This window comes from Loxodonta africana, chromosome 8 (assembly GCF_030014295.1).
Source record: "Loxodonta africana isolate mLoxAfr1 chromosome 8, mLoxAfr1.hap2, whole genome shotgun sequence".
NCBI lineage: Eukaryota > Metazoa > Chordata > Mammalia > Proboscidea > Elephantidae > Loxodonta > Loxodonta africana.
The window spans coordinates 10,880,453-11,015,429 of record NC_087349.1 but is presented as its reverse complement, the minus strand read 5'-3'; the positions used below and the strand labels follow the sequence as shown (position 1 = coordinate 11,015,429).

General features: G+C 45.4%; 2 protein-coding genes across 3 annotated transcripts; one reads left to right on the top strand and one right to left on the bottom strand.

Moving 5' to 3' along the window:
• The first annotated feature begins 13,599 nt into the window (after positions 1-13,599).
• On the top strand, positions 13,600-20,100 carry TMEM213 (transmembrane protein 213). The gene is made up of 3 exons (XM_003420269.3): positions 13,600-13,795; positions 18,300-18,371; positions 19,262-20,100. Exons 1-3 carry the CDS (start codon positions 13,684-13,686, stop codon positions 19,429-19,431), a joined length of 354 nt encoding a protein of 117 aa, XP_003420317.2. The 5' UTR covers positions 13,600-13,683; the 3' UTR covers positions 19,432-20,100.
• A 27,772-nt stretch (positions 20,101-47,872) lies between these two features.
• KIAA1549 (KIAA1549 ortholog) lies at positions 47,873-120,502 on the bottom strand. Of its 2 annotated transcripts, none has more exons than XM_010599776.3 (19): positions 116,763-120,502; positions 113,114-113,202; positions 110,625-110,802; positions 106,240-106,370; positions 104,115-104,298; positions 102,051-102,110; positions 100,622-100,770; positions 99,667-99,844; positions 95,214-95,398; positions 88,114-88,310; positions 85,307-85,422; positions 73,120-73,325; positions 72,072-72,295; positions 70,525-70,678; positions 65,422-65,760; positions 60,048-60,094; positions 53,738-53,883; positions 49,381-49,526; positions 47,873-48,195 (listed from the first exon to the last, which is right to left on the bottom strand). In XM_010599776.3, exons 1-19 carry the CDS (start codon positions 119,431-119,433, stop codon positions 47,941-47,943), a joined length of 5,655 nt encoding a protein of 1,884 aa, XP_010598078.1. In that variant the 5' UTR covers positions 119,434-120,502; the 3' UTR covers positions 47,873-47,940. The 2 variants fall into 2 exon arrangements, with proteins under 2 accessions (XP_010598078.1, XP_023394948.1); XM_023539180.2 differs by having other exon boundaries at positions 65,443-65,760; positions 116,763-120,501.
• Positions 120,503-134,977: the final 14,475 nt, after the last annotated feature.

Here is a 134,977-nt window from a genome sequence, read left to right as displayed (position 1 = left end):
TGAGCTGCTTTTTCCCTGGAGTCACTTGCTAATTCAGGAGAGGACAGCTGAAAGACTAAACAATTTCTTTCAAAAGCTTCTCAGGGATGGGGGAAGTTCAGGGCGCTTCCTAGGAGATGCCTCATTAGGGCCTCTTGCTTTGCATTGGGACTCCAAAGGGCTGCCCCATTGAAGGAAAGGTGACCAAAATAAACTAACCGTTACAAAGCCTGCAGCTTAGCACTGATCGTCTGAACTGCTGAGACTGGATTGACGTGGTGCCAGGTGGCCATGCCCCTGAACACTCGGTTAAAGCAACCCCACCCCCACAAAAAAACTAGTACCTCTAGAGGAAGAGAACATCATCCTAGGTCTCAAATTATTTCTATAAACAATTACGTGTAATTATAATTTTGCACACAATAAAAATAGCCAGATATACAAGGAAACACAACAACCTGATTGAAAACCAGCAAAAATAACAGACAACAGCAACAGACCTCAGGGTGTGGGAGGGGCATGTCCAAATAGCAAAGTTATTAGTCATAGATTTTAAAATAACTATGCTCGCTCTGTTAAAGAGAATGAAAAACAGGACTGAGAATCTTGGCAGAGGGCAACACACTGTTAAAACAAAAATCATATTAAGCCAATAATAGAAATTGATTGACATTTACTTAATATATGATTTTCAAATCAGCATAACATTTCAATTGAAGAGTCAAACATGTCTTGAAGATGACAGAACCCTGGAACATTATTATACCAAATCTCATCAGCATTGACATGGAAAAAAGGGCCAGGACAGAACTGATAAACAAATTTGTGGTCAGGAGGGATTTTCATACAACATTGACTTGAAGAACAATTGAAGTAATTACTGCTTTACCCTAAACGTTGCTCCCAGTCTGACTACTGGTGTTTGTTTCCCAAAATTGACTGAATTCTCCAAAAAGAGCACAATGCCCAAGGCAAAATGGTCTTACTAGCTTATCCAGACCATCCTTTGGCTCAAAAGTGACTTTGAAGAAGGAGTTTCTTCAAGGCTCAAAGCTCAAAAGAACAACTAAGGTCAAATGGCCTGAGTGGTCATCACAACTTCATGGACCCAGAGATCTGGGTTCCAGGAAAATTAAAACAGTTTCTCGACACTCAACACTATTATAAAAAAAAAAAAGAGAGAAAGAAAGAAGAAAAGAACAAAATGGAAATTCTAGAACTGAAAATGCATAACTGACATATAAGTGAGGGGCAGTGAGTGAGTTTAGGCTCCTCCACAGTATAGTGCTGCTCAGGTCCAGATATGGAGGCTTCAGGCCCATGAACTCCTTAGACTGAATTAGTTTGTGAACAAATATCTTGGATGAACTCCTTTCCACAAGCAGAAGTGTATTCAGGCCATACTTCTCAGAATGGATTTTGGATCAACTTGAGATGGAAGCCCCAAGCTTTAGACCCATGGTCCCTCACCAGTGACGGAGAGGGTGGAGGGGCCTGTCCACATCACACAGTTAAGCAAAGGTTAAGTGTCTGGCTGCTAACTGAGCAGTTGGTGGTTCAAACCCACCCTCCACTTTCTCTAGTGGAGAAAGGTCTGGTGATCTGCTCCCTATGCGAGAGCCCTAAAATCAAGACATTGACCATGATAAAATGACCGGCCCAAGCCTGAGTTCAGACTCCATTTTGATTAAAAGTTTAAGTTCTGCTTTAAAAAGAGTACAACTTGACCTCTGTAACTTTCCACTGTATCCTGCAAAATGAGGTCTCTGTATGTAACTCAGGAAATGCTTTTCTCTGTGGTTAAGTTAAGAACGGATGTCAGCAGAGCATTCTTAAGGGGTCTTGACATAGATGGCTTATCAAAAATCTCCTGCACGAGCGGCCCTCAGGAAATGTTTTGCCCAAGGTGCTGTTTTAACAGAATGATTTCCCTGGCATGGTAGAGGCTTCTATCTGAAGTGTAGGCCTTGCTCCATTTTGTCTTAAGATTTACTTATACCTTATTGTGTGACTTATAACTACAAGATGGAAATTTTTATAAGACATTGTGCAAACTAAATGTAGGCTATGCTAAATAATATGGTTTTGCTTGTCTTCATTTTGCTTACACAGATGCTCCAGGAAGTATGTAACTCTAGTGGCTAGTGGATTCTCAGAAAATGCCCCTTGACAAATGTCTTTACAACGTTGTACTTTTCCATGATCTTATCTCTACTGATGTTAAATGTAAACCAATCATGTTTTAGGCCATAAAGTTCCCAATTTCTACAGTTTTTGCCTTTATAAGCACTTGTGAGGATGAGCTCTGGGGAACACTTGATAGATTTCTCTCTCTGCCCTGTTTCCTCAATTCTCGAATTGTAATAACCTCGGTAAAATTCTTTGACCTAATTTTACAGACTCAAGTTGTGCTCTTTGACATTTCTTGGCATAGTCGGTAGAATTTGAGTGTGTCTTACCAGTGGCAGCCCTGAAGTCGGGATCTCAGAGCACCACTGCTGGGATGAGCCTTTGAGCTCATTTGTCTTCACAGACTCCTGGGTGTTGTCCCAGCCAAGCCCTCTCAGTTCGAACTCTGCTCTCTGTGTAGAGTTTGAGCTTTGTTGTTGGCTTTCTTTTCTGCTTTCATTTTCAGTTCAGCACTGAATATTTTGATGAGTTCATGGCCAAATTAAGTTTGGTTGGGCTATTTCCGTGCAATGTCTCAGTCCATTAAGGTTGAACTCACCCTATTCCTAAAGTACACATTAAGGTTTTGGCGCACATTCCGATTTTGGTGTGCATCCAGGTTTCAGGGTACATTGAGAATGGGGTTCCATTAGCACGTGGAAATTCACTTTTTAGTAAAATGGAGCATGTCAGGTCAAAGGACTCAGCAGGGTCACTTTTGAGCATACCAGCCACTTACATGAACAAACATTTTAGTCCTTGTACCTGTTTGTTTCTGGATTGCTGGCATGTTTTACTAAAAACAGTTTAGAAAATCAACAGCTACCATGGGACTTTTTTGAGCTCTTGTGTAATAATTTGGAAGTGAAAGGCTCCTGAATCAGATGAGTACAATGGGATGCCTATTTTTGATTGGTATTTGGAAGTTGTTAAGAGACGTTCAGAAAGTAAAATTGCATCCTTGCAAAAATATTGTTTCTAAGTTGACTGAACAGAATAAAGAATTAAAATGTCAAGAATCTGCAGCTGCTCCCTCTGCCTGTACAGTGGCAGTTTCTCTTTATCCTCCCTATCCTCTTATTCTTCTGGAAATATTTAGTCCGAGCTACCCTTCCTTCCTAAGGGATCAGCAGAAGAGCAATTAAAGAAACTCACATTTTCTGCTATACTTGAAATGCCCTTGAATATAAAATACCTGGAGGAACCTAAGAAGCCTCCAAAAATTACTTTTCCTTCTTGGTCCAAAGCTTAGCTTCACTCTGTAATAAAATAATTCCCCAAATTGTGCAAAGATCCTCAAAGATATAAGAATGAATTTAGAATTTTAATCGAGACATATGATCCTAGATTATCAGGTTTATGTCAGTTATTACATGTATTAATGGGACCTACAGAAGCCCAATTACGGATGGAGGAAGCTTAAAGGAAATACCCAGATAGACCTTTAGTCATGGGAGCAATTGTCTCTGGGTTGAGTTGGTAAACCAGGCTAAGAATGTAGCTAGAGATCTTTTAAATGCCACCTTCAAAGTATTTACTAGAGAAACAGACTGGGCAAAAGTTCAGAGTTGTATGCAGGAAAAAGATTAGAATGTCTATAATTGTTGGGGTCAGTTAACAAAATTCTTTGCTGAACACTCTTGATTAGCCACAAAGGAAGAAGGGGCTGAAATAGATTTCAACTCCATGCTTTTAAATGGTCTACACCCAGGATTGTCTAAGTTAGTAAAATGCCATAGACTAGACTGGGATACTGTTCTTATCACAAAAATGACCAGCTTAATTTATAAACTTTCTCAGGTTCTAGAACTAAAAAAAGAATTAATGTTGCTGCAGTTGCAAGAAGTGAAAACTGGCCCACACCCTCTGCCATTGGGTCAAAAGAAAACTCAAAGAAATAACGAGTCCAGGACAATGATCTATTTCTACTGTAAGATACGTGGACACTTTAAGAACGATGACATAAAATTGAAAAGTAAATGGAACAATTTTCTATCAAACAGACCCCACTTTAAAACCAAAGAGATGATACTGGGGCTTTTCCAATGGTGAATTTAAATTCTCAAGAGGAAATAACTATTCAGGTTAATGGGTGGAGACCCTTGTAAATTTTTAATTGATACTGGTATCACAATGTCAGCTATAAACCCCACAAGTTTACAAAAGCCCTTACCCAGAGTACTCAGACTTCAAGCACTCAGCGTGACTCAGTCTTTCCCAGTCTCAATTTCGTTAGGCCCTATACAGGACTTACATACCTTTTTCCTTAGTGACAGCACCCCAATGAAGCTGATAGGGAGAGATACATTATCTAAATGTAAATGTCATATCCAGTTTAATGAACAAGGGGAGGTGTTACTAGAACTTCCTAACAATTATCATGAAACTGAAGAAGCCTCAAGAGAGGAAGCTTTTTGCTGTTTTCAAGCCCTTACCCTGCCCCTACCCGAATGCAGTCCTTCTGCTTCTTCCACTCCCTTAGATTGCTTTTCTTTTATGCCAGGAACCCTATGGGCTACTACTTCCACTGATGTCAGGTGCTCTCGGCAGACCCTAACAAGATTTAAATTGACACATCTAAGCCTTTGCTAGAATTTCTCAATATCCCTTAAAAATGAGGCAAAGAAGGGTCTGGCCCCATAAAAAAAAATAATAATAATAATCCATGTTTTTCTTGCAAAGGGTTTATTAATCGCCTACATGAGCCCTTGCAACGTTCCTATTTTTCCAGTCAATAAACCAAATAATTGAGGCTGGAGGTTTCTTCAAGACTTATGGGCCATTAACAATGTTGTTAATCAAAACAAGATGGAAGGAATACACAGAGTCACTATACCAAAAAGAATTGGTCAACATTCAACCATTTCAGCAGGTAACATATGATTAGAAACTGATGGTGCTGAAGGAAGAAATCCAAGCTGCACTGAAGGCATTGGCAAAAAACAAGGCTCTGGGAATTGACAATATATCAATTGAGATGTTTCAAAAACAGATGCAGTGCTGGAAGTGCTCACCATCTATGCCAAGAAATTTGGAAGACAGCTACCTGGCCAACCGACTGGAAAAGATCCATATTTATGCTTATTCCCAAGAAAGGTGATTCAAGCAAATGCAGAAATTATTGAACAATATCATTAACATCACATGCAAGCAAAATTTTGCAGATTATTCAAAAGTGGCTGCAGCAGTATATCAACAGGGAACTGCCAAAAATTCAAGCTGAATTTAGAAAAGGATGTGGAACCAGGGATATCATTGCTAATGTCAGACAGATCCTGGCTGAAAGCAGAGAATACCAGAAATATGTTCACCTGTGTTTTATTGACTATGCTAAGGCATTCAACTGTGTGGATCATAACAAATTATGGATAACATTGCAGACAATGGGAATCCCAGAACACTTAATAGTGCTCATGAAGAATCCGTACATGGATCAAGAAGCGGTCATTCAAACAGAACAGGGGGATAGTGATTGGCTTAAAGTCAGAAAAGGTGTGCGCCAGGGTTGTATTCTTTCACCATACCTATTCAATCTGTATGCTGAGCAAATAATACCAGAAGCTGAACTATATGGAGAATGGGGCATCAGGATTGGAGGAAGATTCATTAATAACCTGCATTATGCAGATGACACAACCTTGCCAGATGGTCCCCAACTGTCCCTTGTGGACAGTATCCAGGGTCTTAAAGGCATATTTTAAACAGGTGACCATCTAATACACAGAGGAAAATAAAATCTATCAGTCCATGCAGAAGAAAGAATTCTTACCATGGTGATCAAAGGATGGCCACGGAATCCCTTGATCAAAAGAAGGGAATATATGAGAGCCCTAAAATCAAGACACTTGACTAGGGTAAAATGAATAGCCCAAGTCTGATTTCAGACTCCATTTTGATTAAAAGTTTAAGTTCTACTTTAAAAAGAATGCAGCTTCCAAGCTCTGTAACTTTCCACTGTAACCTGCAAAATGAGGTCTCTATATGTAACTCAGGAATCACTTTTCTCTGTAGTTAAGAAAAGGTGTCAGCAGAGCATTCTTGAGGGGCCTTGACACAGATGGCTTATCAAAAATCTCCTGCACGAGCGGCCCTCAGGAAATGTTTTGCCCAAGGTGCTGTTTTAACAGAATGTTTTCCCTGGCATGGTAGAGGCTTCTATCTGAAGTGTAGGCATCACTCCATTTTGTCTTAAGATTTACTTGTGTTTTAATGTGTGGCTTATAACTACAGGATAGAAATTTTTAAGACATTGTGCAAACTAAATGTAAGTTATGTTAAATAATATGGTTTTGCTTGTCTCATTTTGCTTACACAGATGCTCCAGGAAGCATATAACTTCAGTGGTTAGCGGATTCTCTGAAAATGCCCTTTGGCTCCCCTTCGACAAATGTCTTTACAGCCTTGTACTTTTCCATGGTTGTGTCTCTACTGATGTTAAATGTCAACCAATCATATTTTATGCTGTAAAGTTCCCCTTTCTTGCAGTTTTTGCCTTTATAAGCACTTGTCAGGATGAGCTCTGGGGAACACTTGGTAGATTTCTCTCTGAATTGTATTAACCTCAATAAAACTCTTTTCTTCGATTTTACGAAGGCTCATATTGTGCTCTTTGACATCCCATAAAGATTACAGCCTAGGAAACCCTATAGGACTGTTCTACTCTGTCTCATGGGGTCACTATGAATATGAAAATTGACTCACAACAACATAGGCGGAGCTCATTGCAGGACACAGAAGGGTGGTTTCAATATTTTGTACAAAAAACCACTGTGCCCTCTCCTTTTCTTTTTCTAATGAAATCTTATTGGTGAAAACAGGTAAAATTGGAGACAGCCCCATGGTCCTGGTCACCTCACTCCCAACCACTCCCATGAAGCCTGGTGACAGACATTGTGGTCTGGGTTTTTTTAGTATCTGTAAACAGATACCTACCCTAACCATTTAAAAAAAAAAAAAAAAAAAAACCTGAGAAACTGTACAAAGAACATCTAGCTCTGAGCAGTGCAACTTCCCGGTATACCGTCCAAAGTACCTGAGCAGGTTCCTGAGTGAGGTGACCCCAGTGTGGAGGTACTATGCACAGAACTGGTAAGTACAGCTCATAAAAATAAAGAATATAAATAATAAAATAGAAGTAAATAACAGTAGACCTTCCTTTGGGAATCAACGAATGGTCAATCGAGTTTATCCTATTTTAGAAGAACAAAGTCATTTCATCTGTTGATGAGACTGTTAGTCTTTTAATTCCCCTGCAAACAGCTAATCCGAAACAATCTCAAATCATAGCATGTCAAAAAGAAGAGGAGAAAGGAGTCCCTTGGTGGCAAAAACAGTTAAGCACTTGGCTACTAAATGAAAGGTTGGCAATTCAAAACCTCCCAGAGATAGATGTCTTAGAAGAAAAGACCTGGTGATCTGCTTCTGAAGACTCAGCCATTGAAAACCCAATGGACCACAGCTCTACTCTGACATACATGGGGCTGCGCATGAGTGGGAATCACCTTGATGACAAGTGCAAGTTTCCTTCAAAGAGACCCAGGGTGACAGTTCGACTTAATAAATAAAAATTACCAAACAAAAATAAAGTTAATAAAAATAATAATTAGGACAAAAAGAAGGGGAGGGAGATGGGACACCAGCAATGTGATTTGATGCTGTCAGCTTTGATCAGTGGATGCTGCAAAAACCACCATCATTGCAACCCTAAACAGGGCCGTTTCAAAATCTATGTATGCCCCAGGCTGTCATGATTTTGGAGGCCATGTTCTGTTCCCGTAAAACATATTAAAATGCACTCAACATCCTACATCCAGTTGTTTTTGTTTAAATGTTTGAAATAGATTTTATAGTTTTGCTTTTGAAATAATAACTTGATTTCACAGAGTTTTATTGCTTTTTACTGTTCATATTTTTGGTCTGGTAATATCTTTTCCTTCCTTTTTTCTTTTTTTTTTTAATATCTTTTCAGGTCTCAAACAACTTTGAGACTCTTAGAAATCTCGTAGGCCCCAAGCACTGCTCTTTTCTCTGGTGCCTAGTGGTTAAATCAGTCAATGGCTTCTTGCTTTCTTCATGTATGATGTCCTTGATGTCTTTCTACAACTCATCTGGTCTTCGGTCATTAGTGTTCAATACGTCAAATCTATCCTTGAAATGGTCTCTAAATTCAGGTGGGATGTACTCAAGCTCATATTTGGCTCTCCTGGACTTGTTCTAATTTTCTTCAGCTTCAACTTGAATTTGCATATGTGCAATTGTTGGGCCGTTCCATAGTCTACCCTTGGCCTTGTTCTGACTGATGATATTGCACTTCTCCACCATCTGTTTCCACAAATGTAGTAGATTTAATTCCTGTGTATTCCAGCTGGTGAGGTCCATGTGTATAGTCGCCATTTACATTTTTTAAAAAAGTGCTTGCAATGAAAAAGTCATTAGTCTTGCAAAATTCTATCATGTGATCTCCAGCATCATTTCTATCATCAAGGCCATATTTTCCAACTACCGATCCGTCTTTGTTTCCAACTTTCACATTCCAATCACCAGTAATTATCAGTGCATCCCGATTGCATGTTTGATCAATTTCAGACTGCAGAAGTTGGTAAAAATCTTCCATTTCTTCATCTTTGGCCTTAGTGGTTGGTTCGTAAATTAGAATAATATCATCTTAACTGGTCTTCCCTGTAGGCATGTGGATATTCTCCTATCACTGACAGCATTGTACTTCAGGATAGATCTCGAAATGTTCTTTTTGACAATATATGCAACGTCATTTCTCTTTAATTTGTCATTCTTGGCATAGTAGACCATATGATTGTCCAATTCAGAATGGCCAATACCAGTCCATCTCAGCTCATTAATTTCCAGGATACCAATGTTTATGCATTCCACTTCACTTTTGACAGTTTTTGATTTTCCTATATTCATACTTCATACATTTCATGTTCTGATTATTAATGGATGTCTCTTTTCATTTTGAGTAGTGGCACATCAGAAAATGAAGGTTCCGAAAACTTGACTCCATCCACATCACTAAGGTCAACTGTAATTTGAGGAGGCAGCTCTTCCCCAGTCATCTTTTGAGTGTCTTCCAACCTGAGGGGCCCATCTCCGGGCACTATATCAGACAACTTTCTGCTGCTATTCCCTGGCTAATTTTTTTTTTTCAGAAGTAGTCCCCCAGGTCCTTCTTCCAAGTCTGTCTTAGTCTGGAAGTTCAGCTGAAACCTGTCCACCATGTGTGACCCTGCTGGTATTTGAATACTGGTGGCATAGTTTCCAGTATCACAGCAACACGCAAGCCCCCCCAGTATGGCAAACTGACAGACGTGTGGGGGCCATAAAGATTACAGCATCAAAAACCCTATGGGAAGTTTCCGGGATAAAATGAATGCTTCAAAGGTCAGCGGAGCAAGCGCGGGGGTCTGGGGAACATGGTTTGCAGGGACTTCTAAGTCAATTGGCAAAATAATTCTATTATGAAATCATTCTGCATCCCACTTTGAAATGTGGCGTCTGGGGTCTTAAATGCTAACAAGTGGCCATCTAAGATGCCTCAGTTGGTCTCAGCCCACCTGGATCAAAGGAGAATGAAGAACACCAAGGCCACACGACAACTAAGAGCCCAAGAGACAGAAAGGGCCACATGAACCAGAGACCTACATCATCCTGAGACCAGAAGAACTAGTTGGTGCCCGGCCACAATCGATGACTGCCCTGACAGGAAGCACAACAGAGAACCCCTGAGGGAGCAGGAGATCAGTGGGATACAGACCCCAAATTCTCATAAAAAGACCAAACTTAATGGTCTGACTGAGACTAGAGGAATCCCGGCGGCCATGGTCCCCAGACCTTCTGTTGGCACAGGACAGGAACCATCCCCGAAGACAACTCATCAGACATGAAAGGGACTGGTCAGCGGGGGGGAGAGAGATGCTGATGAAGAGTGAACTAATTATATCAGGTGGACACTTGAGAGTGTGTTGGCAACTCTTGTCTGGAGGGGGGATGGGAGGATAGAGAGAGAGGGAAGCTGGCAAAATTGTCAAGAAAGGAGAGACTGAAAGGGCTGATTCAAGAGGGGGAGAGCAAGTGGGAGTAGGGAGTGAGATGTATGTAAACTTATATGTGACAGACTGATTGGATTTGTAAATGTTCACTTGAAGCTTAATAAAAGTTATTAAAAAAAAAAAAAAAAACCCTATGGGACAGTTCTACTCTGTCCTATAGGGTGGCTATGGATCAGAATCTTCTCAAGAGCGATGATTTTGGGAGAACTTTACAGGGGCTAGCACATTCCGTGCTGAACGTGAATTACTCCATTCAGTCCTCACAACTTTGAGATAGGTGCTGTTGTCCTACTGCCTCTCAGAAATGGAAACTGAAGCTTGGGCATATTGAGTAACTTGCCCAGGGTCACCCAGCCAATAAGAGGAGGGAGTGGAATTCGATCCCAGGCTGGCCTGAGGCCACCCTCACCCCAGTTAAAAACCTTGCCTCCATCCTGGATTCTGGCCTCCTCCTTGGTGAGGTTTCTTTGATTTCACCTCCTTAATGCCTCTGGCTTCTGTTCCATCTTCTCCATCCTCAGTTCAGCTTCCTCATTTCAGTTCCTTGTGATCTCTGGCTGGGATCATTGCAATAGCTTCTTAGGGGATCTCTTTCCGACTCTAGGCCTGTTCTTCTCAGATTCATCCTCATGTTTCTAAATACAAATGTGTCCACAGCTGTAAGTCCCTTAGACATGGTGCCCCAATCACATGCCAGATAAAGCCCAATTTCTTTTGTCTGGCATTCAAGGCCTGGTACAATCTCTTCTTAGCCTAGCTATATAAACCGCAACCCCATCCTATGCTTCTGGGCCTGTTTTTATTAGCTGCCATTGAGTCGGCCCCCCAAAAGGTCCCATGCACAACAGAAGGGAGCAAGTTGAGGATCAGAACTCTGTGATCCATAGGGCTGTCAATGGCTACTTTTCAGAAGTAGATCACCAAGCCTTTCTTCCAAGTCCGTCTTGGTCTGGAAGCTCTGCTGAAACCTGTTCCGCGTCATAGCAACATGAAAGCCTCCGCTGATGGATGGGTGGTGGCTGTGGTTGAGGTGCGTTGACCAGAATTGAACCCAGGTCTCCCACATGGAAGGGGAGAATTTACCACTGGACTACCACTGTCCCCAATCCCGGAATAATAGAGTATTCATGACTTCTGGAATGAGGGGCACAAGTTCATGCCTCGGAGGCCTTGCACATACCATCCCCTTCTCCTCCTCCTGTGCCTGTTGAACCACACACCTTTCAAGTTTTAGGTCAAAATATCACATCCCTTGTGAATGTTCTCTGAATCCTCTAGCCCGCAACCCTCTTCCATGGTTTTCTGGTTCTTTGTAGAAACCAAACTTGCTGCTGAGTCAATTCCGACTTGTAGCGATCCTGTAGGACAGAGTAAAACTGCCCAAGGCTGAAATCTTTAAAGGAACAGATTGCCAGGTCTTTTTCCCAGAGAGCCGCTGGATAGGTTTGAACTGCCAGGGCTTAACCACTGCACCACCAAATCAATAGCCAGCCTAAATGTCACTTCCCATATGACTCTTTCCCCTGAGTCTCTCCATCAGACTTAATCACTCTTTCGTGTTCCCATAACTTTCGAAACCAGTCCAGTTGTCAGTGTTTATAGGCCTATAGGGTTGCTATGAGTCAGAATCTACTCGAAAGGAACAGGTTTGGGTTTATTGGTTTTATATGTATATGTACACTTATACATACCTTTTGGTTAGCAGCCAAGATCTTAACCACTCCATACGTATGTCCTGTTGGCACAGTGGATAAGGGCTATGGCTGCTAAACAAAAGGTCAGCAAGTTCAAATCCATCAGTCGTTCCTTGGAAACCCTATAAGGTCACTATGAGTCCAAATCAACTCGACAGCAACAGGTTTGGTTTTGTTTACATATAGAGAGAGGAAGAGATCTGGATCTCTCTCCAAATCCAGGCCTGTCCTCCTCAGATCTATCCTCATGTTTGTAAATACAAATGTGTTCACATCTGTATACATATATATATAATACCAATTGCTGTCGAGTTGACACCAATTCATGGTGCCTCCGGGTGTTTCAAAGTAGAACTGTGCTCCACGGGGTTTTCAATGGTTGATTTTTTGGGAAGTAGATATCCAGGCCTTTCTTCTGAGGCACCTCTGGGTGGATTTGAACCTCAAGCCTTTTGGTTAACAGCCGAGTGTGTTAACTGTTTGCACTACCCAGGGATTCCCATAACTTATAGAAGATGACCATTTTTAAGTCTTACTATATTGTACCAAGGAGCCCTGGTGGCACAGGGGTTAAGAGTCTGGCTGCTAACCAAAAGGTTGGCAGTTCGAATCCAGCAGCCACTCCTTGGGAACCCTATCGGACAGCTCTACTCTGTCTTATGTGGTCCCTAAAAAAAAAATTTTTTTTTTTTTTTATGAGTCAGAATCAACTGCATGGCAAAGTGTTTGGGTTTGTTGCTGTTGTTGTTATATTGTGTCAAGATTCTTTCTTCACTGTTGCTCTCACTGCTGGACTGTGTTCCTCAAGGGCAGGGAACATGTCTCATTCACCTTTGGGTCTAGGCTGATGCCTTTCCTGTACGTGGTGGGTTGTCAATAAATGCTTCAGACTAAAAGCAGAGCTGCAATCAAGCTACTACTCAGCTCAAAATCTTTACAAAGCCTCCCCATCACCTGCTGACTTTGTTTCAAACTCCTCAGCCCGTAATTCCAGGTGCTCAACCTCCTGGCTGTCCATTTGCACCCCAGCCCACCCTTCTCAGACCACTTGTGCTCCGGGCTGCAGCCACAGTAGACCTCTGAGTCCTTTCTTGCCTCTGGCCTTAGCTCACCTGTCACTTCTATCTACAAGGCTGTCTTCTTCTCTCTGCCTGTCAAACTCTTACCCAGCTTCAAGACCCAAATCAAACACCCTGTTCTCATGAAGCACCATTTGGCAAAGGTGCCCCTTTGCTGCTCAGACCCGAGGCCCTCTGTCTCTCCCGAGTCCCTCCTGAAACGCTGCTCTGTGTCTCAGTGACCTGTGCTCGTAGGTAAAGCACTTTGGGGACAGGTATTCCCAGATTAGCATGGTGCAGTGTGCAGAGCAGGTGCTCAGCAAATATTGAATGAGGTGGAAGAGGGACTCCATTACCATGCCTACAAATTGAAGAGCCAGCAAGGAGCAGCAGGTAGGACTCTCCTCTTCCTCCCACCCTTCTCTCCTGTTCTCAGTAGGGACAAAATTTGAGTTTAAGGAGGAACAGCATAAATTCTCCCTCCTCCTCCCCCTCTTCCCCAGCCAACAGAGTTGGCTTTCCCTTGTAGGGAGGTCAGAACGAGGTGTGACAGTCAAGTTGCCTTGCTCCACCCCCTCTCTTTTCCCCAAACACAGAGCAGAAATTCACCTGAGACAGAGAACAGAGCTGTATTCAAACTCCTGCAGGGCGAGTGTCCCCAGCACAGCGCCCTGTTCACACAGGTCACAGCACGGTACTCAGCTGACCTCCACGGAGATGGTGCAGACAGCCGCCTGCTTCTCCTGCAGGAAGAGCCTCGCCTCTGTGACCCGGGCCACAATGACCCTCAGTCTCCTCTTCGTCTCCTTCTACTCTGTTTGCTTAGCAGGTAGAGTTGCGAGCTTTATTCCAAACCCTGCTTGGAAGAGGGAGGGAGGGAGGAAGAGAAAGAGGGAGGGGAGAAGGGGCAGGACTTTTTGGTCAGGACTGGTCCTTCACAAAGAGGAAACAGAGGTGGGGGGGTTGGATGGGGCACCTTACATTTACCAAGATCAAATACTTAAGGTTCATCTAGGACAGCAATAGCCACCTAGGCTGGCCTTTGCCTCAAGCAGAGAGGAAAAAACAATTTGCAAATCTCCCCCATCAGGGGACAAATTGGCCTGAAACCATCTTTGGTCTGTAGTATCTCCTGGCTCCTTCTCCCTTCCCGGGGGGTTGTGGTTCACAGCCCCTCCCTTCCCTGAGGTCCCTTCCCTGCCCCCTTACCTCCTCTGCACCCTTCACCCACCTTAACGCCAGGAAAACTGTCTGTTCTTTCTCTGAGACACTCAATGTTGGGTTACCGCCCCGTCTTCCTGTGGAGTCCAGGGGAGTTGTGTGGTGTTCCTGCCTTTCCCAGGTTGTACTCTTCACGACATGGATGGGGACCTGAACTACACACGCCTGCTCCTGCTTTTTGCCCCCACCTTGATCTTGCTCCTCCGCCCCCCTCAGCCTCAGCACACTGCCCCAGTCCCTGACAGCCTCTCCTACTCTCCAGCCACCCCCCAAGCCTGGGTCTGCCCCTCTCAGCCTCAGCCTCTCCTGGAGCCACTGAGCTTCAACTCATGCTGGCTTCCACAACCACCTAGCTGTGAGACCGTGAGCAAATTGCTTAACCTCTCTGCGCCCCATTCTCCTTATCTATGCTGTTGTGCATCATCGGGTTCACCCTGACTCATAATGACCTTGTAGGACAGAGTAGAACTGCCCCATAGGGTTTCCAAGGCTGTAATCTTTATGGAAGCTGACTGCCTCATCTTTCTCCAGAGGAGTGGCTAGTGGGTTTCAACTGTCAACCCTCCAGTTAATATCCAAGCGCTTTAACCACTACACCACCAGGGCTCCTTTCCTTATCTATCCAAATCCTGTTGCCGACAAGTCAATTCCAACTCATCGCAACCCTATAGGACAGAGTAGAACTGCCCCATAGGGTTTCCAAGGGCACCTGCTGGATTCGAACTGCCTACCTTTCTGGTTAGCAGCCAAGTTCTTAACCACTGCACCACCAGGGCTCCTTCTCATATACAGAGTAGAGATAATCAAAGTTTTTAGTTATAGGGTGGTTGTAAAGATGAAATGAGATAACTGCCTATAAAAAAACTTAAAATAGTACATGGTAAGCAAATGAATGCTAACAATTATGGTTAGCGTGTCCATTACATTTTCTAACATCACCCCTCCCCAACAAAAGTGCGTTATTGCTTTCTGTTTACCCTCGCACATAGGAACGATGGAGAGGATGGTGAAGGACCAGGCAGTATTCCCTTCTGTTGTACAGAAGGTCGCTATGAGTTGGACTCCACAGCCCCCAAGACAACAACCTTCACAGTGCCTTGCTTTTGTTAAGGGCTCGAAAATTGGACAATTTTAACTGCACTGCATTGTTGGATCTTCCCGGTAGCCTCTACTTTGGAAGAGACCCCCAACTTGGGTCAGTCCCTGGCTGGCTCTGCTGATGAGGAAGGAACTGTTGTTAGCTGCTGCCAAATCAGCCCCCAATTCATGGCAACACCATGTACAACAGAAAGAAATGCCGCCTGGTCCTGCAGCAACCCCGTGGTCAGTTGCAGATCAGAGCATTGTGCTCCACGGGGTTTTCACTGGCTGATATTTGGAAGTAGGTCACCAGGCCTTTCTTCCCAGTCCATCTTAGTCTGGAAGCTCCTCTGAAAGCTGTTCATCATCACAGCTGAGGACAAGCCTCTACTGACAGACGGGTGGTGGCTGCTCATGAGATGCAGTGATGGGGAATCGAACTGAGGGATGAGGCTGATGTTTAAATTCTTAGGAATTTGCAGCTGGGCTGTTCAGTTTGAACCACAGAAACTGCTGATTTGGGACCTGTGAAAATGGCAATCTCATATGGGTTTAGCCCAATGTCATTGTTAGGTGCCATCAAGTCAATTTTCGCCTCATAGCAGCCCCATGGGTGACAGAGTAGAGCTGCCCCATCACGTTTTCTTGGCTATAATCTTTACGAAAGCAGGTGGCCAGGACTGTCTCCTGTGGAGCCTCTGGGTGGGTTTGAACCACCAACCTTTAGGTTAACAGCTCTTTGCTTAATCATTGTTCCACCAGGGCTCCTCTAATCTAACCCCAACCCTAACCCTAGAATCCAATTAAACAGGTTTTTTTCAACTCACTTGCTCTGTATAGGAATCACTTACAAGACATGAAATGAAAGTCAGGGTCAAGGAGGTTATTTGGGTCATAAGGAAAATTCAAGTGTGAAAGAATCAATTTCACCAAAGCAAATAAATACCAAGCACTAAGCCATTTAGCTGTAAATAATTTACAGTTAGCAGTCAGATTGCATCATGGTAATTACAGGACATTGCAGTGGCGCCGGGGTTGGGTGGAATAAAATTAGTCTAAACAGCATTTTATGACCTTGGCTGAGGAAGAAATTTCTCCCTAGCGGGTCCTGCTATGTAACAAGGGCCTTTGAAGGACATGCTGACTTTCAGTGCAGCCTTAAGAGTTTTCAACCATTTCTCTGGCTTGGTTTTGTTGTGTCGTGTTTTGTATTTCCAAAAAAGCAGATTTCCAGAAAGATTCTCCAAAATGGACCGCTTGGTTTTGGTCTACTTAGATTAAAAACCAGTCGCCGCTGAGCTGATTCCCACTCATGGCGACCCCGTGTGTGTCAGAGTAGAACTATGCTCAGTACGGTTTTCAATGTTTGGTTTTTCAGAAGTAGATCGTCGAAACTTTCTTCCAAGATGCCTCTGGGTGGACTTGAGCCACCAACCTTTTAGTTAGCAGTGGAGCGTGTTAACTATTTGCACCACCCAGGACTCCACTACTAAGATTAGTGCTGTGTAACGGAAATTTCTTTGATAACAGGATATCTGCGCTGTCCAATATGGTAGCCACCAGTGGAAACCGTGATGGCATAGTGGTTAAGAGCTATGGCTGCTAACCAAAAGGTTGACAGTTGGAATCCACCAGTTGCTCCTCGTACATGGATCACTATAGGCTCACTATGAGTGGGAGTCAACTCGACAGCAACAAGTTTGGTTTTTGTTTTTGTTTTAGTGTCAACTGAGCACTTGAAATGTGGCTAATGTGACCGGGAAACTTAATGCTTATTTTTATTTCATTTCAATAAATTTAAGTCTCTGCAAATGACCAGTGGCTACTCTATTGGACAGTGTGACTTAGACCAACTATCTTCTTATTCTCAGTTATGGGAGAGAACATGAGAAACGGCTTTTCTTCCTCAGAGACCCTATGTTCACCTCCACAACCCCACCCCGAAACTCTGACAGAACTTGAAGAATTTCTGCTCACGTTCTTTTCGTCTTCAAGCTCCTTGCTCGTCAGCCAAAGGGCAATTCTAAGTGCTGAGTGTTCTCGCTCTCTGCAGACTTGCTTGTGTGGGGTTTAATTTCTTTCATAACTATTTGCCTGGGTAGCAATATCATAGTTGAAAGGAATAAAGAATCAAGGTCGGATTTCGGTGTTTGTTTGTTCAAGTGTCTGGAGTGAATTTTTTACTTATAAAAAGACATTTGAGTTCAGTGGTTGTTGTAATATACACTGGAAAAGCCACTTCTATCCACATGAAAAGCAGCTAAAGTGGAGTGTTTGGGGAGCTACACAGCAGGCCCTCCATTCCTGAAGGGCAGTGAGGAAGGGGCGCTGAATGAGAATAGAAGGAGCATTCACTTTGTTGAATAAAGCCTCAATATACCTATAATTGGAAACCCTGGTGGTGTAGTGGTTAAGTGCTACGGCTGCTAACAAAGAGGTCAGCAGTTCAAATCCACCAGGCGCTCCTTGGAAACTCTATGGGGCAGCTCTACTCTGTCCTATAGGGTTGCTATGAGTTGGAATCGACTCGACGGCAGTGGGTTTGGTTTTTTGCTTTATACCTATAATTGGAGCCCTAGCGTCACGGTGGTTAAGAGCTCAGCTGCTAACCAAAAGGTCAGCAGTTCAAATCCACCAGCCACTTCTTGGAAACCCTATAGGGCAGTTCTACTCTGTCTTAGAGGGTTGCTGTGAGTCGGAATGACTCGACCTCATGGAGTCGACTCTTACTCATGGTGACCCCATGTGTGTCAGTGGACAACTGTGCTCCACGGGGTTTTCAGTGGCTGATTTTTTAGAAGTAGGTCATCAGGACTTTCTTCTGAGGCACCTTCAGGTGGGCTCAAAACTTCAACCTTTCGATTAGCAGCTAAGTGCCCTAACCATGTGCACCACCCAGAGACACCTATACCTGCAGTGGCACTTCCTACAATGTTCACCTTCATAACACTGCTGATTTACAAAAAAGATGGCAGACTCTGCTGGGAACAGCCTTTCCTTCTGCCTGACACCATCTCTTGTCTTCCTTCTAGAAGCAAACAGCAGCAACTCCTCAGCCGTGACCGACCCTCAGCCAGACCCCGGGACCCTGGAGCAGTGCCCCAGTAAGCTCCTCCTGCCCACTGCCTAACCCCAGAGCTGGCCGGGACGAGGGGGGCATAGGCCTTCTGGCTTCGTCAGGTGATGGTGTCGTGGCGGAGTGCCTGCCTGGTGCACTTTGTTCATGGGCCCCCAGAAGTGTGTACGGAACATGTCTAAGAAGCTACCTTGGCCTCAGCTAATCCAAGGTCATAATCTTTGGCACAAGTGGCTTTAATGACCCAAGAATGCTTGCAGAAATTTGGAGTGGAGAGATCACAGAAGTCAGCTCATCCAACTTCTTTCCAGTGCAGGAGCCTGTAGGGTTGCTATGAGTTGGAATCAACTAGATGGCAACCCGTTTTGTTGTTGTTGTTGTTGTTTTTCTTTCTTTCATGCTCTACTCAAATACTTCCAGTTGCAGGGAACTCAGTACTGTGCAAAGCAACCCCTCTTCCCAGTGTGTGTCACAGTAGAACTGTGCTCCACAGGGCTTTCAATGGCTAATTTCTTGGAAGTAGATCACCAAGCCCTTCTTCCAAGGCACCTCTGGATGAACTCAAACTGCCAAATTTTCAGTTAGCAGCCCAGCGCTTAACCATTTGCACAACCTAAAAGATCCCTGGCTGTTTGCTCTAGGCTACTAACTGAAAAGTTGGCGGTTCAAATCCACCCAGCAGCACTGTGAGAGAAAGGCCTGGTGATCTGCTTCTGTAAGATTACAGCCGAGGAAACCCCACAGGGTGCGGTTCTACTCGGAAGTACATGGGGTCACCATGAGTCGGAATTGATGGCAACAGGTATTTATTTTTTAAGTGAATGTTAGCGCCCAGGTTATCGCTGCTGTTGATAATGTCGGTTTTAGACAAGGGGCTGGGGGCTGGCATCATACGTCCTTTCTCTCTCTTTCCCTCAGCTGTTGACTTCTGCCCGCTTGCTGCCCAGTGTTGCCATGCGGGTATGGATGAGTACGGCTGGATCGCGGCTGCCGTGGGCTGGAGCCTCTTGTTCCTCACCCTCATCCTGCTCTGCGTGGGCAAGCTGATGACACTCAAGCCCGACGATCCCAAGGGCCTGCCGTCCTAGCTCTGAGCCGACTCTAGGAAGGTCCAGGCCACCAAGCTAAGGACAGTGGGGTGGATCATTGTGCTAGTGTGCTTTCTGCTATTTTAAAGTTGTGCAACTTTCAGCTTCAGTTAGTTCTACAAAGGAAGAAGTTTTTTTTTTTTTAATAAGGAAAGGCCGGTGTTGCCTTTGGAATGCTGAGCTCCTCCAGGCCCCAAGAGGGCGCTCAAAAAATACACGGCTTCTCACCAAAAACAGGCTCTTTGTGTTGGTCAAGGGCATCACTGTGGTTTCCGAACATGAAAATCAACTTCAACCCTCCACCTTCCTCACCACCAAATCCAGTCAACACCCAGCTCTTGTTCTTTCCTCAAGCCATCTCCCACGGTTGTCTTGTCTCCCCGTTCTCACCAGCAGCACCCCTTCACTACACCTTCTGTAATTGTTTCTGGAATAGTTCATTAGTCCTTGCTGCCTTTGGGGTCTTCCTCCGCAGCCTGCCCCTCCCATGGCATCTGTTACTCCTGCCTAGCTCCTTCAGTGAAACAATGAAGCTCCTCCCTGGTGTGTAGTCCTCTGTACGAGGTCAACCTCTTTCCAGGCGGACCTCCCAGCGTGTCCTGGAGTGGAGGCTCTGACTGGTTGCCCTGACCCCTCCTCATCCTGGCCTCCTCAGCCTTCCTGCTGCCATTCCTCACTCTGCTTTCCAACCCCACCTCAAGCCTGGCTCAAAGGTGTAGGGTGGGTGGGGGGGGGTGGGAGTGGGGGGGGTGGGAGTGGGTGGGTGGATGAATGGATGGATGGATGGATGGATGGGTGGATGGGTGGATGGATGGATGATAGGTGGTGGGTGGTAGGGGGAAAGGATGAATGAGTCCTTGCCTTAGATGCACTTATGACCATCACTGCATTCAGAAGCCCCGTTAGTCTCCAGATGGTTGAACTAACCACCCTCCATGGAACAAACTGGCTGGTCACTGCTCCCCCAGCAAACCGCAATCATCACACATAACATGGGGGACAGATCCGTTGCTGTGAACTCTAGGGGGAGGGGAGGCTGGAGGAATCTGGGCAGGATATCAGAGAGAAGAAAGGACAGAAGGACTCTTTCTTTAGAAAACAATGTCTGTTCCTTGTAAGGAAACATGTATTTACATTGGATGAACTCTAAATAGTCCTAAGACAAAAAAGAAAAATGAAATAGAGGAAACGTTTTCTAGAGGTGGGAATGACTCAATTGCCAATTGCTCTTTCAGAAAATCTAGGTAAGTTTTCCAGCCAATGGGAACTGGAGGGATACCCCGGCTCATCCTGCTGCCTCCAAAGTGCCAGATAATTTCTATCTCAGTGGTTAATTGGTACAACGCGGTGGACATGTTGTTCTGAGTGTTGAATGATCGTGTGTCCTGCCTCGTGCACGGCTGTTGATTTACACATGAGTACATGTTCCACTTGTTCAGAAATTCAGGGAAAGAGTTCCCACAACATGTGGTGGTTTGCTACCTTAGAGATGATAAGATTAAGTAGCACACTTTGATTTAATATCTGCAAACATTTTTCAGATAAAACAACACTACACAGTGTAAAGAGCAGTCAAAAGGAGGGTGGGTGATTAAGATTTACTTCTGGCTAACGCAAGCAGAAGCAAGTCACTTTATCCCACTGAGTTTCAACTTTCTAAGAGGAAAATATAAGAATTGCACCAAACTGGTGGTTTCAAACTTGGTTAAAAAATACATTGAGTTATTTGAGGTGCTGCCCGGAAATGGGGTGGGCGTGAGGTCCACCTGGTCAAACAGACATGGTGGCTCTTTGTTGTTGTTGTTGTTAGTTGCCATCAAGTCAGCTCCAACTCATAACAACCTTATGTATAACAGAACAAATCTTTGCCCAGTCCTGCGCCATCTTCATGATAGTCGGTATGTTTGAACTCATTGTTGTGTCATTGTGTCAATCCATTCACTGAGGGTTTCCCTCACGTCCACTGGCCCTCCACTTTGCCAAACATGACGTCCTTCTCCAGAGGTCAGTCCCTCTTGATGACATGTCCAAAGTAAGTGAGTTGACATCTCAGACAATATTCTGTAACCCAGAGGGTTTTCACTGGCTGATTTTCAGAAGTAGATAGCCAGGCCTTTCTTCACAGTCTGTCTCAGTCTGGAAGCTCTGCCGAACCCTGTCCATCATGGATGGCCCTGCTGGTATTTGAAATACCAGTGTCATAGCTTCTAGCATTGCAGCAACATCCAAGCCACCACAGGACGACAGACTGACAGACGGGTGGTGGTCATGGCACTTACCTCTTATATGTTGGACCTCCGTAAGACAATTTCACTTGCTCTTCACAAACTGGCTGAGGAGTCTGAGGTCCCCTCCAGCTTTGTGAGATTCTTAGGCGACATTCACATACCTTGTGTGTGTAGTTTCTGCCACATCTCATTCAGGTTCAGGAATTTCGGAACTGCTTCCCTTTCATTTGCACAAGACCAAATCCAAACAATGGCTCCTGACTTGGAGATTGGCAGAAGGAGAGAAAGATGGTTATATCTTTCCACATTATGTCTTCCAGATGCTGCTTCTCAGATTCCTCCTCAGCTCGAACTGTCTTTATTACAGTCCAGCCAAGATCATCAATAAATAAAGCAGGGAAAGCCGGGGGAATCAAGCAACAACTTCGAGGGATCTAAGAGCTTCCTGGTAGAAAGCAACAGGACCTCCCGAACAGTAGATGTGCTTATATTTTTAAATTTTGCCTTTGGTGATTGACGCTTACCAATGAACAAATTTTGGAACTAGATAGTGGAGACGGTTGTGCAACATTCTAGATGTAACTCATGCCACTGACTTGTACACTTAAACGTGGTTAAGATGGCACATTTTATGTTATACCTATTTTACCACAATAAACAAAAAAGTTACACAAGTATGCAACTGTTTTCATTGGTTCAGCAAGTGCTACCAATACTTACTGGTTTCTTTTTGAAAGTTTGTATTGTTATAAGAAATATATGAAGAACAGAATAACTAAGTTATACTTGGACATGCTGGAATCTAATGTTCCTTTAACAACTGATTGACAAGTATCAGAAGGGTCTTAGTACTCCTGAGAAGAGTGATATTTTAGGCGTCAAGTTAAATACCTTTGGATTTCAGATTTCAAAAATACTGTTCATAAAGTGATAACTCCTATACCTTGTGTACTAGCACCAAATTTTAAAGCCTAAATTATTTTATCAAGTTCATTCTTAGGATCACCAAATAAATTAAAATTGCAGGGCACGTTTACTCATAGAACTGTACTCATTTATTATTTATTACTATTATTATTTTTAGTTTCTCATTCAAAAATTTATATACAAATTATTTTGTGACCTTGGTTGCAATCCCCGCAATGTGTCCCCACTTTCTCCCTTTCCACTGCGAGTTCCCCATGTCCACTCGTTCAGTTTTCCTGTCATTTACTATTTTTTTTAATCTTTTTTTCTAATTGTACCTTAGATGAATGTTTACAGAACAAACTAGTTTCTCATTAAACAGCGCACACATTGTTGTATGACATTGGTTAATAACACCACGACATGTCAACATTCTCCCTTCTCAACCTTGGGCTCCCTATTACCAGCTTTCCTGTTACCTCCCACCTTCCAGTCCCTGGCACCATCTAGGTGTACTGGACTCAGCCTGGTGGTGGAGGCTGTGGTAGCTGTGGTCCATTAGTCCTTTGGAGTAATCTTTCCCTTGTATGTTTAGTTTTCTTCATTCTCCCTTGCTCCCACATGGGTGAGACCAGTGAAGAATCCTAGATTGCCACTCACAGGCTTTTAAGACCCCGGACGCTACTCACCAAAATAGAATGTAGAACATTTTCTTTATAAACTATGTTATTCCAATTGAGCTAGATGTTCCCTGAAACCATGGTGCACACAGCCCTCAGCCTAGCAACTCGGTCCCTCAGGGAGTTTGGATGTGTCTGTGGAGCTATCACGGCCTTGCCTTGTACAGGTTGTGCTGGCTTCCCCACTATTGTGTACTGTCTTACGCATCACCAAAATTAACCCTTATCTATTGTCTATTTAGTGTTTTTCCATCCCTACCTCTCCCCTCCCTCGTAACCATCAAAGTTTCTTTCTTTTTGTATGTAAACCTTTTCGTGAGTTTTGACAGTAGTGGTCTCACACAATATTTGTCCTTTGTGACTGACTTATGTCACTCAGCATAATGTCCTCCAGATGCATCCATGTTATGAAATGCTTCGCAGATTCATCGTTGTTCTTTATCGTTGGGTAATACTCCATTGTGTGTACATACCACAGTTTGTTTATCCATTCATCTGTTGATGGGCATCAGATTGTTTCATCTTTCTGCTATTGTGAACAATGCTGCAATGAACATGGGCATGCATGTGTCTACTCGTGTGATGACTCTTATTTCTCTAGGTTATGTTCCTAGTAGTGGGATTGCTATATCACATGGCATTTCTATTTCTAGCTTTCTAAGGAAGCAGCATATCGTTTTCCAAAATGGTTGTATCATTTTGCATTCCCACCAGCAGTGCGTAAGAGTTCCCATCTCCCTGCAGCCTCTCCAACATTTGTTAGTTCCTGTTTTATTGATCCGTGCCAGTAATTCCTAGTCATTTATTATTTTTATTGGACACATTTATGGTATACACCAAAGTTAGAGCCAGCCTTTCTTCCCGTGAGGTTTTATCCACTCATCACCTGAACTTCTGCATCCTTCCTCTTCTGGGCCTCTCTGTAGAGGGTGTGGTTAATCCTGCCTCTCCATCCACAGCTGCCTGTCATTGTGCACAAGATCTGTGCAAGTGCCCCACGGTTTCAGCTTTTATTCTTCCTTGCCCCCTTGCTCCCCACCCCGCCCTCAGGAACCATATGAGTCTTTGTATGGTCTCTTTAAAATATGAGGTAACTTTATCAATTTGGGTTTATTTAATTTGCAAATATTCACTGTCATCCTGCTGCTTGCTTTTTTCACTCAGTTGTATGTTTATAAGATCTAATTACGTGGCTAAGGAGCCCTGGTGGCGCACTGGTTAAGCACTTGGATGTTAACCAAAAGGTTGGCTATTCAAACCCACCAGCCACTGCACAGGAGAAAGACCTGGTAATCTGCTCCCATAAAGATTTCAGCCTAGAAAACCCTATGGGAGAGTTATACTCTATCTTATATACTCATACGTGAAGAAAGCAAGAGGTCATTTAAAAGACACAAAAGAAAGAAAAGACCAAGATGGATGTCAGAGGAGACTCTAAAATTTGCTCTTGAACCTCGAGCAGCTAAAGCAAAAGGAAGAAATGATGAAGTAAAAGAACTGATGATTTCAAAGGGTGACTCGAGAAGACAAAGTATTACAATGACATGAGCAAATAGCTGGAGATAGAAAACCAAAAGGTAAGAATATGCTTGGTGTTTCTCAAGCTGAAAGAACTAAAGAAAAAATTCAAGCCTCAAGTTGCAATAGTGAAGGATTCCATGGGGAAAATATTAAACAACGAAGGAAGCATAAAAAGAAGACGGAAGGAATACGCAGAGTCATTAAACCAAAAAGAATTCATCGACCATTCAACCATTCTAGGAGGTAATGTATAATCAGGAACCGATGGTACTGAGGGAGGAAGTCCAAGCTGCATTGAAGGCATTGGCGAAAAACGAGGCTCCAAGAAGTAATGAAATATCAACTGAGATGTTTCAAAAAACAGATGCAACACTGGAGGTGCTCACCCATCTATGCCAAGAAATATGGAAGACAGCTACCTGGCCAACCAACTGGAAGAGATCAATATTTATGACAATTCCTAAGAAAGGTGATCCAACCAAATGTGGAAATTATAGAACAACATCATTAATATCACACACAAGCAAAATTTTGCTGAAATCATCCAAAACCAACTGCAGCTGTATATCAACAGGGAACAGCCGGATTCAGAACAGCATGTGGAACCGGGGATATCATTACCGATGTCAGCTGGATCCTGGCTGAAAGCAGAGAATATGAGAAGGATGTTTACCTGGGTTTTATTGACTATGCAAAGGAATTCAACTGTGTGGATCATAACAAATTATGGATAACATTATGAAGAATGGGAATTACAGAACACTTAATTGTGCTCATGAGGAACCTGTACATAGATCAAGAGGCAGTTGTTCGGACAGAACAAGGGGATACTGCGTGGTTTAAAGTCAGGAAAGGTGTGCATCACAGTTGTATCCTTTCACCATACCTGTTCAATATGCATGCTGAGCAAATAATATAAGAAGCTGGACTATAGGAAAAAGAACGGGGCATCAGGATTGGAGGAAGGCTCGTTAACAACCTGTGTTATGCACATGACACAACCTTGCTTGCTCAAAGTGTAGAGGACTCAAAGCACTTACTGATGAACATCAAAGACCACAGCCTTCGGTATGGATTACACCTCAACATAAAGAAAACAAAAATCCTCACAACTGGACCTATAAGCCACATCATGATAAATGGAGAAAAGTTGTGAAGGGTTTCATTTTACTTCGATCCACAATCAACACCCATGAAAGCAGCAGTCAAGAAGTCAGAAGAAAATCGATTTGGCGCTTTCTATAAAGCTAGAAATAGAGCTACCATACGATCTAGCAATCCCATTCCTTGGAATATATCCTAGAGAAATAAGAGCCTTTACATGAACTGGTATATGCACACCCATGTTTGTTGCAGCACTGTTTACAATAGCAAAAGGATGGAAGCAACCAAGGTGCCCATCAACAGATGAATGGATAAATAAATTATGATATATTCACACAATGGAATACCACGTATCAATAAAGAACAGTGGTAAATCTGTGAAACATTTCATAACATGGAGGAATCTGGAAGGCATTATGCTGAGTGAAATTAGTCAGTTGCAAAAGCAGAAATATTGTATAAGGCCACTATTATAAGAACTCGAGACATAGTTTAAACAGAGAAGAAAATATTCTTTGATGGTTACGAGAGAGGGGAGGGAGGGAGTGTGCGACAGGGGTAGTCACTAATTAGGTAGTAGATAAGAAGTACTTTAGGTGAAGGGAAAGACAACACACAATACGGGCAAGGTCAGCACAACTGGACTAAACCAAAAGCAAAGAAGTTTCCAGAATAAACTGAATGCTTCGAAGGTCAGCATAGCAGGGGCTGGGATTTGGGGGCCATGGTTTCATGAGACATCTAAGTCAATTGGCATAATAAAATCTATTAAGAAAGCATTCTGCATCCCATTTTGGAGAGTGGCATCTGGGGCCTTAAATGCTAGTAAGCAGCCATCTAAGATGCATCAATTGATCTCAACCCACCTGGACCAAAGGAGAATGAAGAACATCAAGGGCACAAGGTAATTATGAGCCCAAGAGATGGAAAGGGCCACATAAACCAGAGACTACATCAGCCTGAGACCAGAAAAACTAGATGGTGCCTGGCTACAACCAATGACTGTCCTGACAGGGAACACAACAGAGAACCCCTGAGGGAGCAGGAGAGCAGTGGGATGCAGACCCCAAATTCTCTTAAAAAGACTAGACTTAATGGCCTGACTGAGACTAGAAGGACCCCAGAGGTCATGGCCCCCAGACCTTCTGTTGGCCCAGGACAGGAACCATTCCCAAAGCCAATTTTTCAGACAGGGATTAGACTGGACAATGAGATGGAGAAGGATGCTGGTGAGGAGTGAGCTTCTTGGATTAGGTGGACACTTGAGACTATGTTGGCATCGCCTGCCTGGAGGGGAGATGAGAGGGTAGAGGGGGTTAGAAGCTTGCAAAATGGACACCAAAAGAGAGAGTGGAGGGAGGAAGCAGGCTGTCTTATTTGGGGGAGAGCAATTGGGAGTACGTAGCAAGGTGTATATAAGTTTTTGTGAGAGAGGCTGACTTGATTTGTAAACTTTCACTTAAAGCACAATAAAAATTAAAAGAAGGGGGGGCGGAGCCAAGATGGCGGACTAGGCAGACGTTACCTCGGATCCCTCTTACAACAAAGACACGGAAAAACAAGTGAATCGATCACATACATAACAATCTACGAATCCTGAACAACAAACACAGATTTAGAGACGGAGAACGAACTAATACGGGGAAGCAGCGATTGTTTCCAGAGCCTGGAGCCAGCGTACCAGTCAGGTACGGCACAAGCACAGAGACCTGCTCCACCCCCCTGAACTAACCCCGGGAGGGGGACCAGCCGGTTCCACGGGCGGCGTGGGACGCAGCCGGTAGGAGAAGTCCCCGGGAGGCAGTGACTGATCTTGGAGCAGAAAGAGCAGCATCCGAGCCGGGGAACCGTCCCGCAGGGATTTGGACTGCACGCAGGTACGCCATAAACACGGAGAGTTGCTCCACCCCCTAAACTAACCCCGGGAAGGGGACCAGCCGGGTCGCGCGGGCGGCGTGGGACGCAGCCGGTAGGAGAAGTCCCCGGGAGGTAGCGACTGGTATTGGAGTGGGGAGAACAGCGTTCCAGCCAGGACACTCAGTCGCGGCACAAGCACAGGGAGCTACTCCACCCATCTGAACTAACCCCGGGAGGGGGCCCACCTAGTTCACGGGGGCGGCACGGCCACGCGGCTGGAGAGACGAGAAGTCCCCGGGAGGCAGCGACTGATTTTGGAGTTGAGAGTGCACCGTCCCAGTAGGGGAGCCTTGACGCTGGGCGTGGGGCTGGAAGCGGAGGATCTGACCGTGACTCCAGCGGGCCAGACCCTCTGGGGGCAATCTCCACACAGCCAGCACACATAGGCGACGCGCCCGCGGGAATCTCAGATATAACAGTCATTCCAAGCAAGACAAGCAACTCTGGCTATATTCTGAGGTGCTACTCTCCTATCTCTCTGTTCCCTCCCCCACCCTTCCCAGGCAGCTTCATTAACATCTGAATAGCCTGAGCCAAAGGGAGAACTCTGATAGGGATCTGACTGCAGTTTTTTTTTAGCGGATTTTCTGGAAAAACTAGTTTCCCAGTGATGGCTCGGAGACAACAATCCATATCAAACCACTTAAAGAAGCAGACCGGGACAGCTTCTCCAACCCCCCAAACAAAAGAATCAAAATCTTTCCCAAATGAAGATACAATTTTGGAATTATCAGATACAGAATATAAAAAACTAATTTACAGAATGCTTAATGATATCACAAATGAAATTAGGATATCTGCAGAAAAAGCCAAGGAACACACTGATAAAACTGTTGAAGAACTCAAAAAGATTATTCAAGAACATACTGGAAAAATTAATAAGTTGCAAGAATCCATAGAGAGACAACATGTAGAAATCCAAAAGATTAACAATAAAATAACAGAATTAGACAACGTAATAGGAAGTCAGAGGAGCAGACTCGAGCAATTAGAATGCAGACTGGGACATCTGGAGGACCAGGGAATCAACACCAACATAGCTGAAAAAAAATCAGATAAAAGAATTAAAAAAAATGAAGAAACCCTAAGAATTATGTGGGACTCTATCAAGAAGGATAACCTGCGGGTGATTGGAGTCCCAGAACAGGGAGGGGGGACAGAAAACACAGAGAAAATAGTTGAAGAACTTCTGACAGAAAACTTCCCTGACATCATGAAAGACGAAAGGATATCTATCCAAGATGCTCATCGAACCCCATTTAAGATTGATCCAAAAAGAAAAACACCAAGACATATTATCATCAAACTCACCAAAACCAAAGATAAACAGAAAATTTTAAAAGCAGCCAGGGAGAAAAGAAAGGTTTCCTTCAAGGGAGAATCAATAAGAATATGTTCTGACTACTCAGCAGAAACCATGCAGGCAAGAAGGGAATGGGACGACATATACAGAACACTGAAGGAGAAAAACTGCCAGCCAAGGATCATATATCCAGCAAAACTCTCTCTGAAATATGAAGGCGAAATTAAGATATTTACAGACAAACACAAGTTTAGAGAATTTGCAAAAACCAAACCAAAGCTACAAGAAATACTAAAGGATATTGTTTGGTCAGAGAACCAATAATATCAGATATCAGTACAACACAAGGTCACAAAACAGAACGTCCTGATATCAACTCAAATAGGGAAATCACAAAAACAAACAAATTAAGATTAATTAAAAAAAAAAATACACATAACAGGGAATCATGGAAGTCAATAGGTAAAAGATCACAATAATCAAAAAGAGGGACTAAATACAGGAGGCATTGAACTGCCATATGGAGAGTGATACAAGGCGATATAGAACAATACAAGTTAGGTTTTTACTTAGAAAAATAGGGGTATATAATGAGGTAACCACAAAAAGGTATAACAACTCTATAACTCAAGACAAAAACCAAGAAAAACGTAACGACTCAACTAACATAAAGTCAAACACTATGAAAATGAGGATCTCACAATTTACTAAGAAAAACGCCTCAGCACAAAAAAGTATGTGGAAAAATGAAATTGTCAACAACACACATAAAAAGGCATCAAAATGACAGCACTAAAAACTTATTTATCTATAATTACCCTGAATGTAAATGGACTAAATGCACCAATAAAGAGACAGAGAGTCACAGACTGGATAAAGAAACACGATCCATCTATATGCTGCCTACAAGAGACACACCTTAGACTTAGAGACTCAAACAAACTAAAACTCAAAGGATGGAAAAAAGTATATCAAGCAAACAATAAACAAAAAAGAAGAGGAGTAGCAATATTAATTTCTGACAAAATAGACTTTAGACTTAAATCCACCACAAAGGATAAAGAAGGACACTATATAATGATAAAAGGGACAATTGATCAGGAAGACATAACCATATTAAATATTTACGCACCCAATGACAGGGCTGCAAGATACATAAATCAAATTTTAACAGAACTGAAAAGCGAGATAGATACCTCCACAATTATAGTAGGAGACTTCAACACACCACTTTCGGAGAAGGACAGGACATCCAGTAAGAAGCTCAATAGAGACACGGAAGACCTACTTACAACAATCAACCAACTTGACCTCATTGACTTATACAGAACTCTCCACCCAACTGCTGCAAAATATACTTTTTTTTCCAGCGCACATGGAACATTCTCTAGAATAGACCACATATTAGGTCATAAAACAAACCTTTGCAGAGTCCAAAACATCGAAATATTACAAAGCATCTTCTCAGATCACAAGGCAATAAAACTAGAGATCAATAACAGAAAAACGAGGGAAAAGAAATCAAATACTTGGAAAATGAACAATACCCTCCTGAAAAAAGACTGGGTTATAGAAGACATCAAGGAGGGAATAAGGAAATTCATATAAAGCAACGAGAATGAAAATACTTCCTATCAAAACCTCTGGGACACAGCAAAAGCAGTGCTCAGAGGCCAATTTATATCAATAAATGCACACATACAAAAAGAAGAAAGAGCCAAAATCAGAGAACTGTCCCTACAACTTGAACAAATAGAAAGTGAGCAACAAAAGAATCCATCAGGCACCAGAAGAAAACAAATAATAAAAATTAGAGCTGAACTAAATGAATTAGAGAACAGAAAAACAATTGAAAGAATTAACAAAGCCAAAAGCTGGTTCTTTGAAAAAATTAACAAAATTGATAAACCATTGGCTAGACTGACTAAAGAAATACAGGAAAGGAAACAAATAACCCGAATAAGAAACGAGAAGGACCACATCACAACAGAACCAAATGAAATTAAAAGAATCATTTCAGATTATTATGAAAAATTGTACTCTAACAAATTTGAAAACCTAGAAGAAATGGATGAATTCCTGGAAAAACACTACCTACCTAAACTAACACATTCAGAAGTAGAACAACTAAATAGACCCATAACAAAAAAAGAGATTGAAACGATAATCAAAAAACTCCCAACAAAAAAAAGTCCTGGCCCGGATGGCTTCACTGCAGAGTTCTACCAAATTTTCAGAGAAGAGTTAACACCACTACTACTAAAGGTATTCCAAAGCATAGAAAATGACGGAATACTACCCAACTCATTCTATGAAGCCACCATCTCCCTGATACCAAAACCAGGTAAAGACATTACAAAAAAAGAAAATTATAGACCTATATCCCTCATGAACATTGATGCAAAAATCCTCAACAAAATTCTAGCCAATAGAATCCAACAACACATCAAAAAAATAATTCACCCTGATCAAGTGGGATTTATACCAGGTATGCAAGGCTGGTTTAATATCAGAAAAACCATTAATGTAATCCATCACATAAATAAAACAAAAGACAAAAACCACATGATCTTATCAATTGATGCAGAAAAGGCATTTGACAAAGTCCAACACCCATTCATGATAAAAACTCTTACCAAAATAGGAATTGAAGGAAAATTCCTCAACATAATAAAGGGCATCTATGCAAAGCCAACAGCCAATATCACTCTAAATGGAGAGAACCTGAAAGCATTTCCCTTGAGAACGGGAACCAGACAAGGATGCCCTTTATCACCGCTCTTATTCAACATCGTGTTGGAAGTCTTAGCCAGGGCAATCAGGCTAGACAAAGAAATAAAAGGTATCCGGATTGGCAAGGAAGAAGTAAAGTTATCACTATTTGCAGATGACATGATTATATACACAGAAAACCCTAAGGAATCCTCCAGAAAACTACTGAAACTAATAGAAGAGTTTGGCAGAGTCTCAGGTTATAAAATAAACATACAAAAATCACTTGGATTCCTCTACATCAACAAAAAGAACACCGAAGAGGAAATAACCAAATCAATACCATTCACAATAGCCCCCAAGAAGATAAGATACTTAGGAATAAATCTTACCAAGGATGTAAAAGACCTATACAAAGAAAACTACAAAGCTCTACTACAAGAAATTCAAAAGGACATACTTAAGTGGAAAAACATACCTTGCTCATGGATAGGAAGACTTAACATAGTAAAAATGTCTATTCTACCAAAAGCCATCTATACATTTAACGCACTTCCGATCCAAATTCCAATGTCATATTTTAAGGGGATAGAGAAACAAATCACCAATTTCATATGGAACGGAAAGAAGCCCCGGATAAGCAAAGCACTACTGAAAAAGAAGAAGAAAGTGGGAGGCCTCACCTTACCTGACTTCAGAAACTATTATACAGCCACAGTAGTCAAAACAGCCTGGTATTGGTACAACAACAGACACATAGACCAATGGAACAGAATTGAGAACCCAGACATAGATCCATCCACGTATGAGCAGCTGATATTTGACAAAGGACCAGTGTCAATTAACTGGGGAAAAGATAGCCTTTTTAACAAATGGTGCTGGCATAACTGGATATCCCTTTGCAAAAAAATGAAACAGGACCCATATCTCACACCATGCACAAAAACTAACTCCAAGTGGATCAAAGACCTAAACATAAAGACTAAAACGATAAAGATCATGGAAGAAAAAATTGGGACAACCCTAGGAGCCCTAATACAAGGTATAAACAGAATGCAAAATATTACCAAAAATGATGAAGAGAAACCCGATAACTGGGAGCTCCTAAAAATCAAACACCTATGCTCATCTAAAGACTTCACCAAAAGAGTAAAAAGACCACCTACAGATTGGGAAAGAATTTTCAGCTATGACATCTCCGACCAGCGCCTGATCTCTAAAATCTACATGATTCTGTCAAAACTCAACCACAAAAAGACAAACAACCCAATCAAGAAGTGGGCAAAGGATATGAACACACATTTCTCTAAAGAAGATATTCAGGCAGCCAACAGATACATGAGAAAATGCTCTCGATCATTAGCCATTAGAGAAACACAAATTAAAACCACGATGAGATTCCATCTCACTCCAACAAGGCTGGCATTAATCCAAAAAACACAAAATAATAAATGTTGGAGAGGCTGCGGAGAGATTGGAACTCTCATACACTGCTGGTGGGAATGTAAAATGGTACAACCACTTTGGAAATCTATCTGGCGTTATCTTAAACAGTTAGAAATAGAACTACCATACAACCCAGAAATCCCACTCCTAGGAATATACCCTAGAGATACAAGAGCCTTCATACAAACAGATATATGCACACCCATGTTTATTGCAGCTCTGTTTACAATAGCAAAAAGTTGGAAGCAACCAAGGTGTCCATCAACGGATGAATGGGTAAATAAATTGTGGTATATTCACACAATGGAATACTACGCATCGATAAAGAACAGTGGCGAATCTCTGAAACATTTCATAACATGGAGGAACCTGGAAGGCATTATGCTGAGCGAAATTAGTCAGAGGCAAAAGGACAAATATTGTATAAGACCACTATTATAAGATCTTGAGAAATAGTAAACCTGAGAAGAACACATACTTTTGTGGTTACGAGGGGGGGAGGGAGGGAGGGTGGGAGAGGGTTTTTTATTGATTAATCAGTAGATAAGAACTGCTTTAGGTGAAGGGAAAGACAACACTCAATACATGGAAGGTCAGCTCAATTGGACTGGACCAAAAGCAAAGAAGTTTCCGGGATAAAATGAATGCTTCAAAGGTCAGCGGAGCAAGCGCGGGGGTCTGGGGAACATGGTTTGCGGGGACTTCTAAGTCAATTGGCAAAATAATTCTATTATGAAATCATTCTGCATCCCACTTTGAAATGTGGCGTCTGGGGTCTTAAATGCTAACAAGCAGCCATCTAAGATGCATCAATTGGTCTCAACCCACCTGGAGCAAAGGAAAATGAAGAACACCAAGGCCACACGACAACTAAGAGCCCAAGAGACAGAAAGGGCCACATGAACCAGAGACCTACATCATCCTGAGACCAGAAGAACTAGTTGGTGCCCTGCCACAATCGATGACTGCCCTGACAGGGAGCTCAGCAGAGGACCCCTGAGGGAGCAGGAGATCAGTGGGATGCAGACCCCAAATTCTCATAACAAGACCAAACTTAATGGTCTGACTGAGACTGGAGGAATCCCGGCGGCCATGCTCCCCAGACCTTCAGTTGACACAGGACAGGAACCATCCCCGAAGACAACTCATCAGAAATGAAAGGGACTGGTCAGCGGGTGGGAGAGAGATGCTGATGAAGAGAGAGCTAATTATATCAGGTGGACACTTGAGATTGTGTTGGCAACTCTTGCCTGGAGGGGGGATGGGAGGATAGAGAGAGAGGGAAGCCGGCAAAATTGTCAAGAAAGGAGAGACTGAAAGGGCTGACTCAAGACGGGGAGAGTAAGTGGGAGTAGGGAGTGAGATGTATATAAACTTATATGTGACAGACTGATTGGATTTGTAAACGTTCACTTGAAGCTTAATAAAAGTTATTATAAAAAAAAAAAAAAAAAAAAAATTAAAAGAAGAAGTCAAAAGACACATTGCATTGGACAAATCTGCTGCAAAGGACCTCTTTAAAGTGTTGAAAAGCAAAGATGTCACCTTGAAGACGAAGGTGCGTCTGACCCAATTCATGGTATTTTCAATCACATCATACGCATGTGAAAGCTGAACAATGAATAAGGAAGACCGAAGAAGAGTTGATGCCTTTGAATTGTGGTGTTGGTGAAGAATATTGAATATACCATGGACTGCCAAAAGAATGAACAAGGCTGTCTTGAAAGAAGTACAATCAGAATGCTCCTTAGAAGCCTGACAACAATTGTGAGGATGGCGCAGGACCAGGCAGTGTTTCAATCGAGTCACTATTAGTCAGGACCAACTCGAAGTCACCTAATAACAAGAACAACATGAGTCAGAATTGAGTCGATGGCACACAACAGCTAAGCAGCTGTATACAAATAGTCTATGAGTCCCTGAGTGGTCCAAACAATTAACATACTTGGGTGTTAATGAAAAGTTGGAGGTTTGAGTCCGCCCAGAGGCACCACAAAAGAAAGGCCTGGTGATCTCCTTCTGAAAAATCAGCTACCGAAAACCCTACGGCGTGCAGTTCTACTCTGACACACATGGGTAGGCGCCAATTTATCGAATCCCGTTTTATTTTGAATCTGAAGACAGCATTGCTATTGATTTGTATCTGAGCTGGCGTTTTTCTTGTAACATGACGTTTTAAAAAAGGTTGGCTATAAATAAAATTCTAGCAGCATGTACTTTAGCTGAATTAAAAAATAAAATCTAACAATGGACTACTACTCAGCCAGCGGGAGAAATGAAGTCTTGATACATACCACAATGTGAACGGGGCTTGAAGATACTATGCTAAGTGAAATAAGTCAGTCACAAAAGGACAAATATTGCTATCACTTCACTTACATAAAAAGAGAAGAAAAGGCAAATGTATAGTGACCAAAGTTTATTAGTGCTTACCAAGGGTGGGAGGGAAGGGAAAGGGGGTTATTTTTTATGGAGTAGTGAGTTTCGGTTCATGGTGATGGAAAAATCTCATTAAGGGTAGGGTTGCACAGCTGATTAGTGTAAGTGCTGTCAATAAGTTGTACACCTGTAAAAAGCTGAATTGGCAAAAGTTGTGTGATAGACATATTTACAACAATGACATAAACCAAACACTTCACGAGATTTGGTTCCTGTTTTGGAGGTTTAGGGTCATGGTTTCATGGGACATCCCAGTTAATTGGCCTCATAATGTGTTTAGTGCTTCTGTTCTACCTCCTAGTTTGTTGTGTAGTGCCTCAGGTCTTCAAGGCTTGCCAGTAGCAATCCAAGGCACAACAATTGGTCTCTAGTCCCCTGGAGCAACTGAGGAAGGAAAAGAGTCAAAAATAGGAGGATAGGAGCCATCACACAAATAGACATATGCACACCCATCTTCATTGCAGCATTGTTCACAACAGCAAAAAGATGGAAACAACCTAGATTCCCATCAATAGATGAATGGATCAACAAACTGTGGTACATACACACAATGGAGCATTTCGCAATGATAAAGAACAACAATGAATCTGTGAAGCATCTCATAACATGGATTGCTGGGCTGAGGGCTGTGGGGACCGCGGTCTCGGGGAACATCAAGCTCAATTGGAATAACATAGTTTATAAAGAAAATGTTCTACATTCTACTTTGGTGAGTAGCGTCTGGGGTCTTAAAAGCCTGTGAGTGGCCATCTAGGATTCTTCACTGGTCTTGCCCGTTCGGGAGCAACGAAGATGAAGAAAACTAAAGACACAAGGGAAAGATTACTCCAAAGGACTAATGGACCACAGCTACCACGGCCTCCACCAGACTGAGTCCAGTACAACTAGATGGTGCCCGGCTACCACCACTGACTGCTCTGACAGGGATCACAACAGAGGGTCCCAGACAGAGCTGGAGAAAAACGTAGAACAAAATTCTAACTCAAAAAGGAAGACCAGACTTGCTGGCCTGACAGAGGCTGGAGAAACCCTGAGAGCACCGCCCCTGGACACCCTTTCAGCTCAGTAATGAAGTCACTGCTGAGATTCACCCTTCAGCCAAAGATCCGACAAGTCCATAAAACAAAACGAGACTAAAGGGGCACACCAGCCCAAGGGCAAGGACTAGAAGGCCGGGGTGGGGGGGCGGTGGGTGGGTGGGGACAGGAAAGCTGGTAATAAGGAGCCCAGGGTTGAGGATGGAGAGGGTTGACATGTCATGGGGTTGTTAACCAATGTCGTAGACCAATAGGTGTACTAACAGTTTAACGAGAAACCAGTTTGTTCTGTAAACCTTCATCTAAAATACAATAAAATATATAAAAAAGAATAGGAGGAGGATATGGAATGTGTGGGTAATTGCTTCATGAACAATTTCCTTCTCTGACATGAGACCAGAAGAACTGGGTGGTGCCCGGTTACCATTACTGAACATTTTGATCAAAGATTCTATAGAAGAATCTTTGATCAAAAAGGGGAAAATGCAGAGCAGAATTTCAAATTCTCATGGACTCCAGGCTCTCTGGAGCCATGGAGGCTGGATGAAGCCCTGAAAATACTGCCCTGAGATAATCTTTAAACCTGAAACCAAAAATATCCCCTGAAGTCTTCCTAAACCCAAACAATAGTTTAGCTTAACTAGTAAAGAATGTCTGCCTTAAGCATTGTCCACTTTTAAGATCTATCTATATAGGATTGAAGTGACAACTTGAAAGTGACAAAGTGGCATATTGAAAGATTAGATAGGAACCCTAGGTGGCAGTGAGTTTATGTTAACAGGGGAGGAACAACTCAGAAAAGAAGGGTGAAAATGGCTGCTCAACTCAAAGAATGAAATCGTTATCATTGAATTGTACATGTAGAAACTGAATTGATGTATGTTTTTGCTGTATTTATTCTCAACAACAATAAAATAAAGTTTAAAAAATTAAAAAGAAAAGAAAATGTTCTCCCCCGTGACTATAACCCTGGCTCTGGGCCAGAATCCTAACCTTCAGACATGCCAGGTTCCTGCCAGGCTTGGGAAGATACGGAGAAAATGTTGTTTTCAAAAGGACAACTCTGTGACTGACTTTTTTTGAGATGTGAGACTGGGGTGCATTTTTTTTGCAGGAATGAACCAAAACGTAGATGCTACCGTTCAGCTCTGGAAGCCTGTCCCAGCAGTGAGAACAAAGAACAGGACTGCAGTTGTGAGAACGGCTTTAACACTGTGACCTACATGGCCTATCCCAAGGATATTTCAGAGCTTTCTTATTCTATAAAACTCTAGAATATAAATCCAGGTAGGCAGGAGGTTTTAATAATTTTAAAAATTATTATTTTTTAATATTTCGAAATGATTTTCTCTGCTTTGTCATGCCTTTGCAGAGCCCACTCTTCCCAGGGACAAATGGGACCTTCCATCGCCTCCAGCATCTCCAGTTTGCGTTCAGAGCTGGCCTGCTCCATCCATCTCTCCTGGAAGCTGTTGAACTGGTGTATTTCCTGCCATGTATATTCTCAACAACAGCAACAAAATAAAATCAATTAAAAGAGGAAAAAAAAAAAAAGACCATGTGGATTAGATGCAAACACGCCTCACCTCCTAAAGGACCCACAGGTGACTCACTCTGGAAAACTTCTGAGGTCCCTGGCCATTCAGGTAGCCCTGGTGGGACAATGGAGCCCTGGTGGTGAAGTGGATAAGTGTTTGGCTGCTAACCAAAACGTTGGTAGTTCGAATCCACCAGCCACTCCTTGGAAACCCTATGGGACAGCTCTACTCTGTCCTATAGGGTTGCTGTGAGTTGGAATTAACTCAACGGCAATGGGTTTGGTTTGGTTTTTTTTTTTTTGGTGGCACAGTGGTTAAGTGCCTGGCTAGTAACCAAAAGGTTGGTGGTTAGAACCCGCCAGTCGCTCCGCAGGAGGAAGATATGGCAGTCTGCTTCTGTAAAGATTACAGCCTTGGAAACCCTATGGGGTAATTCTACTCTGTCCATAGGGTCATTATGCATCAGAATCAACTAGACCACGACAAGTTTTTTTTTTAGGGCCATTAACCTCAGAAGGGGAAAACTTAATGACCCTGAGAGGGCTGTGCTGTGGAGAATAGCAGACACTGCCGAGATGCTGCTCCTGTCGCCCTCCGTCTGGTCCATGGGTGGGCAGGACATGTGTTAGGGAAAGCCATAGGCACACCTCATTCGCCAGATGAGGTGATTCTTCCAGTTCCAGAAGGCACCTCAGCAGACAGTTTTCATGTGGCCCCTTAAAGGCATTGGTGTGCCGAAGGCCCCTGGTTATCTAGCACTGAGCAGGGGCTGGAAGACTGAATACCACTTTCTGGGCCAGGCCTCCAGGCCACCAAGTCCTTGACCTCAGCTGCAAACACCAGAAAGCACTTGCAAACTCCCATGAAATGCACTCCATCGTCTGTTTCCACAGATGTAGTCGCCTGGATTCCTGTGTATTCCATCCTGCAAGGTCTACGCGTATAGTTGCCGTTTATGTTGTTGGAAAAAAGGTATTTGCAGTGAAGAAGTCGTTGGTCTTGCAAAATTCTATCATGCAATCTCCAGTGTCGTTTCTATCACCAAGGCCATATTTTCCAACTACCAATCCTTTTTTGTTTCCAATTTTCTCATTCCAATTGCCAGTAATTATCAATGCGTCTTGATTGCATATTTGATCAATTTCAGACTACAGAAGTTGGTAAAAATCTTCCATTTCTTCATTTTTGGCTTTAGTTGTTGGTCTGTAAGTTTGAACAATAGTGGTATTAACTGGTGTTGTGGCTGTGTGGATATTAGCCTACCACTGACAGCGTTGTACTTCAGGATAGATCTTGAAACGTTCTTTTTGTTGATGAATGCAACACCATTCCTCCTCACTTTGTCATTCCTGGCATAGTAGGCCATATGATTGTCTAACTCAAAATAGCCAATGCCAGTCCATTTCAGCTCACTAATGCCTAGGATATCAATCTTTATTCATTCCATTTTATTTTTGATGATTTCCAATTTTCCTAGATTCATACTTTGTACATTTTAGGTTCTGATTATCAATGGACGTTCGCAGCTATTTCTTCTCATTTTGAGTTGTGCCACATGAGCAAATAAAGGCTGCACAACCTTGACTCCATCCACGTCATTAAGTTCGGCTCTACCTGGAGGAGGCAGCTCTTCCCCAGCCATCTTTTGAGTGCCTTCCAACCCGAGGGGCTCATCTTCTGCCACTATATCAGGCAATGTTCCACTGTGATTCATAAGGTTTTCACTGGCCAATTTTTTCAGAAGCGGACTACCAGGTCCTTCTTCCAAATCTGTCTTAGTCTGGAAGCTCCACTGAAACCTGTCCACCAAGGATGACCCTGCTGGTGTTTGAAATACCAATGGCAAATGTTTCAGTATCACAGCAACATGAAAGCCACCACAGTATGACAAGCTGACGGACACACGGTGGCTCTCACAGCCTAGGAGGATAGAAGTCCGAATTCAGGGCTCCAGCTCCAGGGGAAAGCTTTCTCTGTCAGCTCTGGGGGAAGGCCCTTGTCATCAATCTTTCCTTGGTCAAGGAGCTTTTCCACACAGGGAACCCGGGTCCAAAGGATTTACTCTGCTCGTGGTGATACTTTCTTGGTAGTATGGGAAAAAAGACCCACCCGTATTTGTACTATTTTAGCTTTCAGCCATTCTTTAAAATCAAAAACTCCTTTTAAGAATTTTTTTTTACAACAATTTTGGAATTGTAAAATGCTAAATGAAAGAAACCACTGGTTTGATGTGGATACCCACATCACAGAATCATAATCTCAGTACTTAACATAGTTTTTCCGCAAATAACGCTCACCTTCTACGTTTGTTTGCAAGTCACTCCCTCCCCCACAAGGTATTTTCATAAGCACCTCTATATTAATTTTTTACATGTTGCTGTAAAGAAAATTAGCATAGTGCGCTTATGAAAATACTTTATGGGAGGAAGGAGTGGTTGCAAACAAACGCAGAAAGTACCCACTATTTGCATAAAAATACGGTACACTAGTGTATTTTGAAAATACTGATGCAACCACTCTGCCCCAGCCACTACGACACAAATTGACACTATGTGTTTTCAAGATGGAGCCCTGGTGGTGCAGTGGTTAAAGCACTTGGCTGCTAACTGAAAGGTCAGCTATTTGAACCTACTGGCTGCTACGTGGGAGAAAGATGTGGCAGTCTGCCTATGAAAAGATTACAGCCTGCATTTTACACTTCTGTAATGCTATACTTCGGCACAAGAACAACAAATAATAGTTTAACTACACAAAGGAGGTGTACCCAGCCTGACTTTTGACTGTTTTCAAGTTTTTACACTAGAGAGATCATGCCCACACCACCCCCATTGATTCCAGAATGGGCAGAAGGGTGTGCCAAGGCAAGTGTGGAGAGCTGTTTAGAGAAAGTTACTGGATAAATAGATCATGGTTCAAGAACAACAAAAACATTTCATTCATCTAATTATCTAACTCAGGCACTGCTGAGGCTAAAGGATTGGTTTTCTCGTAATTGTTTTTCTTTTTACCTTAAGCTGTGCTTGGCAGGTGCAAAGTGGAAGGGGGAAAGGAGTATAAGAAATACCAATTATGGTTCAAATTTGGATTTATTGCAATCCAGGGTTGAAGTTCTGGGTGTGGGACCAGGCTGACCTTTCTTACAAGCCTCAGTTTCTTGTTTTAATTGTACTTTAGATGAAAGTTTACAGAACAAACTAGTCTCTCATTAAACAGCTAGTACACATTGTTTTATGACATCAGTTAACAACCCCGCGACATGTCAACACCCTCCTTTCTTGACCTTGGGTTCCCTATCACCAGCTTTCCTGTCCCTTCCTGCCTTCTAGTCCTTGCACCTGGGCTGGTGTGCCCCTTTAGTCTGTTTGTTTTATGGGCCTGTATAATCTTTGGCTGAAAGGTGAACGTCAGGAGTGACTTCATTACTGAGCTAAAAAGGTGTCGGGGGGGCCATACTCTTGGGGTTTCTACAGTCTCAGTCAGGTCAGTAAGTCCAAGCCTCAGTTTCTTGAGTAGCTCCTTGCTCTTCTATCATTTGAAACCTGTTTACATTCAGAGCACATAAAACATGTTAGGGTGATGAGTTCTACCGGTTTAGTCTCCGCTGTTTTGTACTTCCTTTCACTTTTCTAAGTTTCAAGGCATTCTTATTTTCTTGGGTTTCATAAATGACTCTGTTTACCCTATTAACTACCTTTCAAGATTGTATGGACTTTGATCTTCTCATGTATCTTTCTAGACTGTAGAGTTCTAATCTTTTAATTCCAGAATGCTTCTGCTCCTAGTGGACGCATCAATTTGATTAGTGGGTAGGAGGCAGCATCAGTAAATGTGAAGGAGAACTATTCCACAAATTCTATATGCTGAATAGAATACTCCTTGCTGTCGAGTCAATTTGGATTCATAGAAGCCAATAGAATAGAGTAGAACTGCCCCACTGGGCTTCCATGGAGCAGCTGGTGGATTAGAACTGCTGACCTTTTGGTTAGCAGCCAAGCTTATAACCACTGCAGCACCAGGGCTCTGCGGAATAGAATGCTTTCAAAATGAAAGTACAAGGTGTTCTCACAAGGGACACAGAATGAGAGAACTCTCATTCAACTTTCATGTTTTACGAATGATAAAGCTATCATGTTGTGAAGGAAATAAAAGGAAAATATTATTTTGACACCAACTCATAGCATTTATTGACATTTCCATTTAAAATGCTAGAAAGCTGTATAAATTGTAAACATGGAAACCAAACACTCGCATAAATTATTTCAAAAACTACAGCACATTAGAAAACAGTGCAGCTAATTGAAGGGTAGAAACATAACCAAGGAGGAGGGATTTGACTACTAAATCATACACCCATAACTGAGACTTAAGTGCCCCTTTGAAACCAGCAAACCATGATTGTCAAATTCAAGTTGCAGTATTGATGCCACTTGGGGCCTCAAATTACTCTGCACATTTTCATATGTTAACACTCATCATCCGAGGATGGGTGCAGGAGAAGTCAGAAGAGCATGGACTTTGACAAAGTAGGAGGAGACAAGACAGCATCCCAGAGCTCCTCTGCTGAGCAACCTTCCCTGTAAGGGTAAGGCCAGCCCAGTCTCCATGCTCCCCAGATGATGGGAGGAAGGCAAAGCTGAGAGAGTTTCTACTCCCCTTTCCTGAAATGAGTCCTCTGACGCATGGAGCAATTGAGTAAATAAGTGGAGCCTGGGCTCCTCTGGCATCTTACTCTTCTTTTTCCCCACAGCTGCAGGAGGAACAATACCGGGTGTCTGGCTTGAGCTTAACCCTGTACTATTCCTAACTTGCACACTTAAGAAGTCAGCATGTTATGAATACTTAGATTTGGTGGGCATGAGAAAAGACTATTCATGCTGCTCTCAGTTGTCCAGAAAGTTTGATGTAATCAGTGACCATGCGACTCAAGTCATTTGAATCTCATCTCTGTCCCTCTACCTACTCACTGTTTCTTTGTGATGTGGCCCCAGCAGAGAAACCAGAGGAAGAAGGAAAAAAGTTAAGGAGCCTGCAAACTTACCCTGTGGGAAACGAATTTGGACAGTGCATCAGATTAAGACATTCATTCCATCTCTCACTTTCTCACTGGTTCCTAAATTGGTTTCATGTTTCCAAAAGCATTTACCACCCTTTTCTAAGTTCCAGTGCTGTGGTGTGTTGTCAAGACAAATGGTCAAGTGTACTGTTACACTCACAGGTATGGAATGAGGATCGTACCGTGGGGGTTAGGTTTTCAAGTCTTTGTTATAGGGAAAGGAATCTAAAATCACCTCCAAGAAAATCAGCAGAAATCTGAGATGTGGCACTCCCTATTAAATTTCACGAGTATGTCACAGCAGTTTCTCATAGAAACGCCTCTCAACTCTTGCAAGAATACCAGTTAACACGGCGGATTAAGCTTAAAAACAAAGTTCTGTTTGCTGTCCCAGGGAAATGGGTTTTTTGTTCAGGTTATCTGCAGGTATAGAAATGGTATTCTTCGTGCTCCTGGCATGGGACAGGTGTGCAGGAGCAGGCTCTAGAGACTGGCCTTGGAGACTTGCTCTGGAGGTAGATACGAAATGGCTGAAACTCTACTCGTGCTAACCTCAGTGCGGTAGTTAAGACTGGAGCCCTCCTGACCCCGGCCTGGAACTTTCACCAGCTTGCCTTCCAACCGATTCACATTCATGTCTACGAATCTACTAAGAAAGGAATTACAAGAGAAGTGCATGTAACAGTTAACTCATGAATGACTGTAAATGCCGATCCATGTTCGAGGGGCCGGCTTGGCCCCTGGGACACTCACTAAGTAAGCCCTGACCCATACCTGGGAAATGGAGGCTCCTAAAGTTTGCTATGACTTTTTCTGCCCAAAGCCTCTCAGGTGTACCTTTGCCTGTGCTTGAATCACACACATCATGCCCTGAAGGCTCTTGGTGCCAAGAACCCACTTAGCCTGCTGCTGAAAAGCCACATGCCACCAAAATCAACACACACTGAAATTAAACACGATCTGCAGAAAAATGTACAGGTAGCTGTAAAGAAGCAAAATATGTTTATTTATAACTCACTATATTCCCCAAGAATTTAATGGAGCCAAATGGCCAACCACTGAGACCTACTCTAAGCAATAAGTCATATAACCCTCATCACATTTTTCATACTTTACACTTAATCCTTCACCAGTTATGGGTGCTCTCCCCTTCCCTCTTCTAGACTGGATCTCTTCCTCTGCAGACCTTCTTCATAGACCTGGTCACTTTCTCGCTGTGTTACTGCAAATGTATCTTCATGGCATAATGTCCTCTTCATCTAAAAATTCCTGGACAACGTGGTTAGGGATTCTGTCCCCATATTGTGGCAGATAAGGATGAAGTCCATTCAATGGCAGCATCACCCAGTTCCTAAATCTGTCCCAGGTCCGCTCTCTCTCTTCCCAGCCATCCCACCATTTGCTTGGGCAGCTCATGTCTTCATTAAAGTAGCTTTTGAGGTTGACTTATCCCCAACATCCTACCACTTGCCATCAATTCACCTCACTAAGGACCTGATACACTTGTGTACTTTCAATAAATGTTGTTGATATTTAAAGTCCTTGGTTATCTGTACCTTCCATCTTTTTTCATACCTAGCTGTATTATCTACTTAGATCCTAAGATCTCAGAAGAGAAGACAGGATCTGGGCCTGCTGATTTATTTGGTACCAGAAGCAGAAGATTAGGAGCAGAGAGATGATTAGTAAATGCTGTTTGAAAGATAATGGAGAAGGAAGTCAGTTCAGAGCAAAACAGAGGTGAAGACGAGGAGTCACAATTTGATTCTGGTCCTGCTCTGGTGACCTGTATATGAACCCCTTCACTAGTAGACCATAGCTCATCAAATCATCCCAGGGCATCAACATACACAAAACTTTACATTTTTCACAGTGCTTTACACTCCTTCAGGTCTTTCACACACATGCTCACACCTGAGTCTCACACCTGTGACACCGTGAGGTGGGCAGGTATGTTCGCACTTGGCTGATGGTGAGAATGAGGCTCAGAGAAGGGACCTGACGCACCCAGCAAGCACCAAAGTGGGCTCTGAAAACCATTTCTCCAAACCATCTTCTCTAAAATTCTGACTCAAATGTATAGCTTGTGTTACCACGAGAACTTTTAAAATAGGAGAAAAGAATAAACATAAAATATAACTCTTAGTTTTAGAGTGCTTACATAAATGGCACTCCAAAGCCACACAAGATCAACGAGATGAACTTTCTTTTAGGTAGATCACACCACTTTTGCTTCTGAAGACCCGTTTTGGTGTGGTTCTATCTACTACGCTAGTTGGTTTTGAGTTGGGGGTTTGGAAAATTGTTGCAGCAGATGTTTAAACGAAGCAACGCAAGCTGGTTATGTTTTATGACCAATACGATAGCGGTGTTGGTGATTCAGTGGGCCTGCTCACACCAAACAACCCACCACTGGTGGTTTATCAATGGCATCTTTGGTCTTGACAATCTCTTTTAAAGCGTGTCTGTTAAGATACACCAAGAATAAAAATACAGGTAGAATCCTTTTTTGCTAGTTTGACAGGCATCAACACTGCTGTTGCTTTCGACCCTTTTAAACACAGAGGCCATTTCCGCAGCATACAGGAAGACACCATTTTAGTACGCTCTACATGCAAACAGGAAGCTGAGCAGAACAGGAAGCGGAAAGGGCTGCATTTATTCCACTCACTGTGGCAGGATTTGAATTCACTGCACGATGTTCATGAGAAAACACTGCTCAGAATCTGAAATTCTTAATAACAAACTCAGGAAACCTGGTATTTTCTGAGCAACAAGCCAAGAGAATCCTCCACTTTGGGGAAAGTCTGATATTAAACCAAGGCCCAGAGAGGTAAGAAATCAAGCCCAGACGGGCCTTTTCTCCACCCTCTTTGGGGCCACTGAGGAGTGCCTAAAAAGGAGTTTCCATTGCTTTTTTTACTATTCTTGAGTGTTGGAGTCTGTAGCACCCCTTGCCTTTTAGAGGTGTACAGATGAAAAATGGCTACATTTTAACTCCCCAGAGCCACTTTCCCTGGAATGTAAATCCTAACTCTGCAAAACAGGCTTACAAACTGAACCCAACGATTACACTTTGGAACCCCACTTCAGCTGTTAGGGTTCTCACTACTTGACACAGACACACAGGTTTTGATTAATCAAAGCCCTCAATTCTACTGGCTTATTTTTTGTTTAATTAAAAGTATTGGATGATCTAATAAACAGGGACTGACTGTAGAAATCTGTTATCTAAGATGGTTACTCTTCTGTGTTTCTCTCAGGTGCCAGCAAGCAGAATGGCCTGTGGTCATTAGGTCCCTTACTATAATTTGGGGAGTGGGGACACGTTTACTTCACATGTAACTCACCAGTGAGCTACCCCCCTCTCTCAGGCCCAAAGTACCTCAGATGGTTCTAACAGCCCCTCCACAGAGCAAGGAGCAGTAAAAGCAGAAAAAAGGGCCAGCACTCTCCTCCTGTGGCTGTGGTCTCAGCGCTCTTCTTTACATTTCTTGATTCACTATGGAGAGGCTGACCTGAAAATCCAGTTTCACAGCAGGTCTTAACATAAGGTCTATGACAACCAGTGACTCCCTCACGAATAAAAATCTGGTGGCCCTAAGAATCTTTATAAGTAGTTTTTGCTCACCCTAGATTTCTCTCAAATATAACCTGTGAGAAACTCCTCAGCCATACGCAAGGATATAGGCTAGTCCCCCTCGAAAGCCTCTCTCCACAGCACTGGCCTTAATCATGATATGTGCTGACATGGGATGCTATCTGTCCACACCCAATTAACAAACAGAAAATACAATTAAGAATGGAAATCTAAACTTCAGTATGTATTTTGAACAGCCAAATAAATATTAAGCTTCCCCCCACCCCAAATCTGGGTTGTTGTTGTTTTTTGTTTTGTTTTTCGTTTTTTTCCAGAACAGAATGAAACCTTCAACAAATTCTTCCACGGAAAAAGCCGAGGTTTCGTTGCGTGGACGTGAGGGTGAAGGCGCCCTTGGAGTGGTAGCACCAGAAGGAAGAGAAGGAAGGATGTGGCAATGGCTTCGTGTGGGATCTCAGGTTCGTACAACCTATCGTTTTGGTTTCTCACTAGTAGCTTTTTAAAAAAATTCCCAACAGTCTATTATTATTCCGGTTGTTAATGTGACTATTAAAATAAGTTCCTATGGAGAAACAGAGGGAAATCAAGCTGTTCATAAAATGTCTTCATATGTTTCAGAAAACAAAACAGCAGTTTCCTTGTAAAAATCAGTCGGAGTCACATCCCCCCCCCTGGAAACGCGCGACTCCCCGACCATGACACCGTCTATGCGTTGTGAGCTTTTGTCTTTAAAGAGGAGACTCGTTTAGTCATGTTGTCAGCTCGGGGTCATGTCTTGTCTTTCACGAAGTGCTGCTGGCTTTTGGCCAAACGTTCAGTTCATTCCGATGGAGCCAAGTGGCCCTAACGTTGTCCTTGTAGTAATGCCAGTACCAAGAGCTGATGAAGGACTCCCGGCTTCTGAAACGCCCCCGTTGCCCCAGGTCGCCACCCCGCCGGGAGGCGTCACTGCCCCCCCGAGTGCCCCCCAGCTGACCCCTTGGGTCGTGCTTCCACAGGAAGCGTTAGGCGGCAGACGGGGCCATCAGCTGTGGAAGCTCTGCACGGCGGTCTGTTTCTGGGAGAGCCGCAGGAGCTCCTCGCGGATGGCCTTGATGAGAGACGTGGAGGAGTGGCTGGGCTGCAGGTCCTCGGCGGGGCTGGTGGCGTAAGGCAGCCCGGGGCCCTGCGGCGCCCTGTGGGCCAGGTTCCCGGGCGGGGCGGATGGCTCCCTGCCCGAAGTCCTTGGCACCTGAAACAGCGGTGGAGAAGAATACTCTTGATGTCCGAGCATGTGAGGCTGAAAAACATGGCAAACGTTACTGCACTTCTTACTTTGGAAGAGGCAGGAAAATAAAGTCAGACGGCGTAGGGTCAACTCACGACTCCCCGCCCCCCCCAGTCTCCCACCCAAGAGCTCTGCCCTCCTCAGGGGCCCCCTGAGATGACAGGTTCACTGTGGAGAGCTTGTTCACGGGAAAGAGGGGCAATAAGGAAACCCTTGCAGTTAACTGCCAGGGGCTCTGGTGCTGCAGTCATTAAGCGCTCGGCTGCTATTCAGAAGGCTGGCGATTGGAACCCACATCTTGCTCCGTGGGAGAAAGATGTGGCAGTCAGCTTCCATAAAGATTTACAATCTTGGAAACCCCATGGGGCAGTTCTACTGTATCCTAATGAGTGAGTCACTATGAGTAGGAACTGACTTCATGGCAATGGGTTTGGTTGGTCTGTTTGGAGTTAATAAGTTGTTATGGCGACGCCATGTGTGCAGGGTAGAACTGCTCCAGAGGGTTTTCAAGGCTGTGACCTTTTGGAAGGAGATCGCCAGGCCTGTCTTCTGTGGTGCCTCTGGGTGGGTATGAACTACCAATCTTTCACCTAGTAGTGAGCGCTCAACCATTTGCAATGCCCAGGAACTCCTGACTTAACAACTGCTTAGGAAATATTTGCTTAAAGACAGACAGATGAATGAATGAGTGGCCAAGTAAGTGAATATTCTAGCTCTCTCTCCATTGGCAAATCCCTGTCCACTGTGTGCGGAAGGGGGTGGGTGCAGACAAGGGGCAAGCCTGGAGCTCCAGGCCCAGAGGGAGAACGGGAAAGGACTCGAGGAGTTGGGAAGGAAGGGAGGTTAGGGAACACCCTGTGGGATGAAAGGTCAGAAGGGGAAGGCTGAGACCTGAAGGAGGTACACCTCACGGGGTGAAAGGTCAGTAGGGGAAGGCTGAGAGCTGAAGGAGGTAAGCAGATACTGACTGTGTGCCCAAGTCTGCCCCCAGAAAGATGAGGCCTTCCAGAATGCAAGGTCTGCTCCCTCCCGCTCTGGGTGGGAGGAATCTGCCATCTAAAAACTGCAAGAAAAAAGAGCTGAGGGAGATTAAACCTCTTTTTATGTAGGTTTTAGAAGGGATCTCCAAAGCAGAAGGAGCTAAATGAAGTCATTACGTCTGATTTTTAAACAATGACCCAAACACCAAATGCTCACAGCTTCTCTCCGCCCGGCTTCGTCCTCCCCTTGCGTGGTCCATCCTGGCCCCCCGTACTGGCCGCCCCGGCCTGGCGGGGCCTCCCCGGGCTGACTGCCAATCCCGCTTGCAATCCCCACCTGCGTGAGGTGCTGGATCTGGGAGCCTGGAAGGAAACACAGTGGAGGCAGCCTGGTCAACTGCTATAGGACGGTAAGACTGCCATGTCTGAACACTACACATCCTTAAGGACCAGGGGTCACAAGCACCCTTCAGACATGGCACCAGTTCTAACCAACTGACCAACTTCTTGTTGGTGAGTCGATTCCGACTCGTGGTAACCACATGTGTGCAGAGTAGAACTGCTCCATAGGGTTTTCAAGGCTGGGACCTTTTGTAAGCAGATTGCCAGGCCTGGCTTTCAAGGCACCTCTGGGTGGGTTCGAACCACCAACCTTTTGGTTAGCAGTTGAACCTTAGAGAATGACATTTCCTCAAGAAAAGCAGACTGTGTGTCTCCTTGTTCATGGGCTTTTACTTCCCTTGAACACGGAGGCTACTGATGGTCTCATTTTCCTGATCAGACATCAAAGGGCTATGGAGAAACGGGGTATTAGAAGGCATTTCCTTTCATTTCTGTAGAGGTTACAAGTAAGGATGACCTTATTTACTCAGAAGAAAGGAAAAAAAGGTTCTGGAGCCATAGAAAATGCTGAAACCTGGCTCCTTCTTGATTCCACCTTGGAGATCCACAACGTACTTTTTCTTCCCTAAAAGGCAGGACGTGTATCTATTTGAATTCAGAATACTGAGGTACGTTTTCATCACGCTCACCTTGTTCCCATAACCTGGCTACATCACAATTAAATGTTTAAATCCACTTACCAGCCTCGTCCCTGAGGCATATGGCAGCAAAGCTAGAAGGCAGTCTGGCATTAATGCCCCTACACCGACATGCTACTGCTTCACACGGATATGAAAGTCATTCTTTAAACAGCATGTGTTTCTCCCTCATCAACTTCTAGCCCCTGGGGATATCCCTACACTGCAAATTAGGGAGGAAAAATGTGGTCTCTAAGCACTAGGAAATAAAATGCTAACACCAAAAGCCACTGCCATAGAGTCGATTCCAACACACAGCGACCCTATAGGGCAGAGTAGAACTGCTCCACAGAGTTTCCAAGGAGCGCCAGGTGGACTTGAACTGCTGACCTTTTGGTTAGCAGCCAAGCTCTAAACCACTGTGCCCCCAGGGCTCCAAAATGCAAAGAGGGTCATCAAATTCAGCCCTGATTCAGACAGTCGCAGAAGTACTAGCCGCCCTCTCCATCTTCAAGACCACTCCTACCCCAACTGTCTAATTAACAACCTCAATTAATCAAATGCATTAGGGAAAGAAAACACTCCCCGGTGGTTTTATCAGGATATTGTATTCCTTGCCTGGGGCTGCTGTACCAGAGTACCACAAAGTGGGCGGCTTAAAAAGGAAACTTATCTTCTCGCAGTTCTGGAGGCTAGAAACCAGAATTCAGGGTGTGGGCAAGACTGCTCTCTCTGAAGGCTCTGGGAGAAGATGGCTCCTGGTCTCCACCAGCTTCTGGAGGGCGCGCCCTGGCTCGTGGCAGCATCACTCCCTTCTCTGCCTCGTCTTCACGTGGCCGTCTTCCCTCTGTGGGTCTGTGCCTGTGTCTTTGTTTCTCCTCTTCTTATAAGGATACATGCCGTCTAGGATTAGGACCCACCTTACTGCAGTGTCACCTCCTGTGAACTAATTACATCTGCAAAGACCCTATTTCCTTCCAAACGAGGTCACATTCACAGGTACCAGGGTTAGGACTTTAACATATCGGTTTAGGGGACACAATTCAACCCACAACAGATTAAAAAAAAAAACCAAAAAACCCCGTTGCCATCAAGTCAGCTCCAACTCATAACAACCCTATAGGACAGAGCAGAACTGCCCCATAGGGTTTCCAAGCAGCAGCTGGTGGATTCCACCTGCCGATCTTTTGATTAGTGGCCGAGCACTTAACCACTGTGCCAGCAGGGATCCACGACAGATACATAGTAGTGACTAAAGGTGAGGAAGCATTGTCCAGGGTACTGCCAAAGCAATGCACTCGCTGGAACGTTTGTAGTTACAGAAAATCAACTTAAAACTATCAGGACTTATGGGTACTGTTGGCTCACCAGTCGTGGTTTGCGCAAGTCCTTGCATCTTGCGAAGAGCTACAAATACAGCACAGTACCCCCTATTTACGAAGGTGCAGACACCCGCGAAGAGAAAACGGCAGCCGTGGTGTGCTAAAGCAGAAGCAGCAGCTGCAATCAAAACTCAGACGCGGTTTTTTGTCCTACTATGTTCACCTCCCAACACAGAACAGCCTCCCCCAGGACTCCGCACAGAGCCCAGCTGCGCCCCAGAGAGCCCTCTGTGCCCAGGAGATCACAGAACAGCCTCCCCCAGGACTCAGCACAGAGCCCAGCTGTGCCCCAGAGAGCCCTCTGTGCCCAGGAGATCACAGAACAGCCTCCCCCAGGACTCCGCACAGAGCCCAGCTGTGCCCCAGGGAGCCCTCTGTGCCCAGGAGATCACAGAACAGCCTCCCCCAGGACTCAGCACAGAGCCCAGCTGCGCCCCAGGGAGCCCTCTGTGCCCAGGAGATCACAGAACAGCCTCCCCCAGGACTCAGCACAGAGCCCAGCTGTGCCCCAGGGAGCCCTCTGTGCCCAGGAGATCACAGAACAGCCTCCCCCAGGACTCCGCACAGAGCCCAGCTGTGCCCCAGAGAGCCCTCTGTGCCCAGGAGATCACAGAACAGCCTCCCCCAGGACTCAGCACAGAGCCCAGCTGTGCCCCAGAGAGCCCTCTGTGCCCAGGAGATCACAGAACAGCCTCCCCCAGGACTCTGCACAGAGCCCATCTGTGCCCCAGGGAGCCCTCTGTGCCCAGGAGATCACAGAACAGCCTCCCCCAGGACTCAGCACAGAGCCCAGCTGTGCCCCAGGGAGCCCTCTGTGCCCAGGAGATCACAGAACAGCCTCCCCCAGGACTCAGCACAGAGCCCAGCTGTGCCCCAGAGAGCCCTCTGTGCCCAGGAGATCACAGAACAGCCTCCCCCAGGACTCAGCACAGAGCCCAGCTGTGCCCCAGAGAGCCCTCTGTGCCCAGGAGATCTGGTCTGTGCCCCAGGGAGCCCAGTTGTGCCCCACGGAGCCCGGCTTGCCCCAAGGAGCCTGGCTGTGCCCCAGCAAGCCCGCTATACCCCCGAGAGCACAGCTGCACCCCAGAAAGCCCAGCTGCACCCCAGAGAGCCCAGCTGTGCCCCAGGGAACCCAGCTGCCACCAACTCTGCTCACCTCTGTGACAGCAGGGAGGGGCAGCAGGACTTGGGCACAGGGGCATGAGCAAAGTGCCAGGGATATAAGTAAGGGGAGGACATGACCTTGGGAGACCAACAAAGGGAGAAGGAAAAGAGAGGGAGGTGAGCTTTGAGGAAGAAAGAGCAGCTGCGCCCTTCCCAAGTGACAAATTAAACCAAAAAGCTCCCTGCAACCAGGGCCCAGCAACTTTAAGAGCTGCTTATAACAAGCCGGAAAAGCACCTTTCTTAAAACAACAAACACTTGTTTTAATGCCTTCAATGGGCTGAATAGCGTCCCCCCAAATTCACATCCACCTGGAACCTCAGAATGCGACCATATTTTGAAATAGAGTCTTTGCAGATGCACTTAGTTAGGAAGGGGTCATACTGGAGTAGGGCAGTCCCTAAGTCCAATGATTGGTGTCTTCTAAAAAGGGACACAGATACACAGAGGGGAGAAGGCCACGGGAAGACGGAGGACGTGAGGACCGGAGTGATGTAGCCATAAGCCTAGGAGCACCGGGAGCACCAGAAGCTGGAAGAGAAAAGGAGAGATCTTCCCCAAGGGCTTTTGGAGAGCACGTGGTCTTGCTGGTACCCTGGTTTTCGATCTCTAGTCTCCAGAACTGTGAGACAGTAAACTTCTGTTGTCCTAAGCCACCCAGTTAGTACTGCTTTGTTATGGCAGCCCTGGCAGACTAGTGCAATGCCTTATCTGTGCTCAGACACAGATCTCTCAGTTCACGGTAAGAATTTAGAAAAGTCATCCCTGGGACAGTGTGCTGCGACTTCCCCTGAAGGGCCTGCTTTTCAGCGGGAGATTCAGGCACAAGGCAGCGGGAGATGTCTTGGGGACCTCATCCAACACCACCCCTACGTCTCTACCAGCACCGCTTTCACCAGCGGCGGGAAGGGGCGCAGAGACACGGGGGAGTCTAAAACGTACTCTTGCAGGCTGTAGCCAAAAGCACACGTCCTCCAGTTCAGGGTGCAACCTGAGGGGCCCCGCGTACCTGTGGTGCCCCCGACAGGCCGGGGCCGGGCCACTGACACCACGTCCTCTGAGAAGATTCCGCGGGCGGCGAAGGGCGCTTCCGCCTGGGCCTGCACGGGCTCTGGGGGCCCCAAGTCCGGTAGCAAACCGGGGCCAAAGCTAGGCCTGAGGGCAAAACACACCCATCGTCAGCGCTGCATTTGACCCTGGTGTTTGTTAGGTCCACCCGCATTCCGCAGAACCGGAGAGAAGAATGAGGACAGATTTGTCCTGTCGCGCGGTAGCTTCTTCTACAGACACCCGCGCCCAGGGCGCAAGGATTTTTTTCATTTGTTCACTACGCGATCTGCGGCACTCACAAAGGAGCCCGCACAGAGCAGATGCTTGGCAAATCTTTGTCTGATGACTGAATATACATATTCATTAAAGAATAAAAGAAATGCTTTCATTTACAGGCTGAAAGAAGGCACAGGTGAAGTTCCAGGACCTGTGAATCTCTGTTGTTGTTGCCATCCAATCAGCGCCGACTCACGGCGACCTATTGTATAACTGAGGGAAATGGTGCCTGGTCCCGTGCCATCTTCATGGATGCGGGAATGTTTGAGCCTATTGTTGAGACTATTGTGTCAGTTCACCTCATGGAGGGTTTCCCTTGGTTTCGCTGACCCTCTACTTTACCAAAGGTGCCTTGGTGGCGCTATGTTTAAGCACCCAGCTGCTAACTAAAATGTTGGCAGTTTCAACCCACCCTATCGGCTCTGTGGGAGAAAGACCTGGCAATCTGCTCCCATAAAGATTAAAGCCTAGGAAACCCTCCGGGACAGTTCTACTCTGTTACACGGGGTTGCTGTGAGTCGAAAATTGACTCAACCGCCAGCAACTACTTCAATGGCCCTGATGTCCTTATCAACAACTCAGCAACTGCTCTCTGCGTTTAGCCTTTAACTCTGGCATCTGACAACAGTGGGGATTCTCAGCCTGGGCTGCACATTAGGGTCACCTGGCGAACGTCGAAGAATCCTGGTGCCCGGGCTGCACCCAAACTAAAATGGAGCCCCTAGAATAGGTGGAGTGCACGGCATTTTAAAGGCAGTGAAACTGTTCTAATTTTCACACAAATGCTCAATTTTTTTACAATGGCAACAGACTCACTTCCTTTGTTTGCGAGACCAAAAACCAAAACCAAACCAGTTGCAATCTAGTTAATTCCAACTCATAGTGACCGTACAGGACAGGGTAGAACTGCCCCATACGGCTTCCAAGGAGTGGCTGATAGATTCGAACTGCTGACATTTTGGTTAGCAGCCATAGCTCGGCGTAGCTCTAAACCACTGTGCCACCAGGGCTCTGTTTGTGAGAGAGTGTCTGCCACACACTCAAGTCTCAAGAGCCATCATTTGTCTGCCAGTTGTTCGTTCCAGTAAAGGCACCAAAAGGAGTTAGTTCAGCTCCGTTCTCAACTCAAACAATCCAATGAGCGCTTTTCCTTCATTATGTGTGTTCAGCACAACTTCCTTCCACATATGTCATCGCACAGCCTGTTAAAAACTCAAAGGTCTGGATTTAATAAAATTAATAATTTCTACCACTTCATCAAGGACGTGCTAAAATACAAGTGTCATGTTTTTTCTTAGCCACACTTGCATAGCAATACAATGACCACTTGCATAATTTGGTGCCACTGTCTTGATTTATTCTAACACACCAGCAGTTTTACCCACACTTGCTTTTGCACCTCAGTATGATGAAAATCTACTGAGGTGCTTGGAAAAGTAGAAGGTCAGCAAAAAAGAGGAAGACCATCAACAGATGGATTGACACCGTCACTGCAGCAGTGGGCTCAAGCATCACAACGATTGAGAGGACGGCGTAGGACCAGGCAGCGTTTTGGTCTGTTGTACATAGTGTCACTATGAGTCAGAACTAACTCAACAGCACCTAACAACAATGAAAAAGGCAAATACAGGCATACCTCGTTTTATTGTGCTTCGCTTTATTGCACTTCTCAAATATTGCATTTTTTACAAATTGAAGGTTTGCGGCAACTCTGCGTTGACCAAGTCTATCTTCAGTGCCTGTAACATCTTAGTGTTGTCATTAGGTGCTGTTGAGTCAGTTCTGACTCGTAGTGACTCTATGTGTAACAGAACGAAACATTGCTCAGTCCTACCATATCACAATAAACCATTGTCATCAAGTCGATTCCGATGCATGGCAATCCTATAGGACAGAGTAGAACTGCCCCCTTAGAGCTTCCAAGGCTGTAATTTTTATGGAGGCAAATTACATCTTCCTCCCACGGTGCGGCTGATGGGTTCAAATTGTCAACCTTTGGGTTAACAGCCGAGCACTTAACCACTGCTCTTTATGCTCACATAGTAGGTATGTTTGAGCCCATTGTTGCCAATCCATCTTATTAAGATTCTTCCTACTTTACCAAGCCTGATGTCCTTCTCCAGGGAGCCCTGGTAGCACAGTGGTTAAGCACTCAGCTGCTAACCGAAAGGTCAGTGGTTTGAACCCCCCAGCCACTCCATGGGAGAAAGATGTGGCAGTCTGCTCCCATAAAGATTACAGCCTTGGAAGCCCCATGAGGAAGATCTGCTCTGTCCTACAGAGTCTCTATGAGTTGGAACTGACTTGACAGCAACGGAACTTCTTAATATTATAATGAAAATAGTTTTGACCACACAGACCCCCTGAAAGGATCTCAAGGACACTCCAAGGATCTGTGAAGCACACATTGAGAACTGCTCTTCCAAAGGAATTCAAGAATTAAAAAAAAAAGACAATATAGTCTATTACAGCTGTTTGTACATGACCGTCAACCAGTAATGAAATGGATCAAACCAGCTGATGAAAATGTATAGTGTTCTTTCTTCTATAGCCTTATAGTTTGATGTGTCTCTTTGTAAACCAAATATAGTTGTTTTTAATACAATCTAACAATTTATGTCCGTTATTTGAAATATTTTGTTATTTACATTTAATATAATCACTTATATATCTGGATTTAAATCCCTACAATCTTATATTTGCTTGTCCTCCCAATTAAATGTTACTTTTTTCTCATTCCTTGTATTCTTTTGGATTGGTTTTTATTTTTTTATTGTGATTTAGGTGAAAGCTTGCAGAGTGAAACCTAAATCAGTTTCTCATTTGTATTTTAACTGTCTAAAGTTTCTCAATAGATAGTTAAAATACAAATTGTTTTGTGACATTGGTCACCAACCCCACAAATGTGTCAACCTCTCCCCTTCTCCACCCCAGGTTCCCTGTTTCCTTTCATCCAGTTTTCCTGTCCCTTCCTGCCTTCTCATCTTTATTTTTGGGCTGATGTGCCCATTAGTCTCATATACACAGTTGAACTATGAAGCACTACCCTCATATGTGTTATTGTTGGCCCTATAGACCTGTCTAATCTTTGGCTGAAGAGTGAACCTCAGGAGTGACTTTAGTACTGAGTTAAAAGGGTGTCTGGGTGGCCTCTGAGGTCTTACCCAGTGCCGTCAAGTCAATTCTGACTCATAGCGACCCTATAGGACAGATGCTAGCAAGTGGCCATCTAAGATGCATCAATAGGTCTCAACACACCTGAATCAAAGGAGAATGAAGAACACCAAAGACGCAAGGTAATTATGAGCCAGAGACAGAAAGGACCACATAAACCAGAGACTGCATCAGCCTAAGACCAGAAGAGCTATATGGTGCCTGGCTACAACCGATGACTGCTCTGACAGGGAGCACAACAGAGAGCCCTGGAGGAAGCAGGAGAGCAGTGGGATGCAGACCCCAAATTCTTGTAAAGAGACCAGACTTAACGGTCTGACTGAGACTAGAAGGGTCCTGGTGGTGACGGTCCCCAGACCTTCTGTTAGCCCAAGACAGGAACCATTCCCAAAGCCAGTTCTTCAGACAGGGACTGGACTGGACTATGGGATAGAAAACGATACTTGTGAAGAATGAGCTTCTTCGATCAAGTAGATACTTGAGACTATGTTGCCATCTCCTGTCTGGAGGGGAGATGAGAGAGCACAAGGGGTCAGAAGCTGGCTGAATGGACACGAAAATAGAGAGTGGAGGGAAGGAGTGTGCTGTCTCAGCAAGGTGTATATAAATTTTTGTACGAGAGACACTTGATTTGTTAACTTCACTTAAAGCACAATAAAAATTAAATTAAAAAAAAGGGGGGTGTCTGGATGACACACTCTTGGGTTTCTCCAGTCTCTGTCAGACCAGTAAGTCTGGTTTTTCTTTTGTTTTGTTTTTTGGTGAATTTGAATTTTGTTCTGCATTTTTCTCCTGCACTGTCCAGGACCCCCTATTGTGATCCCCACTAGAGAAGCCGGTGGTGATAACCAGACACCATCTAACTGTTCTGGACTCAGTCTGGTGGAGTTTGTGTAGTTGCGGTCTATTAGTCGTTTGGACTAATCTTTCCCTTGTATCTTTGGTCTTCTTCATTCTCCTTTGCTCCAGCTAGGATTTTCCCAGTTATCTTGATATTTAAACATTCTTTTAGTATTATTTTAGGGTTATCCTAAAAATTATACCAGGGTCCTTAACTTACTACAAACCAAGGACCATTGGACACCTTAACTCTATTCACCTGCTCCTGATTCACATGCTATCATGTCACATGATTATTTAATATTTACATAACATTATTGTTTCTTTGGGGCCCTGGTGGCATGGTGGTTAAGAGCCTGGCTTCTAAAGAAAAGGTTGGCAGCTGGAATCCACCAGCCGCTCCTTGGAAACCCTGTGGGGCACTTCTACCCTGTCCCATAGGGCTGCTATGAGTTGGAAGTGACTCAACGGCACCTAACAACAACGACAACAATTGTTGCTTTATACTGTTGTTCTTCATTCTTTAATACATCTCCAAACTTCTATCTGAGATCACTAGGCCCCTCCGTAGTTTTTTTAGTGGGATTGTAAATTACTCTTTCATGGAAATGTCTTTATTTCCACATCCTTCTTAAAGGGCATTTCCATGAGACATGGAATTCCAGGTTGCGGTTATTTTTGTTCAGCCCTATAACACCCACCAGGAGACTCCTTAGGCTCAACTACACTCTGGGCATCAGACTATTGGGGAGGACCTAGAACAGGAACAACAGCTTGCAACTGGGCAAATGTTCCTCTTCTGTGAACACCTGAAAGCAGTTCAAGTGACAGGAGACAAGATCCACACCAGTTGAGCACTGGCTGATGTCTTATGTCCCACAGGAGTCAATATCTCTCTCCCTTTTTTTAAAAATGATTCATTTTATGTGTTGTTGTTGTTGTTGTTGAGAATATACACTGCAAAACATACACCAACTCAACAGCTTCTCCATGTACAATTCAGTGATATCAATTACATTCATCGAGTTGTGCAACCATTCTCACCCTCCTTTGCTGAGTTGTTCTTCCCCCATGAACATAAACTCACTGTCCCCACAGGTTCCTAACTAATCTTTCAAGTTGCTGCTGTCACTTTGATCCCATATAATAGATCTGAAAAGAGCACAATGCTCAAGGCAGACATTCTTTACTAGTTAAGCTAAACTGTTGTTTGGTTTTAAGAGCACTTTGGGGCTATTTTTGGTTTAAGGTTTAAAGATTATCTCAAGGCAATAGTTTTAGGGGGAGGAGTCAATATCTCTTGTATCAACTCTGTAGACATAGCTTTTACAGTTCGTGCGAGGGACGTGCCCAGCCAAATGACTCACTGTGTTCCAAAAGCCCAAGTTACAGCTTTTTATCAGGTATTTAATGGTTCACGCATATAACTCCTGCACAGTTGTAGTTTGCCAATGAGGAATCCTTTTTATCACTAGTTAAGTTGCCGAGTAACATAGTTGACATCCTTTTGACTGGTTGGACAGTTAATGAAACAAAGGTCAAATTCTCAAGCAGAAGGAAAAATGGTTTTGTTAAACCCATTGACCATATGCTCTTTAGCAATATCGGTTGTCTTCCATTTTTCATTGTTTCTATTGATATATCAGCTGTCATTCTCTAGGCTCCATATTGTAGCCCCGAAATTACTGGATTTTGGCCCCAGAACACTTCACTGCCTTGCTAGCACTCACTCTCTCTCTCTTTTTAGTATCTTGCCCAGCTTTTCTAATTGCCTTCACCAGGAGGCGGGTCCAAATTATCCAGTTTGGCATTACTGGAAGTAGAACTTAAATTCCATCTTCTTCCCTACTTTTTTGGTTAAATCAGTAGAACATATAACTCTGAATTTGAACCTACTTATACTAAGAAAAATGAGTTTATAAAATTGAAAAAACAACTATGCAAGAAAGTCATAAAACATGTCCATAAAAAAACCTTACCTTGGCAGTGGGCCTGATGGGGGAGTCATTCCATAGTCTTCGTATCTCTGCAGAAAAGAAGATTAATATTTAATACTTATTATAAAGTGACAACAGCAAAAGTATAAATTTAGGTTTGCAGGATCAACTTTCAAGAGAATTATTTTCTCATAAAAAATGAGCATGCTAGTGGGATATTCTGTCATCAAGTAATACTAGATGTTTCAGTTTGGGGAACTGAGCTACCAGGATTTAGGGGAAAAAAAAATGAGTAACCTCTAGACCTTTCCGTCTTTTGTATAGTGTAACTAAAAATATGAATAAAAGACAGGCTTTCTGTGCCTGCTCTTGCCTACAGCCTCATTTTCTACAAACCTGAATCTCTGCTAAAAGGGAAGGCCTAGGTGGCCACATTTAGCACAAGTGATGCTGCCAACATGGCCCCAGTGACCACCAGACCCAGTGAGTATCCAGCAGCAATTCAAATCAGATCAAGAGCTATGCAAGCACTATACCATGTTGTAGAAAGAGAAGGGACACAAAGAGAGCCTGAAATCAGGGAGACACTTAGAGATGACGCAAGCTCCAAAGAGGCCCAGCTCTACTTCCTACCCTAAGTTCCACCTCTTTTTACTTGAGCTAACCTGGTTTTAACCTGAGTGGGTTTCTGATCCTCACAACCAGTGCTCTCAGGATATAAAACAATACGGCATAAGACTCAAAGAAATACACATCTAAGAAACCTGTTGCGTTCCTCACGAAATCAAAGTATTCTAACCCTAATATGCATGGCATTCTTATTTCAGTATTTCTTGTCAACAACTCTGAACTGTTATCTTAGAATCAGATATGTCAGCAGAACACTAACTCTGGGTAGAGACCATCCAGCTCCAGTTAGATTGGACGAACTGGCTGTCCAGGATGAGGTGCTCCAAGTTAAGCACTAAGTCAGCCTTGTTGTGGGCCAGCTCTAATTATCAGATATTTGTTTTCTAAGCTGCCATCGACTCAGTATTTTGTACTAATCACTGCATGTGTGGTGCAGTGGTTAAGAGCTTGGCTGCTAACCAAAAGGTCAGCAGTTCAAAGCTACCAGACACTCCTTGGAAGCCCTATGGGGCAGTTCTACTCTGCCCTACGGGGTTGCTATGAGTCGGAATCAACTCGGCAGCAACAGGTTTGGGTTTGTTTTGGGTTTACTGAATGTGTATTAACTCAAACCCACCATAATACTAAAATGTAGGACCTGTAGTTTTACACAAATAACCCATGCCTTCTACGTTTGTTTGGTTGGCAAATAAAGGTAGAAGGCGTGCGTTATTTGCATAAAAACACGGTATTGCTACCTCTGTTTTGTAGCTGAAACTAACTGACAAAGAAGTCAAGTAATTTCTTCCTAATAAGTCTGCCTCCACAGACCACACGCCCTTACCACTACCCTGCACCATTCTTGTCCTCAACATCAGGCTTTCCCCTGTGAACAAATCTCTGTTTTGTGGGGGGAAAGCAGATGTTCTGGAGTCAGACAGACTGGCCAGCCTACTTAATTTCCCTGGGCTGATTTTCTTATGCCAAGAAGTATATAATGATTTCTACCTTACAGGGTTCCGAAGGGATTAGTAGATATGAAACTGGGGTCCAGTTACTTCACCTTCTGACCTGCTCTGCTCCCAACCCCATGGCAGATGGAGAGAGATAAGGACCATTTAGAGTTCCTTCACTGAAGCAAAATAAACTGACTGGGATTATGGAAGAAGGGAGGTGTAGAAGGAAAAGGTACTTTGATTCTTTTTCCAAATAATAAAAGGGAAATCTGAGACTGGATAAAGATTATTCATGATGGCTTTTGTCCTTTCAGTAAGTTTGGTTTATTTAAACATATTCATACGCAAAACAAAACAAAAAGATCAATGCTTAAGAGTTTACTTCTCAGGTGCAGTGGTTAAGGGCTTGGCTGCTAACCAAAAGGTGAGCAGTTCGAATCCCTATGGGGCAGTTCTACTCTGTCCTATAGGGTCACTATGTGTCAGAATCGACTCAGCAGCAATGGGTTTTAGGTAGTAAGTAAGAGGAGTCCCTGAGTGATGTTAACAGCTGGGTGCTTGGCTATCAACCAAAAGGCCAGCCGTTCGAATCTACCCAGAGGCACCTTGCAAGAAAGGCCTGGCAATTTATTTCTGAAAGATCACAGCCAATGAAAAACCTATGGAGCACAGGTCTACTCTGAAACATATGAGGTCACCGTGAGTCTGAATCAACTTGATGCCAATGGGTTTGTGTGTGTGTGTGTCTAAGTTATAAACGCAAAGAAAAACAGTGCAAAATAGCCGTCCACTCTTTTTTGTATTATTGTAGTGCTACGCATGTCAAATCTGCTGTAGTGAGTGCAAAAACCCTAATTTTTCTGGAGATTTAATTCCCCCAAGAAAAAGTTAAAAAAAAGAATCACGGAAAGAAGGGCAGGCACTCACTTTAAATTGGCATACACCTATACAAAAGTTTGGGAGCAAAATGGAATGATAAGGATTGAATCAACTATATCAGTAAAAATCCCTTCTTCACGCACCTCCTCTTTCTATTCAATATAAAACACAAGGCAACAGAGCTGGAAAGGAAAATCGCATGGTTGGTGAAGCCTGTGGGGAAGCAACTGGACAGAAACCTCTGCTTGTAACACTTAACCCAGGTGTCCACACCTGCTCCTGAGAAGCCCACCCAGACATGATTTACCTCTATTCCGGGAAGCAGCAATACAACCGACCAAGTGCCCTGACTCACTAATGCATAACTAACCCATCGCCGGCGATTACATCCAACTCATAGCAACCCTACAGGACAGAGTAGAGCTGCCCCTTAGGGTTTCCAGGGCTGAAATCTTTACAGAAGCAGACTGCCATGTCTTTCTCCCAGGGAACAGCTGGTGGGTTCGAACCACTGACCTTTCGGTTAGCAGCCAAGTGCTTTAACCACTTTGCCACCAGAGCTCCTTCAACAGTTATTAAAATCCGCTGCCATCGAGTCAATTCGACTCATAGTGACCCCAGAGGTCAGAGCAGAACTGCCCCATAGGGTTTCCAAGGAGCCGCTGGTGGATTCGAACTGCTTACTTTTTGGTTAGCAATGAAACACTTAACCACAGTGCCACCAGGGCTCCATTGCATAACTAAAAAACACCCTTAAAATGGCAAAAAGAAAAAAGGAGCTTGAATGTCACCAGACAGTAAATAAAAGCTCACGTGGTAATTGCAGGCACTTAAAACTCACATTCCTGTGGCTTCACGGTAGTCAGAGGAAGCAAATACAGGGCGGTCAGGCTCCTCATTGTAATGAGCAGTGACTTTACAATCCACTCCTAGCATGTTGAGATCATATTAGATAAGCCCAGGTACAAACCGGGATTCTGGTCTTCCACTGGGTTAAGCTGCTACCATTCTCATCAAAATACACAAAGGCAGCCCATAAGTCCACCAAGAGAAACCACTGAAAAACAGCGTTTATAAAAATCTTGCTATGGATTTGTATTTTAGGTTAAGATGGCTGTTGCGTGCTGTCAAGTCGATTCTGACTCACAATAACTCTATAGGACAGAGTAGAACTGCCCCATAGCGTTTCATAGGCTGTAAGTCAGAAACGACTCGAGGGTACTGGGGACTGGGTTTAATCTTCACAGAAGCAGATTGCCAGGTCTTTCTCCCCCAGAGCCGCTGGGTGCGTTTGAACAGCTGACCTTTTGGTTAGCAGCCAAGTGCTTAACCACTGCACCACCAGGGCTCCTCGTTAAGGTTATCATGGAATTTTCAATCCCCAACGCCTATGAAAAATGAATAACAATAATAAATGAGTTTATAATAATATATAAATAGTACTAAGTAACTGGAAACCCTGGTGGCGTAGTGGTTAAGAGCTATGGCTGCTAACCAAAAGGTCGACAGTTCAAATCCACCAGGCATTCCTTGGAAACCCTATGGGGCAGTTCTACTCTGTCCTGTAGGGTTGCTACAAGGCAGAATCGGCTCAACGGCAACAGGTTTGGTTTGGTTTTGGTTACTAAGTAATTAAAATAGTAACACAAACCTGTCAAAAACTACTGTTAAAATTACTATATGATCGGTATGGCAAGGATGTGGAGCAAAAGGAATTGGTGTGAATGCAAAACGGTACAGCCGCTTTGGGAGACAGTCTGGCAGCTTCCTACAAAGCTAAACACAGGCTGACCATACAACCCAGCAATCCCATTCCTAGGTATTTACCCAAATGCCCTGAAAAACGTCTGTCCACATAAAAGTCTGCACATGGATGTTTATAACAGCTTTATTCATAATTGCCCCGAATTGGAACTAACCAAGATATGCTTAATCAGGGAATGGATACATAAACCATGGTCCATCCATACAATGGAGTATTATCCAGCAGCAAAAAAGAAATGCACTAACAATCCACAAATACCTGGAGGAAACTTCAATATGTATTTCGAAGTGGAAGAAGCCAGTCTGAAAACGCTACATACTGTACGGTCCCCCCATGTGACATTCTGGACAAAGAAAAACTATAGAGGCAGTGAGATCACTGGTTGCCTGAGGTTCAGGGGAGGGAGGGTGCAGCGATCTGGAGATATTTAGTCTGAAACCAAGAGAAAATAGTACTAGTGTTGCTTCTCCTTGTCTGGAGAAGGTACATTTGAAATGAAAAAACTGACTTAATATGGAAATAAGTAAATAAAGGACAACAAAGGCAGATGAAATGCTAAAATGCCAACTCCCAAGATGAAAATGGCTGTACCTGCCTGGTGTCGCCGGGCTGCCTACACTCCCAGACCCCCAAGGGCCCCTCCGGTGCTCAGGTGGCCACACTAGAAGTTAAACGATTTGGGCACAGTCTAAGCTACATCCTTCAAGCAGACATCAGCGAGAATATGGCTCGGCGGTTACTCCACCTCCATTTCACAAAATTGTAAGCAACCCAGGAAGATGCTTCCCTAAAATCAAATCTTTCCCCTAATCCTTCAAGAAAGAAAATATCTGAGCTGCACGCGAGAACGGCTTCCCGCATTAAGAATTAACGTTTTTTCCAGTTGCCTTCAAGTCAGCTCTGACTCGTGGCAACCCCGTGGGTGTCAGAGCAGAACTGGGCTCCACAGAGTTTCGCGATGGCTGGCTTTTTGGAAGTAGATCACGAGAACTTTCTTCTGAGGTGCCTCTGGGCAGACTTGAGCTTCCAACCTTCGGTTAGCAGCCAAGTGTGTTCACGGTTTGCATCACCCAGGGACTCCAAGAGTTAATGTAGTAGGAGATCGTAAGAACTAAGACCCATCACCTAAGCTTTAATTCTCATCAAATGCAACCAGAGTGCTGCAGGAACCCCGAAAGTGAAGTAGTCAGGCAACAAACCCACAAACCTTGCCCACGAGAGGACTCACGCTGCACGGGTTGTTGGCCGACTGAGCCGGGCTGTAGAAGGGCCCCCACTGGGTGGTTCTCCTTTCTTCCCGGGAAGGGGTGCTGTTGACAGGCAGGCCGGCAGGGAGCCCAGGGCTGGCACCCGAGGCACCAGCTGGCTGGCTGCTAGGGGCCACCAGGGCGAAGGCATCGTCCAGGAGGGAATGCATGGTCTGGCGGGCCTCCTCAATGGATGGCTGGGGCGGGATGTACTGGGAGGCCGGATAGGGCAAGCCTGGGTACCGCCCCAGCTCAGTTGAGGACGCTGTCTGGACTTCTGCTGGAAGGTCAGGATCAGACTACGGGGGCAACACCAGAGAAAAGAGGAGTCAGATGCATGCTTCCCTGGGAACCCTAAAACAAACCCCAAGGAGCAGAGTGGTCTTGAATAGGCTTCTTGGACATCTAGGAAAAGAAGCAAAAAATGACAGCTGACATTTCATGGGAACTAAAAGCTTGCATCAGGAAAAAAGGGAAGAAGTAAAGATATGCAACAATCACTTGTCCAGTAAAACTCAATGATCTGCAATGCAGTGCAGAATCCAGAAGCACACATTTTTTTAAATTTTTATTGTGCTTTAAGTGAAAGTTTACAAATCAAGTCAGTCTCTCACACAAAAACCTGTATACACCTTGCTACACACTCCCAATTACTCTCCCCCTAATGAGACAGCCCACTCTCTCTTTTCGTGTCCTTTTCGCCAGCTTCTAACCCCCTCCACCCTCTCGTCTCCCCTCCAGGCAGGAGATGCCAACATAGTCTCAAGTGTCCACCTGATCCAAGAAGCTCACTCCTCACCAGCATCCCTTTCCAACCCATTGTCCGGTCCAATCCATGTCTGAAGAGTTGGCTTCGGGAATGGTTCCTGTCCTGGGCCAACAGAAGGTCTGGGGGCCATGACCACCGGGGTCCTTCCAGTCTCAGTCAGACCATTAAGTCTGGTCTTATGAGAATTTGGGGTCTGCATCCCACTGCTCTCCTGCTCCCTCAGGGGTTCTCTGTTGTGTTCCCTGTCAGGGCAGTCATCGGTTGCAGCCGGGCACCATCTAGTTCTTCTGGTGTCAGGATGATGTAGTCGCTGGTTCATGTGGTCCTTTCTGTCTCTTGGGCTCGTAATCACCTTATGTCCTTGGTGTTCTTCATTCTCCTTTGATCCAGGTGGGTTGAGACCAATTGATGCATCTTAGATGGCTGCCTGCTAGCGTTTAAGACCCCAGATGCCACTCTTCAAAGTGGGATGCAGAATGTTTTGTTAATAGATTTTATTATGCCAATTGACTTAGAAGTCCCCTGAAACCATGGTCCCCAGACCCCTGCCCCTGCTACACTGGCCTTCGAAGCTTTCAGTTTATTCAGGAAACTTCTTTGTTTTTGGTTTAGTCCAATTGTGCTGACCTCCCCTGTACTGTGTGCTGTCTTTCCCATCACCTAAAGTAGCTCTCTATAGGGCAGTTCTACTCTGTCCTACTGGGTCGCTAGGAGTCGGAATCGACTCGATGGCACTGGGTTGGTTAAAGTAGCTCTTACCTACTATCTAATTAGTGAATACCCCTCTCCCACCCTCCCTCCCTCCCCCTTGTCGTAACCACAAAAGAATGTGTTCTTCTCAGTTTAAACTATTTCTCAAGTTCTTATAATAGTGGTCTTATACAGTATTTGTCCTTTTGCAACTGACTAATTTCACTCAGCATAATGCCTTCCAGGTTCCTCCATGTTATGAAATGTTTCACAGATTCCTCACTGTTCTTTATTGATGTGTAGTATTCCATTGTGTGAATATACCATAATTTATTTATCCATTCATCCGTTGATGGGCACCTTGGTTGCTTCCATGTTTTTGCTATTGTAAACAGTGCTGCAATAAACGTGGGTGCAAAAGCGCACATTTTTTAAAAAGCCCTTGAGCAGCCACAAAAAATGTCTCAAACGATATATACTAAAAAAATCTAGTCACTTTCCTTACATACAGAAACCAAAAAGCAAAGCAGTCTGTCGACTATTAACTGTAGAAAAAAATACGCTCCCAATGGACCACAAAGTTACCATTGTATTATAACTATATGTCTAGCTATGTGTGTGTGCATAAATACAACACCTATTATAACAACTTCTTACTACACTAAATGTTGTTGTTAGGTGCCATCGAGTTGGTCCCGACTCATAGCAACCCTACAGACAACAGAACAAAACACTGCCCTGTCCTGCGCCATCCTCACAATCGTTATGCTTGAGCCCACTGTTGCAGCCACTGTGTCAATCCATCTCATTGAGGGTCTTCTTTTTCGCTGACATTCCTTCTACTTTACCAAGCATGATGTCCTTCTCCAGGGGCTGATATTTCCTATAGTAAACAGTAACATTTCAGGAAGCATTTGTCTTTAAAATTGAGGAATCTCTGGATGACATGAATTACCAAGAGAGGTGTAAATTATGTTCTCCGCCCACTATTTAGAGGTCAGGAATATAAGTAACACATGATGAAGATTTTCTTTTTAGAGCTTCTTTCCTGATAACTGCTTTAACCAAAACCCAAAACCCACTGCTGTGAAGTTGATTCCGACTCATAGCGCCTGGTGGATTCGAACTGCCAACCTCTTGGTTAGCAGCTGTAGTACTCAACCACTACGCTACCAGGGTTTCTTATGAGCAAAATAATTGCCGCAATATACACTGGGTGAGCTGTAAGAGCCCAAGAAGTGGACGCAGTGCAGGAAGGGTCCTCTCCAGCCTCAGTGGCTCCACAAGCCCAAACGTCAGAGTTACTACAACTGAAACATCGAAAAGGGAAGAGGTTCTGCACAAAGGGGTGACCACATGCTCCATGGGAGGAAGGGTGGGCTCCTTTTTTCTAGAATGGTTCATGGGCCCAGTGGTTCGCAGTTGACTGTGGCGGGTTGGCTCAATCCACTGAAGGGGTCAAGGAAGACAGTCTCACACCTGCACGTCTCTTACAAAGAAAAACTCCATTCCACTGACACATTGCTCATCTTGGCCAACGCCTGGAAAATGTTTCCTTATGATTATGGTCTGTCCAGTGTCGGATCGGTTATTATTCAGGCCAGCATCAAACATTAGGGGCAGCAGTTGCTGAACTCCAAACAGAGGGCAACCACACCACAAACCAGCAAGCCCACGAACAGCCCACACACCTGTGGTGCTTAGCCTGATGAAAGTAGATAGCCAGCGTTTAAATATCTGGAAAGTTCATCGAGAACTCAGCTGTCTGGATTCTCTAGACAGAGCCTGGCATCAGGGGCCCTCACTCCAACACAGACACACCCAGCCTGTTGAGCAGTGACTGGCCTCAAGGGATGGGGCAGGGGTTCTGCTGTTCACCACAGCCCCCGCCTGGCACTCCTTGGAAACTCTATGGGGCAGTTCTACTCTGTCCTATAGGGTCGCCATGAGTTGGAATCGACTCGACAGCAATAGGCTTGTTTTTTTTGTTTTCTTCCACAGGGTACTGTGAAAGAAAGAGTCATAGCTGCTGGGAAATGAAGGATAAGAAGGAGCGTTACCCCTGCTTCTACTCACTAGCCTCCCACAGGAGGGTCTGGAAGTCTCCTGTGAGACAAAGAGGGAAGAAAGAAGGCTGCTGTACCCAGGAGCCAAGGGTACAGCCATCCCAGATGGAGCCAAACACCACAGCCGCTCGAGACAAGGTGCAACAGCGCCATCTACTGTGGGGATGGCCAGCAGCGTTTCCAGCTGAAGTAAGACACCACGCTGGAGATTCTATCCGGCAGGAAAGTGTCTGGTTTGCTGCCCTTCCATTTCTCTGATTCACACCAGTCCTCTTGAGTAGGTCATGAAGTCACAGTCAGGCTTTCAGACACAAAGATGCAGTAGGCTGGTCGCTCAAGGAAAAGCCTGGTTCTTTCAGATGATCACACCTAGCTGATCTTTAGCCCCGATGTAGGTACAGCGTTTGGCACGTTTGTGTATTTTGCGCTAGCCTTTCAGCGCTAGCTCCTTATGTAACGTAGGAGAAAAGCACAAACCTCAAGTAAGAAATTGCTGACCAAATAAGCTCTATCTAAAGTCAAAAGGAGCCCTGGTGGCACCATGGTTAAGCGTTTGGTTGCTAACCAAAAGGCCAGCAGTTCGAATCCACCAGCTGCTCCTTGGAAACCCTATGGGGGAGTTCCACTCTGTCCTATAGGGTTGCTATGAGTTGCAATCGACTCGACAGCAACGGGTGTGCTTGTTGCTAAACAGTTTCTCCTTGGACAAGAGGACAGGATGCCCCCCCTTAGGGCTTTCCGGGAGCACCATTCTCGCAGTGTTCTGGAGTCAGCTGCATCTGGCGCTCCCCTCCAAGTGGGGTGTCTCTGTCTGTATTTCTCAGGGCCCCTCAGTGGAGTCGGCTTTCTTCCCTACTCAGCGGGGTCTGTGTGTGTGTCTTAATGCTATCAGTTCTGCCTTTAATATTTCAAGCAACTCTGTGCCCCTTTCAGTTTGAAAAATGTTTCATTTATTTCTTAATTTCCATTAAGCCCTATCTTTTTTGCATAAAAATATGCATATTAGCAAATGCAATATCTTTTTAGTGGGGTGGAGTGGGTAGTCAGAGCTCAAACACCATAGGGATATCAACATAGCCTGGAGGCTATATCACATAGAGATATCAATCTATAGATAGATAGACAATATCTGTCTCTGAGAGTCGGGGTGGGGACAAAAACTTAAACCCCTCCTGCCACCAAGAAACCCTGAACAATGCTCTCTAGCGGAGGGGGTGGGAAGGCTGGACAAGGGAACTTTCTGGATGTTTCTCTTTTCCAATTATTCTCAGGAAGTTCTCATTCTAAAGCTTGAGAACAGGGCTTGAATACAGAAGGGGAAAACCTGGAGTGTGTTTCCAGAGCTCCCCACTTATGTGACTGAGGGCCCACCCAAGGAGCAGGCCCACCCCGACCCCGCTGGCCTGAGGCGCTGGTCCAGACGTCGCCGGCACCCCAAGCAGCAGCCAGCGCTGCTCATCCCCTCTCTCCCACCCATGCGCCTTCCCAGGAGCCCCCACCCGCCCACCCGCGCCAGATGGAGGAGCCCGCGGACGCACCGGGCACCCGATGTAGGCCGAGTTGTGCACGCCGGGGGGCCGCTTGTAGGTGCCGTCACTGTCCGTGGTAATGAGCCTGTCTTTCTCAGCGTCCGCGGGGCAGCCGTTGACCTGGTGCTTCCGGCGCGGCTTGGGAGATCGCTTTATCCGCGAACTGCCGGAGACAAAGGAGTTACCTTCACAGAAAGAAGCCTTCTTGTCCCAGCTCATCCGCTAAGCGCTGTTTCCTGAGGACCGATGAAGTGCTGGCCACATGGCCAAAACCCCACAGATATTAAAAACCCTGAGAGGAGGAGTCTGCCCACTCACGGCCTACCTGGGCAGTGAACACACCTGGAGCACAGAGAACACAAGGCAACAGGCCATCTCTGCATTATTTGGCAGGTATGTCTAGAGGAGGGAGCAGGCATGGAGAACATTGTGGCTGCTGGAGAACCTGGGCCAGGTCCTGAGGGTGGGGAGGGTCTCAAGGGATGGGGGGTGTGGGAAGAGGACTAAGAGGCAGGCCCTTCACGCCCGGGGCCAGGCGGGAACACAGCAGGGGACCATTTGTGGAGGAATGGTTGTGTCCTGGTGGGTGGGAATCAGCTGGGATGAGAGGCAGACCCTCCCCACCCCATGGGAATGCAGGTTCCAAGGGGCAACCATGACGCCAGTGCAGGTCCTGATCAGAGAAAGGCATAAAGGAGGGCAGTGACTAAAGAGTATGGACCTGTGGTAGGAGGCAGAGGACTGGGAGACGAGCGGGGAAGGCGAGGCCCTAGACTCGGAGGATGGCTGAAGGGACAGACAGGAAGGGGCCAGCCAGGAGCCTGCCTGGGTGGTGACACTGCTGTTAGCTGCCGCTGAGGCGACCCCAACTCGTGGCAACCTCATGCAAAATGCCTGGAAACGCTGCCTGGTCCTGTGCCATCCATGTTTGCTTAGGGACTGGGCTGCTGTGCTCCATAGCATTTCACTGGCTAGTTCTCAGAAGTAGGTCACCAGCCTCTCTTCCTAGTCTGTCCTGGTCCGGAAGCTCCACTGGAACCTGTTCAGCATCATGGCAACATGCAAGCCTGCACTGACAGATGGGTGGCGGCTGAGCATGTGGTACACTGGCCAGGAATCAAGCCCGGGTCTCCCACATAGAAGGCAAGAATTCTACCGCTGAACCACCACTGCCCCCAGGTAATGGTGTAGAGAGGAAAAAGCGGGGTGAGAGCAGGGGGGGTCAGGAGGCATGGGAGGGTCTGGCTGGACAAGGAGGGGATGCCGGCCATTTAGACATGCTGAACTTCAGAGGAAATGAAGTCTAGGGGGAATGCCTGTAGACACCCAGAGACCAGGCTCGAAAATGAGAGGCCCTTCCACACAACGGTGAGGGTGGAGATAGAAAAGATGACCCAAGACCTACACATCGGCGCTATAAACTCTTCAGCTGATTTCTACAGAAAGGAGAGGCGCCCTTTGAACACGGGAACGCAGCTGCAAGGTGTCTCCACCGACCCAGTCCACCTGGGACACCCTAAGAGCCGCCCAGTCCCCAGCCCCGCTGCCGGACCCACCTCTTCCTGGGCTCGATGAACACGGAGGGCACGCTGGCCGTGGGGTCCAGGATCTTGTCGATCTGCATCTGCGCGCGGCGGTACACGCGGTGGCGCTCCCGGGTGTCGCCCGAGGACAGGTCGTCCACCACTGGGAACTCGTAGTGCCCGCGGCGCTTGGCACGGAGCCGGATCTTGTTCCGATGATGCTCGATCTCCGACTTGTGCCGCAGGGCAGTCTGAATCTGAGGAGGTGACAGCGAAGGAGGGATGAGCGCTCCCCGTGGGCTGCGACGCGCCCTCAGCGCGCCCTCGGAAGGTCCTATGTCTCTAGAGGCCTGCCTGAGGCTCTCCTCCGTGCTAAAGCTAAAGAGCTTTATTCCAGCACTGCGCTGGTGTATCTGAGGGGGAGGTAGTGTTATCTCCCCACAAAGCAGAGGCAGATAAAGCCTTTAAAATTGGTTTTTACTGGGGGCTGGTCACTAAGCTCTCTCAGCCGGTTGCTGTTAGTTGCTGGCCAGTCAGCCCCCACTCAAAGTGAGCCCACGTGTCCAAAGTAGAACTGCTCCATCGGGTTTTCAAGGCTGTGACCTCTCAGGAGTAGACCCCCAGGCCTGTCTTGCCGGGGGCCTCTAGGTGTGTTCAAACCGCAAACCTTTAGGTTGGCAGTAAAGCACAAACCACTTACCCCCTGCCTGGCACCATCCAAATCCCACCCTCCCCAAAGGCAGGTGGGTGTTCAGCATAAACCCTATTGTCTGTACAGACCGTGTAGGTCTGGTGAGCCACTCTCATCAGTTAGGGCGATGGGAACCTTCTGAAATCCAAGTTCCCAGACACCAGCCAGGGCAAGCAGGTCCGCAATGAGAGCCGCCTCAGGCCTGCGCTGACCTCACCGTCTTGAACAGCACTGGTCTAAGAAGCCAAGGGGAGTCTTTAAGGCTAAGAACACCTGTCAGCTGCTCATACAGCGAGGAACCTCTGTCTCTGTGACGTTCACTCATGTTTAAGCCCCGAGCACGGCAGAATATCAGTCTTCCAGGAACACACTTTCTTTAAAGGCAAATACCTCCTTGTTAATTTTGTTGGTTTCCGCCACTCGGTCGCCCGGTACCGGGTGCTGGGTGGGGGGAGCCGGGATGGGCTGCATGGCTATCAGCTGGATCTTGCTGGGAACCCGGCGGCTGGCCTCGGCTGAGTGGGAGATCCTGTCCACATGCTCAAAGATGGAAGCCGAGGAATGCTGCTCGGTGCCTGAGCCGGCTGGGGGCGGCCCTAGACGGGGAGAAGCAAACAGCAAGTCACCCCAAGAAACAGGGTTATTCCTATAAGGAATGGGTTATTCCTTATAGAATCCTGGGGAGGGGGGCCTGACCAAAAATACACCCCCACTCCAGGGGCAGGATACTTGAAACCTCACTGAAAAATAAAAACCAAAACAGACCAGCTGCCATCCAGTCGACTCTGACTTATAGCACCACCACGTGTGTTCGAGCAGAACTGTGCTCCATAGGGTTTTCAGTGGCTGATTTTTTGGAAGCAGACCGCCAGGCCTGTCTTCCAAAGCACTGGTGAGTGCGTTTGAACTGTCAAACTTTCAGTTAGCAGCCAAGCACTTAGCTATTTGTGCCACCCAGGACTCTGAAACCCCACTATTTGAGATTAAATTTTCTGAGTGAAATATTGTCTTCTTCAGCCTCGTGGTTGAAAATACAAATACCCTTACAAAAGATGTGATGAAATGATGATGAAGTTTTGTGCCCCAAATGGCCTGGTTTTGTCTAAACGGGTTTCACAGTCTTCAGGAAGGAAAGATCAAGGTCAGGAGGGGCCTGGAGTTGCTCAGTTAGTCAGTAAGCAATTCATAGAAGTTTTAGGGAAGACATTTCTAGAAGCTGTGAGCTTCAGCTATCCTGTGGGAGGAGCTCCCTGGAGCAACTGAACATAGTTGCCAAGGAAATGCTGTACTGCTGGGAAAAAAAAGACAAGGGGACAGGGGACACGTAGGCCTTGATCGGTTAACGAGGAGCAAGTTTGGCTTTTAGTTCTGATGTAGAAAGACAGGGACGCTGAAGAGGCATGAGAAGAAAAAGTGCTGCCTACAGGGAATTAGTTGCCCCTTTAAGAATCAATGAAGAGTTGCTGAAAGAAAAAGTCCTACAGAGCTAGTTAGCCCTGCCAAGGTCACCAGAAACCCCTTCTGATAAGCCTCAGACAGTCCCCAGAGGCTCTGGACCCCGCTCTACAGCAAAGGCCAGTGGGGCCCCAGAAGAAGTGCAAGCCTGCAGAGGCTGGACTCTTTCCCGCCTCTGTGTGTTGAATTGTGGTAAAAAATATATATGTATATATATATATATATATATATATATATATATAAAACACAAAATTTTCCACTTTTAACAATTTTTAAGTGCACAATTCAGTGACATTAATTACACTCACCATGTCACACAACCATCCACCAGCACCAGCTGCCGTCGAGTTGATTCCAACTCATGGCGACCCCATGTGGCTCAGAGTAGAACTGCTCCACAGGGTTTTCAGTGGCTGGTTTTTCAGCACTAGATCACCAGGCCTTTCTTCCAAGACACCTGTGGGTGGACTCAAACCTCCAACTTTTTGGTGAGCAGCCGAGTGCGTTAACCTTTTGCGCTACTCATGAACTCCCACCCAACCAACACTATTGTCTATTTCCATACCATCTTCATCACCCCAAAGGGAGATTCCGTACCCGTTAACCAATAACTTCCTGTGGGGTAAAGAGCTTAACTTCACCCAAAGAATTTGGTCTTTGTCCTTTGTTCCTGAGACACCCTGTAAAACCTTGGAATTTCCCAGTGAGTGATTGAACCTCCAGAAGGTTTATGCTAACGAGGTGACCAGATGGGGGCTGGCCAGGCCAGAAAGACCACCTTGTGATATCAGGTGACATCAGGGAGGGACTGATTCAATGAATGCTGCCTATGCAACGAGGCCCCAAAAAGGCTCTGGACACAGAAGCTCCATGGGCTTCCCGGCTGGTTAAAGACATCGATCCATGTGGGAGGGTAACACGTTTGCGTTGGGGATCCTCCCAGACTTCATCTTACGCATCTCTTCATCTGTGTCCTTCTGGCTGTAATAGAGCTGTAGTCATAAGTTCTGTGAGTCATCCTGGTGAATTATTGAACCCAAGGGAGCAGTAGGAGCGTGCAGGTCAGACGTGAGGTGGCTGTGGGGACTCCCAAGCTTGTGAATGGCATGTGGGCATCTTGGCAGGCTGGAGGACGGTGCCCATTAGCTTGTGAGCTCTGACCCAGCTCCAGGTGGCTGAGGTCAGAGGAAGAAATGCTACAGGTGCAGCTGGTGTCAGAACAGAAGTGGAAGGGAGGGGAACAGGGTTGACAATATATTGCTTTGAATTGATCATCACATTGGCTACCAGAGGAGTAGGATTTGATATCTTAACATTTCCCACCCACCCCTCTCCTAGCTCTGGTAACCACTAATAAACTCTGATCTCTGTGCATTTGCTGGATATTTCATTGAAGTGGAATCATACAATACACCTTAGTGCTCACTTAACGCCTATCTCATTATCCAACACTTCGCATTTATGACAATAATAAAAAATCTACTATCCGACTATTTTGCACATTAGTGACATACATCTGGCTGTAATGAACACCAAGGTGGGAGGCAAGAGTAATGCTGGCAGAGACAGTTAAGGTTGTGTCAGCTTGGCTGGGCCATGATTCTTAGCAGTTTGGCAGTTATATAATGATGTAATTTGGCAGTTATGTAATGATGTAATCTGGCAGTTATGTAATGATATAGTCATCTTCCATTTTTGTGATCTGATGTAGCCATCCTCCATTTTTGCATAATGCTCATTTTCACGTAACAACCTGGTCTTTGGAGCCTAACCGTGTCGATAAGTGAGGAGTGGGTATATATGTCCTTTTGCATCTAACTTACTTCAGTCTGCATAATGTTTTCAAGGTTCATTCATGTTGTGCATTTGTCAAGACTTCATTTCTCTCTGTGACTGAATAATATTCCATGGTATGGATAGACCACATTTTGTTTATCCATTCATCAGTTGATGGAATCTGGGGTTGTTTCCACCTTGCCGCTAATGTGAATAATGCTGCAATGAACGTTGGTGTGTACGGACCTGTGTGAGCCCCTGCTTTCAATTGCTGGAGTAGGTATATACAGAAATTGTTTTTAAACAAAAGCCTGAAGGCTTACAACCTCAAGTGTAAGTGAAAAATATAAAGAGTTTACCTCAGTGTAAGAAAAGGTAAAAATTTTGGGCCAAGCAATAAGAAACAGTAGTCCATATTTTATACACAGAATACACGTCAGTGATATGTAAGTCTGTATTTCCTCTCAACTTTAACACTGCCCGTTGGTCATCCCAAGTGGTAACAAACTATTACAGAACTATTGGAATGAACAATGACCCTGAGTGAGAAGGCATGGTCGCCTGGGTCCGACTCTTCTCAGGCTTTCTCTCCCTGACCCAGCCCTGGAGGGACCTGACCATGTGTAGGAGGCAGGTAGAGCCAGGTGGCACCCAGGGTGCCTCATGTTGCAGGCACCATGCCTAAGGATCATTAGCTTCCGCAGACAGGCTGGCCAGGCTCCCCCAAACTTACAGAGTAACAGCAAATGTCACGAAGGGTCGCTCATTAAGCGACTGATACCTGAGGGAAAGATCGTGTTCCCCCGGATGAGTTAAAAGACCAGGTGCATGATACTGTAATGGCAGGCACGTGACACGATGCTGTGCACCACAGAAGTGGACCCTGGCGCACACTGTGGGCTTTAGTTAATAATTACGCATCAGTGTCAGTTCACCGTTGTGACGGTGCACTGCAGGAACGCAAGATGGGAACAATAGGAGAAACTGTGCACAGGGTGGAAAGGAGCGTGTGGGAACTCAGAGCTTCCTGCACAATTGTTCTGTGAGCCTAAGACTGCTCTTTAAAATGTTGTCATTGTTGGGTGCTCTTGACTCGATTCCAACTCAGAGTGACACCATAGGACAGAGCAGAACTGCTCCATAGGGTCTTCTAGGCTGTAGTATTTATAGCAGCACATCGCCAGGTCTTTCTCTTGCAGAGCAGCTGAGTGGGTTCGAACCTCCTACCTTTCAGTTAGCAGTCAAGCACTCAACCAATGCATAACCAGTGCTCCCTCTCTAAAAAATAAAGTCTATTAAAGTAAGAAGGGGGAAGAAAAAAAAAACAGGTGGCAGACAGCTGGAACGAAAACACAGCAGAAAAAGCACTGTGTTGTTGGAAACCCTGATGGCGTAGTGGTTAAGAGCTATGGCTGCTAACCAAAAGGCTGGCAGTTCGAATCCATCAGGAGCTCCTTGGAAACTCTACAGGGCAGTTCTACTCTGTCCTATAGGGTCACTATGAGTCAGAATTGACTTGATGGCAGAGAGTTTTTGGTTTACTGTGTTGTCAGCCCTGGGAGTGGGGGACCTAAGCTGCAGCCTGGAACTGGGTCTCTGTTCACTCCCTGTCCCTCCTTGTTCCCCCACCATAGTGGTCACAGGCCCCCACTCTATAATTCACCAACGGCAACCTGAGAAGCAGGGACACAGGCTCTAGGCTCGCTCCACCAAGCTGAGGGGCTAAGTGGGGCAGGAAAGGAAGCAGCACGTAAGCCCTATGTTCCTCACTGCCAGGGCCCAGCCCTCTGAAACGGCTAGAAAGAGGGCATTTGATTCGTTTGCTTGTTTTCCACAGCAAAGGAAAAACTGGGTTATTTCCATTTTTTGCTGTCCATTGCACACACTTTAAAAACAGCCTGGACAATCACGACCAGCAGCACAGAGTATGCTGGACACATAAATTAACGCCGTGCAAGTCCCACCAAAAGGCAGGTGTGGATTTCGACTGACGCTCCTTTCCCCTCCAATAAAACAAAAAAAGGCAATGATGGAAACTGCAGGATAGGACAATGGCACCAAAGCAGATGACAGAGCGAATGGCTTATGGAAGCACCAAAGCGACAGAATATCTGAGAAGAAACATGATTCCATTGTTGCTGTTTGTTGCTGTTGAGTCAGCTCCGGCTCACAGAAACCCCGTGTACAATAGCACAAAACATCGCCTGGTGCTGTGCCATGTTCACAGTCGCTGGTACACTCCAGTCCATCGTTGCAGACGCTGTGTATTTGAACACCTTCCAACCTAGAAGGCTATTTTCCAGCACTTTCTTGGGCAATATTCTCCTATGATCCATACAGTTTTCACTGGCTAATTTTCAGAGGTACATTGCCAGGCCTTTCTTCCTGGTCTTAGTTTGAAAGCTCTGCTGAAACCTGTCCACCATGGGTGACCCTGCTGGTATTTGAAATACTGGTGGCATAGCTTCCAGCACCACAGCAACACACAAGTCACCACAGTACAACAGACTGACAGATGGGTGGTGGATTATTTCATTATTGCCACATAAATGTCAAACTGCATCATGATGACTGCCTATGACCCGTAATTATATTCTGTGAGGCAGAGGGCACACCACCTCCTCTCTGTCACTGTGTCCCCAGCACCTAACGCCACAGAGCCCTTCATAAGCATTCGCTGAGTGGATAACTAAACGACTAGCCACCTCAGCCAAGTTTATAAACTTCTACTCTGAAGGGGCCTCTGCGGATCTCCTTCCATGGAAAGATGAGAACCCTAATGGATGGCCTCAATCATTCTACAGATGGGTGCTCCAAAACGACCTGAGAGGGCTCTGATGGGACATGGACCAACGCCCTGCAATGCCATTAACACCATTCGTTTGCTTTGCAAACTCTTTAGCACATGCAGAAGTAAACGTCAGCTGAGTTACTTAGTTACATTCTACCACCTGGAATTTGTGGAATTCAAATTAAGGAAGTTTCAACTACTTAAAAAATCACACACTTGCACACACGCAACCCAAGGAGAGAATAAAGGAGGTGCTCAGCGTTTTGTGGGCCTCGCCTACCTGGTTAATCCCTGAAGACGAAGAGCAGAGGGAGGACAACCACAATTACGGCGGCCATGGCAAAATAGCACCATAGTATCCCAAATGTCACTGCCTCCACTCGAGGAAGGGGAGCGACTCCCCACCTCCGCTCTCTCTTCACTTCTTTGTAAGGTTACCCAGTACAGGCGGTGATGGTTCCGTGGTAGAATTCCCAGCTTCCACGTGGGACACCCAGGGTCAGTTCCTGGCCAACGTACCTCACGTGCAGCCACCACCCATCTGTTGGTGGAGGCTTGCATGTTGCTATGATGCTGGACGGGTTTCAGCAGAGCTTTGAGACTAAGATAGACAAGGAAGAAAGGCCTGGTGATCTACCTCTGAAAATCAGCCCACGAAAACCCTCCAAATCACAATGGTCCAATCCACAGCCAATCATGGAGCTGGTGTAGGACGAGGCAGCTTTTCATCCCACTGTCCCTGGGGTCACCATGAGTCAGGTGCCGGCTCAAAGGCAGCCAACAACGACAACAATGATGTGGCTTATTTTATCTGCATAAATAATCTCTTCAAGGTCCTAGATGGTTGTAAGGGTCACACACGGTCCAGTCACCTTCCAAAAATGGTCAGCTCTGATGGACATCAAACACAACTTCGAATTTACCGAAACTGAGACAACAGTCTTCCCTCGGCTTCCACTACAAGGCGGGCCCTTAACGCCAGATGAGACTGGTGACAGCAGTCGTTGAAAGCCTTGCCAAGGAGTCACAGGACCACCCACTGAGGAGAGGGAACCCTGGTTCCAGGGAGACACAGAAGAATGTGCTAGAACGGCCCTCGAGCAATCTCCTGCCTCTGTTAATTTTCACCTCATTATGCCGTGAAACAAAGGAAGGATTCTCATGTGAATTACAAACTAATCCAAAAAAGCTGTGAGACAAACTCAGAATCTTCCTTAGAGTGTACTGAAGTTCCACGCGAGCAACGGAATACCTTCGTGACGGCGTTAAAGCCAGATGATGGGCCTCCTTATAAAAAGTAAATGTTTGAGAAGTGAATTGATATTTGTGGTGAGAACACTGCAAACTCTGCCTCTAACATATGGAAATAACAAACGGATTCTGGGGTCGCTTTAAATCACAGTAACAAGCATCGTGAGCCTCTATTTCTCACGGAAACATCTAGTCCACCTCTCTCCGTCCACAGCCAACTTTTGGCCCCCAAACTGGAAGAGTATAAAAAGCTTACTGCTTGAATTTTGAATCTATATTGAGAGTGCTGTTTGATTTTTGGTAGCCATATAAAATATGCCGGTTGTAATACTGTCAGCAAGGAGCTAAAAGCAAGATTTTCTCAGAGAAGCAATGAACAGACGCTGAGGAAATCTAGAGCTGATTTTTTCCCCCGAAATATTTCTTTCCCAGAATCAAAATTAGATTTTAAACTTGACTACCTGAAATAGTACACCTGTTACTAAAGGGCTAGGTAATTTTCAAGGTTCTGTGAAGCTGGATCCAAAGAAAAAAGCCTATCCCCTTTTTCTAAGGGGCACTTCTTTAGCAACATAAAGGAACCAACTGGAAGGAGCTGGAAGGAGTCTCAAAGGCGGGCTGGTTTAGCTCCACCTGGGCCCCCAGGCTAAGTGACTTTCTAGGCCACAGCCTGTCAATGACAGAACAGGCCCTCTAGCTGCCATCTGGACTTTGTTCATTTTGAGAATATAGTTTGTTCTGCACTGTATTTTCATATAGAGAAACTTGTGGTTAAAAAGTGTAAGTATAAAAATTGCTATTAAAAATAATATCGTGGTAGAAAATATTTGGGAACCTATATTTGATAAGGCTTTAATACCTAGAATATATAAAGAACTCCTTCAAGTCAAAGACAAAAAAATAAACAGCCAGTCAAAAAAAATGGACAAACGACTTGAACAGGCATTTCACCAAAGATGATATACTAACAGCCAATAAGCACATGAAAAGATGTTTACATCAACAATCATCCGGAAATGCAAATTAAAACCACAATATGATACCATTTCACACCCACTAGGTTGGCTATCAGGAGCCCACGATGGTTGACAGCTTGGCTGCTAACTGTCCCTATGGGACAGTTCTACTCTGTGCTGTAGGGCTGCTATAGTTGGAATTGACTCTGCAGCAATGGGTTTGGTTTTTTTGGGTTATGATGGCTATTATCAGAAAATAGTAAGTGTTGGATGTGGAAGAATTCGAACCCTCATCTATTGCTGGTGGAAATATAAAATGGTACAGCTGCTATGGAAAACAGTTTGGTGATTCTTCAAAAAGTTTAACATAGAATTACCATACGAATCAGCAAATTCCAATCCTAGGTAGCTACCCAAAAGACACGAAAGTAGAGACTCAAACAGATACTTGTGCACCATGGTTCATTGCAGCATTACCCACAATAGCCACAAACTGGAAACCACCCAGGTATCCACCAACAGATGAATGGATAAACGCAATGTGCTCTGTCCACACAATGGAATATTATTCGGCCTGCAATGCAATGAATTACTTCATATCGCCCTTCTAGTCATAGCCTTTGTAACTCTCACCAAATGACTGGGTGGGACTACGCAAATGAGGTGCTTGTGACCACCAAGGGGATTGGACACCTTGCTAATAATGTAAATGAGGGGGGCATGGCACCCTTGTGGGGGTGGGACTATGCAAATAAGGTGTATGGAAACCTAACAAAGGGATTGGTCAGTTTTGCCATCCTGCTAGGCTTAAAGGGGGATACAGAGAGAAAGAGATTGAGAGAGAGAGTCGCTGTAACATGGAAGACAGAGAGAGGCAGCAGGACCAGGAGACCGGCAGGAGACGGTGTGGTCGGCTTCCCGGCCCATGGAGCAGAGAGCTGAGTGACTTTGGGCACAAGGCTTACTGGCAGAGTGGGGTGCCTCCAGGCACTTAACAACAGTGCTAAAAGAGCTTTGTAACACTTGCCCGAGTGGGGCAGAGACGGGCTGAGGAGCTGAGGGCCAGAGAGAGACCTGCCTGAGGACACAGCTGAGAAGAGGCTGTCCCGATAGAAGAACTGTACCCTGAACATTCCTGAACATGAACTGTAACCTGTTACTTCCCTAACAAACCTGACATTCATGAGTATTGTCTGTGAGTTCTGTGTGGCCACTGCAATAAATTATGGCACCCAGCAGAGAAGTAGAGAGTGCCGTGGGAGGGACGGCTGGTGTCAGAATTGGTAAAAAGGTTGGAGGGTGGAGGGATGTCTGACCTCCACCTCATAGGAATTAATCTTAGGCTGTGGATCTTGATTCTCCTTCTCCCTCATGAAGCTAGAGGAGATCAGACGCACTCCCCCCAACGCCATTTTTACACAGCCATAAAGAGAAGTGAAGTTTTGATAAACACTATGACATGGATGACTCTTGAAAACATTACGCAGAGTGAAATAAGTGAGATACCAAAGGACATATGTTGTGTGATTCCACTTCTATGAGATATCTACAACAGGCAAATGCAGAGACCAAAGTTTATAAGAGGTTACCGGGGACTGGGGAGAGCAGGGAATTCTTGCTGAAGGGGTATTGAGTTTCTGTTTGGGGTGATAAACTTTTGGAAATCCTGGATAGTGGAGGTGACAGCACAAATGGGGAATGTAATTAATGTCACCAAATTGTGCACTTAAAAATGAGTAAAATGGCAAATATTTTGTTATATACATTCTACCATAATAAAACTTAAAAAAAAAAAAAAAAACCAGCAAAACCTGCAAAAGCCAGAGCTTTTGTAAGGCGGAATCCTGTCAGAGAAGGAAAACTCATTTTCCACTAAAACAGGCAATAGAAAAATGGCAAGACTGCACCCTGTCAAAGCTAGAAAACTTGGCAGTCCCGCCCCGTTCCGGCTCTCTTGGGTTTCACTGTACTATCCTGTGGCACCCCACTTATCTTTGCATTACCGAAACATGACCCTGAAATACAGACACAGGACAAGCAAATACAACCGCCGTGCTGGCACATTCACGGAACGGAACCTATTAAACTAAAACCTGCTACCTGAATCCTCCCAACTCTAGGAAGACCTGGGCTTGGTTTTATGGCAGGGCGTGAGTTTCACAGTAATTCCCTTTAGAATGGGAGGGAAGCTCACTTTATACCTGGACTGCAAAGCCATGAGTCCCTGGTGATACAAATGGTTAACACACACACAGCTGCTAACTGAAAGGTTGGAGGTTTGAGTACACCCAGAGGCACCTTAAAAGAAAGGCCTGGTAATCTACTACTGAAAAATCGGCCACTGAAAGCCCAGTGGACGACTGGTCTCTTCCTGTCTGGAGCAAAGGAGAATGAGGAAAACCAAGGACTCGAGGGAGCAATTAGTCCAAAGGACTAAGAGGCCAGATGAACCACAGCCTACAAGACCCCGAGACCAGAAGAACTAGATGGTGCCCAGCTACCACTACTGACCACTCTGACTAGGATCACAAAAGAAGGTCCTGGACAGAGCAGGAGAAAAATGTAAAACAAAAAATAAAATTCACAAAAAAGACCAGACTTATGGGTCTGACAGAGGCTGAAAGAACCCCCAAGACTATGGCCCTAAGATACCCTTCTGACCTGGAACTGAGGCCATTCCCAGAGACCAAACCATAGACAGGCCCATAAAACAAACAGGAACACCCGAGAAGAACATGTTCCTCAGAACAATCAATTATATGAGATCAAAAGGATAACATTTGCCCAAAAGCAAAGATGAGAAGGCAGGAAGGGGGAGAAAAACTGGATGACAGGAAAAGGGGAACCTAGGATGGAAATGCAGAGAGTGCTGGCACACTGTAGGGAAAGGAACTAATGTCATGGAACACTTATGTACAAACTACCAAATGGGAAGCTAATTTGCTCTGTAAACTTTCACCTAAAGTACAATAAAATTAAAAAAAAAAAAAAACCTATGGAGTGAGACAACTCAGTCAATTGGCATAATATAGTTTATAAAGTTTATGTTCTACATCCTAGTCTGGTGAGTAGCATCTGGGGTCTTAAATGCTTGCAAGCAGCCATCTAGGATACAACTATTGGTCTCTACTTGTCCGGAGCAAAAGAGAAAGAAGGAAAAGCAAAATTCGGAGGAGGGACCAGTTTACAGGACTAATCGGCCTCATGAGCTGAGACCAGAAGAGCTAGATGGTGCCTAGCTACCACTACCATGAGTTTTGATCAGGACCACGATAGATGGATCCTGATAGAAAGGGAGAAAAATGTAGGACTGAACTTCAAATTTTCAACACCTCCAGACTTACTGGACCCACTGAGACAGGAGGAATCCCCAAGACTATTACCCTGAGATACTCTTTAAGCCTTGAACTGAAACTATCCCCTCAAGTCACCTTTTAGCTAAATAGCAGATTAGCACCTAGTAAAGATTACCCTTGAGTACTGCACTCTTCAAAAAAAAAAAAAAAATTTATGAGACCAAATGATCAACAAATACTCTTAAGCATAGATGAGAAGGTTGGGGAGCAGTGAGACTAGGTTTGTGCGAACAGAACAACTAGAATGGAAATAATGAGAATGCCCATACAATGTGAAGAATGTAACCAATATCAGTAAACAACAGGTGTAGGAATTGTTGGTTGGGAATCTGTTTTGCTTTGTAGACTTCCACTGACTATATAGTAAAAAAAAAAAAAAAAAATTTCTTTTTTTAAACCTATGGAACACAGTTCTACTTTGACACACATGGAGTCACCGTGAGTTGGAGCCGACTTGATGGTAACTGGTACCGGTACTGCCCTGTACAAAGCTATAGCTTCTGGCTGCAAATGCAAAGATGCTAAGCCACCTGATCACACTAAAGGATCTGCGGGAAGGTGAGCTGGGAACAGGACCAGACAAAATGGGCTAAGACCTGTGAGAAATAAATAACAGCTTTCCGACAGGGTCAGCCGGGAAATATTTGAGTGGGTTCCTGAGAAGGTGGCCACTGAGTCTTGGAGGGGTTTCTGAGCCTTGGCTTCAGTTATACGATTCCTTATCCTTCAAGGAAGAAATTGTTAAGACTCATCTAGGGTGAAACCTGGCTATTAACCACAAACGTACCTCAGTGAACCCTAACATCTAGCACAGACACCGATATAATGCTCAATGGTAACCATCAATGCTGAGAAATCCTCCACACAAACGACGAATGTTCATCTCACAGATTTTTTTAGAAAAGGTTTAGTATGTGAAGTGGGGTACACCCCAGCCTATCAGAACCCCAGAATCACCACGTTCAACGGGGAGAACGAGAAGAGTCACCGACCGCTCTGGGGGCCGCGGGGTGGCCTGCCGTTGCTGACTGCTCCGGGGGGCTTGTCTCCCACCTCCCTCTCACTGGGCTCCTCACTGACAGTTGAGTCGGCATCCGAGGAAGAAACTCTGCAGACAGAAAACAAGTTACATGTGTAAGAGGGACAACGGCCTGCACACCAACGTTCATCACAGCACTTCACACAACGGCCAAGAGGTGGAAACCACCCAAGTGTCCATCAACAGGTGAACAGCTAAACAAAATGTAGAACACACACACAATGGGATACTGCTGAGCCACAAAGAGAATGACATTCTAATACACGCCGCAACATGGATGAACCTTGAAAACCTCATACTGAGCGAAATCAGTCAGTTGCAAAAGGACAAACCTCACTTAGAGGAAACAAATATATAGAAACCAAAGGTTATTAGTGGTTCCCGGAGGTGGGTGGGAGGGGAAGGAGCAGTCACTGCTTAGGGGGCAATGAGTTTATGTTCACGGTGGTGGAATGATATGGAAAAGATTAAAGAGAATGGTTGCACAACTGGAAGAATGTAATTAATGTCACCGAATTGTACATGTAGACATTGTTGAGTTGGCAGATTTTTTAAATGTATATTTCACCACAGTTTAAAAAAAAACTAAAAATTAAGTTAAATTTTGCAAAAGAGAGAGAACAAAAGGAAGTGACTGCGTGGATTTGGATGTGAGGTCAGGCTTCCAGACAAAAGTGGCAGCAATGAAGTGGCACCAGTATTGCTTCTCTGCGAGGGTCACATTAAGACGGCAGAGTCATCTCTCGAAGACGGCATTATACGGCTCACTAAGTAAATGGCTCCACAGGGGCATTGCAGCAACTGCCGGAAAACCTGGCACCAGACTGGAAGGTGGTCCCTCACCTACGTGGGCAAGTCCAGTTCTGGCCCTGATCATTTCACCACCAGCAGTCTGGGTCCACCGTGAGCTGGGCAGAGGGGACCCGGGGTTCAGGCCTAGCACAGGGTCAGCCAGGGCTGCAGAATCCTCAGGACAAGTTCTGTAGTCACCCTGAGAGCTCCCACCCACGCTGCAGCCCCCAAATAACTCCCGATCTTGGGGGAAGCCTACACTCACAGTCCTAAGGCAATGGCCGCTACCGAGACCGACTACATATATAAAAAGCAAGACTATTGCGGGACTCAGGTTGTACTTGTTGTTGTTAGGTGCTGTCAAGTCAATTCTGACTCATAGCGACCCCATGTGACAGAGTAGATCTGCCCCACAGTGTTTTCCTGGCTGTAATCTTTACAAAAGCAGATTGCCAGGTCTTTCTCTCGAAGAGCCACTGGGTGGGTTCGAACCACCAATCGTTTAGTTAGCAGCCAAGCGCTTATCGTTTGTGCCATCAGAGCTCCTTGGACTTGCATCAGACTAGTGAAAATTCTTAATCAGTTATCACCCCTTCTCTTTGGGCTTCCTGCCTTAAAATGCAATGTGAAATGCCAAGACTTCCGGTGTCCCTTTGCAATGCTAAAATGTTATATTAACCACGCAGACCATGGAGATTTTGTGGCTAAATGTATAGAGACTAAGACTGCCAGGAGAGAAAAAATAATCTATAAAATTTTGCTACCTTATTGCATAACCTTTACTGGTTTCATTTATTCTTAGCCCGGCAAATAATTAAGCAAGTAACATCTCTCTACATAATTCATTTTCTTTCATTAAAGATCATACGCTAGCACGTATTCTTAAAAGTAGGCCATCACCATGGGGTGGGTTTCCTGGCGACTCAGAAACCATGACACTGTTCTGAATGCTGATACGATCACGTGCTCTTTCTTAGCAGAAAGTAACCAGGGTTGAGCATTCAAAAACTCCCAGCAAGGCTGATAACGCGCACCTTCCGCAGCCAAAGCCTGGTGGTGCTCTGATCTAATGTCCACTTGACAAAATCTGATTCTGAACTTGAACTTCTTCAGCACAGCCCCGGCCCTTCTCCCAGGATCAGAGGGAGAGAAGAGACTTCCAGGAGGCTGTCACCAAGTGTCCTTGATTTTGATCAGAGAGATGGAAATGAAGTTTGGGGGTGGGGAGCTGGGTGGAGAGGAGGCGGTAAAGGGTCCTGTGCTAATGTGCTAACTGGGGGACAGCAGGCAGTGGGATAGAGCAAAGCAAGAACAGGACAACACAACGAAGGTCCCCTGCAGACAGATGAGTGATGTCCCGGGCAGCTGCACCGTGCCAAGGGCAGAGACACTACTACCTGCCAAGCACCTTTTATACGTTATTTCTGATATTATCTCCAGAGGGTCTGGTATGCTCAGAATAAAACCCAAAAGCTGGTCCAGCCGTAATCAAGCCCTGGGGGGACCCCAAAGCACCCCAGAGTGCTCCCTCACCTTAAACACTCTTGGGAGAGAAATCTACCCTCCCCTTCAGCATCCTTTATTGTAGTTGTTAGTTGCTGTCAAGTCAATTTCAACTCGTGGCGACCCCATGCATGCAGAGTAGAACTGCCCCATAGGGCTTTCAACGCTGTGACCTTTCAGAAGCAGGTCACCAGGCCTTTCTTCCAAGGCACTGCTGGGTAAGTTCAAGCTGCCAACTAGTAGTCAAGTGCTTAACTGTTTGCACTATCCGGGGGCTCCTTGGCATCTTTACAGGGGATCAAAACCAATCTTGGGCTCAGGGGTGACCTTGGGCAAACCATCGTCGACTCTAAGGTGGAAGACTCAGGACAGAGCTCACCATGAGTCCTTCAGGTATTGGAAACTGAGAAACTAAAAGAGAAACACACTTGGCAAGGAGGGAGCTACCCAGATGTCCAGGCCTACCTTCCTCTGTGGCGGAGGCTCTTGGTGGGAACCTTGGCCTGGGGGCTGGGCACGTCTCCATTCTCGGAGGGTGGGGTGTGGTCCTTCACAGGTCCTGGAGGGGGCACTGGCTCGTGGATGATCAATATGTCATCTTTATTGTGCTGGCCCAGGTGCTGCTTGGCAAAATCAAAGCCCTTCACACTAGGAATCTGCAACTAGAAAACACACACACACACAAACGGACAGTAACTCCAGAATCCAAGGACTGTAACAGAGGGCTGCTGACACGAGGAGCACAACTTCTGACCCCGAACTGTATTTGCAATTCACCACCCACTTCAACAGCGATCTCCAGAACGCCGACTGTGTGCAGGGTACTCTTGCTACCCAGGGTCGGAGGGAACGAAAGAAGCTTTGCCGCAAGATTAAACAAGGGCACCAGTTGCCGTCGAGTCAACTCTGGCTCATGGTGACCCCGTGTGAGTCGGAGTAGAACTGCACTCCATAGGGTTTTCAATGGCGGATTTTTCGGAAGTAGATTGCCAGGCCTTTCTTCTGAGGCACCCCAGGTGGACTTGGACCCCTAACCTTTTGGTTAGCAGCTGAGCGCATTAACCGTGTGCACCACATAGGGAAATAAACTGCAAATAAACAGTTGCCCCAATGGGTCTCCTCAAAGGAGCCTCATGTACAGACCAATGCTCCCCAATCAGGCTGTCTCCCACACCAGGAGACCAATCAGTCAAAACACAAAGGCCAAACAGGCATAAGGAGCGACTGTAGACAACCCACTGCACAGCAGTGAAAGGTTTCGTCTTATTTGTGCTAACTTTCCGCACAGGTGGGTGAGTGCACCAGCGGCTGAGATCTGTACTCTAAAAATCTAGGATAAATGCCAAACTGATTCATGCCAGCAGAGGGTGATAAAAGTCACCGCGAATATAGTTTACAAAGATGTTGCCTGGAAACAGAAGGGGCAAAGACTGACGTGCCTGTATTTTCTAAATCAATGAAATAAAAGGTTGTGTTGCCTGAGCAGGCACCTTTGCCACGTGGGCAGTCTGGGCACCTGCCCACCAATGACGAGCCTGGGCTTGCCCTCCCTCCCTCCACGGCCCCCGCCTCAGCAGCCACCAGGATGTGTCTATCCCCTCACCCTCGAGACCTCACCTGGGCGACCTGAACCCCCGGGGTACACAAACCCTTCCTGGGAGAGTGCAGGCCCAGATGCTGAGCTCCGGATTTTTCTGAGAGCGTGCCTGCTGCCACCGTTCTCTTCCCCACTCCACAGAGGGCAGGAGGCCCACCTCTCACCCAGGCAGGCTCAGCCTGAGGTATAGAAACCTCCGGGACAGTGAGTAAAAAAGGCAATTCAAAAGGCTGGTGCTGGCCGACTCCCTCAGTCCAGGCACAACAGACCCGTGGCTGGGTTCTCTTCCTTTCCCTAGCTCATACATACTCCTTTAAGGTTGGTGGTTTAAACCCACCCAGCGGCTCGGCAGCAGGAAGGCCCGGCGACCTGCTTGCATAAAGATTACAGCCTGGAAAACCCTATGGGACAGCTCTACTCTATCCTGTGGCATTGCCTTAAGTCAGAATCAACTTGACGGTATTCAACAAAAAAGGAGAAAAAAACGAAAACCAAACCCGTTGCCACTGAGTCGATTCCGACCCATAGTGGCCTTATAGGACAAAGGAGAACTTCCCAAGGAGCAGCTGCGGGATTTGAACTGCCGACCTGTTGGTTAGCAGCCGAGCTCTTAGCCCCTGTGCCACCAGGGAGAAAGTGGTTAAGAACTGGGATTGCTGGGCCCACGTTGGGTTGACGTGAATCAGATGCTCTGGAGAGGGAGGCGGCAGGAGCAATGGAAGCAGGTCTTTTTGTTCCATCTCTACTTTCTGGACCAGTTCTTTAAAAAACGTCCTTCAAGTTAAGTCTGGCTAGTACCATGCCTCCAGCGTCCCCACGCAAAGGAGGCTTCAATCAATGTTTTAGAGAAGAGTCAAGGTGAATCAGGGCCTTCAATATTCACACTGGGACACAGTTATTCCTGAAGGAGGGTGCTCTTTTGTTCCCTCTTTCCTTAATATCTCACAGAGGCGACAGGCCACATGATCCGTGCCCCACTGGAATAAGCTGTGCATGACCTGAGAGGCCCAGTGGAGCAGGTCAGCCAAGTAAAAAGACCAGAAGCCTGGCGAAGTTTAAAGCATGTGGGCCGTACACACAGTGCCACCCAGATGGAGCAAGACACAGGGAAGACCCCAGGACTTGGGTCAGCCTGGCCCGCTGGGAAGGAGCAGTTAAGATAACAATAGACACCACAGAGCTGAATAAACATCTGCAGCCACAAAGGGGCTGCCATTGCAAGCATTTGTTATTGGATCGTGTGGTTCGTGACAGGCCACCATAATCGCCTTAAGGTTCCCGTTTAGGGATCGAAGCTGAGGCAGAGTGACTGCCGGCTGCCTGTGTGCGGTGGGGCCCAGCACTGTGGTCCTGGGGCTTGGAGGAGTGTCCCCACTCACAGGACAGAGCAAGACCGGGTCAGCAGGTGAGCAGACTGGAGGAACGTGGTGAACTGGGACACGATGGGCGTCACAAGGACCCTTGCAGAGTCCAGCACCGCCAGCAGGGCCTAGCGCAGTGTGGCTGAGATGAAAGGAAAGCCTCTCCAGCTTCTCTTCAGGTCCTCATCCACACGGCCTCCCCAGGTGACCTTTCCAGACAGAAACATGTCCACAGTGCTCCTCTGCTGGCCAACTCCCGAGGGTCCCCACAGCCCACAGGCTTTATGGATTGCATTGTGTCCCCCAGAGTGCATGTGAGAATCCTAACCCTATACCTGTGGGTGTGATCCCATTTGGAAAGAGGGTTTTCTCTGTTATGTTAATGAGGGCAAAGCAGCGACGGGTGTATCTGACACCTAAGCACTTCTGAGGGATAAAAGGAGCATGTCCGACACAGGAACAAGCACACACGGGGAAGAGCTGCCACACGAGGGTCAACAAGGAGCCCGGGTCACCAGGGCAACAGACGCTGAAGGGCCTTCCCCCAGAGCTGACAGAGAACCTTCCCCTATCACTGGTGCCCTGATTTCAGACTTTTAGCCTCCTGACCTGTGAGAAAATTAATTTCTGCTACTTAAAGCCACCACCTGTGGTATTTCCGCTACAGCAGCACCAGTGCTAGGCGGTAAGACAGCACCCCTTCAGGATCTGGCCCTTGCTGACTTCGGGGCGCCTTGGTCTGCATACAACCTGGGCTCCACGTTTTCTGAACTCCTTGCCACTCCCCTTGCCTGGGCCCACTTCACCTGGCTTCCTCTCCCCAACCCTTAAGCTTTAGGCCAAACGTTCCTCCCTCTCCGAAGTTGTTCCTGTCCCCACGGCCTACAGGGGCTGGCTTCCCATCCCCCATGCTCCCATAGCTCCCTGTGAGTCGGAGTAGAACTGTGCTCCACGGGGTTTGCAGTGGCTGATGTTTAGGAAGTAGATCTCCAGGACTTTTGTCCAAGGCACCTCTGGGTGGACTCGAACCTCCAGTAGCCGAGTACTTAACCACTGTGCCTCCTAAACAGTTGCTGTCTAGCCAACTCCGACTGATGGTGAGCCCATGAGTGTCAGAGTAGGACTGTGCTCCACAGGGTTTTCAATGACTGATATTTCAAAAGTAGGTGGCCAGACTTTTTAAACCATTAACTGTTTGCACCAGCCTGGGACTCCCAGATGTACTCAACCAAAAACAAACCTTTTGCTGTCGAGTCAATTCCAACTCATATCGATCCTATAGAACTACAGGTTAGCAGCCGAGCACTTAACCACTGTGCCACCAGAGCTCTTCTATAAGAAGGATAAGGAGGATACAGGGCTTTTTTTCCCCCCTATATTATTGGAAATAAGAGCACCCTGCGGCAGACAATGGAAGAGTTCCCTTCTAGCTACAAGGGGGAGGGGTGTTGGTTTTAAGTTTCCAGATGTCTGTAGCTCTGGGACTTGCGAAGGGATTTCGGAGAGCAGTGGTGAGTGGTGTCAGGGTGTGGAGAGAGCAGAATGGAGAGAACTAAAGCAGAAAGCCCCGCAAGCAGGAAAGACGCTGGGGGAATGAAATGCCTACGTTTGAACCAATTGACGACCATCCTTTTCCTATTAACCAATACACGACAAGGTCTACTTGGCATTTACTGTGTCATCAACACAAGAGCGAGGTCCGGAAGGGCCTGCGGGGCTGTGCCTTCCCAAAGTCTGGGGAGACAGTCCTGGTCTGGGGGCATCCCCCACACAGACCTTCCCTGTAAATATGTCGTTAACATCGATGCACAAATCCTTGTAGCACCTGAAGGAAAAGAGCAACTCCAAGGGCCGGGAGTTCTATCTAAAATCCTTTCCACTTGGGTGGCACAGAGTTTGCACTCGACCACTAACCTAAAGGTGGGTGATTCTAATCCTTCCAGTGGCCCTGTGGAAGAAAGTCCTGGCAACCTGCTTCTGTAACGATTACAGCCTAGAAAACCCTATGGAGCACAGTCCTACTCTGTAGCATGTGGGGTCGCCAGGAGTCAGAATTGATTCGATGGCAATGGGTTTTTAGGGGGCAGGAGGCATAAACCTATTTGGAAACTAAAAGTGGGCAAAGGAGCAAACTTGGGGGATACCCTGGTTTGAAAGCAAGAGATGTTGCCCTCTGGGAGTTCACTGAAATAACAGATAATGGGTGGGCTTCCCCAAGGAGTGTTTATGTTAGAAAGTTCAAAACACAAAAGATCAAAATGTAACCTTCTACACTTGGTTAAATCTCCCTGAAACAATATTCTTTTACCAGAACAAAAACATTTCCAAACCCATTGTTGTTCTTACCACAATGAAATTCACACTATGAATCATTTAGTATACCAAGTACTTCCTTCCACAATGTTTCCGAGCCATTCACTAGCACAGCACCAACAGCAATAAAGCGACCTTAGCAGACGACGTAAATAGTAAGTGAATCTAGGTAACAGGTATTATATCAACGTATAAAGTGTTTCTAATAGAGTTGATAAGCATAAATTTGCAATCTAATCAAGATTTTGCCTTTTGTTGTTGTTGTTTTTAATTCGTAAGAACAAATAATGCCCTTCATAGCAAGACAAAGAAAAAATAGACTTGCTGTTGCATTTGACAGGTCTAGGTTTATAATTTGCAGAATTTTTCGTACCAAGACAATTAGCGGCAAGTTAATAAAATTAAAAGGTTAATAGGGCAATTCTTTATTCCGTGTTCTTTTGCCTCTTGCTTGCTTTTTTAAAAAAATCCAATGTTTAAAGTGAGCCCTCTAAATTTGTAAGACGCACAGAGGACTGTCATTGTTACCTGCCACCAAGTCAGCCCGACACATGACAAACCCATGCACAGTAGAATGAAACGCTGCCGGTCCTACACAGCCCCATGATCAGTTGCCAACCAGACAATTATGATCTATAGGGTTTGCACTGGGTGGTTTTCAGAAGTAGATCACCAGGCCTCTCTTCCCAGTCTGTCTGAGTCTGGAAGCTTCGCGGAAATCTGATCAGCACCACAGCGACGTGCAAGCGTCGGCTGACAGCCAGGTGGTGGCTATGTGTGAGGTACACTGCCAGAGTTGAACCCGGGTCTCCCGCGTGGAGGGTGAGGATCCTGCCCCGAACCACCATAGAGGGTCTATGTTGACAAATACAGCAGCCTGGTCAGCACACACTGGCACATGGCCTGTGCTAAATGCCTGCAGCACATGAACCTGTCCCCAAACCTCCAACCTTTCAGTTAGCCACACAGAAGTGCCTCAGAAGAAAGGCCAAAAATCAGCCATTGAAAACCCCATGGAGCACAGTTCTACTCTGACACACATGGGGTTGCCGTGAGTCGGACTCGACTTGATGGCAGCTTTTTTTTTTTAAGCGGATCAGAGTTCATGCATAGATAGAATGGACATAATCTCCCAACTGACCTTCCCAAAATAAAATCACAGTAGAACCCAGAACGTACAGCATTGCTAAAGCTTTACACAGCCTTGGGTTCTTGGAATACATTTAATACTATAGGTTAACTGGGGCTTCAGTAACCAGACACGAAGGCAAAGGGACACCATCGTTAAAGCCAAAAGATTTCCTTAACAGCCCTCTCCCTTGTCCTTCAGTACCAGGAGCCCAAACTCATCCGCCCGTGGTGGTTAAGACTGTGTCCACTGGACTGGGCCATGATTCTCAGTGGTTTGGCAGGTATGCTGTGGTTTGGCAGTCATGCAATGATGCAATCACCTCCATGATGAGATCTGATATAATCTGATTACCTCCATGAGGAGAAAACCCTGGTGGCATAGTGGTTAAGTGCTACAGTTGCTAACCAACACGTCGGCGGTTCAAATCCACCAGGCGCTCCTTGGAAACTCTATGTGGCAATTCTACTCTGTCCTATAGGGTCGCTATGAGTCGGAATGGACTCGATGGCAATGGGTTTTTTTTTTCTCCATGATGAGATCTGTTGTGAGCAGTCAATCGGTTGATAGGGCATTTCCTTGGGGGTGTGGCCTGCATCCAATATAGATGGGCTTTCTGGCAATGCTCACAGGCTTTTCCTTGCTCTGGATCCTGCATCTGGCTCCTGTTCATCTGACCTCCAGCACTTGGGACTTGAGCTACCAGTTTACCTGCCTCTGCAGCCTGTGAGCCAGTGGCCTGCCAGCTTCCCTGCCAATCTGGGTTCATCAGCCTCTGCAGCTACGTGAGTCAGGAGCAGCCTCCAGCAGGACCCACGGACTGGGGACTCTTCAGCCTCTACAACCACACGAGCCATTTCCTTGATATAAATCTCTCTTGTGTGTGCTTTCTCTCTCTATATATATGTGCATAGGTGGCATAGTGGTTAAGTGCTATGGCTGCTAACCAAAGGGTCGGCAGTTTGAATCCGCCAAGTGCTCCTTGGGAACTCTATGGGGCAGTTCTGTCTCATAGGGTCGCTACGAGTCAGAATCGACTCAACGGCACTGGGTATACACATACACACACCGGTTTTGCTTCCTAGAATACCCAGCCTAAGACACTGTCCCTGCCCCTGCCCCCCTCCAGATGGTACATGTGAACACTGGGGTTTGCACCTCTTACCTTCTGGCGCTGCTGAATGTTGGCCACGGTGTCAGGCTGGAAGTCCAGCTTGTCCGTGCGGCAGAGTTTCCAGTAGAGGATGACCAGGATCACTGTGACCACGAGCACCGGGATGACCACGCCCACGATGACCCAGAGGTTGTTGCTTTGTGACTCCATGGACGGCCTCCTCACTCTGTCCACCGCTGCAGGCAAGGAAGAATGAGCTGCCACGAGTCCTTGTTTATTCAAAAACCGTATCCAGCAAACATTCATTGGGCACCTACTGTGTGCCAGGATTATTCAGGCTATCTTCTTTTGAGTTAATTCTGTGAAGTTTTATTTTTTAGGAAGGTGGCCACTTCTTTTATACTTTCAGATGTATTGTTATGAAGTTGTTCAATGGTGTTCTCATCATTTTTTTTTTAATTGTGGTAAAATATATATAACAAAACATTTGCCTTCTCAACCATTTTTACATGGACGATTCAGTGACATGAATTATGTTCACAAGGTTGTACACCCACCACCACTCTCCGGTCCCAAGTTTTTCCCTTACCCTTAACAGAAAGTCAGTGCCAGTAAGCAACAATTCCCTTCCCCCTCCACCCGCCCCTGGGGACCGCTAATAAACATCTGTCTGTTCTAGGTATCACTTACAAGTGAGAGCACACAGTATTTCTCCTCTTGTGTTTGCCTTACTTCACTCAGAATGACGTCCACAATTCCTTCTTAACTCATTTACTGACTGCCTTTTTCTGTGGAAGGTCCCTGTCAGCTCAGCTCAGGACAACTGGTCTCCTAATCTCCAAATCCCGTTACACCGACCCTGACTCCTGTTGAACCTGCAGCCCCTCACCCTTCTGGCCCTGGATGATCGCGCCTGGACTCCTCGTCCTTCTGATTGCCTCCTCAGCCGGGCTCACCCCTCACAGGACCCAGCACCCCTACCCCAAAGGCTCCAGTCACAAAGCTTTGGAAACTAAAATGCACCCCCCTCCCACATTCTTTAAGGCCACCCCGTGAAAATGTCTCCCTGACACGCCCACGGCTCCCTCTTCTAACTGCTTTTGTACTGTTGTCTTTGCCCTGCAAATGGAAACTTACTATTCTTTTAAATGCATTTTATTACAGAAATTTATCATCTTGACATGCTCCACGCCTCTGCTCATGAAAACTGCCACAACTAGAAGTCTTGTCTTTCCAAGAGCATCTTGGTCCCCGTGGGCAGGGACTGGCTTATGCTCTTTTCATCTCCTGTGAAGGTAACACCTGCTATAGGATCCAATTGCAGGGGCTCAGAAGGTTAACCACGGAAGAGATTCTTGGTGCTGGTTTAAGTTCAGGTAAAGGCCTGAGACCTGACAAGGGGGAGCCGGCACGCCACGGACACACACCAGGAGAGAGGGACAAATGACAGCAGAGCCTGCAGGACATGCTCCAAGTGCCTTCTTGTTGGCATTAGTTGCTGTCAAGCTGATTCTCACTCATGGCGACCCCATGTGTGCAGAATAGAACTGCTCCATTGGATTTTCAAAAGAAGCCCTGGTGGCGCAATGGTTAAGTGCTCGGCTGATAACCAAAAGGTGGCGGGTGGGACCCACCAGCAGCTCTGGGGGACAGAACGCCTGGAGATTTGCCCCTGTGAAGATTACCGCCTAGGAAACCCTCTGGGGCAGTTCTACTCTGTCATACAGGGACTCTATGAGTCAGAATCAACTTGACGGCACACAACAACAACATCATAGGGTTTTCGAGGCTGTGACCCTTTAGAAGCAGATTGCCAAGCCTGTCTTCTGGGGTACCTCTGAGTGGATTTGAACCACCAACCTTTCAGTTAGTAGTTGAGTGCTTAACTGTTTGCACCACCCAGGGACTCCCAGAAGACACAGAGAAGGGTCAAAACTAGGCCCTGACACTGGTATCCTGGAGGCTGCTTCTGGACTGGCCTGCTCTTGGCCGAGCTTCCTCTCCCCACCACCCAAGATCCCAGTATGATCCGAGGACCAGAAGAAGGTAGGGAGCAAAAGCAGATGGAAGTAGACTCAGGCTTGACCATGGCCCGATGCAGTCAATCTTTTATTTCTTTTATATAGTAGTAAAATATACTTAACAAAACGTTTGCCATTTTAACTATTTTGAAGTGCACGATTCAGTGGCATTAATTACATTCACCATGCGCGATCCATCTTTTTTTAAAAGATAAAGTGTGTAACGATTAAACGCTCAGCTGCTCACCTAAAGGTTGGTGGTTTGAACTCACCCAGCAGCTCCATGGGAGAAAAGACCTGGCAATCTGCTCCCATAAAGATTACAGCCAAGAAAACCCTGTGGGGCAGTTCTACTCTGTCATATGGGGTCACTATGAGTAAAAATTGACTTGACAGCACCCCACAACAACAGCAAAGTGCTTAACTGGCGTGGGGTACCTGCCGTATAGTCAGAAACGTCATATAGGTAGAAATGTAAATAAAGGCTCTGTTATTCTCACTTCTTTGAAACAGAATAATATGCCATTGTATCTCAAATATATGAACACAAGCCACCAAAGTTTCTTTGCTTAAGCGCTCCAGTCATCTATATAATCAAGAAGCGGCCACCAGCCCTCATGCTGGCTGCTTCAAGGGACAAGTACAGACTTCACAAGGAGCCTTCCACGATAGAGGATAATTTCGTAGCTGTCATTTTTTAAAACTGCCTTTGACTCCTACGTGCTCTGTATAAAGCATTTTTCCATATTCTCTGATTCTTGAATTCTTTCTAAACATTGACTTATCTCTACCGCTGGAAACAGGTTTCACCGCATTCTTACTGGGACTGCTCTCTCCATCTCAGAGAGAAAAACACTGACATTAAAATAACAGTCGGACTCAACAGATGGGTCTTGATCAAAAGGAGGAAAAGCGTGGAACAGAACTTGAAGCTCACATGGAAACCAGACTTACTGGAGCCGCTGAGACCGGGGGAACCCCCAAATCTAATGCCCAGAAAGAATCTTTAAACCTTGAACCAAAACTATCCCATGAAGCCATCGTTAAACTAAACAAGTTCAGCCTAATTATACACAATGTTTGCCTGGAGCATTGTGCTCTTACTAAGAATGATCCACATGAGTTTAAACTGATAACCGTCCATCTAAAGCTGCGATGAGGACTTAAGGGGCAGAGAGCCTAAGTTAGTGGTGAAGAAACCGTCTGGGTGGAGACAGTGGGAATGTGACACCATGTGAAGTAGGTAACCAGTGTCACTGAGCTGTTCATGTAGAAATCGAGAATGGATGTATGTTTGGTTGTGTATATCGCCACCAAAAATAAATGAAATATATTTTTTTAAAAAAACGCCTGACTCATGAAGGTGTACTTAGAGAAACACCCTCATCTACGCCTTTCCTGTTTCTTAATTCTAAATATAGCAAATCTGTGACTTGGAGAAGAAAGTGAGGTGCTGAGAGGAACCACTGAAAGGGGGTCAGGAGTCAAGCGCCTGCCAGTAATAATAAAGAAATATCAAAACACCTCTTTCCAAATTGTGGAGCGGTGTGAGGATAGGGTGGGGACCGAGGATGGAAAGGGTGAGGACCAAGGACTCTTTGTGTTAAAGACCTTGGAGGAGCCAATAAACCCAGAGGCCACCGCCCGGTTTCCTGTATGACTCACCGTCCCCACCGACGTTCAAAACAGGACACACACAATTTTGGAATAAATACAGAGCCAACACCTCATTTATGTAAAACAAATTTTAAATAGAAAAGTAGTACAGGAGGAGGGGAAAGATATTCAAGTTAATTAAAAAAAAAAAGTTCTTATTGTGTCAACTCCAACTCATGGTGACCCCATGTGTATCAGAGTAGAACTGCTCCACAGGGTTTTCAATGGCTGGTTTTTTGAAAGCAGATTGCCAGACCTTTCTTCTGAGCTGCCACTGGGTAAACTCAAACTGCCAACCTTCTGATTAGCCACTAGCACGTTCACTGTTTGCACCACCCAGGGACTCCTGAAAGGGTGGGCAAAGAGCAGGACTGGTTTTATAGCTCCATCCAGGGACATTATGAATAAAATGACAATACGGGTGTTGTCACATGTGATACAAAATGCTAGGCAGAAAGACAGCAGTGAGCAATTGAAATCCACAATAAAGAATGTCTTAGCATTTAATTACATAGGCTGAAGACATTAAATCTATTATAAACCAAAACCAAAAACCAAACCCTTTGCTGTCAAGTTGATTTTGACTCATCGCGACTCTATAGGACAGAGTAGAACTACCCAATAGGGTTTCCAAGGAGTGGCTGGTGGACTCAAACTACAGAACTTTTGGCTAACAGCCAAATGCTTAACCACTGTGCTACCAGGTCCCCAAATCTACTATATATACATAAAAATGCCCTAAATTCAGAGCTCGCTGTCAGAAAAATCTGGTCGTTGACCCTGCCACAGCACAGAAGACCACATAGGGCCAGGCCTTGTGGACTTACGTTGAGCAATGGTGCCTTGGATCCGATAACCCAGGATGATGGCAGCTCTCTGGACATCAATCTTGTTAATCAGGTCTGAAGACTTGACCGCACTGAGTCTTTCTCCGTCTCGATCCTCCACAAAGTAGATGAGCTGTACTGGGTGGTCGTCTCCCTCCAGCCTGGACACGTTCACCACCTGGGAGACAAGAGAACATCCCCAGCATCTTAGAGGCTCCTGCTTCCAGACGAATCTTGGGGCACTGAGTCCCCACGCCCTCAAGGCAGGACTCCACCCTGGTTCCCATTTCTGAAATGCCATAGCTCTGGGTATCTCTTTTCCCTAACTCTACAAGTCAGCAGTTGCCAGAGAGGAAAAAAAAAAAAAAAAAAAACCCAAAGTAATATCATTCGCATTGAGACGGAAAGAAATAATAGCGCTGACCCCTCTGGGCATCTACAGTTTAAAAATAGGCCACTGTTCAATTCAAAGTCATCTCTATTTTGTGCCCTTCCTGCCAGTTTCTCAAAGTGAAGACGATTCGGGGCAAGATGAGACAGTGGGAGAGGTGGGAGGCAGGGAGAATGGCGAGCTGGAACAGAAGGCAGAAAATTTTCCACTTTCTGGTTTCTTAAGGTCTCTTGCAGCTTAATCATTTATTTCTGTGATGTTATCAATAGTACTTAGCATTCCATAAAACAGAATGCATTTTTTGGTAATTAAAAAACACCATTCTTTAAAAAAAATAAGGTTATTTGATAGTATGGCAACTCAGAATTCTTAGCTGTGCTGCTCCCTGAGGTCTCCTGTCTACCAGCCGCTCCCTGAGGACGCAGGAAATGTTTGTCTAGACGCTAGTCAAACTGAAAGGCTGCCACACTGGGTGGCTACCTAATAGAGCAATCCCTATAAAATGGAATTTCTCATAGCGACCCCATTTGCCCTTCCCCTCCTCCCAGAACCTTTCTGGCACACCTGCACCACGTTGTTCCCTGAGGCCATGGTGGCCCTTCTCCACATCCGCCTTCTCGAGAGAACCTCGCTGAGCAGCTGGGCCAGCTTGCGCTCCATCTCTGCTTGGAAGACTTCATTCTGAAGCTGCTTCTCAAAGACGCCCAGGAGGACTGCGTTTAGGATAAAGTACAAAGACCCCACAATAAGCTAGCTAGCGGTGGAGGAGAGGACACGCGTGTGTACGTGCGTGTGTGTATGTTTGTGTGTGCATGTGTGTGTGCCTTGCGTGTGTGCATGTGTGGTTGTGCGTGTGTGCATATGGGAATGTGTGTGCACGTGCCTGAGAGCGTGTGTGCCTGTGGAAGAGAAATTAATCCAGAACTACTCTAAAATGCCAGTGCCTGGAGAGGAGACTTTCAAAGGTGCAAAAGGTGAACACGAACGGAATGTGGGAGAGGCAGGGAAGGGCATTTCCCAGACCTCATCTGCAGCTCTGCTCTCAGCGTTACAAAGTCTGGTGGCCAGAAGACCCAGAGACTCAGCACTGCGGAAGCTTTGGAACTAAAAGTTCCTAACCGAGATGAGTCGCTTCATCTGCACGTATCTCAAAACTGTGAGAGGAGTTTGAGTTCACATCTTGACTGAAGACTTGGACTAACAACCTAGCTAGAGGTCAGACTGCCTGTCTTCAGGTCTGTTCTAAACAGACAGGAGCCTGTCAGCATGGTACGGAGGGAAAAAGCAGGTGGTTTGAGGCCAGAACAGGTTCAAATCCCCTTTGAGAGATGACCACAGGCAAGTCACTTATCTGCTAGGAAAACTCTCTGGAAATGTGGCCAACACAACTGGCTGGAGGTTTACATGGGACGGTGTGTGTTAGCAAGAACGTATGAGGCTCCCAGTAACTGGCAACCATCACTACCGTGTGTGCTTGTTCCCCACGCCACTTACTGCCCCTAGTACCCACTGGGCCCCTGGGAAGTGTGTGACCATCTCTTCAGCTTTCTGTATCAGGCTAGAAAGCCTTCATCTGAAATGTCCTTGCTCTGAATATCTGACCCACGCCTCCCAGACAGAAAAGCTTTTCTGCTCACTGTGCTACCTTATTGGTTCTTCTAAAACCAAACAAATAGAAATTTTAGGAAAAAAGAAATTCTTGCTTCTGAAACTTCACGCTGTTCTAGGTCAGAGGATGGCCAGCTGCTATCAGACTCTGCCCTGCACTTAGTGTCTGAATTTTAAAGGCAAGCCAATCCTTTTTATGTCATAACTCAGTGGGACAGATTCCCACAGCCAACTTTCCACCCCTTCCCGTCATTCTTTGCCAAGAATTCAAGGTACATGTTGCCCTGAATTTAGATCTTATAAACAGGGATGCCATCAACCTCAATTCCCCTGCACAGACTGCTTTCTCTGAAGGCTCCCCAAACATGACGTGAGGTCAGCATACCTGTTCTTACCCAAGAGGACTTCAGCAGGTGCGACAAGTTGAGCTGTGGGTACTGGAAGGCTATAAAAAGGAAAGAGGTAGGAAAGGAGGAAAATCTATAAAAAAAAAATGTTTGCAACAGTTGGAAAAGTACTTGTTCTGGGGAGTACCTGGTAAGTTGTAACACTGTCTCTCTGACAATATTTGTCCCTAAACAGGGAAGTGCAAAATGCCACACAGACGTGAGGATACGGGCAGTAAGCAGTTTCTGAGCCCCCGAGTCTTGGGGAGAAAGAGGCAGGGAAAGGAATAAAGGGCCTGCCCATGCTACCTCAAGGACATGCTGCTCTCACACAGATCACCCACCATTTCCCTCTCAGTGTCTTTTTTTTAATGTCCTTGTTCCTGAGCAAGGAGTTTTCACCATGTTCCTGAGAACCTCAGGTTCCCCAGCGATGACGCAGGCAAAGTGAGCATTTGTCTTCCTTGGCTGAGATGGTCCTGGTCTATACCTGTTCTCCCAGCACCCTTGTGGTGGTTGTTGTTATTATTATTATTTTAGCCATACATGTACTGTGCATATCTGAAAGCTGCTATTTGTGAATCACAACTTTATTCCTGTCGGCTTTTGCATGTTACAAGTTATTCTTTATCATTTAATTAGCAGCACACTGAAATACACTAAGAATCATTAGACCATTTGGCTGCGCCATTTTGAAAAAGAATTTGAGGATTTTTTTTTTTTTTTGGCCTGTCTTCAACTCTAGAATCTACTATTTTTCTTTTTCAGTAACAGCTTTATTGAGGTATAATCCACATACCACAAAATTCACCTATTTAAAGAGTACAAGTCAGTGGTTTTTAGTACATCCACAAAGTTGTGCAATCACCACAACCCGTTTTAGAGCATTTCTTCACACCCCCCCCAAAAAAACACGCCCCATTAACGGTCATTCTTCTTGTCCCTTTCCCCCACCTCCCAGCCCCAGCCCCAGGGAACCATGAGTCTGCTTTCTGTCCCAATGGATTTACCTATTTTGGACATTTCATATAAGTGGAATAATAAATATATGGTCTTTTGCAACTGGCTTCCATCTCTTAATATAATGTTTTCAAGGTTCATCCATGTTGTAGCATGGATTAGTACTTCATTCCTTTTTATGACCGAATAATTAGAAGCTACTATTTTTTAAATGGAGCCCTGGTGGTGCAGTAATTAAGTGTTTGGCTGTTAACCAAAAGGTCGGCAGTTCAAATCCTCCAGCCACTCCTAGGAAACCCTATGGGGCAGTTCTACTCTGTCCTACAGGGTCACTATGATTCAGAATCTACTCAACGGCACTTAACAACAAGTTTTTAAATAAATGCCCCCCTCTTTGCTATTTGTACTGGGAATCTAATTGTTTTAGCCAGGAAGTAAAGATTTATTTGTTTTCATTGATTATTTTCCTTTATTTTCAAATTTATACACAGAAGAAGTCACACTTTTTGACATGCAGTTTTATGGATTTTGACTAATGCAGAGTCATGTAACCACCACACAATAAGGAGACAGAACAGTTCCCTCATGCCCCCAAAATTCCCTTCTGCCACCCTTCTGTAGCTTGGTCAAGTAGAGGGTCAGTGAAAAAGAGGAAGACCCTCAACGAGATGGACTGACACAGTGGCTGCAACAATGGGCTCAAGCATAACAACAATTGTGAGGATGATGCAGGACTGGGCGGTGTTTTGTTCTGTTGTACGTAGGGTCGCCATGAGTCAGAAAAAACTTGATGGCACCTAACAACAACAACAAACCCTCTGTCATCAAACCCTCCTCCCACCCCTGACCCCTGGTAGTCACAGATCAGTTCTCCATCCCTATAGTTCTGCCTTCTCCAGGACTGGTGTACTGTATTTTTCTTCTTTTTTTTTTTTTTTGCATGCTTTTTAATAGTGCCTAACTGAATCTGTGAAGCTCTAATTTTACCTGATTCACATTCTAGGGTTCAGCCAAGGATTGCATTAAAAAAAAAAAGGAGTTCCAGCAATGAAAGCTACATGCACCCACTTCCCTGGGGCTTCAAAGCAGCACGCGGTACTCACGCTCGGCAATCTGCAGCGCGGGGTACCCCAGGTAGAAACTGAACTCCACGACACTCAGGTTCCGGAGCAGCTCGCTTATTTCAGACCCGTTCAGAAATCCTTGCGAGGTCTTAACAGCAAAGATGATAGTCACTGGGCCCCGCCGGAGAGCCAGCCTTGAAGACCCCACGGTAATATTCAAGATCTGAAAGACAAAAGTCAGAATGAGCTTCTAAAAGCAATGAAAACGTTCAGCTAAAAACCTGTTACTTCTCCCTCACGATTTCTATCACTAATTTTTTTTTTTTTTTTAGAAAGAGGTAAAGCTTTAAAAGGGTGAATAACTGGCTTTACAACCTGGTTTCCTTTTTTAATATTTTAAATTGATTGAAATTATTTTTCGCATTCAGAAATGAATGAAGCACATGTATATACAGCCCCTCCCCCCCGAAATAACAATAAGCTGGACAAAAGGCAGTAAACCCACAACAGCAGTAAGAATGGAAGGAAATCAGAGAGTCTGTCAAATTTGTGCAAGATGGAGAGAGAATGGGATTATGCTGATATAAACCAGAACTGATGGAAGCGAGACCCAAAACATACACCGGCAAAGACCGCAGCAGAACTGAAAGCCATTCTCCCAGGGGGCACCCAGAGAGTTCCCATGGTGGAAATCAGTCAGAACTGAGACAAAAGTGGGCTACAGAGCCGTAATCGGGATAATTAATTAAAGGATTGTCTACCAAAGAGCTGAGTCAATTGCCCCCACCCCTTTCTTTTCTAACTGCCACACCCAGGCCCACACAGAGGCGCTAGCAGCCACCACAGCTTGGCCCAGGGTAACCTGATGAGTGGCTCTCTGAAGACGGTGAGCTCCTGCCTGAGAGGGGCCTAATGTGTATTCAGCCCGTAAGCATGAAGCTGGGCAGAGTAAGATAACTATGGTGCTCACAACAGACAAAGAAAAAGGAAAAAAAGAATGAGCAGCTTGGCCTAGAAAAATACACCAACGTGTTCTATCCCCAGAGTAAAAACCTCCTTATTCTGACATTGGTTAGGGGGAGATCCCAGTCTGCCTATCTCTGACCATGCACCAAATTGAGAGAGAAGCCTGCCACCCACATACTCTGCCCATATACCCCGTGCTCCAATCAGTTCTCCCAGCAGGAGAGTGGACTGTGTAGGAACAGACCCCACAGCTGAAGGGAAATGCCAGACAAGCTGCCATAATCAACAACCTGGTCCATAACTACAACCAACCAGTCAAGAGTCTCCAGACAGTTACAGAAAACTAACAGCACAAAAGAGAAGGACCATGAGCAACACAGAGGATGATGAGCACAGAAAAAACAAAAATAACTTAGGAAACGGAAGGCAATTTATTAAACACTCTAATTAATGTCCTCAGAGCATGGCCTCTATGAAACAAGGAAAGGCTACAGTCAAAACAGAGCAAAGAACAATTCAAAAAAAGATTGCTAAAAAAAAAGTTAAACAAATGCTAAAAAACATAAGGGACACAGCTGAAGGCTAAATTAATGACTTGGAGGAACAAGTGTAGAAAGTATGTGAAAACAGAAAATAAAAAAAGACAGATGGAAACTATGAGGAAAAAAAAAGAAATATGGATGAATGAATCCAAGAGGGCCAAAATCTGCTTAGCAGGAATTACGGAAGAGAGAACATAGAAAATAAAAAGTATCAAAGACATTTAAAAACTAAAGCAATTTCCATAATACATATAAAGCCTGTCCTTTGATTAGTAGCTATAGTCTTGTTTTTAGAGTGAGGCACTATATTCCATAATATTCCATAATTTGAAAACTCTACTGTGTAGTTAGACATTTCCGTGTTGGATATTTAAGTTGATACCGTTCTTTTTGGAACATTTTTGAATTTTCTGCATATGGTCATCTCTTTCAGCTCACTGTATCCAACTCCCTCCGCAGTCTTCAAATACCAGCGGCCCATTCACACTATGTAGACTCTATGCCATGGAAAGAGACCAACCCTGACCCACATGAACACAGTTCCCTTCACTGGAGGGAATAAGTAAGAGCTAAGCGTGTCTCAGGTGAAGCAGGATGGAACGATTTCCTTGTTAAAAGGATGCAGCTTTGTTCTCCGCACTCGGGGACATTCTCACCTGCACCGTGAGGTTATAGGTGCCTGGGTGGTGCTTCCTCACTTCCGACAGCGCGGCCATCAGGCCTTTCTCGATATGCTGGGTGAAGTTGCAGAAGCCGGTGTCCACGCTCTGAGGCACGAACTGAAGTACTGAAAAGAAGGAGAATCCATGAACTGGGCATTTCCTTAGGATTAAGGAAAGAAGAGAGGGAAAAATAGGGTCTAACTCAACTAATTCACCCACAGCAGGGTATTCAGTGACGTGACGTTGTATTTACATGTATCCCATCATGTGAACATAGGAAGCCAAGTTTGCACCAACGGAATATACATATGCAGTGTGAAAAAAGTTGCCATCGCATTGACCCTGACTCATAGTAACCCCCACGCGTGTCCGAGTAGAACTGTGCTCCATAGGGTTTTCAATGACTGTGATCCTTAGAAAGTAGATCTCCAGACCTTTCTTCCAAGATGCCTCTGGGTGGACTCAAGCCTGCAACCTGCAACCTTTTGGTGAGCAGCCAAACACATTAATCATTTGTACCACCCGGGACTGACTCCATGCAACGTGAAAAACCAAAAAACCAAACCCATTGCTGTTGAGTCGATTCCAACCCATAGCGACCTTAGGACAGAGTAGAACTGCCCCATAAAGTTTCCAAGGACTGTCTGGTGGATTCAAACTGGCGACCTTTTGGTTAGCAGCGATAGCTCTTAACCACTATGCCACCAGGGTGACTTATATTATTTTAAAATGTGCAACACGCCTAAGATAACAATCTGAGCATCAAAAGATGCAACTAATGAAACATTATAAATATATATAAAATCACTAGTTCATAATGATATTAAGAAGCCATTAGGGGCTGGGGGAAGGAGGACATGGGGTTAAAAAAAAAAAAAAATTGCTTAAGGGGGACTGATTCTCTGTTTTGATGAAAACGTTTTGGAGATGAACAGTGGTGATGGAAGCACAACGCAGTGAGGGTAATTAATGTCGCTAAATTGTACACATAAAAATGCTTAAAATGGCAAACTTTTTATTACATATATTGTACCACAACAAAACTTAAAAAAAAAAAAAAGGACTTCATTAGTTATCATTAGAGGTTGCTAGGACATCAGTTTATTACCCTGAAAATTGATACATCAAAGGAAAGAAGCAAGCATTTATTCTGCCTTCCTGTATGAGCTGTATTCCATGGTAACCAAATACTTGATTAAAAAGAAAAAAAAATTCTCTTTTATACAAGAATTTCAGCTAATAAATGCAGAAAGAATGACGTTGTTGTTCGTGTTGTGTGCCAATGAGTCGATTTCAACTCATAGCAACCCCACGTAACAGAGTAGAACTGCCCCATAGGGTTTTCTAGGCTGTCATCTTTGTGGGGCATCAGGATTGGAGGAAGACTCCTTGACAACCTGAATTATGCAGATGACACAACTTTGCTTGCTGAAAGTGAAGAGGACTTGAAGCACTTACTGATGAAAGTCAAAGACCACAGCCTTCACTATGGATTACACCTCAACATAAAGAAAACAAAAATCCTCACAACTGGACCAATAAACAACATCATGATAAACAGAGAAATGATTGAGGTTGTCAAAGATTTCATTTTACTTGGATCCACAATCAACAGCCATGGAAGCGGCAGTCAGGAAATCAAAAGACACATTGCATAGGGCACATCCGCTGCAAAAGACCTCTTTAAAGTGTTGAAAAGCAAAGACGTCACCTCAAAGACTAAAGTGTGCCTGACCCAAGCCATGGTGTTTTCAATCGCTTCATATGCATGCAAAAGCTGGACAAAGAACAAGGGAGACTGAAGAAGAACTGACACCTTTGGTATTGACAAAGAATACTGAATATACCATGGACTGACAAAAGAACAAACAAATCTTTCTTGGAAGAAGTACAGACAGAACGCTCCTTAGAAGCAAGGATGGTGAGACTACCTCTCACATATTATGGACATGTTGTCAGGAGGGATCAGTCCCTGGAAAAAGACATCGTGCTTGGTAACGTAGAGGGTCAGCGAAAAAGAGGCAGATCCTCAACAAGATGGATTGACACAGTGGTTGCAACAATGTGCTCAAGCCTAACAACAACTGTGAGGATGGCGCAGGACCAGGCAGTGTTTTGTTCTGTTGTACACAGCGTTGCTATGAGTTGGAACCGACTCGACGGGACCAAACAACAACATTTTGGGGAGCAGATTGCCCAGTCTTTCTACCTTGGAACCACTAGGTGGATTTAAACTGCCAGCCTTTCTAGATTTGAACCACCAACCTTGTGGTTAGCAGCCAATTGCTTAACCATTGCACCGCCAAGGCTCCTTGAAAGAATGATTAAAAAAAAAAAAATTGCCGTCGAGTGGATTCCAACTCATAGCAATCCTACAGGACAGAGTAGAACCATCCCATAGAATTTCCAAGGAGAAGCTGGTAAATTCAAACTGCTGACCTTTTGGTTAGCAGCTGAGCTCTTAACCACTGCGCCACCAGCGGTCCTGAAAGAATGATAGGATTAGCAAATCACCACTGTGTAACCAGCAATCATCATCAGATGCTAAACCCACAGACAAAGCATTGATGGAAAACTGTGGAATGGAGGGACAGGCTGAGACTGCATGGCGTCTTTTCAGCATCTGTCACAGTAGGACAACCACACCTACGTGCCTCCTGATGCAGTATACAGAACCACCCAGGAAGTATTCTTGCAAAAGCAAACAAACGCAAACAAAAACTGAACCTGCTGATCAAGCTCTGGATTGGGGAAGTTCAATAGGACTTTCTGCAATGAAGAAAATGTCCTAAATCTGGGAGCCACTAGTCACAGGTGACTTCTGAGCACTTGAAATGTGGCCAGTATGACTGTGGGACTGAATTTTAAATTTTATTTTATTTCAATTAATTTTAAACTTAAAGAGCCACATGTGGCTGATGAGTACCTCACTGGCCAGTGCAGCTCTGGCTTCAATTATCAGTGTGCAGGGACTACAAGGGAGAGAGGAACAGGCTAAACAGCACCACAAGGGAGCAATCAGCCAAACACAGATCGTATAGTTTTTCCTATAAATCAACGACATTCAAAAAGAAGGTGAGAGGATTGTTCCAGAATGCAAGGGACGTAGTGACATAAGAATGAAAAACAATATATGCAAACCAACCTAATTCTTTTTCCTGATTAGGGAAATCTAAATAAGGCAATCAAGGAAATTAGACGATATAAAAGAATCGCTGTTAATTCCACCAGATGTGATAATACTATGCAGATTTTAACATAAAAAACAAATTCGTGTCAGTTAGAGGTGAATTCTTCAGTGTTTACAGGTGAAATGGGGTGATGTCTGAGATTTGCTTTAGAACATTTTTTGTTACTGTTAAGTGCCGTTGAGTTGATTTTGACTCATAACGAACTCATATGACACATTCTAGCTTCCTCAAAAAAGCCTGTAGATAGACGAAACAAAATTGGTAAGAGGTTGATAACTTTTTAAGTTTAGTGATGAGTATATTTTGTCTTAATATGCTACTCTCTCTACTTTCATATATGTTTGAAAATATCCCTAATGAAAAGTCAAATATCCTTAAGGAATAATTGTTAATATCAGGGAGTGTGATAACTATATTGTGGATAGGTTTGTGTGTGTGTAAACACACGCACATACACACATGTATTATATTACATATATGTAAAAAAACAAACTAAACCCATTGCCATCGAGTCAATTCTGACTCATAACGATCCTACAGAACAGAGTAGAACTGCCCCACAGGGTTCCCAAGGAGCACCTGGGGGATTTGAACTGCCGACCTTTTGGTTAGCAGCTGTAGCACTTAACTACTACACCACCAGGGTTTCCTATATGTGTATACATACAAAAGACAAACAAACCCATTGCCATTGAGTCTATTCGGATGCATAGAGATCCTATAGGACAGAGTAGAACTGCCCCATAGGGTTTTCAAGAAGCAGCTGGTGGATTTGAACTGCTGACCTTTTGGTTAGCAGCCGTTGCACTTAACCACTGTGCCACCAGGTCTCCCTATATACATATATATAATTTAATAGTCCTTATTTTCTTTATTTTTTATCTTTTAGAGGCACCAGCTGAAATATTTATGGATGAAATATGATGGCTGAAATTTGCTTCAAAATATAGTAGCGCGTGTGTGCATGAAACAAGGTCGGCTAGGAGTTGATAGTTGTTGAAGCCGGATGATGGGTTTGCGGAGTTCATTATACTATTCTGTGTGCTTTTGTATATGTCTGAAATTTTCCACAGTTACATAGCTTGTTAAAAGTTAAGTAATAGGTTTTTTAAAAAAAAAAAACAAAAGTTTTTAAATCTATAAAAAATAAAATTCTATTTACCAGTCAAAACGACTATGTATTCTCACCTGTTTGGACTTGGAACCTGGAGTCGGGCACAGAGAAGGAAGGTTTTACAGACAGGATTAAAGGGGTCTGGTCGCGCACAAGCTTACTACTTATAAGCACGTTTATGACAGATATTGCCGTGTAAATGAAAGGGCCGGATGTCACCAGGAAAGTGAAGTCAGGGAATATCTCATAAACCTGTGAGGATAAAAATACAAAGGAAAATAATTACCATCAAGTTCGAGATGACCATAATTCAAACTTAAAAGATGCTGTATTGGGTAAAAATAAAAACTGCAGGTCATTTGCAATGAAGAACCAGTGCTCTATGGATAATCAGAATTTTTCTACACCTGCCAAGCTTTTCAAAAGCACAAAATTACACCACCCAGGGCAGCGAGAAAGAAGAAGAGTCAATGGTATGGGCTGAATGAGACATTACTCACACTGAGTTATGGAGAATTCAAGACATCCGTTATACTTAAAGGAGCCCTGGTGGCAAAGTGTTAAAGTGATAGACTCCTAACCTAAAGGTTGGTGGTTCGAAACCACCCGCGGCTCCGCAGGAGAAAAGATGTGGCTGTCTGCTTCCATGGAGACTCACAGCCTCGGAAACCCTATGAGTAGGAATCAACTTGACAGCAGTGGGTTTTGGTTTGGGTTATACTTAAACCGAATAGAAGGGCACATTCACGCTACAGTGTGGCTCTGTCCAACAGAAATATAATGGGAGCCACCTACGCAATTTTAAAGCTTCTAGTAGCCACACTAAAAAACATAAAAAGAAACAGGTAGAATTAATTTTAAATATATTTTGTTTAATTTGAAATATTGCTTCAACATGTAATCAGTGAAGAAAAGTTAATGAGATAATTTACATTCCTTTTTTCATACTTTGAAATCCAGTATGTATTTCAAACTCACAGAACACCCTTTTTGGATGGGCCACGTTTCACCTGCTCTGTAGCCCCACGTGGCTCACAGTGGCTCTCTGGGGGGCAGCGCAGGTCTACAGTGTGGCTTTCCTGAGATCACCAGGTAGAGGAGGTCCTAGTGAGGGATTCAGTATACAAGATATGAAGTCTACATCCACCTCACCAAATGTACAGAGAAATACATATGTACCACATTTTTTTCACAAATAACATGCCCACATAAATAACACACCCACACATATAATGCACAGAAATGATGAAATTAAGTAAAACAGTTTTGGCACAACATGTCTGTTATTTGCATAAAAATACACTTGTCATTTTTGGGTGCCGTCGAGTCGGTTCCCACTCATAGCGACCCTATGCACAACAGAACGAAACACTGCCCAGTCCTGCATCATCCTTACAATCGTTGTTATGCTTGAGCTCATTGTTGCAGCCACCGTGTCAATCCACCTCATTGAGGGTCTTCCTCTTTTCCGCTGACCCTGTACTCTGCCAAGCATGATGTCCTTCTCCAGGGACTGATCCCTCCTGACAACATGTCCAAAGTATGTAAGACGCAGTCTCGCCATCCTTGCTTCTAAGGAGCATTCTGGCTGTACTTCTTCTAAGACAGACTTGTTCGTTCTTTTGGCAGTCTGTGGTATATTCAATATTCTTCGCCAACACCACAGTTGAAAGGTGTCAATTCTTCTTTGGTCTTCCTTATTCGTTGTCCAGCTTTCACATGCATATGATATGACTGAAAATACCATGGCTTGGGTCAGGCGCACCTTAGTCTTCAAAGTGACACCTTTGCTCTTCAACACTTTGAAGAGGTCCTTTGCAGCAGATTTACCCAATGCAATGAGTTTTTTGATTTCTTGACTGCTGCTTCCATGAGTGTTGATTGTGGATCCAAGTAAAATGAAATCCTTGACAACTTCAGTCTTTTCTCCGTTTATCATGATGTTGCTCATTGGTCCAGTTGTGAGGATTTTTGTTTTCTCTATGTTGGGGTAAAATTTAATTTAACCTCTAATCCTTTCATGTAAATCAGGAGAAGCGAAATCGTCACCCCAAACTCTGCCACCTCTGGTCTTAGATCAACGGCAACAACAACAACAAAAAAACTGTTGCTGCGGCAGCCATTCCGACTCATGGCCACCCCAAACATTACAGAGAGCTGCTCCCTAGGGTTTTCATGGCTGTAATCTTTATGGAAGCAGATCGCCAGGACTTTCTAACATGGCATCACTGGGTGGGTTCGAACCACCAACCTTCAGGTTAGTAGCTGAGAGCAAACCACTTGCGCCACCCAGGCTCCGTGGGTCTTGGACCAGCCCCTTCTGTGTTCCAACTCCTTCAACACATCGTGGCTGGTGGACCACGGCTGGCCTCACTGAGTCAGGAAAGGCTTGCCTGATGAAGTGACATTTGAGCAGAAAAGGAATGAGCAGGTGTTAACCAGGAGAACGGATGTCAGGAAGAAAGAGAATGACTCAATGGCCATTCTAATTTAACCTGCACACAGCCCGGGCCTCCACGTCCCCCGTCGTATTAGACGCAGACTCCCGTGCCGCGGGACTCACCTTCAGCTCCACGGCCCGGTTGAAGTGGACGCGCAGCACCTCTTTGATGGACGTGATGATGTACTCCTGGACGGCTCTTCGGGCCAGCACTGCGATTCAAGCCAACCACAGTGCATTAGTTTCACTAGAAGAGCACAGTCATAGCACATCTGACCCTCAGGCAGCACCTTGGCTGGGCCAGTGTGTGCTAGTAGCATCCAGCACTATCTTGTAAAACAAGGTCCAGACTCAGAAAGGGCAGTTTAAGAATTAACTGCTGCTAGCTTTTTTGTTTTTAATAACCTACAGAAGACCAGCAGTGGAGATTTGAAGTTAGGAGGGAAACTTTACAGCAGCAGCCCAGCAGGCTAGGAGAGCCCTCAGCTCCCTATGCCTCAGGGATGAGGTCGGGAATTAGCTGAGACCCACCAGAGCTAAAGAGCAGCTAGCTGTCAGTTGCATCCAAGCCAATGCCGGGTCTTTTCCTGGCTTTACCCTGTTAGGGACTGAATTGTGCCCCCGACCAACCCCCCTAAAAAAAAAAGACACGCTGAAATTCTAACTCCTATACCATGTTTGGAAATAGGTCTTTGAAGGGTTATCATTACAGTGCCATGAGGCCACACTGGACTGGGGTGGGCCCTAATCCTGTATGACTGATGTCCTTATAAAAGAGGAGAGACACAGACAGGGAGGCAGAGGAAGGATGCCACGTGACACTGCAGCTGCAAGCCAAGGAACACCTGGAGCCACCAGGAGCTGGGAGAGAAGCCTGGGGCAGATTCTTCCTCAGAGCCTCGGAAGGAATCAACATGGCCGACACCCTGGTCTGGACTCTCAGAACTGTGAGATGATAAATTTCTGTTTTCATAAGCCCCTCAGTTCGTGTTTCTTTGTTACCGCAGCCCTAGGTAACTAATACAGCCCCTAATGACAAAACACGAGGCTTTAAAAACTCTAAGCAATAATAGTTTAAAAGACTTCAAGATGCTACTCAACAAAACTAGATTAACATCTTTCTCTAGAAAATAAGGTCTTCCACTTCCACTTTTCAAAGCAGTGAGTGACGGGTTTTCACCACTCATCTTGGGAAAGAAAAGACCTTCACAATTCTTATGTATTAAAATTCTGTCGGAAATAAAATATTCCTATTCTAGCTATGTTTAACTTTTTTTTTTTTTACACCTAAAAGTTCTATCAAAAAATGTGTACTAATCAATAAGTCTGTTTCTCCGTGTTTAATAAGTGTATCACCATTCCCCGGTCTTTTCCCTATTATTCTTGCTTTCCTCTGCCATAAATTTCTCATAATGCTGAATTAGAAAATGGTTTTGTTTGGTTTTCCATTTCCTCTTCTTAATTCTTAAAACTAATGCAATCATTCTGCATTCTTCATTCCTGAGAATGACCACAAAAGGGCTGTGTGTATTGATTTTGGGGTGACAAATTTCAGCAAGTAGGTGAATTTGAAAATAGAGAATCCATGAATAATGAGGACTGGCCGCATTCACTCACACAGAACTCGGCTTCAACCATTCTTATTATAGCCTGTCTTAGTCATCGAGTGCTGCTGTAACAGAAATTCCACAGGTAGATGGCTTTAACAAACAGGAATTTATTTCTTCACAGTAAAGTAGGCTAAAAGTCCAAATTCAGGGCTTCAGCTCCAGGGGAAGCCTTTCTCTGTCAGCTTTCTCATCAATCTTCCCCTGGGCTAGGAGCTTCTCCTCGCAGGGACCCCAGGTCCAAAGGATGCACTCTACTCCCAGCACTGCTTTCTTGGTGGTGTGAGGTACACTCCTCCCCCACCCCTCTGCTCACTTCATTCTTTTACATCTCAAGAGATTGTCTCAAGACACAATCCAATCTTGTAGACTAAGTCCTGCCTTACTAACACAACTGCCGCCCATCCTCCCTCATTAACATCATAGAGACAGGATCTATAACATATAGGAAAATCACATGATACGATACCAGGAATCATGGTTTAGCTAAATTGATACACATATTTTTGGGGTACATAATTCAATCCATGACACAGCCCCCAAGGAAACATGCAACATGGCCCGTTACCCATCCCCACTAGACCTGAGGCTCCTTGAAGGACAGGACCATGTCTTATTCATCTGCAGTCCTTTAAAGCTTCTAGAAGCACCTCTCACATACAAAGTACTCAATAATTATTTGTTTCATGAATTAACAAGAAGGTCCCCAGTTGGTGGTTGGTACAAATGGTTGTGCTCAATTACTAACCTAAGGGTTTTTGGGTGAGGGGCAAGGAGAGCAAAGGCTCAAGCTGCTCCAACATCTGAGGGTATAGCACCACCCTAGTGAGTGGAGGAGCCATGGTCCCCCCACGAGGAATGGAGAAAAAGACCAAGCATGGTTTTCTCTTTCTCCTTCCTCACCCCTTCTTTTCCTCCTTCCTCTCTTTTCCTCCCACTTTACTCTGATCCATCTTTCCTGCCATTTGTTTCTACTCCCCAGTCCCCACTTCGACCCAAACCAACACCCAAGGCAGCTACTCATCCATACTAGGTTGTATTTAAACATATACTAACAGGCCACAAGCTGTCATGGACAACAGAAGTCATTTCTCATGAAGAAGAGATGGATACGTTTACTAAACACGGAGAAACAGGCTTATTGATTAGTACACATTTTTTGGGTCAAGTGGGCCCCAGTCATGGGAAATTATCCTTGAAAAGAGTCTATCTTGTGGGCTGTGGCTAACATGGCTAAAGTAGCCCACAACTGCACAAAAAAACTCCTGCGTGGCTGACTAGTAACTCTGGCTGCAGATTGAGAGCAAGGTCAGAGCTGTGACCGAATCCAGACGCTACGTCGTCACTTCATTTTTCCTCCTCAGGAGTCAAGTGACATTTACAGGAATATGTAAGGAAAAAGCACCCCTCCTTTAAAGGAAAAGAGTAGCAAACGAATAAGAAATTGCAAGAGTTGCCCTTTTCGTTTGCTCAACTCATCATTTGAGCTAAACATGAAAGTCCCATTTCTTTTAACCATGCCGTCTGTGCACACACTGTAACAGGACACAGAGGCTACCAAGAACTTTTCAGGCTCGTTTTAATCTTTAATGCATTCTTATGGCTACTACTCACTGGTACATAACAGTCTGTGAGTGCTCCTTGTGAGCAGGCCCTGGGCTAGGTATTTTACATGCATTAATGCATTCAAATCTTTACAATAACCCAATGAAGTCAGTGTCACCATCATCCTTGTTTAATAAATGAGGAAACTGAGGCTTGGAGACACTAAATAACTGCCCGTAGAATTCATAGGAGGTAGGCAAAGGCAAAGAAATGAGGACCACCACCCAGGGATTGTCTGACTCCAAAGCCTATACTCCTATCCACTATGCTATACATCTCCTAAGCTTTTCATATGGGGAAAAACAAAAGCAGTTGTCATGGCGTCAGCTCTGATCCATGGCAACCCCACATGTGTCAGAGACAACTGTGCTCCATGGTGTTTTCAATGGCTGCGTTTTCAGAAGTACACTGCCAGGCCTTTTTTTCCCAAAGCACCTTTGGGTGGACTCGAACCGCCAACTTTTCGGTTAGCAGCCGAGCGTGTTAACCGTTTGTACTACCTAAGCACCCTAAAAGGATTGCCCCAACCAAGAGAAGTGACTTTAAGCAGGCGACCTTACCAGCTGTGATCAAATAGGCATCAGGAACTGTGATATCACACATATATGGTGGCTTGGTGGGGATCAGCGCTGGTGTGTCAACCACAGCATCGGGAGTGGTGGTGGTCCCCGGAGGAAGAGACAGCAGGGGAGGGGCAGTAGGGCCCTTGTGGGGATTCTGACTTGTAGTCTTGCTGCTCAGGGTGAGGGTGGGGTCTACAGTGTGAACAGTAGCAGCACTGGAATTAGATGTGCTGGGTTCAGTGGAGGTGTTCACTGGTAAATCTGTGGGTACGAAGGATGTGCCCACAAATATTGGCTCTGTGGGGAGAGATGAGGGGGTCGCCTCAGAAACAAATGAGGAAGCTGATGGCAGGTACACGTTTGTTACTGATATCGTCATGGTAGGAACGATGGTGGAAAAAGATGGCAAGACAGACACGGGGTGATCTGTAGCGCTAATGTCATCATTGTGAGGCGTGGGAGTCCAAAACAGAGACGACTCAGTGAACGTGGGTGGAGCATGAGAAGCAGTCAACGGTGATGTTAAGAGAGTCCCATCAATCGCAAGGTCAAAGATAGACTCAGAACTAGAGGGTGCCAGTGTGGTGACTGCAGACTCCTGGGAAATGAGTGAAAACTCAAGACAGGAGGTAGTTTCAGTGAAAGCTGAGGTAAAATGAGTGTCAGAATCTGTCGGCGAAACCGTTGATGCTTCAGAGAACTTAAAAGAATCAGACGGGAAACTCGACAGTGGTGGCATTTCAGAGTAACCAGGTAGAAAAGTGAATGTGTTTGAAAGAGGGTCTGAACTTGGCCAGAGCTGGGAAAATCCAAGGTGTGTGGAATTAGGGACAGAAAATGGAGGTGACTGCCAACTGACAGAGGCAGACGATGTAAATGCCTCCACCAACGTAGAAAACGCCTGAGAAACAAACATCGACAAATCACTCGACATCACAGATGTAGACGCCAGAACTTCTGAGGATGAAGATACCAAGCTGCTGAACTCCGGCGGAGGCGGCGAGAAAAAGCTGGATGGAAAATCCAAAACACTCTCAGTTCTGTGTTGGGAAAAACTGGGTGGTTCTTGGTCGGAGAAAAACGAAGATGCTACTGAAGGAACCAAACTATAGGGTGTGAAAAGGTTTGAGTCTGTGATAGCAAGTGACTGGGTGTTTTTATTTGCTGTGACGGAGAAAGATGAGTCAAGGAAAACACTGGCAAGGTCTGAGGAAAACACAGCTACTATGCTGGATGGCATGACTTCAGTTTCCACAACCGAGGAAACGCTGAAGGACGCAGTCTCGAGTGATACTTCGACAGACGGGTGGTCATGGGGAGGAGAAACGTGTGTGGACACAACACTACTCATGTCTGCCTCAGCTGAGGCACCAAGGCTCGGTTCTAGGATTTCCACAGATAGAGAAGAAAGTGAAACTACAGGTCTTAAGGGGAAAAGTGTATTAAATTCTTGAGGATTCTCCTCAAATTCGGAGAAGTCAGCTGTTGCTATGCTGCCCAGTGGAGTGAGGCTGCTCGCTTCCGATATGGTCAAACACAAAGTCTCGGGGCCATCCCCTGAGCCCACATCTTTCTCCAGGAAGCTTGAGGACGGAGCTTGCTGAGGTGAAGACAGACTGCAGGACACACACCACGCGTGCAGTTCGGGTGAAGGTGTGGGGCTCAGGACAGGCATGTCGACCACATCACTGGGGGTCACCGAGTTCCCAGGCAATTTGGACATTTCACTGGAGTTGGTAAGAAGAAAGCGTTGATCCGAAACATCAGCTGATGGAGTAGAAAAGGGTACAAATACAAAAGGGGCTGAAAACAAAGCAGAATCTGTGGGGCTGCTGAAAGCAAGGGCTGTGTTTACCACAGGTGTGGTCGGGTATACTGATGGAGATACGGTGCTTTTTAGACCTCGACTCAAAGCGGTGGCCACCTCAGCATAGACGTCTGTACTGGCTGTCAGGGCCTGCTCAGGGAGCTGCGTGGCCTCCCCCAGGGGGAGAGATGGCTGTTGAGTGAGGTCATAGCCTACTGTCTCAGGCACTGGAGACGGAAAACTCCAGGAAAGGTTTTCTGCATTCTTCACAACTGAAGCCACAATCTCGGGCAAAGTCCTGCTTGACTGGGGCCCAAACATGTCAGTGGGATAAAGCACCAAATTCCTGCTCAGGGTTGGACCCCAGCCCTCGGAAGTGGGGAAAGCTGACGCAGACAGGCGGGGACGATGGGGGGGTTCGGCATCTGTCTGGGGCGGCTGTGTGGCATGGTGCCAGGCGGATGCCACCTCTTGGTCGTGTAAAGAAATAAGGGGTAAGGACGGTGTCGGCACAGTCCCTGGCGCGTCTGTTGGCAGCCCGAGGGGGCTGACTGTGAGGTCCTGTGCAGAAGGCAGTGCCCGTGAAGTGGTCCAGTGGGCATCTGGCAAAAAGTTATCCATCTCGTCATCATCTGGGACCACCTCGTTGCTCCTCGCCGACACATAACTCACCACGAAGACACTGGGATCTGCTGAACTCTGGGCCACTTCTCCTTGATTAAAAAAGGTGCTATGAAAAGAGATGGTGGGCAGAGGTGATGCGACACGGGGAGAGCTGCTTCCCGGGGGCTCTACAGCAGGTTCTGTTAAGGCCACATGTGCGGTGCTGTGCGCTGTGCTGCTCCCCAGCATGGGCTCCATGGAGTGTGATGAGAGACTGTGCAGCTCCAGGGGAGGCTGGTCCACTGAGGAGACACAGGTGGTTAGTCACAACACAGCCAAAGTCCCACCAGTAGCACCCTGCTTCAGACATGAAACCTGCCCATTCCACACGTGGCCATTTACTGTAAACAGCCCCGGTTCACAGTCAGAAGTTAGTGTGACAGCTAGGTTTAAGCCAGAAATTACCAGAATCACCACTGGGACAATGTGTGCAGGTATTCATAAATTTGGGCCGCACCTTCACTTAAGCTTTTCAGTGGGTGTGTGTTTGTGTGTGAATATGTGTGTGGTGTGTATGTGTATATGTGATATGTATGTGTGTGGTTTGTATGTGTGTGGTGTGTGCGTGTGTGGTGTGCATGCATGTGGTATGTCTGTGGTATGTGTGGTATACATGTGTGTGGTGTGTCTGTGGGGTGTATGTGTGTCATGCGTGTGGTGTGTATGCGTAGTGCAGTGTGGATAGTGGGAAGTATTTGGTGTGTTTGTGATGTATGCGTGTTTGTGGGGGGCGTGTGGTGTGTATGTGTGTGGTGTGGATATATGGTGTTATGTGGTGTGCATGTGCGTAGTATGTGTGTGTTTGTGGTGTGTGTGTGATGTGTATATGTGGTGTATATGTGTGTTTGTGGTATGTATGTTTGTGGCATTGTGTGTATGTGTGTTGTGTGTGTGTATATGTGGTGCATGTGGTGTGTCCGTATACATGGTGTGCGTGTGTGTATGCGTGGTGTGTATGGTGTGTGGTGTGTGTGTATACATGGTGTGCATGTGTGTATACGTGGTGTGTATGGTGTGTGGTGTGTATGTATATGAGGTGTGTGGTCTGTGTGTATGTGAAGTGTGTGTGTATGTGTGGTATGTGTATATTTGTCGTGTGTGTATGTGTGGTGTGTGTACACACTGACATATATACTTTCTAACGGCTTACACTCATGTCCGCAGAACTGTGGAATACTGGAAAAGGAGGAGGCCTTAGCAGGCTGTCTCATCCACACTCTCATTTATCACAGGAGGAAAGAGGCTCAGAGGAGGTCAATAAATCAATGACAGGACCACTCGCTGGTAAGAGGGGAAGCTGGAACGAGAGCGTGGGCTGGCCTCGACCCTGAAGCCCACGCTCTTCCTTTTCAGTGATCAGAAGAGCTGTCCCTAAGAGAAACGCCCACAACAACGCTGACAGCATCACTCACTACCAGGGAAGGGTGCTCCCAGTTGCCCAGGTGTCTCCCAGACCCAGTGGACAAGGCCATGCACCAATGTGGGCCCCACACTAGCTCTGGGTCTGGCTTTCATCTCTCCCTGCCCCCCTCTCAAGCCTCCTCAACTATGGTCTGGACAAATGAGCGCCTGTATCTAAGTGCTCTTATTATTTACCTGTCACGTTCCAAGTTGGATAAAAGTAAACATGGTATTTATTACCACTGCAGTAAAGTAGCCACTATTCTTTTCTATAGTAAAGGTTGTTGGTGTTGTCGGGTGCCATCAAGTCGGTTCCGACTCATAGTGACCCCGTGTGACAGAGAAGAACTCCCTCGTAGGGTTTTCTTGGCTATAATCTTTATGGAAGCAGATCGCCAGGTCTTTCTTCCACAGAGCTGCTGGCTGGGTTCTAACCGCCAACCTTTCAGTTAGCTGACTGCTTAACCACTGCAGCACCAGGGCTTCTTATAGTAAAGGTTAAAGTGCTATATATTTAAGAAGTAATAAAATCACAATTCTGTCAAACTATACAGCATATAGAGCTGAGAGTTTTCCTAAGGACGAATCATTTTATGCGTCTGTTTAAAAACTCTGCTATGACATAATTTGTTTTTAAATATAAGATCTGAGAAAGGAGCAAGGTCTCTTTCTAAATGAATCAGAAACAGTCTGTAAATGAATCAGAAGACTGCAACGGATAAAACAGCCAAGAGAAGCATCAGCGAGTGACTATGATCCCAAGTATCTGATGCAAATTAGAATAAAACCCACTCTGCCTTCCAAGGACAGGAAACAGGGAAGGAAAGGTGATCAATGGAAAAAAACTCTCCTGTCTAGAAAATGTCCAGTCACAAGGACTTCCTGTTGAGAAATGGGAGGGGTACCAGGTAGAAATGCTTTTTTTTCCTTTTGGCCAAGCCTCAGGAGAGAGGAGCATGCTCTGATGAGACAGCAGCTAACATGCCACAGGGAATTATTTCTTTGCTTAATTCAGGAGGAGGCTGGAAAACCCCGTGAGTCTCTCTCTCAGCATAAAAGCATCAGGGACTCCAATTTCAAGCCCTGGAGATCAATTTTCAAGCTCTAAATGTTGGTTAAGCAGAGAGCAAAAGGTTCTCTCTTTAAGAGAAAGGAAAGGGGTTGGAAGGGCTCCAGAGCTTCTCAAACGTTTCCCTGCGTGTGCAGGCACCTTTTTGCAGGTCTGGGGGTGCCCTGAGCCCCACTGCTCCCAGGGGATGCCCAGCTGTGGGTCTCCAACCACACTTTGAATAGCAAGCGCTGAGGCCCTGCAGCATAGCACACATATCATTGGGCGCCTACCACGTCTTCACCACCCATCTGTCAGTTTGTCCTACCGCGGCGGCAGGGGCGGATTAACCAGTAAGCAAGGTACACGGGGGCTTAATTGTGTTTATTTACCAACCTGCAGTGCACAATTTCACATGGGTTTCACCACATCTGATTTTTTTTGTCTCCTGCAGTCACAACACACCACGTGTAGCCTAATCACTCCATTTAATTAAAATGTTGACGATATTAAGTTGAAAAACAGGTGAAATTGTGCACAACAGATTAGTAAACGCAAGTAAGCCGCGCGTACCTTGTTTATTGGGTAATCCATCCCTGGGTGGTGGCTTGTGTCTTGCTTTGATGCCAGAAGCTATGCCTCTGGTATTTCACATACCATCAGGGTCACCCATGGTGGACTGTGTTCAGCGGAGCTTCCAGACTAGAACAGACTAAGAAGAAAGGCCCAGCGATGTACTTGTTATTAGCCAATGAAAACCCTTGGGATCAGAACAGAATATAGCTGTCATGGGTCCCGTGAGTCGGGGCTGACAGGGTGGCAGCTAACAAAAACCACCACCACGTGTCTTGACCTGTCCGGGCTCTGACTGCACTGTAATTAAAAGAGCAGGAATTGCCCCCTTCTCTTTCCACAACACTGGATTTGCCGGGATTAATGACACAGGAGGAACAAGCATGGAGGAACTCGCCTGTCTTAAATTCACACAAGCAAGACAATTTGGTGTTTTTACTTTTTTTTTTAAGTCCTATTTTTCTACCTGGAAATCTTTCCTAAATAGTCGATCATAGAATCTTTGACTGTTCAAGCCAAATAGACCCCTTAAGACCGAGGCCAAGCTGCTCTCATTGCAAATGAGGCTCAAAGGGTTTCAGCTGACTTGATCAAAATGACACCCACGGCAGAGCTAGCGCCAAGGGCAGGTTCAGAAGTTCTCAGGCAGGAAGTGCTCTTCACAACACCCCAAAACTAAACCAAACCCACTGACGCCGAGTCGATTCCTACTCATAGTGACCCTATAGGAGAGTAGAACTGCCCCATAGGGTTTCCAAGGCTATAAATCTTTACGGGACCAGACAGCCACATCTTTCTGCTACAGTCACAACACACCATGTGTAGCCTAATCAGTCCATTTAATTAAAATTGTTGAAGATATTAAATTGAAAAACGTGCCAGGTTGTATAATATTGTAATTAAATTGAAAAAACATTATGTTAATGAATCTATGTTGTGGGTTGAATTGCTACCTCCAATGAGAAGTGCTAACCCCTGGACTTGTGAATGTGGCCTTGTTTGGAAGTAGGGTTCACGCATATGCAATCAGCAATAAAGCAGCTAAGCAATTAAGTTGATTCATTTAACACGAGGTCACACAGGAGCGGGGTGAGCCCTAACCCAATATGACTGCTGTCCTTATATAAGAGGAGAATAGACACGGAGAGAGAAAACAAAGGCAGACATGGGAGTGATGCTGCCACAAGCCAAGGTGTGCCTGGGGCTACCAGGAGCTGGGACCCACAAGGATGGATCCTCCACTAGAGCCTCCAAAGAGAGCACCTTGATTTCGGACTTCTGGCCTCTAGGGCTGTGAGAGAATGTGTTTTTGCTTGTCCTAAGCACCCAGTTTTGCTATGGCAGCCTGGGACATGAATACTTTATGCAAAGGCATGCTTTGGGGCCTGTGAGGTCTCCTGTCTACCTGATAACAGTTCACAGCTGCAGGCCTGTGGCCGGAAAAACAGCATCCTCTGAGGGCTGGCCTGCGAAACCCAAAGGACAGCAGTGTCAAAACCCTCCAAAGAGCTTTAACCCAAACTGAACCATTATTGTTGCTTCTTTGCTAAATTGTGGAGTTTCCAAAACATAATGAGTTATTTCAAATCCCTGTGGATGTCAAATTAACAGCAAAACAAGATCCCCTAGAATTTCTAAGAGTTTAAAAACAAAAGCAGACAGATAATGAAACCACTACCCCAAGTCAGCAAGTCTCGAGCAACTCTTGATTCTTCCTCTAGCTCTCAGGGTGCCCGAGGAGGATTTCAGTGCCATTATTAAAATCATCCAGAGCAGCCAGGGTGGCGCAAACAGTGAGGTGCTCACCTACTAGTCGAAAGGTTGGAGGTTTAAACCCACCCAGAGGCACCTCGGAAGATAGGCCTGGTGATCTGCCTCTGAAAGATCACAGCCTTGAAAACCCGACAGAGCAGTTCTACTCTGCACACACGGGGTCGTCAGGAATCGACTGGATGGCAACTAACAACAACAACAAATAAAATCACCCACCACCTCCCCTTCTACCTCTCTCGTACTTTCCTTCCTGGTTTAGAAAACAGGCTCTTTCTTTCTCCAGCCCCAACAACATGCCTTCTACCAGGTTACCCTCTCCTCCAGCTGGTACTGGTTTGTTGCCGTCAAATGTCAAATGGATAAGAAACACGATTTATAAAAATACACATCAGGTGTGTAGATAATCCAGTAGTCCCCCCCTTATCTTCAGGGGATACGTTCCAAGACCCCCAGTGGATGCCCGAAACCACGGAAGTACCAAACCCTATATAAACTGTTTTTTCCTATACGTACTTATCTATGGTAAAGCTTAATTTATATATTAGGTACAAAAAAAAAAAAAAAAACAAATTAGGTACAGTAAGTGGTTAATAACAATCACTAATAATAAAACAGAACAATTATAACAGTATACTGTAATAAAAATTATGTAAGATGAAGTGAGGGGAATGACAGAGGCATTTGGCTACTATTTCTGGACCATGGTTGACCGTGGGTAACTGAAACCTCGAAAAGCAAAACCACGGATAAGGCGGTAGGGAACTACTGTAATACAAAGAACACCTGAGTACCCACTACTCAGTTTAAAAGAACTCTTACCTTCAAAGTCCCTGCTGCCAGTCACCTTCCCTTCCCACTGAGGTAACCACTACCTTGAATGATGCATTTCTCAGTACCTTGCCTTTCTTTAGCCTTACCACGTGGGTATATCCCCAAAAAGGCTATCCTTCAGCTTTGCATGTTTTCAAACTTTATGAGAATGAAGTTCAACTGCGTGTATCCTCCTGCAAGTTATTTTTTTCACTCCGAATTGGTTTTTCAGATTCATCTATGGTTTTTTCCCCCAGGTGTAGCCTTAATTCACTCATTTTCACTGAAATATGAATTCCATCGTATGAATAGGCCAGTATTTGTTTGTCCATTCTACTGTGGGTGGACAGTTGGACTATTTCCAGTTTTCGTTATTACAAACGTTTCCGATACAAACTTTCTAACCCATCTCCTGGAGCACACAAAAAACAACGGTTGTCATCAAGTCGACTCCGACTCATAGCGACCCCATGTGTTTTTAGAGTAGAACTGCTCCACAGGGTCTCCATGGTGTGACCCTTCAGAAGCAGATCGCCAAGCCTTTCTTCCAAAGTGCCTCTGGGAGGATTCAAACCATCAACCTTTCGGTTAGTCGCCAAACTTTCAGTTAGTAGACAAGTGCTTACCCATTTGCGCCCCCCAGGGACAGCTCCTGGGGCACATACGTGTCTATGAGGTATATATGCGTGTATGTGTAACAGCCAGATCAAAGGATATGTTCATCTGCAACTTTGCAAAGTGTAGAACCACTTTATGCTCCCACCAGCAACACATGGGAGCTTGATTCCTGCAAATCCTAACCAAGCGTTGGTACCCTCTCCCCATCAACATTCATGGTTTACCAATCTGGCTGGTGTGAAACCTTGTGGTTTTCATCTGCCTTTCCCTGATCATAACAGGCTGAGCACCTTTTCTGTGTCTGCTGGCCTCTCCAGAGCCTCGTCTAGTGCCTTCTCAGTTCTGCTGCCCATTTTTCTATTAAGTTATAACTTCTCCCAGGTCGTGACTTGTTTGATTCCCTTCATTGTGTCTTTTGATGAACAGAAGTTCTCATTGTTAATATAGTCAAATTTATCAATCCCATCTGTTACTTTTTGAGATTCTCATGTGTCTGCCTTAAGAAGGAAGGTTAAAGAAATCCTTCCCTACAGGAAAAAGCATGATACTCTCTTATATTCTAAAAGTTCAAAGGTTTTGCCTTTCATGTTTAAAGCAAAATGTGCCTGGAGGTATAAGGATGTGTGTGTGTGTGGGTATGTGTGTGTGTGTGTTGGTGAGGTGTGAGTAATGATAAGGGTGTCCTAGACCAGTGTTACTCAAAGTGTGGTCCACAAGCTTTCTGTTTCTGGTCTGCAATGAGATAACGTGCTCAAGCCAGCATGGAAATCAGAGAGTAGGGCGTGCTACAAAAATGTCAGCTCAACTAGACTGCACGCTCCCTGAGGGGTTAATTCACACTTGGGTGCACGCTCCTTATCTTGCCTTGTATGAAAACAAGGGTTCACAGACCAGGACTTTTGAGGACCCCATGGAGGGAGAGAAACAGGTAACAGAGGCCCCCCGGAGGACACAGAAGGGGAAGTAGAGGAAAGATAAAGATTTCAAGATGGCGCCAGAAAGGAAATGGCCTTTAATCCTCAACTGGAGGAGAGACTGAGAGGGTAAGTGTGGAGATGGGCAAGTTTCACAGATTTGCTGGTGAAAATTTAAGGGAACTCTGGTCAGAGGTCGCCTGTTTATATGGTTTTTCCCCTATGAAAAATGAGGCCAGGACATCCACTGAGAATGGGTGGCAGAGAGCTGCAGAACAGTGATATATGGACTGGACATGGAGGAGCAGGAGAGGGAGCTGCCTGCAGCAGTGGAACGGGGTTGCCTTGCCAGGCTTTTCTACAGGAGCTACAGTCTGAAACTGTCCCATGTCAGGAAAAACTACTGCTGCCAAATCAGATTCTGGAGCTCCAGCTGGACCCAGGGACTCACACCAAGGACGATCCGAGACAAGCTCTCTGCACAGAAAAGCCTCTGCTAAGGACAAATGAAAAGCCACTGGTTGGGTATTCCAAATATTTTAAGATCACAACTATTTAAAAATTTCTTTTAGAAGTCTCACTATAACATTCTTTGTTTCTCAACTTTTATTACATCACCAGAACAAAAACAAAACAAAATCCATTGTCTTCAAGTCAATTCTAACTCACAGACACTCTATAGGACAGAGTAGAACTGTCTCATAGGGTTTCCAAGGAGCAGATGATAGGATTTGAACTGCTGACCTTTTGGTTAGCAGCTGAGCTCTTAACCACTGTACCACCAGGGCACCTTATTATGTCACAGCCAACATCAAAATGCCTCAATTGCCATATTTCTCATCTTTCCCAGCTGACTCAAACAAGCGGCACTGTAATGGATAGAGATTGCTGGAAACAACAGCCTGGAGCCCTTGGGTCTCATGTTGGTCTACCAGTTGCCTTCGCATCGACTCCGACTCATGGTGATTTCATATGTGTCAGAGTAGAGCTGTGCTCTATAGGGTTTTCACCCAAACCAAAAAACCCGTTGCCATCAAGTCGATTCCGACTCATAGCAACCCTATAGGTCAGAGTAGAACTGCCCCATAGAATTTCCAAGGAGCGCCTGGTGGATTTGAACTGCCAACCTTTTGGTTAGCAGCTACAGCACTTAACCACTACACCACCAGGGTTTCCACAGGGTTTTCAATGGCTGATTTTTCAGAAGTAGATAACCAGGCCTTTCTTCTGAAGTACCTCTGGGTGGACTCGAACCTCTGACTTTTCGGTTAGCAGCTGAGCATGTTAGCCATTTGCACCACCCAGGGGCTCCCATCCTAGTCTACCCCCAAGACAATTAGCTGCCAACTCTGGGTAGCTCACTTCGCATTCCTGGGTCTCCTCCATTCCCTGATCTGCTAAATAAGATCTAGAGTTCCTGAGAAGTACTACCTGAAACGTGGTTCTTTAAGTGTTGACCTTTCACGTACAGAACTGAAATGGGACACCACACTTCTGCTGTGGGTTTTCTCGTCAGGCTTCCTTATGGTTTGCAACAGAAACAACTCTGACTAACAAAAGCAGGAACGGGGCTCAACGGAAGGATACCTAAGAGTCCACAGAATGGACAAGAAGCTCAGGCTTAGAAAACAGGCAAGAGCCAAGTGAGGCTGGGCAGCTGAGACCCCGTTGGGGTCTCACCACCGAGGGTGCCATGGCTGGAACCGCCACTGAGCAACTGCCAGTGTTCTCTTGGCTCCTCTGCTGGGCCTGCTTCCTGGCATCATGCCCTCAATATTCCAAGTCGGGGGGGGTGGGCGGCGTGTTCAGCTGGCCAAGCCTAGGTCACATCCACATTGCCCCGTCAACTCAGTGGCCCTTGGATGCTCACACAACTAGGAAGTCCCTAGAGGAGAAAGAGCAGCATTGCCCCTCAAGATGACAAATGACTACTGCAGCAGTAGTGGGGGACTCCAGTTTGGGCTGGAAAAAATCCCAACTAAAAGCGCTGCTATAATCTCAGCCAGAGGGGAATCAACAGGGCCAAGGGCCCCAAGAACAGAGCACAAGATGACAGAAACAGGTCCTCCTTTACTTCCGACATGCTCTGTTTCCCTGGAGAAATCCCTCATAATTAGTCACGCTTCCCACTTCTTGTCTAGCCCTGGTGCCACAGCGGTTAAGAACTCGGCTACTAACCAAAAGGTTGGCAGTTGGAATGTACCAGCCACTCCCTGGAAACCCTATGGCGCAGTTCTACTCTGTCCTATAGGGTTGCTATTAGTCAGAATTGACTGGACAGCAATGGATTTATTTTTGGTTTTTTTTCCTGTCTAGAGGTGGCGACACAGATGACAACTAGTGATTTCACCAGTACATGAACAGATGAACCAGCAACTTCAGAAAACAACCACTGTAACAAAACTGAAATAATGGTATAGCAAAGCTTTTCACAAATCCATACTATTATGGACAGCCAAAAGTCTCACATACTTTGGACATGTTATCAGGAACGACCAGTCCCTGGAGAAGGACATCATGCTTGGTAAAATAGAGGGTCATCGAAAAAGAGGAAGACCCTCAGTGAGATGGACTGATACAGCGGCTGAAATAATGGGTTCAAACGTAGCAATGATAGTGAGGACGGCGCAGGGCCAAGCAGTGTTTCATTCTGTTGTGCACAGGGTCGCTGGGAATCGGAACCAACTAGAAGGCACCTAACAATGACAACAACATAATATTATAGTTAAAACTTCAGAATAGGCTTCATCTTGGGACTTGTTATTGTTACGTGCCTTCAAGTCAGTTCCGACTCATAGCTATCCTATGCACAACAGAACGAAACACTGCCCGGTCCTGCGTCATCCTTACAATCGTTGTTACGCTTGAGCTCATTGTTGCAGCCACTGTGTCAATCTACCTCGTTGAGGGTCTTCCTCTTTTCCGCTAACCCTGTATTCTGCCAAGCATGATGTCCTTCTCCAGGGACTGATCCCTCCTGACAACATGTCCAAAGTAGGTAAGACGCAGCCTCGCCATCCTTGCCTCTAAGGAGCATTCTGGTTGCACTTCTTCTAAGACAGATTTGTTCATTCTTTTGGCAGTCCATGGTATATTCAATATTCTTCGCCAAGACCACAATTCAAAGGTGTCAATTCTTCTTTGGTCTTGCTTATTCATTGTTCAGCTTTCACATGCATATGATGTGATTGAAAATACCATGGCTTGGGCCAGGCTCACCTTAGTCTTCAGGGTGACATCTTTGCTCTTCAACGCTTTGAAGAGGTCTTTTGCAGCAGCTTTACCCAATGCAATGCGTCTTTTGATTTCTTGACTGCTGCTTCCATGGGTGTTGATTGTGGATCCAAGTAAAATGAAATCCTTGACAACTTCAATCTTTTCTCTGGCCTGAATTTCTGGCAGTTCCCTGTCAATATACTGCTGCAGCCGTTTTTGAATGATCTTCAGCAAAATTCTTGGGACTTAGGGATTCACTATTTCTTGGCGTGATTTTCTCACCTGAAGATATTAAAATGCTGGTTTCATTCAAAGCACAGGGCAGAGTAAGCACCGGGAGATGTTTGGCTTGGCCTTGTTCTTTCCTAAATGAAAACGCCAACTTCTTTCCCCAGCCTGGAAGGCAAGCCTGTTAGCACTTTAAGTAACCAAAACAAACTACGCTAAAAACTCAACTCACTCAGAACAAAGGCAAAAAAATTCTCAGTCCGCCATCTGCTTCTAAAATAATTTAATTCAAGGCACAGTCCCATAACAACGGGAAAAGGACACTGCGGGATTGGAGATAATCTCCCATCTCCGGTTGCACTCGGAGCTGGAACAGCACACGCACCCCACAACAAAGCATGAGGTGGCACTCTCCTCCCAAACCAGCAGCCACCGATTTCCACACAGACACAGACGTGGGTCCCCGGAGCCGCACCGATGGGTCCAATTCCAACAACAAACAGCTTGTGCTACAGGCTGAAGTCCTTAACTCGGCTCTAACTCAGGCTTTGGTTTTCTGTCAAAGAAGCCGGAGGCGTAAAAGAGAGAGGGGCCATGGCCACCAGAGGCAGCAGCCTGGACAAAGGTCCCAAGACAGGACACTGGGGGACACGAACAGTAGTCACTCCACTTGGCCGGACAGAAGGCTAGAAAAGCTGGCCGAGGGTGTGAGAATGGTAGTAGTCAATGGGAAGCCATTGAGTACTTTTAGCAAAGCACCCTTTGATCAGTGTTTGGCTGCAGAAAAATTAACTTGGCGGAGTGGAGAGAAGCATCCAGTGGCAACCCGTGGTAGGCACACACAGCAGATGCGGAAGGAGGAGGAGGGCGTGATGGAATAGTAAGTACAAGACCTCAACTCTAAACCTTAGCAACTGATGCGATGTGTGGATAAGAAAGAAGAAAGAGTCAAAGATTAGATTAGCGTCACAGGCTCAGCTGTTCAGTACACATCTCCACTTGAGTATCTAGCGATCCCCTAAAACAACCCAGGTGCCCCCTCATATGCTCATTAATAACTCATTCCCACAGCCAGGCTTTCCTAGTGCTGGTGGTTCCCCAGTTTCTCCAGCCGCCTGCAGCTCCTCAGTCTGGGCTTGGAGCCCTGCCTTGCAAAGTGTCCATGTGAGGTCCAGCTTTCTGCATGGAGGAGGTAGATATTCTAGACTTCAGGCACCGACCCCACTCCTCCCTCACTCTGAGTGTGTTGCGAGAGACGGGGGAGCCCAAAGTGTCCAGAAGCATCCCTTCAATAGCAAAGACTGGATTCTTCTAGAAGCGCCCATACAGTGGCATCGTAAGCCCCAAGTAGAAATGGTGGTGGGCCAGCAAGGCAGAGCGCCTCCAGAAGGACAATTCTGACCTTGGGCAGAGGATCACAGGAGCTGCCCAAGGGAAGCCATGCTGAGAAATGCCCCGAGCAGAGGTGTGTTCCTGGCCATGGTGGCCCTGCTCTCTCCCCAGAGGCCAGACCCCATGCTCAGCCCTGCAGCCTCCTCTGGCCCCGAGCCCATCTGAGTCCTCTAACATGCGGAGCTGACCAATCCATTCCTGTGCATCTGAGGTTCACCTAAAGGAAGGAAATAAAAATCTATAACCATGTCACCCTCGTCTGAAAATCCTTCAATGGCTCTTAACTGTCTTCAGGAACACAGAGTCCTCAGCTGACACACACAGCCCTCAAGTCTCCATCACTGTCTGTCCATAGTGTCACTGTCCTCCACAACCAGCCAAGCTCTCTGTCCTTCATGCTTGTGCAAACGCTGTTCCCTCCTTGGGAAACCTGCCTCTCTTCTGTCCCTAACCCTAGCGTGCCTCCAGGCCCCCCCTCCACCCACATCTTCCCTGGAACCCTGCGCATGCTTGTCCAAGGAAACTTACATTGCAATTTGCAGTTTGCTTATCTGCCTCCCCCAGGAGATGGTGGGCCACTTGAAGGGAGGGCTCTATCTTTCAACGGTGTCACCCTTGTCTAGCCCAAAGTCCAACATGCTCATTCATGCAGTCAATCGGTCATGCATTAACCCAACAAACATCTACTGCCCAAGTGAGCTAGGTACAGGGGACACCGTGTTAACCAAGACAGAAAGCCCCCGCATGGACTTCACAATCTAGAAGAGGAGACAGCCAATAATCACAAATTGAGAAGATAGTTAACAAAATGAGCAAGGGGCTGTGGTTGAGAAGATGGACAGGAAGGTCAGGGAAGGCGACCCAGAGGAGGCGATGCTTGAGCTGAGGCTGGAGGGTTAAGGAGCCAGGAGAGAAAGACTGAAGGACTGCTCCAAGCAGAGGGGATGGCGTGCAAGATGGCCCGAGACAGGGGAGATTCTGACAGATGTGGGGATAGCTGCTGTGGACAGTGCAGAGCTGTCAAGGTGAGCCTGGCTGGTGAGGCTGGCGCGGACGGCAAGGAGCCCATTCCACGTGAGTACAAGTGCGATTCTAGCGTTCAAGAGAGCAATTCCAGCCAAGGATACCGACTTGGTGATAATCTGCACCAAGCTAATCACTGAAGTCACTGAGGAAGAGAAAAGAAAAACAGTCTGACTTCCAACCCCTATTGCGCTACCTTCATTAGGGTGGAGAGAGGACCTGGGGTTCCCAGCAGTCAGAAGGGGCCACCTTTAGCGATCATATCCAATCAAGTGCTATTTACATATCCTCCTTCAATCCAATTCAGTCAAGCACACAAATCATTCCCACCTTTATTTCCATTCACTGACAACTGCTCCCATACCCCTTCTTCTGCCTGCTTATTGGTACGAAGAGCCTGCTGATTAGCAATTATCCATAGCGTTAACTCTCTAAGTATCCATAATTACGATTTCTCTTGGCTTATCTGAGCACTCCTTGTGACTCCAGGATAAGGAGGAACACAAACTTAATATAAATACTCATTTGCCAAGAAACCAACCAGATCAAATGCGTAGATAAGCCAAAACGCAATTCCCCAAAACCGAGGTTCTACTAGTATGGCAGGTTCCATAGTTGTTTCTGTTATTTAAAGTAAAATGTTAAAAATGCCAAAACTGGTTTATTGTTGGCATTTAAACTTATTATTTTGAATTTTCAGACATATATGACAGCTGAGACTAGAACGCATGGCCAACCTTCAACACTCTCAACTTTCTGCCATTCTCATTTCATCTCTCCCCACCTCCCACAAGTTTGTGTTTTAACCGAAGGTGAAGCAAATGCCAGACGCCATTCATTTCACCAATAAATACTTCAGTATCTCTAACAGGTAAGGACTTTTACAAATCATAACTGAAATGTCATTATCATACCCAACAAAATTAAAGATAATTTCTTAATGTCATCTAGTTGGACCCCTAGTGGTGCAGTGGTTAAGGATTCGGCTACTAACCAAAAGGTCAGCAGTTCAAATCCATCAGCCACTCCTTGGAAACCCTATAAGGCAGTTCTACTCTGTCCTCTTGGGTTGCTATGAGTCAGAATTGACTCAACAGCAAAGCGTTTTGGTCACCTAGCTGTCCAGTCCACACTGTCTTCATCAATGGTCACAAAATAATTTTGTACAATTGCCTTTTTTCAAATCAGGATCCAAACAAGGTCCACATGTTGCTTTGGTTGACACATCTCCTAAGACTCTTACTCTGTAACAGTCCCCCTCCTTTTTTTTTAAGCTCTCACTGTTCATTTGTTGAAGAAAAGCGGTCATTTGTCCATGTAGAAAGCCTACATTCTGTGTTTGGTGGATATAGTCTCACGGTGTCATTTAACATGCTCCTCTATCCCCTACATTTTCTACAAACTGGTAGATAGAGAGGCTTGATTAAATTCAGGTTCAATATATTTGGCAAGAATACTTCATAGGTGGCACTTTGTATGTCTGTTCCGTGACATCAGGAGGCGCTAATGCCTGGTTGGCCCACTTTTAGTGACACTGAAATTTATCAGGGCGTTTTGGTAGTGACAGTCTGGTCCATCCCCCATAAGGCTTCTCAGTCAACTTTCCCCCTTAATGATTAAGTGTCACTGACAATCATTGCTTACGTCCATTATTCTATTAAAAAGGCTGGGCTTTTTAAAGAGTGTGTTAATTACCCTATTTTTACACAAATAACGCCCAGCCTCTGCACTGGTTTTCTGGCTGCACCCTCCCCTGCCCCGTTGAGGCACCCTTACAAATGCTGCCATGCCAATCCTCTCTTACATATTGCTGTAAAAAAAAAAAAAAAATGAGCATGGCACACTTACGAAAATACCTCTTGGGGCAGGGAGGGCATGGTCAGCAAACAAACGCAGAAGGCGCGCATTATCTGTGTAAAATACAGTAAAGAGATTCCAAAGCTCAGAGATACAATTATGGAAAGAATAATAATTATTTGGCATCTGAAACAATAACTTATGTGTGTTTTAGAACACTTCATAAGCCGCTTGATTAGGAATTCAATACAAAGATCCTGATTTCTGTATTGTTCTTTAGAAAGGCTACACATAAATTGCTGACTCTATAATGTATTAAGATAAAGCCCTTGTCTCTCTCTTTTTCTCATTCTCTCTATATATACATATCTCAAATTTCCAAAAAAGGTAGTGAGGACGGAATACAGAAGATCTTGGAAATGATGACAATTATGAAGAGAAAGGGGAGGAGGAAATGGGAATGTCAGAATATTTCCCCAGAAATAGCTTTATTTTAGGCCCTTTCCAAAGGCTGAATTAATGAAGCACTAAAATGCCCTTAAAACACGATGGTTAAACAGTCCCCATTTCTGCTCCTTCCCAAACCCCTTAACTAGAGCTTCTAGAAAAGAGCAAAAGAGAATCTGGGTCCTTTCCTGCCCTATCCCACACTCAGAGACGTGTGAATAACAGCGTGGTGCCCGTGAGAACAGAGCAGGAACCCCGCCCCCCAGACAGAGTCTGGCTAATGCCCGGGCATAATCATTTAATGCCCCTGCCGGGAAGGGCTCTATTAATAGCCAAGCCTCACGGCGCCTACGTTTTTTCTCCGGGTTAGGGAACTTCCAGTTCACACAGTAATGAGCTCTCCACTGAATTTCACCAGCCTGGTGGGAGGCATGGGGGCAGGGGGAACAGCTGCCAGCGGTCAACGTTCAGGTCAGGAAGACGAGGTGCCCCAACCCATCAA

What these genes read in the sequence shown, in the direction of transcription:
- TMEM213 (XM_003420269.3), top strand. Translation starts at nt 13,684, where the DNA reads ATGGTGCAGACAGCCGCCTGCTTCTCCTGCAGGAAGAGCCTCGCCTCT. An exon ending in CTACTCTGTTTGCTTAGCAG is followed by an intron (nt 13,796 to 18,299) that starts GTAGAGTTGCGA and finishes TCTTCCTTCTAG; the next exon opens with AAGCAAACAGCAGCAACTCC. An exon ending in GACCCTGGAGCAGTGCCCCA is followed by an intron (nt 18,372 to 19,261) that starts GTAAGCTCCTCC and finishes TCTTTCCCTCAG; the next exon opens with CTGTTGACTTCTGCCCGCTT.
- KIAA1549 (XM_010599776.3), bottom strand. Translation starts at nt 119,433, where the DNA reads ATGGAGCCCATGCTGGGGAGCAGCACAGCGCACAGCACCGCACATGTG. An exon ending in GCCTGTCGGGGGCACCACAG is followed by an intron (nt 49,527 to 53,737) that starts GTACGCGGGGCC and finishes GTTTCCTTCCAG; the next exon opens with GCTCCCAGATCCAGCACCTC. An exon ending in AAGCCGGGCGGAGAGAAGCT is followed by an intron (nt 48,196 to 49,380) that starts GTGAGCATTTGG and finishes CATGTTTTTCAG; the next exon opens with CCTCACATGCTCGGACATCA.